The sequence below is a fragment of the Thunnus maccoyii genome, chromosome 10 (genome assembly GCF_910596095.1).
Source record: "Thunnus maccoyii chromosome 10, fThuMac1.1, whole genome shotgun sequence".
NCBI classification, from domain to species: domain Eukaryota; kingdom Metazoa; phylum Chordata; class Actinopteri; order Scombriformes; family Scombridae; genus Thunnus; species Thunnus maccoyii.
In genome coordinates this window covers 22179989-22324167 of record NC_056542.1, presented here as the reverse complement: position 1 = coordinate 22324167, position 144179 = coordinate 22179989, and the positions used below count along the sequence as shown (strand labels likewise).

Sequence of the window (144179 nt, the reverse complement as noted above, 5' to 3'; positions counted from 1 at the left end):
TCCACATACATCACGAGGGCAGCTTAAATAACATTTTTGGTATTTTTTAACAATACAGTAAACATTACCCATTGAACTGCAATGGCACAGTTTGACAGAATTATATTGAGAGAATTTAAGGAAGGAGAAACATGCTAAAACAGTGTACCTTATAATGAGAAAGTTCAGTTTTATCTGTGAGTAAAGGTGTGGATCAAGATACTTAAAAAGGGATCAAGGGAGGTTTACATTGAGATGATCTGTTTAAAGCAGTATGTAAAGCAACATTGACCTCTATGGTTTGAAAAGGGAACTACAGACTTGGAGGAGAAAATGAGGTTTGATGACTTGAATTCAAGCCCAACAATAGGTTTCAGAGATGGTCAAAGTATCAAAAATGTGACCCTTTTTCAAAAAAAAAAAAATCTTAATAGCCACTTTAATTGCTTCATGATATGAAAGGTTTATATTTCCTCTACATCAACATACAAACAATTGGGCAAACTTTTAAACACAATTGGTATCCATTTAACAGTGGCAAGTTAAATAAAGAATTTAAACATGAATGTGTGTGCCTGTGTCCAGAGGGAATATGAATCAGTTACAATGTCATTGTTCCTGCCTCTCTGCCTATGTCCAATGTACAGAAATGTCTGTCGGTCTTGTCTGTCCATCTCTCTGTCAATCATTGTGTGTTTGTGCTTGTGTTGTGTGTGTGTGTGTGTGTGTCTGTGTTTGAGAGTGAGAGTGAGAAAGAGAGAGAGAGTCTGACAGTCAGACTGTCTGTCTGTCACCACTGATACTAGCAGTTTGCTGGAGGGGAAACATCCGGATATTTCTGCTTGACCGTACAGCTGCCCAGCCAGAGACGGCCTCTTTTCCTACTTGGCCCCTCTGCGGACTGTGGTGATGTGTGTGTGTGTGTGTGTGTGTCTGTGTGTATGTAGGTGTGTGTGTGTGTGTGTGTGTGTGTGTGTGTGTGTGTGTGTATAAGTCAGACAAAGCAAGACAATGTGTGGCCGGTTGGACAGTGATTTTGGAATCTGTTTCACCCTCAGGTGACTGTCAAGCTGTCAAAAAAGCAGGTTTGTTCCAGCTCGAGATGTACCTCACCATGTTTATATTTGCAGTTATTTTCCCCTTTTGAGTGCTAACATCTTGTTGACAACGCTGTACACAGAAAGGCTGGACAGGTAAATAAGTCACACAACTCCTCCCATCTGCAGCAGAGTTTCAAGATGCAGGATTAGCAATATAGCCAGATGACAGGAATTATTTGCAATTCTTGCTTATTTTATGTCTTTGGTGTAATGTCTGGAGTTATATAGACTGCTTATTTGTGGGTCATTTCCCTTTTTAAGACAGTTTTAAGCAGAAAATTGCTTATTGAATTGCTTAGTAACAAACAAAAGAAATGCACAATTTTGAATAATGAAGACAAAAAGTAGTTTTATAAGAAAAAACAGATTTAAACACTGAACAATGTAAAATTCTATGGTTTAAAATGTATTTCCTGCTACTTTGTATAATTGGCTATACAAAGTACATCGCCTCTAAAAACTATTACAGTGATTCCAGCAAAGGTTGATGCTTTATTCCAGTGGAATATGCTCAAATTGAAGCCTGAGACCAAACCACATGGCAGTTGTTTAAGCGTTATATCTGAACCATCCATGTGGTTTATCACTCTACAGATAATAATGAGCCTCTTATTTTACCATCGTACACAAGACAATCTACTCTGCTTATTGTCTCCTCTCCCTGGGTGAGTGCGCCCTGCTAATCATTCCCCTGATCCCCCCAGCAACAACGACAAAGTGAGAGAAGGCCCCTTTCTCACAGCACCTGATTACCTATTATGCTATGATAGCTATACAGTAGCTTCCATCTGACAAAACAGCGCACAGCGATGAATAAACAAAAATTCTGGCATGAAAAAAGCCACAAAGAGTTTGGTCGAACAACAATCCAGAAATGTCAATTTTTATGATCCAGGATTGTAATGAATGAAAGCATGTGAGATTAGATTTGGTTTTTGTTCAAGCCTGTTATCAAAGAGGAACAACAATGGTGGTGAAAGATAGAACAGGCTTGTGTGAAACAGAAAGTTTTTGTTTTTCAATTTTCAAAGCCTTCCCTGAGAGTCGCTGGGGGAAACAATCACCCCGACACAGGTCCATTGTTTCTGTGAGGGTATAAATACAAGAGGCCTAATGTGTCTGTTGTTTGCGGTTTCTGGCTCCCAGCACTCATCACTTCCCAGAAGATAGGTGATCAAAGATAGAGACAACAGGATGCCAAAGAGATATCACAGAGAATGTGAGGATTTACATCTGCACTCCTCATAAAACCAGAAGCTTTTACAATGGAGCTCGGATGGGCCCACAAGGACAAGTGCAGAACTGTGTGTGTGTACTCGCGTGTGTGTACAATGGATTTCCAGCTCTGAATCAGTCTCCTGTTATTATCTGCTGTGTGTGAAACACCTATGGGAACCTCAACAGAAACGGCCTTATCAACAATTTCACACAAAGGACCAACTAGCAGAATTATGCTTTCAAAAACCTCTGTCTTGGATGCAAACAAATGTACGTGCACAATCCCATATAAGCGCACATACACAAACTTGCACATACACACAGATGCAGGCACACGCACACATGTGATCGCAGAGCACGGAAGGGATTACAATATTTTCTCCCTCAGCCAGATTAGACAAGATCAAATTATTTCCCTCCTCTGATGCCAGTTGTCGCTGTCTAATGCCGGCTTTTCAAACAACACAAGGTTTATTGTGGGCAACGCATAATGCAGCAGATTTCAAATTCCTGTCAAAGGCGGTGAGACAGAATACAGTAGCTCTTCTCATATTCAGCAGGAGGAGGCCCACGCAGGCCACTTACACTGGCTGCAGCTAAGCTGTTTATGTCCCCCATTCAGCAGTTACATAGGCCAGCGAGTGTAAACACAACAGTATCTTTTTAATTGTGCTGTTTCAAGCCTCGCTTCTCTGTCGAATTAGAGAGCGGACCACTCTCTGTCTCTCCCCCAGTCTGGCAGATTAGGGCCCTCGCTGTAAGGAAATGCCGGGGTGGCTCAGTTTGGGTTGTCACCGAATCAGCTTAAACTTTGCTCAGCGAGCATGGCGAAGAGCGATAACAACCGGACGCTTGTTTGCGGTGCAAAGATGTTGCAGCAGGGCGTCTGGGTGAAGGCATGTGCAAGCATGTTTGTGTCTGTCCAGCAGACTTTCCTGCTTGTTGTCCCCTTATTTGTTAGAAAGCTGGAGATAAGGAGAGACAGAGTGAGTGAAAGATACTGAGATATAGGTACTGTGTGAGCATGAGTGTGTGATTGAAGAGAAAGACACTGAGTGGGTGAAACAAAGTGACAATGTGAGTGACAAATCTTATTGCATTTTGTACAGTACAGTGTATAGACATGTAGGATACAATGGCAATCATACAGTATCTCCATATGTTAAAAAAATGTTGTGGGTGCTATGTGATGGAAACTTTTTCTCTCAAAAACTTAAATAGGTTATTTTGATTCCATTTTGTCCTTTGTTAGATGGTTGCTAGATAACTAGCAGGAATATGGGGAGAGAAGTCATCCCCCAAAGACATGCAATAAGGTCCATGGCCAGACCCAATGAGGACATTGTGGTTAAGGTATAACTCCTGGGGCAACAGGATGCTGCAGAGAATGATGAATCAGGGTTGCTAACTGGGTAAAATTCCTGCAAGCTTAATTAATTTCTTAATTAGTTCCTTGGTTGTTTCTATAAGATGTGTTGAGGACAGACCTGGAGGTATCATATACAAATATTTCTAAGTGTTTTGTTCAAAACTGCTTGATAGAACAACTGAACATGATGTGTGTCAACTCCCACTGTCTACATTTATTTACTGAAATATTTACTTTTTTAAAAGTGAGTATTTTTTCCTAATCAATGGATACACATACATCTTGCTGAACAGTGCCCTGTTGTTTTTAGTTCCATGTTCTGATGTTTCACAAATTCACAAGCTTTTTTTGTTTTTCATCCCCTGTCTTTTAGCAGTTGACAGGATAAATCAAACCACAGACCCGCTGGAGAGGACTTTGGTGCTCTAAACACAAGATCTGTTCCTTAATTGTTGTGTCTATTACATGGTGAAGTTAGTTGGTGTCAGTAATGAGTAGTTATTTGTCCTGAATTGAGCCTATAATGATCATGCAATAGCAGCACCCATCCTCAACTTTGCTTCTGACATTTAAGTACAGTATTATGATGTTAGCCTGTCACTCAAGTGAGGCAACGGAGGCATTTAGGCACCCTAAATTAATGGACTACAGTCAGTCAGGATTTTGCCTGGCAAAATTTAGTTACATGCTGAGGTGAAAAAAGTAATCAGGACAGGAAAAAAGCATGGGCAGGTTTGTAAGGATAAACTGTGTGAACTTGTGTGTCTGGTGGGCTAACTACAGCATTCAACAAGGTGAAAATTATACAGCTCTTTTATCAAACACTTCATTGTCATTATCCTCTATCATCATCCTTACACATACCACAGCAAGCAGCTTGTACTATTTTTCCATCGGTATTTTCTGAATGAAAGGTAAATTTCCCCCTCTTTCAAACTGGCAGGACATTGCAAGTTCAATCAGATTGAACTCTGCACAATGTGAGCAATGCAGGATCAACGCAGAACCAACAGTGAAAATGTTAGAGGCAAAATGAGTGACCACAGCCTATTTTAGGATAGGCTATGGGTTGCGTTTGAATTTGTTCAAATGAATTATGTGTTAGTTCAAATTTCTTCTGACTTAATTTTTTTGAAAAAAGTAACAGCCCTACCAGTCCACAAATACATCCCCAACATGTTACTGGGCATCTTTGTTTATTTTGGTTAAATCTCTGAAGTTTCCCTAGATCCCAAATTTGTAAGTCCTCCTCATTAAGCATGCAAATGAGATACATTTATTTCTGTTTTTCCATCCTAACCATTAAAAACTTCTCCAGGATTGGTTGCAATGCATATTTCATTGCACCATGTGCTTTTGTAGAATGATCAGCTGGAGTTAAATTGGTTAGGACGTGTCGGTTTTAAAAATTTAAACATTGTCTTTAAAAGACGGGGGCAGGGATATAACCCTGGTGGTTGAAATGAGGTCTGCACATACTGAAGGAATTAACCTTTTCCGTATTTAAGAGCTGTGGAGAAGAGACAAGGAAGTCTCTAACTGTCACCTCTGGCATTCAGCAGAGAAGAGAGGGAGAGTTAAAGAAGAAAGGAGAGAAGAGGAGAACAGAAAATGGGGAGGGGAGGGATGTGAAGGCTCATGAATATTATAATGATACTGGTTTTATTTTTTTATACCATAGGTACTTCACAATACAGCCAGGCCTTGATAAGTCTCTTGACATGAGAGTGGCATGATACGGTACATCACAAATGCAGAAAAGCATGTGTGTTCCTACTTATATTTCTATGAAAACCATTTTGAAACTCAAGAGAGAATCTAGTTGCAAAATGAAGACATTGTTACCAGTATGATTTGGTTCAGGTTTAGATAATTAGGCTTAGGTGAAGGTTGAGCAGAGGCAAGTAAGGCTGGGAGTTTAAAGATCAGTTCATATTTAATCATGTCTAGGACCTTAATATAAACATGTGTATCCATGCTTGCACTCATGCACTCATTTATATCAGAGTCTGCAGTCTTCCTGCATCACAGAGCCATTAACTTTCTGTGGGCTTCAGAAGTTCAGGTTGATTGAAGTCTGACCTTGGAGTACAACGCAGTCAACAACAAACAACCAAAAACTGCTCTGTCATTTCTGGTTCTGACATACAGAAAGTATTCATTTTAAACTTTCAAAATGTCATACAGGAGAGTGTAAAGGCACCACTGAGGCAGTGGCAAAGTGCCATGTCAGAGAAGATCTTATATTGTCAAAATTATTGAAGACAAAAGAAGCAAAGCTATGAGTTTCAAAACACTAGACTATATCTTTGAAAAATAACTTGTGTCGCACTGCACTGAAAACTAAAATGAATGTCTTAATCCTGCTGCCTGACTTCACATGATGAGAATGGAAATAAGGATGACTCATCACAATCACATCAAACAAAAATTTCTTCACTCTCAATGTACTCTGAATGATCAAATATAGTCACCTCATTACTATAGTACCATGTACTTTAAGCAACCCTAGATTAGAGAAAGTGTTTATGGCAAGTAAATTATGGTGAGGGCATGGTTAGGGTTAGATGACTTAAACACTTGGTTGATGTAAGATTGTGATGGTTATGGTTAATAAAAAGGAACAAAAAGGTAAACGATATTTGGAGGTCTGTGACGAGAGGTGGACTTACTACATGCCAATCCACCACCCAACCCTTAACTTCCACCTAAAGTCCAGTCAGTTGACAGTCCACATTGGCATTGGATGTAAATCATGAAGTGTTCAAATCAATATGGATGCAATTCCTATGTATACAGGGCTGCTTTAACACACTTTAGTAATTGGAGAATAGTTGAGGTTAAAAAAGGCCATATGTTAATGTCTGAGTCTGTAAATTACAGTTACATAATTTGAGAAAAAGAAAAAAAAGAGTTGTCCTTAGAAGAGTCACTGCTCTTTTAAATGTCACTTGGTTTTAGAAGAGTTAGGTGTATAAAAACTGAGGAAATGTGCATAGATCTCACCTGTGTAGACCTTAGAAAACACCTTTCATTGCCTTGATAGTTAAATGTCATTGGTATGCTCTTGGTCCAGAAAGATGTTTTAAAATACATAAATTCATCAGAAAAATGAATTTATATTAATATTTTCAAAGGCAAAGAAAAAAGCAGGTCTGAAGAGCAGTGAGGTGATGCCTATTAATCCCCGTCTATCCGACAGCAGCGTTGGAAAAGGTAGAATTGTGAAATGACAAGCCCCTAAAAAAAGTGAACGAGCACACTTGAACGGTTTTGACTACAGCTCCCCTCAACCATGCCTGTGGTTTTGAAAAGGAGGCGAATATGGTGAATTCTGTCTGTAGACTGACGCAAAGCTGAGTGGACAGGCAGGTAATAGGAAGGCGAGGCGGGGAGAGAGAGACAGGCATGGAGCAATCATGAAAATGAATGCAAATGGAGGCAAGGGCAGCCATGGGAGGTCCAGGAGCATGGAGGAGGATGTACTTAAAAAAAGATATTTTCAAAGAGCACAGTAGGCTTAACCCTTATGAAATACAAATGACTGGATTGACAATATTGGACTACTTTAAGTGTACAATCATATTTTTCCAAAGTCTTCAGATTTCTGAACACCCTCATCCTTGACACAAATAGTTGTTTTTTGCATGAAAACTTTGATTGCTGGCTTTTTCGCTTCCTGCTTACTTGAATGAAGGAAGGGTCATAGACCCAGTCTTGTCCATTTATCATGAACAATATACAACAGAAAAATAAAAAGGTTTATGTCTCATTTTTTTTTTAAAGCTTCATGTCATCATTCACTTCCTTCCTACAGTAACTTCAATCCACTACTCAGTTCATTCCCTCTTTTCTTCCAATCTACCATCCATTAGCACTGATAAATTGTCAGAAACAAATTTCTTATTTTCTCGCAACCCAAGAACAGTGATATTGGACAATTCTATCAAACCCAGACTATGTCCAATGCCAGTGTTTTTAGAATTCTCACTTTCTCCACTTTTGCACATGACACTTACAGTATGGTGAAGGTTAGGGAAAGACTGTGGTTACAGTGATTAAAAGGTGATTGTTCAGTTGATTCAAATTGATTAATTGCAGGTGTGTTGGATGCAAACACCAGCCTCTGGCATGAAAGCCAGACATGCTACACACCCATCCGCACCCCTGACATCCAAACCTATTTCCTATTTCCTGCATTGGCACTTTGACATTAGGCATAACCTGTTAAGTGTCCTAGGGATACAGGGCAGTAAAAAATAATTGAATACCATGTCTGATAAGTGACACACCTGTTTAACCTCAAAGGTTTGGCAACAGACATCTATTTTCCAATAAAAGCTGCCATAGGCTCAATCACCCCAGCATAGTGGGATTCTTGATTCTTTCACACAGGCAAATTAAATTTGCACAATACTTGTATGGAGTTGAACTTTGACATGTAAATTTGCATCACTGCAATACAACGTCAACCTTTGAGAGAACTTTCTGTGTTCCTTGCGTCATTTTATATATAACTCTACATTATCCTCCTTTTCACCCTCAGGTTTGACTATCCACTATCTCTACTTCCATCCACTCATCTTTTGCTCGTTTCACCTTGATTTCAGCACTCCTTTTCCTCTATCCCTCCCACCATGTTTTTCCTGATTCCCTTTCTCTCCATCATCCCATCTCCATTTCCCTCTAGTCTTTCACTTGGCTTCTCATTCCCTTTCACCACCCCCCGTTCTCCTCCCTCCTTTCGTCTTCCACACAGTATGGATGCAGGATAGCAGCTTTTCTGCTCAGTCGTCCCAGACTGACAAGTACCTTAAAAAACCCTGTCAGTTTAAAAACAAGACACCCCGTGACCTTCACGGCATCCCACGCCCACACCCGATAAATGAATGGGAATACATATCAAAACTGTGAGCATGTGCATGTGTGTCTGTGTGTGAAGGCTGGTTTCCACACATCTGAATGCAGAAAATGAAGTGAATGAATGTATATGAATTTTGGGCCATTCCACTGTGAAGAAGATGACTTCTTTTTAAATGAGAAAATAGGAAATGGAAAATATTCAAGATTTTGAAGTGAATATATTACACATACAAACACAGACAAACACACGCACAGTTCCATTCTCAGCTCTTGAAAATGAACATCTTTAGTCTTCAATTTGGTATCTCTTACAATATTTTGTCTTTTTTTTATTCTAAATACTGGCATGTGTCACCATCTCTAACCTCCACCCGGATATCGAGGGGGCTCCGCTTTTCCCTGTTCTTTCCTTTCTACTGTACAATAAACCCAAACTGACTTATGTTTTTACACTTCTGTGATACAGTACATAGCTAAAATGACAAAGGAAGCCAACTATTGCAATGCAAACACACTTGAAAGGTTGATTACAGTTGTTCAGAGTTTAGTGATTTTCTAGATAACTTTGAACATAGGGATGTCAAGGGCTCCTGATGAAGTGTTGGCAAACATGCATACATAATTCCTCTGTCTCTTTTCCTCTCACTTATCTGCCCTCTTTCCCGGCACCACAGGTTCTGGCCTTCCTGCAGCTTTGAACATCTCAGCTTGTGGTTCCAGATTAATAAAACAGGAAATGAATGAATTTTGGATGAAATCTTCCCAGTTGGGGGCAGGTTGCGCCTCATTAAGGCCTGTATTATTGATCAGATTGAAAACCTCCAGTACCTCTGGAACCAAACTGTTATAATCAGGTGCCCCCCTCCCCCTCCTCCATAAAGAATGTTAATTGCACGGAGGTAAAGGATTAATAGCTAATTGAGCATATTTTCAGACAAATCATCATCATAGCTTGACACTAAAACGAATGTCTTTAATATGCATGGGGCCTGTCACACATAGTTAGCATGGTAATATTGTGGGCAAGATTAAGAAAGGTCTTGCGAAATCAGAAGGGCTTTAAACCATATACTCTAAGGCCCTTAAAGCTCCTAATACTGCAGCAGGAGGAGAGAAAACTTTACCGGGATGAGGCATGCAGTATATTCTGCACCATTTTGAAATTATTTCGAATTATTATTTGAATGGTTTGAAGAACACATGCTTCCAAAGGTATTTTTTACCAAATATTGACATTCAAATGTCATTTAAAAGGTCTGGGAAAGTATAGTTTTCTTTTAGTGATTTGCATACCCATCTGTAACAACAAACAATGTATGGCTACAGTACTTTGAGATGCAATTAGCAGTTATGAAAAAAAGACAGCTGACTTTGACAGTTTCAAAACAACTCAACTTTGGCATCTTAAATTCAGTGTCCTTGAGGTATTTGTGCATTTTCTATTTTAGTTCAGAAAAAAAAAGAACAATAAGAATAAAACTCATCTGTGTGGATTTAAACAGTTACACTCAATTCTTGCAGTCCAATGCCAATGTGTTACAAGGATTCATCTCCCTCTGTGTGACAACTGTATGTAGTTGCATCTTCTGTGGTTCCATTTTGTTGTTTTCTCTTTGGTGACTATATTTTTTTTTCTCTCCCAAGCAGCTTGCCATAAAACTTTAAATGGATGCTAAGTGACTAATGCATTTTCTCAGTCATGTGTTGAGACAATAAAAAATTAACAATAGAAATAATTAATTTTGATTGGTGTCTACAGTACTAAAAACTTATGTTGTGCCCTTATAAGTTATTCATATCTCATGCAAATCCTCCTCTTTGCTTACATGCAAAATAATGTTGCTTCCATGTTATATAAATTCTGAAAGACTTTTAACTTATGTTCCAGCATGTTGTGATTACAATATGCCCCTGTGCACCTCAGAGTGGCTTTGAAATTTTATTTGCTTGTATTTGGAAGTTCCACCCAGTCATTTAATATGCATTTAACCAGAGGTAAACATGCATCCTAAGCAGGGTTTCATTTGTAACTATTAATTCTCACCTTTCTCCCTGGCATGGCTCATTGTCACAATATTGTAAACATCTCTCCTTTTGTTTTGCTGTCTGCTACTTGGCATATCACTACCAGCACTGCAAGCCTTAGATTTAACTGTCATTTAGTCTAATGCGGCATCCAGTTCTCCTTGTTTACATGATGTTAGCCTGACTACTACTACTGTGGTTATGTTAGTTTGTCTGTTTCCTAAAATGATTCAACAAATAGATTTGATGTTACAGGAATATCTACAGTACAAGTGTGAGTCAGTATCTTTATAAGAAGTACAGAGCAGCTAATTATCTCACCTAAAAGTGACTGCTTTGTTATTAAGGTTGACTGAAAGGTAATTTGGTCATTATTTGAACTGTTGACCACATGTAAATGATGTGTCCTTTTACACTGGAACTGGGATTCACTGTTTGTGCATCATGTGTTTAATACATTGGCTACCTTATTATTATAATTACTGCCATTTTCTTCCATTGTGCCTGTTGTGACACCAAAGAAGCAATAGTTCAACAGTATCTGCACGTACTCTTCCCATACCTTTTTACTGTGGATTATATTTTTTTATGCACCATACTTTTCCACAATGCACAATGCAACTCGTTGCAGTGTGTGCCACAGGTTCCAGGTGTTTAACCTGTGTGCTATGCTCTAAATAGTCTGCAAAGCAGTCACACAAGTTCAACTGCTGTTTTTCTACAAGAACAATGAATAACAAACCATATATAAATAATAATGAGCATATATAAACATATATAAATAATATATGAATCAGTGTACCATATTTAGCTAATTGCTGCTACATTCCATCTGGATACTGGGTAGGTAGACATAAAATTCAAGATAAAGCTCTACCTCCGCCCCAAACAACACTCACACACAGACACAAGTTCTCCCTGCAAAACACTAGTGAGTACACACACAGACACACACGGAAAGAGACACACACACACACACTCCTTTCTGCCCCTCATGATCCCCTTGTTATCCCCGTATGGTATCTTGCTGAATGAGTGAATCCATCCTGACAACAAATGGAATATAAGACAAAGAATATGTTTCTCTTCACTCCCCCATATTACTAATAGATAGACTGTTGGGTTGCATAGCATAAATACTTTAACCACGTCGCCTCCATTTGTAACTGTGTGGCCCAAACAGATTCAAACAGGAACATATGAAATATAAATTGGCATTTTATAATGGCCCTTTGTGTGTGTGTGTGTGTCTGCGTGTGCGTGCGTGTGTGTGTGTGTGTGTGTGTGTTTGTGAGCATTGTAGTGATGCTCTGCAGGGACTTTTCAGCCCTTGTAGACAAAGTAAATTGACGAGAAGGAGAGACCAAGCTTTTCTGTGGGGATTTGCGTTGCGATGGCAGGCAGCTGTAGCAGGTCAGAACAAGGAAAAGATATTTCATCCAGCAACGTTTCTGCCCTAATTACACCACACACACACACACACACACACACACACACACACACACACACACACCCATCCACATAAAAATCACAAATAAATACATAGGAACTCCATTAAAACCATGCTAAAACATAGTTATTGTATGTTGGTGGTATGATATCATAGATGATACTGATATTTAAGATGGCATATTCTCAGAAAGCAAGACAAAAGTTAAACACCGAAACTAAACAAACTAAATATTACAAAGAAAGGCTCAAATAAAGACTGAAAGAAAGAAAAAAGGATGCCAGGGTGGAAAGAAAGCTGCCCGGAGGTGAAGAGTGCTGGTTGCTTACCACAAGAGGAAACCTAGTTATAGCTGAGCAAATGCACAGAGCATGTAGACCAGAAGCAACATGGTTTCTTGGAGCTTGTACAACACTCCTGTTGGACATCATGTCAACCCAGGGCTTATCCATCACACTCAGGAACACACACACACACACACACACACACTAGTTGTGCATCTCCGACCGCAGTTCTGTCATTGTAAAGGCTGTAGAACATCTTGTCTGTCTAACACACACACTCGAGCTTAACTGTTGTACTACATCTTAAATCACGGGTTCATCATACTGGGTGAAGAACATCTAGTCTGTCTTGTTACAAATATAAGACTGCAAATTGAGGCAATTATGGCATCATGGATTTTATGCATACAACACACACGCACACGCACACAAACAAAAAATCACTTTGGCTTGATTATATGGATGTACAGAGCACACACTATAACACAGTAACTTAATTACAAGAACATAAATTGCACAAATAAATACGTGCATATGTACTGACTGTATGCATCCAAAGCACCTCACCAGCAGCAGTTTACTGACACCCATCCTACATTAAATTACATTGCATTCGTTTTGCAGGTGTTTCTGTCCAAAGCAACATACAATAAGTGCATTCAAACCACAGAGAAGTAAGAGCTAAATATCATCCAAAATTGGGGGTGTATCCCTTTTAAACAAACAACTAAAAGCATGTTCAATACTACAGTAACTACAAGTATGCAGAGATAGTTTTGTTTTTGTTTTTTTTAACCGTTAAAGATGAGTAGATGATGAGTAGAAGATATTAAAACACTAGATCAAATACAGATAAGTCTAACACTAGGAAAAAATTATTGTCATGTGCAGATATCAAATGAAATCAATACAAACTGTTAGTCTGAGCCAGCTACAAACCCCGGCCTCCAGTATCAAGGCCAAAAACATCGTACTGTACATCCATTCACTACCCTTGCTTCACACTGCTTTGTATGAGCACCACACTACTTTCTGAATTGGCCCTGATTGCTGGAATTGCACGTAAATTGTGTCCTTCAGAACTGTCTTGCTGCTGTTGTTCCTGGGTAGAGTGGGCAGTTTTCTCTAACTCGTCAACTGATAATTAACTGATTGAGAAAAGTCAGTAGCTTTTTTGTTCTTCCATCATGGGTCTTTAGTGGGATTGAAAGAATATTTCCCAGTGTGAAAGAGTTTTTTAACAGCACACATGATCAGCAACAGAATGAAGTTTGGTATAATAATTACAACTTTTCACCAACTCCAATCCAAAACAAGCTTAAACTTGATGCATAAATAACGAGAGAGAGGAAACAGTCCTGTCAGGGTGAGACAACTCAACTGAACTGCAGCTCAGTCCAAAGACTTGTGTGCAGGGGTGATTAGTGTTGAAGATATTCAGAACAGAATGAGAAAGAGAGATATATCAAAGCAATGATGTGAGAGGAGGAAGTAAAAAGACAAGCAGACAGGAGCTGGGCAGAAAGACAAACTGATTCAGTGAGGAAGAGATAGAGCGAAAGAAAGCGAGCAACAGTTGGAGTAGAGACAAAAAGACCGAGAAAGGCAGAAAGAGAGAGTGCCTGTCCATCCCCACTGAGAAGTACCAGTTCAGATAGCACTGGCAACCTTTGATTTAGAGATAATCTCCTTATCCTCTCCTTTGTGATAGGTGGACATTAGATCTATCTGGAGTGACTCACTGCTGCTTGGTCTGGCTGCCTGATTGCCTTGTCTGACACACACACACACACACACACACAAACCCATGCACTCATGCACATGAAGTCAGACCATACACAAATGCACATGCACAGAGACATATACATATTCAGAAACACTGTCAGGGTCATTATCAGGTCGCACAACCACTAAATCATCAGCACAGAGGGACACACAGTCATGCACTCTTTCTCTCACACACACATACAGTCTGAGGGTCTGGCTGAGTACCCAGGGGATGGATAGCATCACATTAAAACACTTAACAGGACAACTGGCTGTCTTAATGTATCTCAGGCTCTTCCCTCTCCATCCTAAGGCTGCTGTGAGAGATAGACAGATACTGCAGATGTTTCCACTAATGGATCAAAAGAAAAATGGGGCTTTAAAAGGGAAAGTCGCCCCAGATGAGCAGTGTGTCCTGAAGAGATAATTGTATGACATATTTTATGTATGGTGATTTTATCATATGCTATTTTTATTAATTCACCTGAAAATGTATTCTGCAACCACAGCAGTTCAATCTATCACACTGTAAACCACATGTTTTATAAGATTTTCTGTACCCAATGACTTTGTCATCGGCGGCTGTCATCATGAACAGCTCAGAAAGAGGCCATCAATTTTACATTGTTACTAGTGTAAAAATGTATTTTACATTAGTAAAAATTCAACTTCAGAGACAATAGCAGGCAGGAGTGTTTTGCGTCAGTTGATTTGAACAGTTTCTGTATGACAAAAAGTTGGGTTCTTCTGCAGTTTGTTGATTTTTTTATTTTAAAGAGGAAAATGAAGCAGCAAGTGGTATTAAGTATCTTGTTTCTCACAGTGTTCGCAACTGTACTTGTAGTATAGCTTGATTTCACTCTTGTTTACTGTTAACTCGCCAAAAGATGATTTTTGGCTTCACATTCAAAAATATTTGGAAATTTAAATTATGAGAGTGAAAGAGCCCCAAAAATATGATTAAAAAATATTGCTATTTTATCAAATTTACATATTAAATTGATGAAAGTTGGACTTTGAATATCCTTTAAAGGTACCCTGTTGAGTTTTTGACCTCTAGAACTGTAGTTGTTTTTTTTTTGTTTGTTTGTTTTTTTGTTTTATGCTCCCTGTTTTATTTGTCTCATGCAAGCACACAAGGACACATATGCACACACTCCTGCCAATGATTACACATTATTTCACTTATCTACAGGTGGAGGTAATGAACTAAAAAGGTGGGAAAGAAGACAGCTAGGAGCCTTCTAGCTAGTAAACATGGATGTAAACAATGCAGAATTCAAAATGTAAACAAACAAAAAAAGGCTTTTCAAACATTTTATGAGTAAGGAAATGTATTCAGTATGTTTATTAGAGCAAAAGGATACACTCAGTGTGTTTTGGTGAGTAACACTGAATGTAAATATAACTTTTTTTTAGTTTACAAGAAAACTCTTTAAGTGGGGTAACTGCACTGACTGTTAATGTAGACAAAGACTTGAACTACATTTTGAGTTTATCATGCAAAGTTTGTCAAGGAAAGCAATCACTTTCTTTTTTCTTTCTTTTTTTCCTTTTACAAATATACATAATAGAAAAAGATACAAAGATGTGGTTTAAATGAGTGAAGTGAGAAGTGAAATCCATTAGGTTGTTGTGAAACTGATACTCTTACCAGCTGAAGCAAATAAATAACCATATAAAAATATCAGTAATGTTGTGTCATCTATTTTAGAGCAGAGAAATGAAGAAAGGGGGAGAGAGAGACTAGCATTGGGAAAGAGAAAGAGAGAGAGAGTATAAAACCATTAGTCAAATGTTATTAATGACTCGCCCATATGCATGTGCTGGACAATTAACCATTCACAGGTGAATGTAACCGATAGGCACCTTGCTTTCTCCCCGGCAAATCGAATGAACTTTGATAACATCAATGGCATCCCTCTTTTTTCCTGCACTCATTCATTCTGCTCTTTTTTTATTGTGTTGTCCGCTGCTTGCTGGTGTCCCTTTGGTTATCAAACTATCACTAAAATTTGCTCACCCATCTATCGAGTCGGGAAAAAGGAGGGAGGACAGAAGAGAAGGAGAGAGGGAAGAGCCTAATTACTTCAGCCTGTTCCACTGTCAGGTCATTAATAAAACCTAGTTATCTTCCAGTGACGCCCAGCCAGGAGCCTCCCTCAGCCATATCTCCCCCTTATCTATTATAAAATATTTGGGAATTTTTCCTCTAAAAATAATTCAAGATTTTTGTCTGGGCTGGATATTAAGAAAAGTAAATAAATAAATAAATAAAATAAATAAATAAAAACTACTGGCCATGCAGGTGATATTCATGGCATAATGAAAAGTCCCACTAAGTCTGTGTGCTTGTGTCTGTATGTTTCCATGTGCATGTCTACACGCATGTGTGTGTTCCAGCTGGATAAATGTGCTAGAATTACACTGGCCCTGGCTTCATAAACATTGATGGATCTGGGCAACCTGCAAATGCAGATAAGGACTGTGGAAAAATCACTGGGGCAGTCTCTTACTTCTTGGCCAATGTTTATTTAAAAAGGAGTGTATATGCTATAGGTTACATATGCATTACTTATTCCTTTGCCCACATACATCAATGACAAGCAGGGAAAAATGAATAGTCAATAATAGCATGGTGGGGTTGTCCCGTAGACTCCAGCCGTGCATATTTTACACCTGCCTCTATCAAAAAGAAATAGTTACGTGATACTGAGTTAATTTCCTGTAGTGTAACCTCTTTGGCCTGTTTGCTCAGGAGTGTGGTAGATAGAGAGCAGAGCGCAGAGTTTGTAAATCGGGTTGGGAACATGAGGCAACACTGCTTTTTACCTGGTATCATCTGTCTAGCTACAACCCTGGAACCAAGTTTACATTTTTTTTTTTTTTATCCATGGCCAGTTGTATCAAATCAGGCAAACTGCTCACTGGACTTGCAAGTGCTGGGCATGGTAGTAAAAGACTGAGTGATTTTTTTAATGGAAATTATGCAGAATTGACTTTGGTAGTTGGTCTTTTGATGTGTAATAACAGTAAATAAGTAAGATTGAACCAGTTCAGCTGGCTGGCTTGAATTGTTGTTATTCAGGTATCACAATTAAACACACAAAATGTGTGCGCACATGTGTGAAGTGTGTATGATGTTCCTAAGCTTTCAGATACAAGTCATAATACCCATCCATTACCTTCATCTCCCCCCTCTGATGACAGATCATTTCCAGCTGCTTTGAAACAGTAGCACCCTCAGCTGTGTACAGAGCTCTGATCACACAAGAGCTGTATTCAGCAGGAAATTGAGTCACTGGATAACTGGATATGGATTATAAAAGATGCTGTTCACTCAAAATGTCCCATCCAAAGCATTCCAGTGTAACTCAACTCAGCAGCAAAGGGAGGAGGAGTGAGAGTTCAAACAAAGTGTCAAGAGAAAACACGAACAGGTGTCTCCTCTTGTTCACTGAGTAAAGAAAATGGGAAACTATATTCAGTCCACTCCAAGTGATCAGACTGTTTATATGTAGTATGTGGAAGCAGCGAGGTTTTCCTTTTAATTGACAGCAGAATATGTTCTACTCATGTTACTAATGATGAAGATTAAGTTAAGCTCTTAAATCATGTCATATTTTTACCAAAATGTTATGCCCATTCATAAAATGGTTCTATATTTAGCCACTTTCATTTTCGGACAGAGTAAGAGTTGAATGTTTCAGCTGGATCTAACACATGGAAATTAGTACAAAATATATTTTTGTATTTGAGTAGATCATATAGTAAGTTATTTTTAGTCTTACTAAAAGAATCATACCAGTGGTTCTGCATGTTGTATGTGTATCCTCTACATTACCTCTACCATACTGTTCAGTTGGTAGAATGTTTCCTATGTTAGACAATGAGCTCCATTCATTTCTGTGTGCTATGAAAATCAACTTAGAAAGACCTGAACTTTGTAACATTTCAACACCTTCATGTTTTGGCCAAAGTAACATTTTCATTGTATGTCGATGCTGTTTGCCTTCCAGGTGTGACAATATTGGTTGTTAATATATGATTTTTGTCACATGACTATTTTTTTATGTTTGAGCTTTCTTGAAAACCCCTACAAGGAAATATTATCATTATTATTACTTGCAACTGTTTTTGCTTCATAACTGATTCATGTAGCAAAAACATTTCTGTTACAATTTCACAATTACACGATGGGTGTGCTGTTCTCCATACAAACCCTGTGCTTTGACAGTCAGATAAACACCTTACTTTCAGTAACTTCACAGATGGATGGTCTTTGATTCACACATAGGAAAGGGTAACTGAAAAGAAAAACGGGCTTCCTAATGAATTTTCTGCAACTAGGCAAATATAAAGTAATATTTGCTCAGTGATACTTGATTGCATGCTGTGTGTTGCTTACTTGGACTCTTATTTCATAGCATATTTTTTTACACATAAGTTAGAATACTAGCACCCTCTCATTCTGAACGAAAAGTAGTTAAATTAATTGTGACTGTAAGCCTATTTGCTTTTATGTGGCAGAAAAGGAAGTGACGCACCTCCTGCCAGGGGACCCGACTCTCTTCCCATTGGCTAACCAAGCTAGGGTCCCAATATGTGAGGCCCACAGTTGGACCCTCTTGGTCTGAATGGCAGTTTATATTGGAATCCAAAAGTCCAGACTTCACCACACTTGCAGAATCGAAGACTTCGCAGGAGCGTTTCCAGAAAGTCTGTCGTCCAAGTCCACCAGGGGCCTCAAGCAGACTTTCTATGGACTTCCAGAGAGTCCACTTGGGGTGCAGACTTCACCAGACTTCACCCGGAACATTACCCATAATCCACAGCAGTATGTGACGATATAAAAGAAAATAATAATACAAATTATTATTATCACTAATAAAAAACAATAATCATAACAGTATTTAAAATTTACTTTTGATGACATTTGCTTATTTCATTTGTTAATTGATGTAGTGAGGTAGATAATGTACACAGAATATTCACAGGCCTATAGGTTAAACAACATGGATTTCTTTATTATAATCTGATAAACTAGTTGGGCAGAGGTTAGTTTTTGTCCGTCTATAATGTGAAAGTTGAGGATTTAATGTGAATATATTAGCAGTGTTTAGCAGTTCACGTAAAGGGAAAATATCACTGAACTGTGCAAAGCAGCAGACTTGCACATATCAAAGCCACAAAGAACCATTCAGTGCACTTGAAATGAGTATCAGGGTCAGGAATTTCAATTCATCTCAATGGAAACACTTGAGGTCTTTTATCCCTTCGTGGCCTGGCACCCTCGCAGATTACAAGTGATGACTATGAACATGTCACAGTACGTACGACTTGCAGTCTGCAAGGGCTCAGTCCACAAGTCTAGAGGGTGAACATTTGGATTCAGGTAAATGCTAGGTTGGATAAGCCAGAGGGACAAACTCTCGTAAGGTTAGGGTTAAGGTTAAGGGAAAATCTGGCGAGAATTCCGCAAATCATGATCCAATCTAGCACAAACCTTTGTGTTCAGCCTGTGTGATTTTGAACACCTACTTCCTGTAGACATCACATGACAGTGTCACATGAGAATGTTGAGAGAAAATATAACATTTGGCCACTAGGGGGTGCTGAAAATGAGGTAAACATGAACAACCACAAAGTGGAACAGGACTATTGGAATCACACCAAAAAGAAAGTGTGAAATTCAAACTGATTTCTTTATTAGAACATTTTCTTAGTTTTCACCAGGTTACACATTATTCCTTCATAATACTAACAATTGCACATCATATTGAGATCCTGGTCTGTCTGATCCCAGTAATGGTGGGCCAATGACATCCAATTAGTCTAAAATCTTTTGGTATGTTTTGGAAAACAGCCAACAGTTCTGTCTGTAAAGCATTTGTGATTTGTTAGTGGCCTAAAAGATTAAAAGCTGCCACTAAGGTAAAGTTCCAGTTTTTTACACTACATATACTAGTAGTGTATCAAGAGCACTAATTAAAGAACCCCAAAGACAACTCACACTCCAAACGCCTCTTGCTTAACCCCTTCCCTCTCTGTCAAATACTTGGAGTATTTGGGCATGACGAAAGAGCATGTTTTATAAATAATGATTGCATATGCTCTTTGTTTATCTTAGATGGCCATGTGGATAAAGTCAACATCACAGCTGGCGCACTGAGTCTGATTGAATCACACTGCTTTCATCTAATATCCCCCACCACACACACATAACCCACCCCCATGATTCAGGGTCAGCCATGCCCATCTCCTCTGCTCTGCATTTAGGACTCATGAATAAGTAATGACATCTCTCATCACCTCAGAGCACTGACAGTCAGGCCAAGAGCTTTCATCTGCTCCAGGCCTATGTTCAATGTTAATGTTTTTCTTCCTTCCTGATCATGTGACAGACAAGCAGCTGACCCGAAACCACCATAAACAGTGCCAACCTGTAAGTGCATGACGGTGATGAAATGGAAATATCTTGCTAGATTATTTGATTTTGATTTAAAGTCATTACTTAGGCAGTGCCAACACTCTAGTTTGCAAACTTTTTTTTTTTTTTTTTTTTTTTTTTAAAAAGCACCAAAGTATTAGGGGTAGCCTATTAAAGTTGAATTTCTGAAAGATTCTGGGGGGGGAAAGGACATTTAATTTGAGATAATAAGAAAAACATGGTTTGGGAAGTTAAAAACAGCCTGCCAGCGAATTGAAAAGAGAATGAAAAGAGAGGCAAAACATCAATAAAGAGAAATGACCCTAAGAGAGTGCTCACAAGAATGAAGTTGCTCTCAGGGCAGCGAAAACAAACACAGATACAGCAGATTCAATAAAAGTACAAAGGCGACAACTCTGTATTCCAATGTCCATTGACTATTTCAGGACAGTTTGGACCAGACTGGCAGTAGGTTTTTTAAGTCCCACAAAGGTAAAATCTGTAATCAAATGATCAAATTCATTAATAGAACGACATCAGGGCATCAAAAGAGGGAAACTAAAGGGTCACTAACTTTTTTGTGCATTATTATAAACATGCACTGTATAGCAGCATCACAGTATCGCAGCAAGCATACAATATAATGTGGGACTTTTTGATGGTGATAATTGCTGTAGCAATAGTCAGTCATACATGCTTACAGGTGTATAGATTATGAATAATAATAGATAATCCAGATATTTCTAGAATTTAAATGAAATTATTTATTTATTTGTAATTGTATAAAGAAACATATGTATTATTCTCACAAATTGATTGAAACCTTTTTGAGGCTGAATGTGAGTCCATCTCTCTCTCTCTCTCTCTCTCTCTCTCTCTCTCTCTCTCTCTCTCTCTCTCTCTCTCTCTCTCTCTCTCTCTCTCTCTCTCTCTCTCTCTGTCTCTCTGTCACACACATACAGTATGCAGGTACATCAAGGCATCATCAATATACCACAGTGGTATCTCAGCAGGACTTTAATGAATAATCAGACAGCCCCCATCAATAAAAATTATGTAATCACTACTCTAACCTGTCAATTTAATACCAGACATATCACTGTCTGTCTCTGTCTTTGAGGTCTGTATGTGTTGAGTTGTTAAATAACTTTCTAATTATTCAATCACAGTGGGTGCTATTAAACAGCTGTGCAGAGGTAGCACTTTCTTCTCCATCATCCTCACTGTAGCTGCAACTTACTTTTATGTAAATGCCAGTTTTGTACTTCTCTATACCACAAAGCTTTACAATTGTTAGTCTTTGACAAGTTAGGGTAGTCTTTCACAGAAAAAAACAAACAAACAAAAAAAAAAAACAGGAAGTGATACATTTCACTCATAAGGAAATAGTGACAAATGTTAACTTTCATACAACAACTTGACTGTTAAGTACCTCCTACACAAACTATATTTTTAGCACGAAAGTGTTCAACAATCCATGCTGGTGTGGTTGGGGTGAGTTGAAAGAGACTAGGGACACAACTGTGAGACAACTGGGAAATGTTATACAAAAGGCCATTTACGATCAAAGCTGTCACAGAATCTCCAAAAGCAAGAATCTTGCAGAGTGCACATTTGAAAAAAGAAAAAGAGGCTTAACAGCTTATGTCAAGGTCACAAAATAACGAGACAAGCTGTTTTCCCATGGTTGCAAATTATTTTGTGATCTCAAGACGGCAAGCTAGATATGTTGGTATCATTAAATAACTTTGTTTTAATGTTCCTTTTAATTTAATTTGTCTTTAACCATTTCCTCTCTGCTTTCTGTTTGTCATCATTTTTACAAGAAAATTATTTTTTTAAAAATGGTTATCCTAAGCAGAATGTTGGAGAGAGGAACCTCATTGGCTTTGTCAAGAAAAACATCATAGACAGTCATTCACTCCTGAATCCCACGTGTTGTAAGGGTTAGGGTGACATTAAATATTCCCTGTAGAGTTGTCTTCTAAATAAAATTTGTTTACATTCAGTGTTACTCATTAAAACCCACTGTGTGTATTCTTGAGGTCTAACAAACATGTTGAATGCATTTCTTTCCTCATAAAACATTTGCAAAGCTGTTTTTTCATAAGTTTGAATCCTGCATCGTTTACATCCGTGCTTACTAGCTTCTTCTTCCTTGCCTTTTGCGGTATTTCTTGATGCATCACCACCACCTGTAGAGCAGTAGAATAATGAAACCATTAGCAAGAATGTGTCACCAATGCATATGCATCCTTGTGCTTGTGCATCTTTGTACAACAGAACAAACAAAACAGGTACCCACATGTAGAAAACATTGCTCCATAGTATTAATACCGGTCAGAAACTCCACAGGGTAACTTTAATGTTAAGTTAAGGTTAGGGAAAGACTATGACACCAAAAAAGTAAACACATCCTATTTTGAACCTCAGGTCAACAACGTATTTTTCAATCTTTAACAAATATTATAATCTTTCTCCAACATATCCCCCAGCAGACCTGGACCTGGTACTGAAGTTGTCCTACATACAAGGCATTGTGAGTGTTGCCCTTAGAGGTCTGTTGTTCTTACTCATTTTAAATGATATACCTGCTACAATAGTGATGTATTTTCATTAGTAGATTTATTTATGTGTGCAACAATGAATTGTGATTGTGATTTTTGCACCAGTACATCTTATCTGTCATTTTGAAATATGGTGATAACAAAACATCTGGTGATGGATTTGCCTTGAAGATGAGACTATGTTTTTTGGAGGTAGTAACTAATAATACCAAACCTATCCTCATCCGTTATGCCTCTCTCTCTCTCTCTCTCTCTCTCTCTCTCTCTCTCACTCCCCCCCCTTTCTCTTCCTTTTCATTTATTTGTCCTCCTCTTTTGTCATTGTTGAAGTCACCCCCTACCACCACCATCCCCTCTCACTTTTGCATATTCATTTCATGTTAAATTGATGGATTAAGTTATCCCTGGCTCAAAATCAATCGTGGCTTGCCGTTCCTTATTCCTTTACACTGGACCACAATCCCAGAGAGAGAGAGAGAAAGAAAGAGGGAGACTGGGAGAGAGAGAATGCATTGAGACACTGATAAGGCTCAGTCCCATTATATGTCATTTTAAACAAAGAAGCAAAGCAGCCTGTGGAGACTCCCTATCAGCTATTAAACAGAGACGTAGCATGCAGCCTGAGATTGATGATTAGCATTTTCTCCTGGTAGAATAAAGATGCCGGCCTGGACCAGTGATAACCGGAGAGAGGAAAAAGAAATGCTTCCCTTTTTCTCTTCTCTTATTCTCCTTTTTTCTTTTTGTATTTTCTTTTCTTTCTGTTCTTGAGTCCATAAATATACATATACTCTCTTTTTCTCTCTTACTCTTTCTCATTTTCTCCCTCTCCCATCACCCTCTCTACTCCCTACCTTCTTTCCTGCCCCTCTCTCTTTATAAAGGCAAATAAATGCACAGGCCGTGTTGCTGTCCTTTTGTCTTGCGTCCTTGTGTAATCTGTTAGGAGTGGACAACATGGAATCCCTTATGTCACAGCCGGAGACTTGTAAGTCCTGGCCAGATACAAGGCAGAATGACACAGAATGAAAGCAGGGTAAAAGGGGGGATTTAAGTAAGAGTTTGATAGGAGCGTGTAGGGCCATTGTTTTCTTTGCTGCAAGACCAATGTCAAGAATTGTGCTGGGACAGTTTTAACACCATGTAAGGGCTGCACAGCAGCTGGGTTTTAGATGTAAAGAAAGAATGTTTGTGGTTGATAATCGGTGAATGTAATTGTATGCAGCCACAGTGGAAAATTACATTTACTCTTCTCCCATATTTTCTTTTTTAATTTTCCTTTACGAAACAGATGAGAGGTTTTAGAAGAATAATCTTTTTTCTCAAAGTTGTTGAACATGTCTTCCTGTGTCAAAAGACTGACCTTCATATCTTTACTTTCACCTGCAACATTTGTAATGTTCAACATCTATCGATTTTGAGTTTTAGCTCCTTCATGTTATTATTTTATGACAGACAATGCATTTCTCTTAATGCATGGTGCATATTTCACAAAATCTCAACTTCTAACACTATTATATACAATATTTAGACTCATGCGCTTATGTTGCTCTCTTCAGTCAATTCTGAGATAGAAAATAAATGAAAAAGAGAATAATCTGTTCAATAAAAGCAGAAACTCTGTTGAATTCACGTAAAAGGCTAAGCCATTCCAAATGTCTATTGAGTTGTACAAGTGAAACGTGAAAAATCTAACATTGTGCTGCATAGCCTAAAACAGGTTAGGAGAGTTTGGCAGGATTGATGTCTCTCCAACATTCTGATTCTTGGCTTCTGCTTCTGTATATTTTTTTCCCCATTTTTAATGTTGTTGCATTTTATTTTTTTCTGTAACCCTGTTGTTTTTCTTCAACTTCTTCGTCATCCGGATACCTTCAAATAAAAGACTCACACCAGACAAACTGATTGTTTTAGCTGACCTCTCAAGTCAGCGGTGGCTGCAAAACTCACGAAAAATGTGAAAGGCCCTCTCTAGAGTCAGTGTTTGATTTGTTCATTCTGGGTTACTGTAGAAATATGGCAGTGCAACATGGTGGCCTCCATGGAAGAGGACCTGCTCCCTATGTAGATATAAAAGGCTCATTCAGAAGTAATGAAAACATGATTTTTATTTTCAGGTGATTATACACTATTTAAAACATACTTATGAATATTGTATTCTATTTCTCTCAAGTCTGTTCTGCTAGATGCCACTAAATTCTGCACACTGCACCTTTAAGCATTCCAAATGTTAATTTCAAACATACTTAATAGTTGTCTTCAAAGTCTTTCAAAGTTTTTGTGTATTTCTTTTTTCCCCATAATACAGCAACTTTTACAAATCGGTAGTTTGCATGGTCTTTTAACCCTGCCAGTTGCTGCTTCTGACTATGTATGTGTGTTGTTGCTACTTTTAGGTCATCTTTTCTTGCTCTAAATGTCAAGAGACATGTTTGTAACAAAACTGTTAACATTTATGATCAAAATAAAGCACAGCAGACTGTACACGGACATGCAAGAATATACAGATAAAACCACACTTGGCCCTTGTGCAGAGACACACAAAACCAAAACCATTTGCACCAGTGTATGTACATATATGTGCAGGGGTATACAAACATACTGTAGATATAGTAGTAACACACACACACACACACACACACACACACACACACACACACACACACACACACACACACATACTTATACACACATGCATTAATGTAGATGTTCACATACAGACTCAATGTTTGTCTTGTAGTCCTCCCAGTGGTCTTCCAAGTGGTCAAAACAACATCACTAGAGCTCCTCCATTTGCTCACAGCTAGTACTGCAATAAAAAAAAAAAAAAGGATTGATCCCACTTTGTAGAAGTTGACAACACATACTGTACATATAGGTATCTAGTAATAAATATATATTTTTTTTCAATATAGATATATGTTATATTACATTATATTACATTGTTATATTTTTTTTTTATGAGCAATAGCACTGTACTATGCCAAGTTAGAAAGGTGTCTACAGACCCAAAACAGCTGTAGTATACATACAAACTAGAATGAACTAGTGAATTAAGCCTAAATCAAAGATGTGATGTAATGTGTTTTTATATATCCACCATCATACATAAATCATAGATCATAATGCCACATAGGTGCAAATTTATAACTGATTTGTGTGTACATGGTGCAAAATGGCTTGTTACGTACAGATGTACTGCTGTATTTTGCATGTATAGTTTTACATATGTACATAGATAGATAACACATGAAATCAACTAAAAGTTACGTCAATTATTTAATCATTAAACAAACATTTTAAATGATAGCCAATCACTGTATTTTATGATGTAGGTCGGTGCTGTTGCATGAATTTCACAAACGAAGACAGGCGGTATCTCCTTTAATGACACATATTGTTGTATATGTGTATTTCAAGAAAACCGACTCAGCACATTAAATCTTTTCAAGCAACACTAACACCTTTATATTTACATAAAAAAGTGATGCATTTCTCAGCTGATGCCAGACAGTAGACCCTAAAATTGTTAAACGGCTCACTGAGGTAATTGGTGGTTGTTTGCTTTGCTCATGGGCGCTATGCCAGTAACAAGTAAGGTAGCAAAGTTTCTTAGTGGTTCACATTCTATAGCCATATTTTCCCAGGTCTGGGGATTAGTACTGGCTACACTACAATCACAATCTCTAGCCTCAAGGTTTTCACCACTGCCATAGAAATTTTGACCAGGTGCCCTGGAGAAGATGAGGAAATAACCGAGGGAAAAAGACAGAGGAGTCAAACAGAAAAAGAGAGAGCAAAATCCCATTGCTTTGATACCTTTGTCATCACCATAGATGGTCAATTAGACTAAACAGTTCCTGCCTTACAGAAGAGGAAATGATGACAAGAAAGTCAAAGAGAAAGAGAAAGAAAAAAAAGCACATTTGTTGCTATGTTGACAGATGTGGAGACATGGAGGGACATTCCCCCCCCACCCCCCCCCCAGAAAAACTTACCAGGAACATTTGACACAAGAAATGTGACATCAGCCTTTCACCATCTGACTGCAAATTCATCTTCTCACCCCCCACACTTCTTCCATTCCCTGACCACTTGTTCCTATCAAAGGGGGATAATTTTGTTTTTGGCTACATCTTTTCAATCTGCTTGTCAAGAAAAGAAATAACCTTCTGTTTCTCTCTTTCACTCTATGTCCAGCCTTGTCTACTTGACATTCGCCTGTTGATACAATTGATATAATGGTCGTCTAATGTGTCATATAATTGAGCTTTCTTTTGATAGGCTGATTATGGTGTTTGTGTTGCTGCTTTTGAACGAGTGGAGATGTACATATATTACTCTGACAGTGAAGCCATTGACAGAGACAGGAATTAAAGACGGAAGGGAAAGAATTCACTTCTTAGACAATAACTGGAAATCACATGGCTACATAAGATTTTTTTTTCTTTCCATACCTTCCATCTTAAACTCCTTCAACTTCACTCTATATTTGGCAAACATAAACCAAATACAGGGCATATTAGAATGACAAATCTCAAAGCAAAGTCTATTTTATGGTCTTCATCTGAAAGTAACTCACATATAACAAGAGATGTAGAGTGCCGAAGTGATGGGTGTGCCTTTTAGTGAGATGCATTTAAGCCAAATCATATACATAATGGATTATTCCTACTAAATTATGAAGCATAACACCTGCCACAGTATGATGTTGGCAGTGTTGTTGTATACTTTGGAAACCAGAGTGACGCTTGTTCAAAGATCTAACCAGAGTATCATGATAGTCTGCTGAACATTATGTGTTACAGAATAGAATAGGAATCATTGATAAGATGAAAGAACTTATATCACTGATTACAGCCTGCAGCACCTGTTTTGTCTCACTGTCATACACACAAATATACAGACACGGGTCACCGATGTCCAAGTGCCTCATTGTGGTTTTAGCACTTGGGCAAAGCAGTGGTTTCTGTCAACTAACACTCAACCCTTGACGATAGCATGACAGGGTTATGTGTATCTGTACTGTGTGTGTGTGTGCGTACAAGGGTGTCGTGCTAGAGTTTATCTGTTTCCTCTTCCTGCTCTCTATCATTCAGTCACATTCCAAAGCCATGACCTGCCCATTCATTCCCAACAGGCTTGTGTCTCTATTTATCGTCCCTCCTCTGTTTATTCAACACTTTCTCTCTTTCTGTCTTTCTTTTCTGTCTTTTTAAATAAACTGGAAGAAACACCACTGACAGTGAAGACCAAAAGTATTATTGAAAAGAAGTATCTGAAAATCCTAAGTTTTCTTAAAGAATTTCAACTACCTACCCAACCAGTCAATCATTTAATTCCTCCCTAGAGTTCACAACGGCCATAGATTAACATTCATCTGAAGGTCAAAGGGCATACATAAGTGTCGAAAAATATTTGACATTCATTTGTTCATTATATCAGTCTCACCTCCTGAGAGGCTGACGTTTTTTATGATAGACGGTGATGATTTTCAAACCAAACATTACCCTTCAGAAGAGGGCACTCAGCAGCCCTGAATTCTTTACAAAGAAAAGTCACACACACAAACACACGCCTCTATAATCCCTCTTTACATGCACCCCTGTGTAGCATGTCTTTGTTTTTGCCTGTGTAAAATTACAGTTGTACAGGTGTCCAGCCGGCAAAGCAATGCTGACAGACAGGCATGCAAGAGGACAGCCAAGCACTTGTGTTCACCACAAAGATCTTTCTTGTCTTACAACTGGCTGTCCTGCCCAACATGTGGCTTTGGTTACAAAACCCGTTCTTCTAGCAGGAGCCCCCTTCATCTCCCTGAGGAACACAGAGGACGATGGAAGGTGCTTTCCAAGATGAGCGGCAAAGTGGCTTCCTCTTTCAAAGGACCGTGGATGTACATGGCTCATGAATTCCTGTGTTAGCTGTGAGATAGCACGGCACCTGGAGAGGCCAGACAGGAAAAAAGGACAAGAGACGAGAGGAGAGAGATGAGAAAAAAAAAAACAACAAAAAAAAAAAAGACCGAGAGAAGCCGCTTAGATTTGATGCCAGGGAAGGGACCGGCAGCTCTCTCAAATTTCAAATGACCATTGTGTGAAATTGTGGTTTCAAACGCTAACAATCTGACTATACCTCCCCACCTCTTCCCCCATAATCCTGCACTCATCATCAGCGTATCATCAAATGTGTAGATTAACGCTTTCACAAAAGCATGCTGCACAGAGATGAGTATTGTGAATTCCACTTTTACCTGTTGGATGTCTACAAAATCCCTCCTCCGAGATAGATGTACAGCATTATACTTTTGTTCTAGCTTTTTTATCTGAAAAAAAAAGCATTTTTCTCTTGGAGCCAAATGTAAAACAGAAATGTATGTGTTTATATCACATACAAAAACAAATGAAACAAAAAGGAAAGGTCTTTGTTTTCAAGGCTTGGGATAGGGGTAAAACAAAGGGCCTTTGGTGATTGACACATCCAGAGAGTCCCCTGCCAATCTTGCACACAATCCATTTCCTCAAGCCAAAGTGTTCGCTTTGTGTGTTGAATATGTTTTGGAACATGCCGGCCATTGATTGACATGGGCGCAGGGGCTGGTAAAACATTACTGTGGTGTGAAGCAAACAACGGTCCGTCTGTCATTCTACCTCAGATGTTTGGCCTGAGGGGATATATTGGTATAATAGTGGTACAAAAATCTGGACTTTCTCTGTCTTGTTCACATTCTCTCTCCTCCCATTCCCTTTCAACCATTCATTTCTGCTCTAAAACTATCATTCTCATTTGTTTTTTTGACCTTGAATTATCTTTCAACTCTTAACCTATTCTTCTGTCTGTCTGCACTGATCTGGTGTATGTCTGTCTCCTATGCTCTGTCTCTGCCGCCTGTCTTCTGTGTTTCAGCAAGACGGTTTTGGTCCAGCTGGCCAAGTGCATGAAGCTTTTTCAGGTTTGCATCCCATTTTAAAGATATTGGCATCAATCGTAGACACCTGAGCAGCTAGCTTTCATTCAGATACACCAAATTCTTCTCTGACATTTGTGATTTGGAAGGAATAGAAATCATTTTTAGGCCAATTGTAGTAATGATCACTGTGTCAAAATTAAAAAAAACACATAAATCAATTGATAATTGTGCCATTTTAGGTTTTGCAGCATACTATACATGTGGCTTTAACGTAAATACTATGTACAACAATGATAGTGACATATTTATACTTGTTTAGGATATTGAAACTCTTTTTCCCCTTCAAACAGTTGGAAGGCATAGTAGTGACACCCAATGCAAGTCACCACCTTGCACCTTTCTGTTTCCAAATGAAAACAATTTGAAAAAAAATGCCGTATATATAAAATGTCCTGATACTTGTGTATTTCCAAAATGTCATATGGATTGATTCAACACCGACATTACAATTTTAATCAGCGGTGTAGAACCAGGTGTTAAAACGCATGCGGCAGCCCTCCAGGCCATAAGAAATTGGACAAGGCACCAGGAAATTGTGTCTCCTCCAGAAACAAGTGTTTTGTGATTGTTTACCCCATGTCTTTAAATTGCATTTCTTCCTTTTTAATTTAAGCACCTCAGCTATGGGATTGAAGGAGAGAATGAAAGAGGTAAGGGGATGTAGGAAGAATGAGGGAATGCTTTTCCATTTTTTTCCCCCTTTTTTCTATCCCTCCATCGTCCCCAGTATTAACCCTGTCTGATGTGATTCCTGTCAAATGCAAATGTCACGACCTGATATGGTCAGCCCACAGGGCACTTAGACTACATGCTCCACACCCAAATTAAAATATGAAGTTGAATGGTGTGTATGTGCATTTCTGTGTCTGTGTCTGCAAAACGTGCATGCATGTGTAAGCGTGTATGGAACTGGTAAAGGAATATGTGGGTATGTTTAAGGGTGTGTGTGTGTGTGTGTGTGTGTGTGTGTGTGTGTCTGTTTGTGCACGCATGTGTTTGAGCGGCTGATCTTGACAAACTTGCAATTACAAAAACCATAAGCCAAAACATGATTGCTGTGAGGACAGGGAGAAATCAAGTGTGATAAATAAAGTACAACTTCCAAAATACAGGGCCTTTGTTCACACCACATGCTTGAGTACCTATATGAACATGTAATCCAATCAATAGGTTTGTGTGAATGGGGGTTGGGGTGAGGGGAGGTGGGGGGGGGGGGACTTTAGAAGGTGCTTTGTATGAAAAATTCAGCTTATAAGTGATAGAGTAAAGTTCTGTGGCATAGATAAATTATGCTTTTAGCTACATTCCATTTGTATTAACTTAAAAAAAATAAAAAAAATAAGATAGGATTTCAAGTTGTCTTACTTGAACTACAGTACACTGAGCACTTCATCATATACTCTGGTAGTGGACTGTCAGTTGCCAAAAGTTGTGATATCGGTGAGATGCTCCTTTGGGAACAACCAGCAGCTATTGTGCTCTTTTCAAATCAACCAAATGACAACTTTGCGCTGTAATAGATGCAAAAAACATGAATTGAAAACACTACATTAAATGATATTTTAGTATTTCATTCAAGTTTTTTTTATCTAATTTTCTGACATTTTGTTCTAGTCACACATTTGCATATGCAATGGTTGAATATCTTCATATGATACCTTTGTGGTGAGGAGTGAATCAACCCAGCCTAGAAACAAATGAAACTTCACATAAGAAGGCTCTTCCTTTAAGAGCTATGGACATCTCTGGTGGATGACTGCACCACACCAGTTTGTTGAGGGATGTGCAAACCCACAATGGTAGTTTTGCTTCTGGAATAGCTCCATTTGACAAAAGAGAAAATAAACAAAAATGATGCCTATCCTGAGGCCCAAGAGATGTGAAACCCTGGATCATGTGCCATGAATTCAGTCATTAAATTTGCAAGGCATATGCTTTAAAATCAGTTGTTCATGATATACTGGCTTTGTTAATGAAAGACCATCTTTTGAATAAAATCTATCAACAAAGTATGACACTCTGGTGACTAAAGCTGATAATGAGAACTATAGGGACTGTTTTGCTTAGAAAGAAGGAAAGGTTATACCTATTGTAAGTGGACTAGAGTTTGTGTTTAACTCTTCATGCAGAAGAATGGGTGAAAATGTACTTTGAAGTGGATTGTATAGTCCATAAGAGCTCTCTCTCTTGCCTGTGTGTGTGTGTGTATGTGTGTGTGTGTGCGCGCCCGCACACACGCACACAATTTGATATAGAAGACATAACGGCATACTTTACTCTGAAATGCAGTGCCTCTGGATGTACTGTGAGGTTTTCACCACTAGAGGGAAGCATATAATTAATTTTGAAAGTATGGTTATGAAGGACTTTTAAATCACAGTTCTTCTCAGTCACTTTGGTACATTTCTCGTATCATCTTTAACATTTGCAAAACAGTAAGTGAATTTCTCAAAACAATTTGTACAAACAGCACCACACAATAGATCACCTGCAAAAGCCTGTTACTTGCTCAATGTCCTTAGTTCATATCTCAAAAACAAATATTTATTTCAATGAACCTGTTGGTGCCATCAGAATGACAAGTCCTTGTGTCATTGTTTACAAACAAGATAGTCAAAATACTTGGCCATGTTGTAAATATAATAATGTACTCTGTATTTTCTGATGTAAACTGTGGTTAAGGTTTTGATTACAATGATTGATACTCTGCCACCCCGTGAGGTAGTCCTGCAGTCCTATGTGGGAAAAATATAGTAATGTAAAACACCAGATTGAGCACAGTTTAAAGAAATATATCACTGCATGTGTGTGTGTTTGTGTGTTACAGTATATGTACAGTATGTATCTGTATAAAGTATATTCACTGTATACTGTAAAATGCAAGTGAAATACTGTGATGTGAAGCATTGCAGTAAGTATACAGTATTACAGTACAGTGCACATTGTTGGATTACATACCTGTTTTGTCTACGAAACGTTTGAATAATTGAGGACATGGTTGTTCTCCCAACATTTGCATCCTTCAACCAGCCTCAGCCATTGTAAAGCCATGACTGAGAGCAAGGTCCACAATTGTGGCCCTTATTTCTCTTTTGTCTCCCTGCCCTTCTCCACGCGGCCTTACTCCTCTTCTTCTTTCCAGCTGTTGAGCTATTTCCTTGTTGTTCTTCCAATGTCAGAAATTGTAACACTGTGTTGTGCTCTGTCTGTATATGCTTGCAAATTGAAGGTTCATGAGATGCACTTCTGAGCTATTTTAGAGAACTTGATCATTGGTTGATCTAACACTTCACACATTCTACTTCATTAATGAATGTCAAGATTCACATGAGAGCAATTTGTCAATTCAGGACACATTTACAAAAAATAAAGTCTAATAGAAATGTATAGAAGACATGCCTGACAGATTATGACAACCGGTTCAACTATTTTGTATGTAATGACTTTTGCATGCAATGAACTAATGCCTGGATGTTTTGGGGAGTAAGAGTATTCAACAGAGAACCAGTATAGTGCATTTTGATCAACATGATGTAAGCAATGATAATGTAGGAAACAGCAGATAATTGTACATTATCAATTGCATGAATGTGCCAAAGCATTTGCAATTTGTTCAAAAGAATCAGAAATTGCTTTTATGATGTGCACAAGTGACTAGATGATGTAGAAGCTGAACATCTAGTTTTGAGAATTTAAATTCTGATCTGAGAAATGTACCAAAGCGACTGAGAAAAACTGCAAAACAAGAGACAATGGTAAATATATTAATTATGGTATAGTGGCCAGATCTTTTGAATGATGACAAGTAATAAAGCATTTGACGTCTGTATAATATGGTGCAAAAATGTCAAATGCTCCCAGCACTACATTTTAAAAAGGATAAAATAATTAATTTGTTTCCTTGGGTTATACACCACTGTACTGAGTGTGTCCTTTTACATCCACATTTTAGGTTTAAGCCACCAGTTTGGTATCTCATTTTCGTGTGGCATCATATATGTACTTGACCAAAGTCAAATGCTCTCACATTTAGTATTATACATTTCTCTCTTATAAGTTTGTGGTTTTGGGTCATCGTCAAATGAATAGCAGTGCATCAATACTACCCTTTCTGTTCATTATTTCCATTATATACATTTATTTGTATCCAGCCTGATAAAAAAACAAGCTAAATATTTGGACTACTGATGTCCTTTACAACCATTTGTGACTACAAATCATGTTTAAATCATAGGGTACTATTACAAATATATCATCTATAAATATATAACATCTATAAATATGCTCATGATGTGATGATATATCTTGCTGTTATGAGTCATCTCACAGAAACAATGACTGCACTCAGAGCACTACGCCCACAAGTTACATGCGTGTACACACGTACACCAGGCACACACACACACACACACACACACACACACACACACTGATATACAGACACACTGATATGCAGACTCTTGAGGACCATACAATCCACTTTACAGTATATTTCACCCAGCCATCCAGTAATAAACACCAGCTCATATCACTCCCACTCCTCTGCTACATGAAGAGCTGGACACCAATTCTTGTCCACTAATAGTAGGCATAACCTTTCCATTTTTCTAAGCAAAGAAGATAGTACTGCCCACTGATTAACAGCTACCTGCTATTAGGTAGGTAGGTAGGAAGGTAGGTAGGTAGATAGATAGATAGATAGATAGATAGATAGATAGATAGATAGATAGATAGATAGATAGATAGATAAGGCAGACAGGCAGGCAGACAGACAGACAGATCATTTACCAGTTGCAACATGTGTGCTCGGGAATATCTGTCTTTTTATTAAAATACATTCACAACATGATGTAAGGATTGACCAACACACACACGCATTAAGTTGTGGCAATGTCTGACTTAAAGTGGTGGTTTTTGATTAGTTCCTGTTTTCAGTTTCTGATGGGAATTGATTCTGTAATGACAGCCTGTTTACTGTTACATTTCAGAAATGAATGACAGAGATACACAGACTTCATGGCAGCAACAGTATTTTTTCCCCCAGTATTCTATTGTACATGCATCTTCTACAGTGACAAAGATGAACTATTCTCAAATTAATTCCTCTGTAAATGCATGCAAAAATGTGGGAAAATTCAATGCAAATACAACAATACAAATTTCCAATTATTTGAAAAAACTTACAAAATGTATATTTTACTGTAGATCTGAGAGCTTTAGGCCCATGCTTCATTTCCCTTTAAGCTTTAAACATCTTTAAACATCAAATTTACAACTCAGTAATTGAAAAGGTGAATACTGTAAAAATGAAAAAAAAACAACAACAACAACAAAAAAAACCCCAGCAATAACATAGGTTAAAATTGAATTTGTTGAATCTGAATCGATGGAATAAACACAGAATAAAGGAAAAAAAAAAGTTAAGTAACACAACTCAGCCCTGCGAAAAAATCCTAACTCTTTGAAGCTTAGTGCAGTCAGGTTACTGGGTTTTGAGTCAAACATTTTCTTTTTTTCATCACAGCCATAACAGTGGCAACAAAATAAGCCTGTTTTGTAAATGAGTTGGCTATACTGCATCCATCCCCTTGGCCAATAGTAGAAAAGTATTGCATAGGTATGCTGTAGTTTTGAAATTTACAACATTTTGCGTAGTTGCGAAGGCAGCATCACATCTTGCTCGGCACAATGATTTTGATTCGAATGATGGTCCTGCGCATGCGTGATGTCGGGAGTGGAATCGTGGTTGCGTTAGCATCCAGGGCTAGCGGAGAGGTTGGGGAACGCGGTGTGGAGGACGGCGTCCTGCGCACTGTCGGTAGAAAGATATCGGCTACTTCAAATATCCCCAGCTAATCCTTGAGCTAACCATTATCCCTCCATGCTGTCCGGGAAAGGAAGATAACGTTAATAACCCTGCACTGCCACCTCAATTAGCTACCGTGCAAGACAGATAGGGGGAAACTGCGTTGTGCGTGAATACTGTTCCTCTCAGGCGGACTCAGTTTTCTGTTGTTAATATTAAGATTTGAGTTTCAACACCGACCAACGTTACTTGTTGTAAGAATGAGGTTGCCGAGTAACAGGCAATGTGCTGCGGAGGGAGACGGAAAGAAGATGGACCAAGCTCCTCCATTCAGAAACCCTTTTGTACACGTCTTGAAATTCACTCCTCTGGAAAAGGCAAAGGTAATATTATGTTTTCATTAAGTGTATTATAGACACGTTGACGTGCTGCTTTAATAGTTTGTTGAACAACACAGTGGAGAGGCTGTCACCATCATTTAACTTGTCAGTTTTTTTCCTGTTCGCATGTAGTCAGCTGAGCTAGTGCTAGCTAGTCAGCTAACATTAGCTACATACATGTTGCTTTCTGTCTTCTGTCTTGTTGGCTTAACGCTTTGCTACAACGCTGCGATAAAGGACGGATGGTCTGTTAGAAAATGGTTGGGTATTTAGCTGCAGCGGCGCTATGAATGCCACACATGACTGTGTGAAAATATGAAAACCATCCTGCCTCATCCAGGAATCCGCTAACAATCTAGTTAAATGAAATACAGTTAGATGAGCATGGCCGCCCGTGCAGGATGGGCCTTAGCTTGTTGCTCTTTAACTGTTATCTTAGCTGTTAAATACAAGGACGCAGGTTAGTATATTTTATTCAGGTTTCATGTTTCTGCTGCATTCGCTACATATTTCAAACACGGTGCCGTTTTCTAGCTTCCTTTTCATTTATCCTGCTTTGTTGGTTAACGCAGCTTTGGTGCGTCCCACTCAACCAGCAACCAACACGTGTGGATGTGGGGGGTGGATAACTGAGATGGAAAACTGACAGTCATGTTCATTTTTTCCCCATCTACGACTTGGATATAATATTTCACATCTGTTGAAATTCACAGGTAGTTCTTGTTTGAAATACACCATCCTCTTGACACAGTGTTACAATTTTGCATCACAAAGCTGACATGCAGTCCAACCATCCGTCAATGCAGTTGATAATCAGATTTAGAGCTTTCAGGCTTTATTGTAAATGGTGTTAACTTGTAGACTGTTTCAACCTTGCAGTCACTGGTTTCATATTTTTGAGCTTAAATACTCAAAAGTTATGCTAATGTATTATTTGGGTGCAGCCTCTACAGAAATGACAATGTGCCCCAGATAAACCGTCTTAATTGATATATCAGATATGGCAGTTGTGCCTTTTGATCAAACATTGCAACATGTCGCATAGTGTACAGATGAAGGAAACCTCATCTCATTGTTGTATACTGGTAAGCATTGAATTACCTTGTTCTTTCAAACTAGGCTGCTTATAAATTTGGAGGGACATGTGGGCCTTTTGCAGTTCACTTTGCATCGTCTCTCAGAATAGCTCAAATACTTAAAGTGTGTGTGTGTGTATTTCCACTCTGAACCATGAGTTAGCATTTATCAGTACCTTGAGTGAATAGCTTCTGATTCAGTGAAACATACATTTGTACAGTCACACGTGGATTTAGATGTGGTTTGGAAACCATGTTTTGTTTTGTGTCAATAGAGATAAGAAGTGTTGAACTGTCTCCCTGTTAAATGCTTTTTATGAACCCTTATCATGTTTAAGTATGTAGTACATTCACACCAGAAAAAAGACAAAAATAAAGTATCATTAAGAATGACAGCATGCATTCTAAAATTGTTTCACATGGGTGTTGTATTGGTGGGAAAAAAGTATAAATCTTGTGAAAAACAGTTTGCTTTCTCATTGTGAAGCTTCCAAATATGAAGTTGGCAGCACCTTTCAAAAAGTCGCAGTTTGACTTTCTAATAGGAAATTATTTTCTGTTGGTACAGTATAGTAAATTATATTTATTGGTCGCATTTTAATGACTAAAAGTTTTAGCATAAAGGTTATGGAATACTGTATTATATATTGGTAAATGGTGCGGAATTGGGACACAGCTTTAAGGTATTTCTGTAACAAATTTCAGTCTAATGGGAAAGCCTCAGTTTTATGAATAGCGCTGCTCTAGCTTAGCAGGTATATGAGAGTATCTTGTTACAAGGAAGAATAGTGACCTAGGGAGGTTCACACACATCACTTTCATCCTGGCTCAATTGACAAAGACTGAGGGGAAATTGTAGGCTATGTAAGACAGTTTTATTAATATGCTATTAATATGCTCGTGCTGTTCTGTCTGAACGGTGTAAAACTGATCAAAAATGTTAAAGTTTGGTCACAAAACAAGAATATCAGGTGAATAACAGCCAGAAAAATAGGTAGGCTGCCTAGTTTCTCTGATAAAAAGAATTAAAAAAAAAAAATATATTATTCAGAGTAAGTAGTCAATTCTATTTGTATTTTTATTTTATTTACATAGCCCAATATCACAAATTAGGGCTGGGTGATATGGACAGAATCAAATATCACTATTTTTGACCAAATACCTTGATATCAATATTGCGACAATTGTTGTATTGTATTGTAGGGATGACTATAAGTGGTAGTATTAGTAATAATCATCAGTAATGTGGATATAATGACTAAGCGAGTAAAGGCAAATAAAAGCTAGAACAGTCTGGTAAGTTCAGGAAATTACATCACTTTACTGAAATGCAGCCTTTAAAACCAGGAAAAGACAACACTTTTGCCATATCACAATATCCAGAATATAAGACAATATCTAGTCTCATATCACAGTATCGATATATATCATAAGTTTTGTACAAAACTTACTGCTGTAAAACCTTGCTCAACTTACTTTGTGATTATATGTTGACCAAAAATGAATAGCATAATGTTACATAGAACTCCCCTATTTCCTGTACAGTGGCATTTAGGTGTTATGGTCTAGCAAAGAAATGAAAGAAATCAGACCCTTTCTTGTAAACACTAAGTGCTGATCCACAAATGGGTCATGAAAGGATGGAAATTAGTTTCCTAGTTGCTCTGATGTAACTTGAATCAACTCTTTTTTCTTCATTGTGCATTGGTCTTGCTTTCACATCCATGGCAGTGTAAGTAAGACTCGATATGAACTGAAACATTGAAGTGTAGAGCAAAAAGCAATAATTCTGTCTACAAATTTTATAAACCAACCAAATTACTTTTGGATTCAAAGAGAAATTGCCAATGTAGTATGTGCCCCTCATCTATTATAAAAGTATGGTGCTGGTTGATAGGTTGTAAGCGAATGGCACAGAGATGACTGGGGATTGTTTCACCAGGCAGTTACTGCAAACTTAAGTATTTAGGGTTTGAATGGTTGATCACAGATGGATAAGAATGGGTCCAAATCGTATTTTGGTAAGTCGGTATATCATTTCTTGCTATGTTTATAAAACCCTCCATACAAATTGTACAGATTGCAGATTATAATAGGAACAGATGAGTTTTGTTGGATTAACGCAGGCCATGAGGGTATGCTTGGTTTTAGACAATAAAGCTGCTGCCTGTAAGAATAGGCAAAAAGCTCAAGAGCTAATAGGCTGTAGCTGAATTAAAAACTATCTTGTTTGTAAGCCAAATTGGCATAGTTGCTCACAGTGCAAAAGTCTGTACAGTAGAACATACAGTTGACAGGAGCTGGAGACATTTCACTTCTTTGCTCACCTGGGAGTTTTAGTTATTTTGGGGCATAAGGGACAGCCGTCCAGAAAAGGGGGCACAGGTAATAAGGTGGAGATGTCTGGCTGATAGCCTCAGTTGACACTTGCCCCAAATCTTTGTTCAATCACTTAAACTGTGTAGGCTTGTTCAGGTCCTTATTAGTAGGCTATACTGTAATTCAGTAACCCAACCATTTAATCCACACAAAGATGCTCTTGCAGTTTTGCCTCTCAATGAGATAATTAAGTGATCTGCTGTGTTGGGCATAGTCCTAATGTGAGAACATGTTGCAATGTTTTTGTTACTGATTTAGGTATCAGCAAACACTACAGTCTTAATCTAGCCTTAAACCCTAAAAGTTGGTATGATGTCAGAGGGCAAGCTGCTAATGGTAAGGATAATTTAATTCTCAGCTTAGTGTTGACAGGCTTAATTTACATTCCTGTGTGATTTATTGTGAAAACCCAACAAAGACCTAAATCTGATTTGAGCCTGCCAAAGCGGCAATGAGTCAATAGCTCATTCCCACACTATATAGATCACTATTCCTTTTTTAAACTGTGGATTGGCATCAAAATAATTAACAGTATAAGGTATTGCCTGTCATCGAGACCTGAGGGTGTGTGTCATTATGAATAAAGTTCTCCTTAAAAGCCTTTTGAACTCATAGCTGTATTACTATTTTTCATCTTCTCACTGCTACCTGAAACAATATGCCCACACCAATGCAGTGCTATTTGTGGTCTGGGTGCCTGCTAACAGTGGTGTGACTTAGGGGTGGGCGATATGGCAAAAATATCAAATCACAATTTTCTTCAGGCAAGATCACGATCTACAATCATATCATGATTCTTTTTCATGTTGGTTTTTCAGACTGTTTTGCAAGTTACTGAACCATACTCAAAATGTAAAAAACTTTATTTTTTATCACATAATGATAGAAATTTAACTCAGGTTAGGGGCTCACAAACAACATAAAAACATACACCCATGAAAGACATAAAATTACATTAAAACACAAACAGTTCCATAAATAAATAAGAGCAGGTGTGCAAAGATGCATTAAAAAGTAGTGAGTCTATTTGGCCTTGTTTATAATAGATATTGCAGTACAACCAAACTAATTTCACAGCAAAAAGCAAACAGTTTATTTTGTGTTAGTGTGTTAATGTGTCGTTTTGGATAACTAGGAGGAAGTACACCATGTTAAAAAAAAGGCACCAACACAGTACACCACAGGTGACATAATGCTAGCTTGTGGCATAACAGAAGTTAATGCTACCTGTTAACAGGCAAGCTAACCACTAAACATTGGTGTTTACCTGCAGCCCAGCTGTCAGTTTAACATGATGTACAGCAGGTGAGCATTTCAGCAGGACATTAAGACTGCTGTAGATTACACAAACACACTACCTAGCATCACATCTATGATCTTACTGGTGAGCAGGCGATGTGATGATGCTCAGACAGGTGGCAGACTAAGAGTGAGGCCTGACACAAATGCTGCTGCTCGCTGTTTTCGTTGCATTTAACATTAAAAACCAACAGTTTGGGCTCCTGATGTGAACCGTGCAGATAGTTTGCTCTGTTGTGAGCTTGTTTTTACCTGAGGTCCTTGGCACTGGAGGTCAATTTCTTCAGCAGATTAGAAATGTGGTATGAGGTGCTTGCCATGTCGGTGCTTTTACCCCCTCTAGCAGACTGCGTTCCGTTACAGAGCTGAACTGATACAATGTGCACTGTAGCACAATACCAACGATCTCTCTGTGAAGGTAGATCGTGGAGACATTTTAATTGATCACAATCTAATATTGTCATATCGCACACCCCTAGTGTGACTGATATTGATATGGAACTCTTGACAAATTATGATCATCCTGTGCAAAGAGAACTGACGCTTTAAGTGCCTAGAGCAGATGGTTCAACAGTTTTTTGTTCCTCATGCTATTCTACATGCCCAATATGTCACAGCATGAGATCTTAAATACATATAAGAACATGTGGTTACTGAGATGATGCACTAATAATTATCGTAATCTTACTTGTGTCTATCCCTGCTACAACTTCCAATTAGTTAGAGAAACTAACCACTCTGCTGCAGCTTCTCACTAGCCTTAAACAGTGAGAAATTTTGAAGAAATTGTCTAGGTTTGTAAGCATTAAACATTTGTTTTTGAAAATCAGTAAGCTTATACACACCTCTACTACCATTAAAATGGTCACACTTCAAGCTTTCTATCCGTTTGATATATCATACTGTGTATCAGTTTTTTTTTTCTTATTTAGGCCAACTTCCTATTTTAGTGTGGATTTGGTGAAGAAAAACCATAGATTGTGACCATTCTTGTTTGTTTTTTTTATTTGAAGAACATATAGACCTATTTGATTACACACTTAAAAAAGCAGAGAAAAAAGTATGATAAATGGCTCGGCTACATGATGGGCGATGTGAAACTGCCACTGAAACAGATGTTTGTACTCACAGAGACAGGGACACCGGGATGATTCTCATATCCTTCGGTTGCATGACCCGTTTAGACCTTTAGAGGTCTTCTTCATCAGAGTGGAGATAAATGAAAAACAAAATTATCACACATGGTTCACAATGAATGTTTTCCTTTACAACTACAGTGATTTATTTATTTTTTTTTGATACCAAGAAGTCCCAGTTCAGTTTAATACAATGTACAATATTTACAGTAGTGTTATAATGTAGGCCCTGCATTGGCAATTATTATACAATTTCCAAGTTATAGCAAACCACATAAATATGTGTGTTTTGTGTTTCCTAATGACTTCTAAAAGACAAGCTCTGTTACATGAATTTAAAGATGCCTTTTGGTACAATGCCTGAATTCACTCACAAATAATCTCTCTGCTTTGCTAACACTGCTAACACTTTAATTCCATGTGACATTCATGCACTCTCATGCTTTGGGTCTGAATAAATTTTTTAACAAATGCATTATACAATCCTTCTCATATATTCTAAGAAAGGCCCCTTTTTATTAAAGAAAAAAGTACATTCTGCATGATTTGTCCTTTCTTGTTCAAAACTGTATACCATATAGCCTATTTGTTAAGAGATAAGTACACTGCATAGACATTTAACATCATTAAGTCATGTATCTTAAGAGAATGTTGGGAAAGTAAACAGTTTAGAGGAAAAAGAAAAGGGAAACGAGGGTTGTGTCACTGTGTTGATGGTGGTAGAATGAATGTGTAATGTCGTTTTGACACTCCTCATACCATGGTATGTTTTAAAATAAAAAGGTAAAAACCTTATTCATAAAAAGTGTAACTTTAAGATTAACCATTCTCCAATTGTTAAATAGTCTGCAAAATGTATCTGTTGCTTGTTGTTGTGCAGTGTTTCTCATTGTCAGATATCAAGAAAGTTGTAATCTGATTGATTTCAATTGACTATACTGTCAGACAAGAACTTTCTCCAGATAAGATAATCCAGATAGACTCCATGTTCCCCAGTAGTGGTTGCTATCAAGACAAATATTGACAGAAGATAAGCGCTGCTATTAGAAGGTCATAAAAAGCTGTAAAGTAAACAGTCAGTCACCATTGGACCCAAACAGTGAAGTGCTATGTTTTGTCAGAGCCTTCAAGAATAAAAAACATGGTCATATGTGGTGTGTACATGGCCATGTCAGTGTATGTGGCTGTAGATACTGTACCCTTGAAGACACAGGTTTAGATATACTTATATTGCGAGTGGAAATGTTTCAGGCGTTTGTGGGGTGTGTGAGGTGTTAAGAGTTAGGTTGGTAAATATGCATTGTGGAACTTGCACTTCAGTTTAATTTACACTATATGATGGAAATGATCTCAGTTGTCTAATGTATATAAGACATGCAGTTTCTTGGGTAGGATTGTAGGTGTTTTGTATTGCTGAACTGCTTTAGGCTACTGTGACCAGAGGTACTGTATAGGACAGATACATAAGGGAAACGACCACTAATTAGTTCATTGGTATTCATAAGATAAAGTCATTGTTGTTTTCTAATGTGCTTTTCTTTACTGTGCTTTGTTAGAGATATAATATAAACAATTTTGCTCTTGAAACGGCCTTCATGACAAAATGTGTTTTTTAACTTTTGGTAACATGTTGATTTTTGAATTCATAGTAAACAGCTACCACTGCCTTAACGTTAAAAATCATTTATTGTAAAAGGGTTATGTTGAAATTGTTAAATTAGCGTCAGCAGTAGTGTAATGCATAATTTGCTTACTGCACCTAATGAACAAAGCAGAAGAGAAAATCACGGGGCTTCCCCTGTGACAACTATAAACTGAGATAGATGATCACATACACACATCACATACATTATACACAAGGCATTATCTTCAGGGCGGCAGGCAGCCACGACTCATCGTGGTGGACATACTGCATAGACAAAAATCAAATGGAGACTGTACCAACATGACTGTTATTGAATTAACTCTATTTTTCTTTAATCCTTTTTCTCTTTTCCTTTCTCTTACAGATAGCATTTATGACAGTCACACTATTCCCCATCCGTCTTCTCATAGCTGCATTCATGATGCTGCTGGCTTGGCCTTTTGCCTTCTTGGCCTCAGTAGGACGCTCCGAGACCACCGTCGAACCCCAGTGCCTCTGGAGGAGGTGGGTGCCCTACTGTATACATATATGTGCCTTCGGGGTTTGAACCCTAATAGAAAATATAGAAATCAGTCGCTTCAGTCATTCCTCCTGTTCTCCGTCCTCCTCCCTCTGCAGTTGGTGTGATTCACGGTCTGCAGGTACCACTGGTAGAGGGAGAAGGGGCTGCTGTCTCAGCCAGTAGCTAAAGTTTTACAAGAATTTGCCAAATTTTAATAAACTGTAAAAATTTACAAGCTAAACAGTTAGGCTACATACGGACAGCTTTCGTTGTAGCTTGTTCCTAACACTTTGCTATCAGCCTAATCAGCACTCTGTAGTTGTGTAAAACATACCTGCAGTGGATGGGAGACTACAGGCAAAGCACATGAAAATATCACTTTTCTACATGTTTATGCGTGTTGAACAGGTGTTTTGACAAAGTACTCTTATTTTTTTAATTGCGAAGATTTTTATTGCACTTACAGTAACAAGTGTAGTCGTTGTCAGCTCAAGTAGAATGTTAACTTTCACTTCACCTGGTTCACTTTCTCCACTGTGGTCTATAGATGTCCTGAGCTGTATTGGGGCTGATCCAGGCATATTTTAAAATAGACCTGATTGAATTCCAGTCCTTTCCTTACTGTATTCTACTGTGTTTTGTCCACCTAGACCTACTAGTGTCAGCAAAGCTACTCTCCTTTACTACAGCCAGACTCTACAGTGTACACATGAGTGAAAATGAGTGTTGAATGAATGAATGTGAAAATGTCATCACCTTCTGACATCCACATTAGCAAAATACACAGATTCACTAAGCTCTGACGCTGACACGTCTGTTATCAAAATTTTATATCTCTCTTCTCTTTCTTATTAGCAAAGAGTAGCAGTGTACAAAACATTCAGTTAGCAGCTTCTCATTTTTAGCCAGTACCAACCATTGTTTTTGCCAATTAAAATGAGAAACGGCAGTGGTCGCATGTCATATCTGCTGTTGTTAATTAATGTTAATTCTGTAAGTAACTTGATGACAGGCTAAAATGAAACTTGGCTGTTGTCTGCTTTGTGTGCTCTCTGCAAGCCCCAGTGTCTGTGCTCAGCCAAACATCGTGAGGAAATGAAGTCCCCTCTGGAGTACTACCAGTTGCCAGTGTTTTTGTACTTCCAACAACATCAACAAAGTGATTAAGTCTTATTTAGTAAAATGAGATGTAGCTGATTGCATCATATAAATTTATGGAGTCACATTCTCATAGTTAAAATTTCATTTATATCATATCAACAATTTAAGCTTATCAACTTAGGGACCAGGGCCTTGAGTATTTCGATCAAGTAGCTTGTAAAAATAAGGTGTGCCAAATTTAGTTGGCTTTCCTTGTTATAACAATATGTCAGATTCTTCAGCATTGCATATTTTTGCTGCTATGTATATAATTATTTTTACTATTTATACTGAGCATCTTTGGCACAGAAGTTTCTTTCAGGATGAATTGGGTTATATCTCATCTCATTTTCAGGTTGTAGCTTGAGTGTGCCCTGGTTAGCTGTGTCATTTAGGATTCGGACTGAGATAGGGTTTGGGTCCAAAAAAAACTTGATCAGGACGTTCCTTCTTATTTTTTAGTGTCATTGTGTTGTTTTTACTCATGTTGCTCTATTTATTGTCTGCCACAGCTCTTATACAGTATGAATAGTTGATAATGATATTGGAGATGAAATAACCCTAAACTCACCCAGCCCTAATATTCTATTCAAACGCTGTTGCTGTCAGTGGATGCTAAGAAACTGTTACATTGAATGTTTGATGTTGAAGTGTAATATACCATGCAGTGTATGTATTTATTTCCATTTTCAATTGAAATAAAAGGGACCCTCAAACATGAATCATCCTATTTTCAGACTGGTCGACATAATTCTGAAGATCATCATGCGGGTCATGTGGTTTGCGGGAGGTTTCCATTGGATGACTATAAAAGGGAGAAGGGCATTACCTGCAGAGGCACCCATCCTCACCCTGGCACCCCACTCGTCTTATTTTGATGCCATCCCAGTCACCATGACAATGGCCTCTATTGTCATGAAGGCCGAGAGCAAGGACATACCTCTCTGGGGCAGTAAGTAACAAACACACACATGGACATATTGCTGTTACTGTTATCTTTATGACTATTATCTACATTATGAGTGTAATGGGTAATCTGCTGACTCCTAAACAAACAAACAAAAAAAGTTAAACTTTTATCACTCCTTATGAAAGTGGTACAGATCAATGTTGCTGATGTTGCAGAATCTCTATGCATAGGTAGAGTTTTTCCCAAACTTGTTCAGTCACGTGTTTGTGTATATACAGTTTGCCTTGTTTGAGCCTTTGAGGCAGGCAAAGCTACTTTGTAAAGGGCAGGTCCTAACAGTTTCAGTGATTTTGCTGTTGTATCAGTAAACAGTGGGGATTGCTCAATCTACTTAACTGAGAATTTTTACAGAGTTGAAGCCAAGTACAGCTTTCATAGTAACTGTATAGCAGGAAATGGATAGACACACAAAAAATACACTTGCCTTGCTATGATGAATGCAGAATTTATGTCCAAAAATAAGTCATTGATTTTTCAAATTTTTTTCTCTTGATTCTGTCATTAAATCATCCATGACAAAAGGAAGCAAAAATCAAATGTTCTTTTACGGATGAATGATCAGACTCAGACTGGGGCAGGAAATAACTCAATAGTAAGTCACAACATGTTGAAAATACTTAATGCTAGAGAGAAAAGAAACTAAACGGTAATGGTTAGCTTATCAGGCATAATTGCCAGTATTAACCATGGCCCCATGATTTCATTTGACATTATTGACAGATTTGTCAGCTAGCTGACCAGCCTAAATTTTGAACCTGGACTGGAATTTCTGACCAATCAATTTAATAAGGGTAGAGGAAATGCTACGCATAGCAGCTGGACATTAAAATTAAGTGTTATTTTAGCCTCCTCCTGCTCTGCCTACTAAGTAATCAACCACTTTACCTCCAGCCTGAGTGATACAACATGCAATCACCTAAGATGATGTTTATAAGGAACCTGAGGGACATAAACAATGAATAGTTAGAATCAGAATCATCTTTATTGGCCATGTATGTTAACGCATACAAGGAATTTGACTCCAGTTTCATGGCCTTCAGTGTACTTACATAGAATAACAAAACAACAATCTTCAGAAATATACACTAGGAATGACTATATACAGGTGAAACAGTTTCTGTGAACTGTAAACAGGATACAAATAAAGTGGAAAAAGAAGTGAAGAGTGTGAGGGGTGATGAGATAAATATTGAATAGTAAAAATAACTTACTTTATACACTTAGTAGGTGGTTATGTACAGTATATACAGCAGTGAGTGAAATGTATTGTAGACTAAAATAAATATATATAATTTGTAGGTACGCTGGGTACTATAGTGTTTCAGGGTTATTGCACAGTGCCTGAGTTAACTTTTCATCAGAATGACAGTGAGGGGGAACATCTTACAATTTCAAGATTCTTTTGTGTGTGTGTGTCTGTGTGTGTCTGCTCCCTCTACACTTGGCTGTTCTAAAAATGCTAATGAAGATCATCCATGTGCCTTTGTAACTTTAGTCTGACTAGTCCTGTTAGCCTTGCAGTAGGAACCAGGCACCAATGCCGGGCCAAGTGGAATCCAGAATAAGCATTAAGACCTGATCAGCCACAGTGACGTGTGCAGTGTCTCTCAGGGTACTAGCTCGAGTCCTAATCCCTTCCTGTCAGCAGACAGCTCACAGTTGGAATCAATTTTTTTCTTCTCATGGCCTCACTCTCTTCTTTTGTCATCTTATGTTTCCCTCATTCTCCTTTACTTGTTTTATCTCTCCCTTTCTTTTTGAATTTATGTCTCCGGGCCACCAGAAACATTGACTTAGCTGTTTTTTCTATTTTTGTCAAGGATGAGATTCTGTCATCTACAACCCCCTGCAAATCTAATCTAGAATATTTAAACACAGTCTTTGTCTTGTCACTGTTCCTTTTTTCATTTCCTTGTACATTTTCCCTTTGTAGATCAACTCTGGTTAGCAGGTCTCAAATGCTAGAGACACCCTTAATCTTTGACCTGAAGATTATACACTATGCAAATCATAATGCAACAACTTTGGGTTTTTTTGCATTATTCAGTACAACCCTCAAGAAGGGAAGTGACATTGACAGAAGTGGTGTCACATCAGTGAGAAAAAGTTTTGCAGACTTTTGGATTGTTAAGAAAAATGGAAGTTGGAGTGGTGAGTGGATAGTTGTGTGTTTCTAATGCTTATTGTCATTATCAATTATTCTTCCAGTTGTCTTCTGGCTTAATTATTTTGTCTATAAAAATGACAGATCAAGTTACTATCTACTATCTTTAGTTCTTAGGATATGGATTTAGTTTGTTGATACTTATGGTACTTAATTTACAAATTTCAGTTTCAAATTCTGAACAACTTATCATCAACCCAACCAGATGTTCCATACTACACCTCTGCCACTGTTAGTTTTTCTGTGTCACTTGGATTTTTTAAGTCACCCTATTGGCCTCTAAACAGAAAAAAATCAGAGAGGAAAGCCAAACCTTGCATGTGTAATCAACATGTGAGACTCATCTGACTCATGCAACCAGAGTCCAGGAACACATGACCATGTGTTAAATGCAGAAGATATAGTATCTAAATGAGACATTTTTTTTCAGGTTAGCAGCTTATCCCCACTTCTAGTCTTTATTCAAAGAATATTGCTAGATAACAGGCCTTTTTTATTCAGCATTGCTTTACAGTTATATGATTGTGGCATTAACACAGAGGAATGTTTCACTGTAGCCACATTTTTCCACTCTTCACCACTGTACAGCTCTTTTGGAGTGATTTGGAGTTAAGTGCTTTGTTAAGGACATTATTTGAGTGGTGTTTGATATAGAGAAGCTTTGCTCTCTCTACCCTGGTCGGCTTATCTCAGCTGGTACAGTGAAGTGTTTGTGCTACTTAATGTAACAGATTGTTTTACAGTAATAATAATGCTGTTTATTGCAGAAATATTTGTTGTTTGGGGCAATACAGACATGGCATGTGTCCAACTTTAGTGAAGAGGTCTGACTGTGTTCTTGTGTTTTATATTGTACGCCCACTCTAACAGGATGTCGATTTTCCCCCTCCGACTCCAATAAAGCTTTAGTTTCTTAACTGTCAAAAGAAATAGAAAAAAGTTAACTGCTTCTGTATTTATCGTATTTCCTCCATTCTCTCTCTGCCTTTTGCTTCCAGCTCTGATTAAATTCATCAGGCCAGTGTTTGTTTCACGATCAGACCAGGACTCCAGAAAGAAGACCGTGGAGGAGATCAAACGCAGAGCTCACTCTGGAGGGGAATGGCCTCAGGTAAGTGGATGGAATATGCATATATACTCTCTTTTGCAACATTTTTAGTAGTATCCTTTTGTTTCTAGTCTGTGAACCATTTCCTTTCTTTCGTATAGATAATGATTTTTCCAGAAGGAACATGCACCAATAGATCCTGCCTAATCACCTTTAAGCCAGGTAAAACTCTTTCACTATAATTTTTCCTCTCTTCTTTCAATTATATGGCAATTTGAATTAATGTCTAATTTGGCTCTTAAATTTCATAAATTCCTATCTCTATAAATATCAAATAGGTATGAAGTAGGGCTGTGCAATAGGTTGTTTTTATGGTTGGTGGACTTTATTTGGCAGAATTGCCTTTTATATTTCTGTAGTTGTTGCACTGGCTGATCATAATATATCATTTAGTTCTCTTTTTTATATCTGCAATTACTATTCTAATCTGCATGCATTTGTTTTTCAATCCAGTTCATTGTTTATACATATGTAGTATGAAATTTAAAGTACAATCTATCTTTTGTGTCTTTTTTTTTGTCCTGTAGGAGCCTTCATCCCAGCTGTACCAGTGCAGCCTGTGGTGATTCGTTACCCAAATAAACTGGTAAGATTCTTGATGAATATATCAGAAACGCAGCTTTGTAGAGAAATCGCTATCACATTTTTGTTGAATGCCTCAACAAATCAATATCTGTTTAATATTAGAACCAGAGTTTTCCCTGCCTAACTCTCAAAGGCGGGCCCTCATATTCATTCAATCGAGACTCGGTGTTGAATCGAGAATCAATCCTGAATCGAATCAGACACCCAAGTATCGTGATAGTATCCAGTCGGGAGATAAGCATATCATCTCAGGCCAACAAAATCAACACTGTCATTTGCCACAACCTTAATTTTTCATCTTTTTTTCTATCTTGGTATAAAATTTAAATCCCTATCGACCTTTTTGACTGTCAAATCGTGATGTTTTTTGTTGTTTTTTTTTCAGTTAAGCACACAGCACTCTGAAGGTGCATGCACAAACTGTATACACTGCATCACACATGTTCTCCAGCCTTTGGCGTCCTTACCAGTGAATGAAGTCACACTACCTCTGTGTGTGTTGTTATCCGAGCTTCTGTTCTTTGTTTTGGTGGCCGTGTAAATGACACACACGTTTGTTTTGGTCTGAGATGTTGGTGCTCTAGTGCGACATCTAGTGGCTGAATGTCATGTATTGCAACTTTGAGTAACAACTAAATAGTTACACACATGCCCCCAGGGTAGATGTAAATCATAAAATGTCACAGAACTCACTAATGGTAAAACAGCAGTTTTTCTGTCACACAGCATCATTTTTTTTTATCAATTGCATGCCATTTTATAACACAGTAATCCAACAGAAAACTAATTTATTGATATGATATTTCAATATTGATCCAGCTTATGTGCTACAATGCCAAATGGCTGGTGCAGTCTGCCTGATCAGCTGACATGACCAGCTGATGTCTCCCCTGTCTGCAGCAATAACAACACCAGTGTAGCTTTCTAAATAGATTATTTTGAACCTACATAGTTACTTTCTCGCCTGAAAAAATATTAATAATTAATAAAGTCACATATTAACAGTCCTAAAGCGAAAATTTAAGCAGCTTTCAGCCTGGCTCCACGATTAGCTAGCTGGTTAGCATGATAACTTCAGTAGGTATCTCTGCAACACAATATATAGGTCTTTGACATGATGTCAAAACTGTTATTTCTTCACATTCAGTTGATAATTTTAGTTAATTTTTTAATGTTTTAAACCAAACTTTTATACCTTTAAGCCCTGGTTGCAAAACTTAACAGTGGTGCCAGTTCTTAAACTGTGATTAATCTATTGAATTCCACAGGGTTACCTTAAGAATAACTTTGTTTACACAAGTAGTTTCTGCCTGGAAAACCTGAGTACTTTGCCCTTTGTCAATACTGAACAAGGATTTTTGTTTTGTTTGTTTGAGTAGCCAGAAAGAGGTAATATATGGGAACTGATGTTTTGCCTTTACTAGTAATCTGGTTCTCAGTGTCCAGACAAGCATAAAAGGTGTCTACTCCTATTTGGATGCAGAGTGAACAGCTGCAAGTGAAAGTTAATAATTGTTCAAGAAAAGGTAACGGAAAAATAATTTAAATTTTATTTATTTTTCCTTTGGACAGGACACAATCACATGGACGTGGCAAGGGCCTGGAGCGTAAGTACTTTTTTAAAAAATTGAATAGTTGTTACCAATGTACAGTACCAGTCAAAAATTTGGACACACCTTCCCATTCACTTGTATGAGAAAGCGTGTCCAAACTGGTAGTGTATGGTGTGCTTCAGTTTCTGTTTCCTGGTAAAGATAGAGCAGAAATGGCATTTACACTCTCCACATTTCAAGCTTATAGTAAATAAAATATGCCCACCCCCTTTTTTGCGTTCTTCCAGACAGTTATCACCAAAGTTTATATATGTCATAAATCATTCATCCATTCACCATCCAGGTCTACAACAGCAACCACACTGTACAAGAAGATAATTATTCTGACCTGACAATTCTGACTGAAACACAAAATAAATGGGAACAAAAAAATGTAAGCTTGGTGATGGTATCTGCCTCTAGTCTGACATTGCAGTCTAAACCAGAATCTCCACAATGAGAGCTCAAATAGAGTGGAAGCAGATTAGTTATGGCTGGAGGAGAAAGACTGTCCTTGTTATTGGTCTCAGTAGTGTCCTCAGAATTCTATGTCCTGTTTTGATTTGGCCTTCATCATTATGGTGGATCTCTGTATGCTGTTGGCTGTCTTCCAGCTCAGTTGAGCAGAATATACTATAACGCTATTTGACTCAATTCTTTAACATAAATACAAACTCAATAGGCATATAATATAGAGTATAAATGACATTTCTTTCCAAGCATGACATATGAGGTTTAATACCACACTTACATGTGTATATGTACCCTTTACCCTGATGCTCTAAATTTAACTTGCATGCATCTTGTCATCAAGTGGCCAATCTTAACCCTGGACTTATTGAAAACATTAAAAAACACCTGCTGATTTCTGCTCCAATCCAGGCATGCAGAGCAGTGAGAAGCATACCCCAGAAGATGCCAAATCTGTCATTTAAGTAGCAAGATAAACATATAATATAATTTTGTAAACATTTTTAATTATTTATTTTTTTCAGTCACTATGGGATATTGTGTGTGGATTGGTGGCACAAATATGAATGCATTTTACAACAAATTGTGAAAAATGAGAAATTTTAAAACCATCTGCATATCCTCACTGTCAAGTCCAGGCATGGACCCTGATTGAGGCTCTTTGTGTATGTGTTTATTTATTTTTGTTGTTGATCTTCTGTTATTATCCAGGTTTGAAATCTTGTGGCTGACACTCTGCCAGTTGCACAATGAGTTTGAGATTGAGGTAAGTGTGAACGTATATCTCCATACTGCATGCATCAATGTGACTTTAGATAATTCCCTGTTTACCCACCACTGTGTTTACAGTATTCCAAATTATTAAATATGTGCTAAGTGAAAGGAAGCTCCTGTCATTGATTCCATTTTATCTTTATCTTGTAATAAGATGTTGACCCTTCAGCCTCCTTTTTATCAGTACATACATTTTTTTCTCCTTTGTGTCTTCCTGAATTTGTATATGGAAATAAAAAGTCTTAAGGATATTTTCATGCAATAAAATAAATATTTGTCCATAATCAATAGAATATACGTATTTTGCATAGTGTAAATAATTTGGATTTTATGCTTTCTCTGCAGTTCCTTCCTATCTACACACCCTCAGAGGAGGAGAAAAAGAATCCTGCTCTCTTTGCTATCAATGTTAGACGTGTCATGGCTAAGTAAGTCCAAATTTATTGTTTGTGTGGTTTTTGGCAGCGAGTCCTTTTGAATGTACAAAAGGAAAGTTTGACTGTTGACAGTTACAGCGTAATACCTAATTAATTTTATTGTTTACTTATGAACAACAAGTCATTTCCATTGCTTTTGTTTTGTCGGTCTATGCAACCAAAGGACACATCAAACTTTGGGGATGGCTCATCACTTGCATAAACTTTTCAATACCTTTTTTCATAATTCTGATAGCTGAGTATATAATATTGTGTTTCAATATTACCCAACTTTACTATCTGTCTTATACTGTGCTCATGTTGCACTTAATACCTGTATTATCATACACCACAGTCTGTGCTTCACCACTTTAAGAGTGGGATGGGAAACTTGAGTCCTGCAGATAGACAAAAAAATCGTACACATTGTTCTCAACATCAAAGTAGTCATATCGGCTGCTATATTGGCCTTGTAAGCGTAAAGCTAATTTTTTATCGATTTTCACACACTCGTGTCCCATCATTGTCTCCTCTTTGCTATGCTCAGAGCCCTGGGGGTACCCATCACAGACTATTCATTTGAAGACTGCCAGCTGGCCATGGCAGAAGGCCAGTTGAGACTGCCAGTCGACACCTGTCTGCTGGAGTTTGCCAAGCTCGTCAGGAGACTGGGGTGAGTCATTCAAACCTTCCAATGCATCAAAGAGATCTAAGTAAGGGGCACAAGGGTGAGACAGAGGCAAAACACTAACTCAACACCGCAGGGACCCAGATTCAGTTTCTGGCTGTACCTTCGGTGTGGTTCTGTGTTCCACCAAATGCAATGGAGTGTGCTTGGGTGGGAAGGCATTTAGGGATCATATTCTTGTTATTGTGCCAGTAGCTTCTACTGGTTAGTCATTTGCTGCACCTGCAAAAGAAGGTCTCTGGAGGGGACAGTGTGATCTCCACACATGCTACGCCTTCTTGGTGGAACTCCTCTCTGGCAAAAGACGCGGCTAGAAAGGCCAAGTGCATCAGAGGAGTTATATGGCCGACACCTCCTTCTCTTGTCCAACAGTGACGTTGGCAATTATGAGAAAATGATCATGGAAACAGTCTCTACTGCCTGCATTGGTTTTTAACTTAATTCTTGTTTGTATACATTTTGATGGTTGGTTTTCTAAACGTCCTTGCACATTATGGCCAAGTTATTAACACAAACTTTCTTTCCCTCGCTGTCCCAGGCTGAAACCCAGAAACACTGAGAGGGTTCTGCAGGAATATGGGAACAGATCCAGGAAGCTGGAGGGACAGAAGCTGGGCTTGGATGACTTTGCTCAGTTCCTGGATGTGCCAGTTTCAGACATGCTACGAGACATGTTTGCTCTTTTTGATGAGGTAAGAACTTAAGAGATTTTTCAGTCACAACCATGATAACTCTACATCTTGCTCAGACTAAATAACAGACTTATGTTTTTATGTCTCTTTTGCTTCAGGATGTCTCTCGCATTGTTTTATTGTTTTCACTGGAAATATAGAACTGGAATACAATATTATAGTATTAATACATAATAACATATGTGATATGTATGTATTAAGCAGTATGGGCTGCATTTTAGAGCATGGATGAATAGTCAGTTTACACAGTTATTCTATAAAAAACCCTGTTAAGACTGGAGGCTGGATTGAATACCAAATACTTCTTTGAAACCAATCCCATCACCTTTCTTTTCATTTGGGGATACATTTGCAATATAGCACCCATACAAATAATAAAGGTTTTATTTTAGCAATGTGTTCTTGACCTAAACAGCGAGCACTTGCAGCTACTTGGGTGAAATAAATAAATATACTTGCTCACATCCTCTGTCTTCATCTTTTGTAACACCTTGTTTTCTCTCACTTTTCCAGCATGAAGATAACTGCATGGATATCAGAGAATATGTGATAGCCTTATCTGTTGTATGCAGACCTGCCAAAACTCTGGAAACGATGAAATTGGCCTTCAAGGTATGTTCTGTCTCAAGCTTTATGCTTATCTAAGCGCCAGGCTGAATTGAGTTTTCTGTGCTTGCTTGGAATCAGCGTGACATTTGCCACATTAAAATGTCATACACTGGAGGTTTTCATAGGTTTTGCACAGCAGTGGAATAAAACTGTTCTTTCCATCATTAGTGTATAGCAAAGTGATACATGTTTACACAGAGTGTTTTTTAAAAAAAAAAAATTCCAAGTGATCATGCTCAGAGCTGCATTCATCACATCAATTGAAATGGGCTTTTAGGGGTTATTATTGCAAATGATCTGTTGTGGTTGAATGAAAACCAAATAGCTGAGTCACCTTCATGTTCTCACTTGAATTGCTTTACGTAATTCTTAGAGTTGAGAAAGCTGTGTGACCTTGGGCCTCATGAAATCCATTGAGCACTGATTTATTATTTATAATAGCATGTATCATTTCGGAAAAAAACTGAGTTAACAGCACCTAATCTGACAACCTTGTCAGAGTCTCATGGCCAAAGGCAAAGTCAGAGGTAACATCTGTATTTCTTCATTTTATCTTCAGATGTTTGAGGCAGAGGAGGATGGTGCCATCACAGAGATGGAGTTGGCAGTTATACTCAAGACAGCTTTAGGAGTGAATCACCTCAGTGTGTCACACCTGTTTACTGCTATTGACGCTGAAGATACGGGGAAGATCACATTTGGTAAGAATCCCAACAAACATTCCCTTATCATTCATTGATAACCAACTTAAGTTCAAAATAAGGATTGTATTAATCAACAATATTTGGGTTAAAGTAGTGCACACTAGATTCAGGTACTGTTTCAAATAGGTGAGGGTTGGAAAAGTGTTTCACCTCTGTCATGCAAACATCACTTCATGGTCTTTTCTAGCTTTTTCTTTACAGTTTGTCTCTGGACATTTTTTTTTATCACCTCTTGTAATATTGTCTTGTCTTTGTCGCCCTCTTGTGGTGTCTTTTATAGAGAAGTTCAGAAGCTTTGTGGAGCAGCACCCAGACTTTGCTGAGGAGTACCTCTACACAGAAAACGTAGGCCTCCACAGTGGTCCCTGCCACTATCACCAAACAAAGCCCAACCTGAACCTTCAAGGCACTGCCACCATCAAAACAGCTAACGGTATCTGCCCCGACTTCAGCCCCAACAACCATGATGGCACAATAGATGGACTCCTCAAGAAACACAACTGAAATAGTTTAAGACGTAGTGGGAGAAAACCAAACACCTCTCCTGGTGAGAGGTTGTTATGTCTCACATAGTTAGTGGTGGGTAGTTAGTTACATGTTTGAACAGTAAGGGACTACATTTCAGTAACTACAATTACAAAAATGAAGAAGTTTACCTTACCTTTTTTATTAGTATTGTGTCCATAAAATTTTCTGAGGTAATTTTCAGCCTGATAACAGTTTATTTTGTTATAAATTCCTTTTTTTTAATTTTTTCATAGTGAGGATCGTCAAAATGCCAAACAATGGCTGTTACAGATACAATGCTTAAATACTTGAAGGGCAAGCACTTATTAAAATTCCTGGGGCAAAAGTGTTTTTTTTTTTTTTGTTTTGTTTTTTTCTTTTTCTTTTTCTTTTTTTTTGTTTTGTTTTTTTATTATTTTATTTTATTTTCCCTCCAACAACGTACTGACTGTGCATGTTTTTAACAAGAGGGAAGCAAGAAGAAAAAAAAGCCCCGACAGTGAAATGAACTAATTTTTAGTGAAATCAGTGTTCGATTCTCTTTTGTTTGTAACTTTTACCTATTTCTTTTCTTAAATGGTAGCTGCCTTTTGAATTGAAAGTGCAGAATGAATGGGCTCATGGTATTTTTAGCAGTATTGAGGAATATTTATCTACAGAGGGAAGACCTGAGGGTACCAGTGACAATTGTTTGACCACTTGAAGCATCTCGCTGCAGTAGCCACGTTTGAGGTGAACTCAGGTCTCTGCGAGTAGAAGGGCATAATTGCTATGAGCCTGTTATATACACATATATACAATGATATATTTGATTTAGCTCAGGGTTCAGTGACAAAAATGGAAAATATAACTTGTATGATGTCATCATTTTTGACGCTCACTGGGTCACATGCATGTCTTTTTTTTTTTTTATGACATCAGTACTCTTCTGCCCAGTCGTTTTTCATTCACATAAACTTCATCCATGTCATTTCTGTCAGGTTTAGCAAATTCAAGTGTCTTTTTTTATTGTTGAAACTACACAACGTGGACCAAAAATGCATAAGGTGATTAACTGTCACCTGTCATGTCTGTACTGTCCTTTTCAGTCAGTGGTGTAATGGCTCTAAGGTGGGAGTTCACAATGTATGACCATTGAAAGCACATCCGGTTTGGTGGCTAAGTTGGATTTTCCAAAGGCAAGGTCATCATACTTCCCTCTCTGCCTTACACTGCCATATATTTTTTAACCATTCCTACCTGATTCACTCCATATAACTCCTCAGTCTGTTGGAAATTCCCACTCTTCCAGTGTGTTGAAGGATGTAATAATTAAACATTCAGTCAGCTGTAAATTTGACCTTCATGCTAATGGCTCTTCTGGTTTGCTAGCTCATGCGCATGAAAGAAACTGTGCCATTTTTATTCACTGAGGCATGTTTTAAAAGAGATCTAAGCACTTTTGCACCTAATCATATTTGAATGACCAACTTGGAATCTTTGTTAACAATAATGCCTCATTTCAGATTTGCTAGTATAATTGGTTAAAAAGATGTTAATGGAAGTGATTGAATTACTTCTCAGTACACTCACATGCAGCCCATGGCCAGTCACAATTAATTTAAAATGTTTTTTTAATCAAACGCAGGTGGATATGTACTTTTAAATTGAATTAAAATGAAGGAATATTTAAGATAACAAAATTTCAAATTGGCAAATATTTGTCTTATTTGCCCTTAATGAAGATAAATTTTCATTATTGAATTTTGAACACAGTTACCTCCACTGATACTGGAAAGAAGCAATTCTCCTCTGACATTATCAAGCATCCATTCCATGTTCTTTTTTGTCTGATTTTTATCTGAGAAACTTGAGTAACAAATCTGAAACTGCAATCAACTGAAAACTTTAGTATGTTGATAAAAATCATACTGTATTGTGTACGTTCTAGATAACACAATGATGCTAATTTCAATCATTTGCCAAAAATTGATTAATTGGCTTTTTTTTTTAATCTTTTTTCCTTAATGTCTCTGGAAGCAGACAAAATAACAAAGTTTAAGATTTTTTTTTTAAATTTTAGAAATTACAGTGATTTACATGTTGGTAAGAAAACTGTTATGTAAAAAGGGAAATCAACACCGCTCCTGAGCTGATGAAACGAAACCCATTTGTTGCCAGTTGTACCCGGGATGCGTGCATTCATGGTTAGATTTTGTTCACTTTTTGACAATGGATATCAACTTTTTTTTACCCTTTATCATGCATCACATTCCCATCAGATTCATGACCATACTTACATGTATCTCCGTAACGGCTTTTGGTGAAGCAATATTTCACATCTCGTTGTCTAAGCCTTCTCAAGATGTATGCTTTTGAAGAGTTCTGATATGTATTTTGAATATTCCAAATGCAGGACATTTAGTGAATTTTTGATATACGTATATGAATGATTTTTATTTTCACTGCCATGACAAAGATCTGTGATCTTCTCTCCTCTGCAGATTGTATCGATGGTGAAAAAAAATGAGCCACATTCTTTTTTTTTTTTTTCTTTGTATAATACTGCGATTGTTTTGTGCTGTATTCCTCCTACACGGTGTAAAGTTTTATTGTTATATTATTACTATTATCGCTGAGTTGGCTGCTTAGAAACAAAATGCAGATTTCATATGGAAACTGATAGCCTTGAATCTATATAATTTTTATGCTAAAAAAGAGAATGTATAGACAATCTTGTCACAATCAGAAACTACTCAAAGCGCTGATCTCCAGTGAACATTTTCCTAAGAAATCATGGTTTTCAAATGTACATTTTTTATCCTGTTTGAACTCTCTCTCTCTCTCCCTCTCCACTGACTTTTTTATGTTCAAGGCGTGCAGGTTGAACTAAGCAAAGTGTGAGTGTGTAAGTGTGTCAGGCCTTGAGGTGATGTCTACCACCACATGACAGGCCGCATTGCACAAACACTCCAGACTGTACGCAAATATAAACTAACCTTTGATATATTTAATCACAATGCTTTTAGTATTGCCCCCTTATTACTACCCTTTTAAAATTGTATGTATTTGTGCTTGCACTTTAGATTATTTTCTTTATTTTTCAAAGAAATATCACATTGCTGTAAAGCATGTTAAGTTCGTAGGTTACAGTATTGTAGCTCAATTTTGTTAATATGAATATAGTTTTTGCTGTCATATATTTGCTATAATACTGGGAGCACAGAGGAAATTAGGGATCACAAATTAAAGGAAGCTGTCCCTTGCCCCACATTTTTTGTACTGTAAGGGTTTGGTTAGTTGAAACATCTAAAACACTTTTTAGACCTACTTTTCTGCTTTGTCTCAGGATTGTTGAACTTTTGTAGCTCGAGAATGGCTTTGTAAACTTGTAGGACTTGGCAACATTGTACAGATTTGAATGACTAAAAACTGTTTGCACCGTGGAATGGAAAAGTATTTAATGTACCCGTAGTGATGTGATTTCAGAACAGGTGGCTAGTTCACAATTCACTCTGTCTGTAGGAGGGAAACCATACTGTTTTTGTACATAGGTGAGGAAATCTGACTATGAATTACAACTGAAACAGAGAACTAATGATTAAAGACCTGACCCAGAATGGAATGTGTTAAGCCACAGTTACCCTTACTGCAGTTTTGTTTATTTATTTTAAACATGAGAAAATTTCCTTCTGGAAGTCTAAAAGATATAATTATCTTTCATCAGCAAGTCAAATACATTTTATACTCAATATTTACATTCAGAACAATTCCGCATTTGGGATTTATGAAAATACTGTATTTCTTTAACACTTGTTTCACACACTTTATTTCAAATACCTCATTAGAGGTGAATCTTTCATTTTTCTACTTGCTACCAATCTGAGAACATTTCAACTTGTAAGAGAGAAACTTGTATTTATGCTACTGCTGCCTGCTTACCAGTTTGTCCAGCAGTGAGCCTAAGACGAAAGACTTGTGTACTCTTGACAGAGCGATATTGTTTTTCTGATGGCTTATTGTATGTGGACTAAGAAACTAAACTGTTTTCTCTGTAGCTTTACTTTCTGTCTTTTTCTATACTCAACAGGTTTTATTTTGTTAATGCATTTTGATGATGAAGAGTCATTACTGCAAGCTACTTTGAATTTGTCTGTTTAGGACTGCTATGATATAACTTGTTCATGTGACTCTTGGATTTAATTAAAAAAAGAAAAGTTAACACACAGTTGTGTCACTGTCACAATGGTCATGTGGCAGCAGTGTGTTTGTTTTGCAGCATGATGTGGTGATGAGATGTGACTATTATAGTTATACAACTACACTGAAAAAAAGTCTGTTCTGTTAATGTGAATTGTCCAAAGCATAGTCAACCTTAAAGCCCCGGTCTGCTCAAAAACTAGTGTTGTTTCACTTGGGCGTTCACACTGCAGAATGATGTCTGTGCAGAGTTTGATACTACAAAGCTGTTTTTGTCCTCTGAAGGGGGAACATAAGACCTGTATGTACAACATAATTGTCTGCCATTGCAAGCCTAAATGTGGTTCTGTATGCATTTTACACAAGTGTGATGCGAAACCTGAAGCCACCTCTGCAACCAACACTGAGAATGTGAAGTAAGTGACATCCTGTGTCTAGTGGTTAAAGCTTTCAAAATGAGCAACACTTGTATCTCACAGACAAGCAGTAGGTGTAATTTTACTTTAATGAAAAACCATACCAGATACAAATTTTTCCAAGCAGAGTGTTACTGTGTCTTAAAACATGTATGGAGCAGATCTTTAGTGAAATTACTTTGATTATGCGTGATAAAGCTTACGCAAGTTGAAGCAAGTATTCAATATAAAGCACTAGTTCTTTAACAGGTAAAGAAATTCTATTGGTGCATTACATGTCATTAAAGTACTTGATAATTTGCTAGTACATGATGGCAGAAGGACTTCATATCCTTGTGTCCTGGTCCACAAATGCAGCTGTTATCTTTATACTTAATAACCAAGGTTATTCTGCATCTTCAGTTTTAGCTGAAGGTCTTACATGAAAAGCAGTTTGATGTTAATATCAATTTAGCAGTTATATTTTCATTGAGTACCCCATATGCCTTAGTGTAGTTTTGTTTATCAAAGAGGGAAAAAAGTCCCATCCTTACCTGCTGGCTCATTGCATAAATGTCTCCCTCTGGAGGTTAATAGTGAACATGCAGTCCCTTATAGGTTACCCCAGAATGTTGAGTCCAATTACAGCAGTATACACCAATCAGCCATAACATTAAAACCACCTGCTTAATAGTGTGTAGGTCCCCCTTGTGCTACCAAAACAGCTCTCACCCGTCGATGCATGGACTCCAAAAGACCTCTGAAGGTGTCCTCTGGTATCTGGCACCAAGATGTTAGCAGCAGGTCCTTTAAGTCCTGCAAGTTGCGAGGTGGGGCCTCTGTGAATTGGACGTGCTTTTGCAGCACATGTCACAGATGCTCGATTGGATTGCGATCTGGGGAATTTGGAAGCCAAGGCAACACTTTCAACTCTTTGTCATGTTACTCAAACCATTCCTGAACAATTTTTGCAGTGTGGCAGGGTGCATTATCCTGCTGAAAGAAGCCACTGCCATCAGGGAATACTGTTGCCATGAAGGGGTGTACTTGTTCTGCAACAATGTTTAGCTATGTGGTACATGTCAAAGTAACATCCACATGAAAGCTAGGAGCCAAGGTTTCCCAGCAAAACATTGCTCAGAACATCACATTGCTTCCGTTGGCTTGCCCTCTTCCCATAGTGCATCTTGGTGTCATCTCCTCCCCCTAAAAGAAAACGCAATTCATCAGACCAGGCCGTGTTCTTCCATTGCTCCATGGTTCAGTTCTGACGCTCACATGTCCATTGTAGGCGCTTTCAGCAGTGGACAGAGGTCATCATGGGCACTCTGACTGGTCTTCAGCTACACAGCCCCATACGCAGAAAGCTGCAATGCACTGTGTTCTGATACCTGTCTATCATAGCCAGCATTAACTTTTTCAGCAGTTTGTGATACAGTAGTTCTTCTAAGGGATCGGACCAGATGGGCTAGCCTTTGCTTCCCACATGCATCAGTGAGCCTTGGGCGCCCATGACCCGTCACAGGTTCAATGGTTGTTTTTCCTTGGACCACTTTTGATAGGTACTGACCACTGCATACCAGGAACACCCCACAAGACCTGCCGTTTTAGAGATGCTCTGACCCAGTCATCTAGCCATCACAATTTGGCCCTTGTCAAAGTCGCTCAGATCCTTATGCTTGCCCATTTTTCCTGCTTCCAACACTTCACGTCACGTCACGTCACTTGCTGCCTAATATGTCCCACCCCTTAACAGGTGCCATTTTAATGAGATGATCAATGTTATTCACTTCACCTGTCAGTGGTTTTAATGTTTTGGCTGATCGGTGTAGGTTTTGATATAACTGCACATTCTTCAAACAGCTGTAACCTATCGCAGATAATTTCTATTTCAAGAGATGAATGGTGAAAGTGGTGTTAGCAAGGCCACGGCAGCAGGAATCCATGTCATCAATATTAGTGGACGTGGACGTCAATATCTTTTAAATGAAATGATAAATGATATATGAGTTGAGTTTACCATGATCAAAGCTCCTCTTTACTAGGTCTGTCTGTTGCTTTCATTGATTACTTGCTGATTCCTATGGATATGCTGTCTCTCACTGTCATGCAGGAGGCTGTTTGGTGGCGCTGGGTGGATTTTTTATGACAGTGATTGAAGGATTTCCTGTGTTTATTCTCGGTGTATGATCGTAACTTAATGCAATTTTAAACATAATATTTGTGGCGTTTTCTCATGAACTACACACACACACACACACACACACACACACACACACACATACACATACAATACAGTGAATGTTTAAAGTGAGTACTCACCAATTAAACGTTGAATGTTTTTCATCAAGAACTATGCAGACCTTATTATATATGGCATCATTAATTACTGGCTGAGACTTCATCAAGAGTCCCCACTGTCTTGCTCAGCAGGTAAAATGGTATTCTGTGTTTGGGGGAAAAGTTCAAATTGTCTGGAATCAGTGGTTACGGTCATGACTCAATAGAGCAAGAATTTGTCCTCATTCCTCCTTTTGTGTTTCTTTTTTCCCTCTTTCTGCAGGAGTAGGCAGGCTGTGTTCAGACAAAGCAAGACAGGTGGAAGGAAAGATTGGGGTTCTGCCTCTCAAAGTATCTTTTCTGCCTTTTAAGATCCAGATCTAACAGCTTGAACAGAACTCATTAGGATGGAAAAATAAATTTCCCGGGCAAGGTGGAAAACTGATGTTGTCAGCCAGTGCATACTGGCTGTGTGTCTCATTTCTTTTTGGGAAGGCAAGTAGCAGGGGAGGTACTGTAAAGAGTAACTAGGAGGAAAAGCTTTTGTTAGTCACAATATTTAACACATCTTTGTTTTTTTTTTGGAGGATAGATGATCCTTTAAGGCTCAAGATTGCATTATTTGTACAAAAAACTACAATGCAGTCTTTTTTTTTCCATCCGCTTTTTGTCATCACTTCTTGCCCTTCTGCTTCTGCCATACCTTACCCATCACCCATCCCTCTTCCCCTCCTCCTCTCTGCCCTCCTTGTCTCTGGGCCTCAGCTGTTGCATTTATGAAAACAAGACACTCGATAATGTTCACCTCATCGTTGTCCGAGCTCCATCGGAAACCTCATACATCCATGGCGGCTAACATCGACCCAACGATTTCTGATATGAGGCCCGGGGCTTGATGGATGATTGCACTTTAAAGGTGTGAGAGTTTTGGTGGCGGCGATGCTGGTGTCGGTGTTGGGGATTAGTGGCCGATTGATCATTTGGATTGGCTTGCAAACAACAAGCTGTCATTCTGGACATGAGGGTCATAAATCTGTCCGTGGGGAGCTGGCTGATTGTGTTATTTGATCCCTCAGTCCTGTTTGGGTTGAGTTTGAAACGGGTGAGGTCTGGGTGTCAGGACTGATTGTGTTTAGGCCTGTTGGACATTACAGGTAATGAGATTTCTGCCAATTGACAGGATGGGTGGCTGAGGTGTCGGGGTGTATTGAGGGGTGGAGCAAGAAGAGAGGAATAGAAAAAAAAAGGACAACTTTGGTCTCATGGAGAGCAGAATCTGGGGCGGGGAAGTTCTTTAATGATTTACAAAGTAAAATGAACAAATGGATTTTAGCAGGACTCAGAGGCCCCTAAAAAAACACATTTTCTCAATCAGTCTCTTACAAAGAGTGATGGGTACTACATTAACACAAAAGTATCTGCCAAATATAAGCAATTTTGGTTATTTTAATACAGAGGTTTATTTGTGTTTTTCTCTGTGATCTTTTCACTACTCTAAGTCACTTTTAAATTAAACTAAGATGGACACTATTAGCCACAGCTGCCACACTAGTATACTAGCCACAGTGACAACTGATGTATAGAATTAAGATCTTCACTCAAATCAGTAAGAAAGTTTTGGTTGAAATTTCTAGAAGCTGGAGTGTATAATCTTGTAAGAATTAATTTCTGTATGTTTTCACATTTGAACCAAAATCCGTTGGTTTTAGACATATATTTATTGATTGCTATCATAATGCAATTTCTGGATATGAGATTAGAGATTCACAAAGATTAGGATTTTAAGAAAATAATTAGAGATTAAATTCACTGTTTATTTAGTTATTATATGATGAGGATGATAGTGATGCTGGAGGTGACAGTATAGGAAGAATACACTGGCAAGGAACCTCTGTGTATATATTTTAAAATCTTTCTTTATTTTGTTTTTACCTTACAGACTTATTGTACATTCACATAGAAAGAGGAAAGAAAAGTCATCCAGGATGATGCTTCAATCAGGTGAAAAAATATGCAATGATGGGAGAGAGAGGAGGAGGAGGAACAGACGAAGCTTGGGTGAGGAGGGAGGGAGGAGAGAGACGGGGGTGGAGGGGGGTGTTGTTGATTGTTTCTCATATTTCAAGAGTGGTCCCGCAGACAGATCTCCATACCAGACCACAGGGTTCTCTGGTCTCTGCGTGTCTGTCACCGGAGCCAAGGAGGGTGGGAGGGTTCTCTACAACTCATCACAGATTACCAGCTCCTCTCATCTTTTTTTTTCTGTCTTTATCCTCATCTTCTGTCTTCCTGCAACTTCATTTCTCCTTCACTGTCTGCTTTTCTATTTCTTTCAACATTTTCCAATCTGGGTCCGAGTCTAACTTATCAAGGACAGTCTGCGTAAATATGATCAGCATTAATTTGCAGCAAACTGAAGAACATCAGCACAACTGGAATTAAATTGTCCAAACTGACAACTGGAGGAGCTTTCACCTATTATTTTTCGAAGGTGAGTCTTGTAACCGCCCCCCCCCCCCCCCCCCAAAAAAATCTTGTTTTTAAATGTGTTATAAATTTGAAGAGTAATTTTGTTCGAAAAATTAACCTATTTGTTAACCTATGGGGTTATACTGTATGTTATCTTGTGGTAGAATATACAAAATATATGATTTGGCAGCATTTGTAGCAGTTCAGTAGGATATCCAGGGTTTGTATGATTTATCTTGACAGATTGGTGGTGTTACAATTGTTTATTAAAAATCTTCACACAATCCTTATGAGAGCAGATGAATATCCAATTTCAGCATAAATGTCAGACTTACAAAAAATGTTCTGCATTATGACATAAAATGTAAATTTTCTGTTGTGGAAATTAGAAAAAAATCAGGTTTCAAAAATATTCTACTGCTACTATTAAAGAGCATTTTAATGAAAAGTTCTAAACTCAAATCTGCACTACATCTGGTGAACAACATAATGTGGTTATAAAGGGTTAGTAGTCGCTGGGTCAAATCTCTGTGCAAAATGGCGATCAACAAGTGTGAAATGAAATGAGCATGCTGTGATGGCCTTGCAGAGATGCTCCCCCACCCCTCTTTTCACCCTCAGCGTGGATCCCATCACTCTCCGTTGCTTTTCTCCACTCTCCTCTTGCTCTCTCTGTATTTCACAAAATTCATAAGCATTTTAATAAAACATAATTTTTCACGTTGTATTTCTTCAGTTTATAAATGGGATTTAATTGCTTAAAACTGATTCCACTCTTCAGCTACATCTACCTTCCTTCCTCTTCCACAGCCACCGTTATTTTACTCCCGAAGGCTGTGCGACCCTCCATGCTGACAGAGAGAGTCCCTGTCGGCCTGATGTCCTCAGTTGTAGCCCCGGAAAAACCCACCTCCAACACCATGGGCCCCAAAGAGGTCAGTGCAGATTTGACGCACATGTAGTAGATTCATGGCGTGAAATTCAGTTTGATAAACCTTGAATCATCATGTGGTGCAAACTTCTTAATTGAGTGCATTTGACTCAGTTTACTGCAGACATAAAAACTACTGGGTGGGGAAAAGAACCATAATGGCCATGACAGCTTAAGATCTGAAAGCTAAAAGTGACTTATTGACTTCTAGAGCAGATTTTTAGCATTTACAACTTACCTTTCCCACTCAATATTATAGAGAGCTTAACCACAAACCTTGGCTGGTGCATGAAGCATTGATGAAATGAAGGTTATAGTGACTCTCTGTGTTGTGGGCGAGGTGAGAGAATAATTAACTGTGACTAAGAGAGACTGGTTTACCCTGTGCTCAGTCATTAAATTACATATGTATGCTTGCACAAGTATATAGTATATACTGTGTGCATTGTATCTATGTACTTTATATTTATTTACATTTTATAATAAATCAAAATCAGCTTTTATAATAAATCAGAAGGAAGAACAAGAGCACGGTTAAAGAGTATCCCATGTTTCAAGCAGACTCTACATCGTATCTGACTGGTTATGAACTCCATGACTTCTAACCCTTCAGGTGGAGCTGATCCTTGTGAAGGAGCAGAATGGGGTTCAGTTTACGTCGACCACTCTAGTGTCTCCAGCTCCATCTCAGACCAAACCCGGTGGAGAGGAGGAGAGGGAGACCTGGGGGAAAAAAATTGACTTCCTCCTGTCTGTGATCGGATTTGCAGTGGACCTCGCCAATGTCTGGAGATTCCCCTATCTCTGCTACAAGAATGGAGGAGGTGAGATGAGGAAGCTGATGTTGGACCGTGTTTAAAGGCTCCTTTACCTCTACGTCCTCCACACTGAGGGAGGTGTAGGGTGGATAGAGAAGGGGGTAAGGATGGAAAGGAAGGAGGTGGAGTGTGTGAAAAAATATGATCATCCTCCTCTCATCTACAAAAATAGTTGGGGTAGAAACTGAAGGGATGATGGTAAAGCGTACATGCATGTTTGTGTTGAAATGGAGGGAAGAAGGAGAAATGAAGGTGGAATTTATTCACACACGCGTACAGACTGTATGTTTTCACCTGCGTGTACTATACACACATGCATGTGTACGCACACAGTATTTGCTCATGTATGCAGGTGTGTGTGTGTGTATTTCAGCTCCTCTTGTATTCTGGTTGCTGTTTGAGATTTTTTCAACCCTTTACAGAGATCAAAATAGGGGAAAAACCACCACAGCTGCTCCAAATAGATTAGCTCTAACAACCATGGTCACTAATTATGGCTGTTTAACATAGAGCCCTCATTATGTTTAAGAGCTGTAAATGATACTGTGGCCATAGCCAAGGCTGACACCCTGTTCTAAGGGACACTGTGTGTGTCCCCAAACCTAGCATGTTGCCATACCTGTATAAAGAGAAATATTACAGACTTTCATTTGGGGCAATTAAACCAAACTATTATTTATTTTCTTGACATTGTATGCCTTCATGTGATAGTTGACAGTAGAGAGATGACAGGAAGCTAAGGGAGACAGAAATAGAGAATGAAATGCAACACAATTTCCTGGCCAGACGCAAACCAGAGATGTTGTGGTTCATGGTCAGCACCTGAACCCATAAACCATTAAAGTGCCTTGCTTTGTGACTGTACTGGTATTATGTAAGCCATCATTTCTTACAGATTATAGTATTTCCATAAATCTTGCATATTGCTGCAATCCCTAATCTAAAAAAAGAACTGTTCAGTTTAACAGAGGCTGTTTATCATAAAGAAGTAATGTAATAAAAGGCACAGTCACAGCTGACACCCCTCTGCTGTGGAGTTTCTCCTCAGTGGGCTCTCAGCATCAACCATTACATATAATAATTTGCATTTGGTGTTGAGTAAGAGAATTTGAGTGAGTCATAAACTGGTGGAAAATAAATATTGTTCTTTCCTATGTCGACCAATTGTTCATGTAGGTTTAGGTAATTATTCTCAAAATCTAAATCAATTTTCTGGATTTAAACTGCACGTTAAACTAATTCATTATCAAATATTATTTAAAAAAAAACTTAATTTTACTATTCAGTCACAAAGTGGTATATATATTATGTGATAAAGGACAAAGGATAAACTTTATTTAGAGATGAAGTCTCACTTGTTTCTCTCTCTCTCTCTCTCTCTCTCTCTCTCTCTGTGTGTGTGTATGTGCAGGTGCATTTCTGGTGCCGTACCTGTTCTTCATGGTGATAGCAGGCATGCCTCTCTTCTACATGGAGCTGGCTCTGGGACAGTACAACAGAGAGGGGGCAGCAGGGGTCTGGAAGATATGTCCCATTTTTAAAGGTAGGAAGTGACATGTCATAAGGCACATTTTCATCAGATATACACAGACACATGCCCACACACACACACACGTGAACACTGGAGTGTGCACATGCGCAAATACATTTTCTTGACACCTGCATGTTTTCACAGGAATGCACATACATGCACATTTTTGCATTTCTTGTCCACTTAATATGTCCATCATGGTATGAGCTCCCTTCCATCCATTTGTCTGTCTACCTACATGCCTGTCTGTCTGATAACATACTTCCCTTAATATCTACATGTCTTCCTGTCTGCTTGTCTGCCCACATGCCTGTCCGTCCACATGCCAGTCTCTTTTGTCTGCTCGTCTCTGTGTTGAGCAGCGACAGGCATTGTTTATCCTCCCAGAACATCAGGTTCTATTGGCAGTCAGATGGAAAGCAAATGAAAATTGGGCTTTTAGACTCTTGTCCTGATTGTCCAAATCCTTCTGTCAAATAGTGACAGTTAACAGTGGCTGACACTCTGTCTGCGGGTACTTTTCAACACATCAATAAGCAAAGCGCAGTTTAGGAGAATGCCATCCAAATGCACACTAATGGAGAAACAAACATTCAAATCAATGCCTGTTTCTGAGCAAAGTCATTGGTTTAAAATATAATAATAGACTTTACTTGGTTCACCTTTTTATTTGTTGGTATTTATCCATTGCTGTCTTCTTACCACATATCCTGCTCTGATATTCATTTCCTTTGATTACTTTAAAAAGTTTCACTTGCATCCATAATCTGTTTCACTTAAATCCATATTTAACACCTCACTTTGAATTTAAAGATACATCAGAAATGCCATTATTACCAGCGGACCATCTATTGCTTCACAGTATGCTGCCATACCACTGTCTTTTGCCAGATCATGTCCTTGGTCTGAAGGTGGCCCATAGTGTGTACGTCTTCCTCCATTTGTTTCTGCATGTGTGTGTGTGTCTCTGAGTGTGTACCTCCTGTGTGTGTGAACATGTGCCGTCTGTCAGGGACCCACTGAGTACGTTGACGTCCTAATCACACGCTTCACTCGCTCTCTGTCTCTCAGCAGGGGGATAACAGTAATTATTCAAATACACACATACACATGCCCATATTGACAGTAATTATTCTGATCAACAAGCTGGTTTCCTCTCAGGATCAATGCATTTGAAGAAAAGGACTGAAGAGGGGAGACAGGGAGAGATGGAGAGATAGCATGGCCGCATGTGGCGCTAATAAGAGGCATCGCTCCCTGGACAAATATCACATCCACATTACAAAGGAATCAATAAGGCACAGTTGTGGTCATGCCTCTCAGCTAAGGTTAACAATTACATCCAGCCTTAGAAGAGTGGACATTGTTTCACATTTATAGAAGGGTAGATGTGTTGATAATTATGGCATGAAGAGGCAATCTTTAGAAGTTGTGGCGCTTTCTTTGAGACCGCAGGCATTTATCATAGGCTACTGTACTCATGCTGAGCAAGAGATTGTGCTTTCTGGTGTGCGCTCTGTTAGTAGAATCTGTCAGAATGTAGACACTGTTCAGCAGAGCAAATTTGCCCAAGTTTGAGCCTTACATGCAACAGTTTCTTTTTTACTTATTCCCAAAGGTTTGTCAAGTAATTTATACCTAAGAATTAGAACTTGATTAGCTTTAACATTCTTGAAAGTAACAGAAAAATAAGAAGATGTTGTCTTTGTAATCCCACATAGATCAGTAGACAAAACATAAGATTAGCACTTCCACTGTCAGGGGTTTGAATCTAATTTGGTTCATTGTATATGGTGCTTTATGTGTGTTGGAAGTATGAGTGAAAGGGGGACTCATCCAAGAGAAGTCCTTTAAGCAACACACTAAACTCTTTGTTGATCAGCCAAGATTCGTCAAAACAAGGCATACAATACTAATATGTGTTGATTGCTTGCTTGATTGTCCACCTGGACATTTTTGCTGCTATGAAATCCAGAGCCATGAAACAAAAAAGAAGTGCTCTGTAATTCAGAGCTTTTTCAAATATCTCAGGTGTGCAGTGATTGCACCCCTCGCCCCTTCCCCCGCCTCTGTATCTCTGTCTGTAATGTATGTAAATATTGATAATTTCTGTTCCTCTAACAGGTGTAGGCTTTACAGTGATCCTCATTTCCCTCTACGTTGGCTTCTACTATAATGTTATCATCTCTTGGGCGATGTTCTACCTCTTCTCCTCGTTCACCGGTGAGCTACCCTGGGTTCACTGCAACAACAGCTGGAACAGTCCTAATTGCTCCGACTGGGCTGACAACAGCACAGTCAGTGACATTCACAAGGCCACCCCTGCTCAGGAGTACTTTGAGTAAGTTGCCTGAACCTAAGTTCTAACATTTATTTATTTATATGTTTGCAATAGTCAAACTTATGTTAAAACTGAACAGTCAATTGCAGGAGTTTGTGTACATTTCTGGACCTAAAGGTTGAGAGACAAACCAGAAAAGGTTGAGAAACCCTGCTTTAACGGAGCAGACTTAACAACTATATGGGTATTTCAAAACAAAACAATATCTTGATGTTTTCAAGTTAAACCATTAATTCTCTACTATATCTTTTGTTGAGTTCTTTGAACCTACATACACATATGGGAACTTCAAAATGACTACAGTTAAAAGCAAATGTACTTTACGCATATGCTCAACTACAAACCTCCATATCACCCACATATTTTCACAGCAGGAAGAGCATAAGAGAAAAGTTTGTTCAATTGCCGTAACAGCATGTAGTGTTGCAGAGTTGGCTCAATGCACTCATTCTATGGAATAACTGAGTAATGTCTTAGAATATGAAGTTATGAATAAAAAAAAGTCAGGTTTTTTTTTCACTCAAAATGGATCCAGAGTTTGGCTGCATTTACCTCATGTAGCCTCCCTCCCTGTGAGGCTGACCAGGTGTCTCTTATTCCACAAAGTGAGTTCTGTTTTGTTGTGACAGTTGAGACATGTCATTCATGCTAGTTGAAATAGCAGCGTGTTATTTACACAGAACCACCTGCAGACAATTTGATCATATCAATTTAACATCGGCTGATCCTATTCAGTCCCATCTGTGAGAGAGCGTGTGTCTCTGAAATTATCTGAATCAAGGCGTGAACAATGTACAGGGATTGCTGGAACTCTGTATGACCTCCAAGTTTCCCATCTTGGTTTATGTTGTTAAGATCTTTAAGACCTTTTCTTTTACTACAATGCAAGATTTTGCATCATTTGCAACAGATGCACCAGCACCTCATGCAGCAACTCTCTGGTCTCACATGTCCCTTGACAATGATGGACATGGGTGTTTGGCTTCCTGTAAGGCCAGACAACACTCTTTTAGGGTTGATTTTTAGCCAGTTTTAATGCAGGGTATCAAGAACTAGGTTCAGGTCCAGGTCTAAAGTCTGTATGGACATCCTCATTTGCTAAAATATAACCATATGGATCCTGAATGCCCCTGGTATTAGTGGAGCACATTAGCAATATGTACAATCAAGGTAACCCATAAATATTCCTTTGTGAGGACTCAAAGTGCACTCAGCAGAACTCATAACTGTACTCTATTTCTTGGCTATGTCACTCTATGAAAGAGTATTTCTGGGAACTTCTCATGATGTTTCAGAATTAAGGCTGCTTGCATGAACGCCCTACAGTATGCTCCATTTATTGTATCATAGTCTGAGGGAGGAAGATTGGTACTCCATGGCTTCAAGGAAAGGTGTTAAAAGGTGTTAGGTGTTAAAAGAGGGGGGATCCTGAACTCCTTGGAATACTTTACTGTATGTGCCATGTAGTATGCCTTCTATATCAACATCTGGAACATGGGTGCAGTTGTTCACAATTTCTGTATCTGTCACAATAATTTTTGTTTCTAAGTGTGTTTAAACCTCTCATAATCCCATTTGGAAGTGAAAGTGGAGGCCAGGTGTGATGCTTCACCTTCAGTTGTGCATCGTTTGTGTAACAGCATGAGCCTTGTGACAAGACAGGACACTCTGCAATGAGGGTAGTAGCTATAGCTCTGGAAGTTGTAGGATGGCTTCTAAGGCCTTGGCAGTATGCTAAGGACTTTGGGTCTATCAAATTTTTACTCAGGAGTGATAGACTTGATCTTTGAAATAGACCATTATAGTCTTGGTTCTTACCAGAATATTCTCTTCCCATAGACGAGGGGTGCTACACATACAGGACAGTAATGGTATTGATGACCTGGGTCGTCCACGCTGGCAGTTGACTTCCTGTCTAGCTGTGGTGATTGTTCTGCTCTACTTCAGTCTCTGGAAGGGAGTCAAGACCTCTGGCAAGGTAGGGAATTACATACTGTGGTAGTCATGTTTGATCATGTGAAAACCAGGGAAGTGCTCCAAGTGAGTCTTAACACCTTTAAAACAATCGATTTACTTTAAGGGTATGTGTAGCAAGGAAATACTAGAACCTTTTGTCCAGATTAAATCCAATAAGCAGTTTAAGATCACTGTGTGTGTGTATCTGTGTGTGCATTTTCACTCTAACTTGCATGCATGTATATATGTGAATCTGTTTGTGTGACCTTCATTCTCTGCATAAATGTGTGGATATTCTGTATATGTATGTCTGTGTGTGTGTGTGTGTGTGTGTGTGTGTGTGTGTGTGTGTGTTTGTGTGTGTGTGTGTGTGTGTATGTGTGTGCGCCTTCCATGACCCTTTCAGGTTGTGTGGATCACAGCCACTATGCCCTATGTGGTCTTGACTGTGCTGCTTCTCCGAGGAGTCACTCTGCCCGGAGCCATTGATGGCATTAAGGCCTATCTCTCTGTGGACTTCCTGAGACTCTGTGACGCCAAGGTGAGTGCCAACAGGAGGGTGGGGGGACACGAGAGAAATGAGAGTGGTGGGGGTGCACAAAAAGAAGAGGATAGGAGATGTGGTGGCAAAACAGTGGCTGAAAAAAACTTTAAAGGAGTGCTTTGACATTTTAAGTTTTAGTTTTATTTTCTTTGCTGAACATCAGAAATTGACAAATCCGGAAGAGAAACTGAAAAAGTGAAGTTAATCTAAAACATATCTTGTTTGTATCATATGTATTTGACAACATCATGTTAATATGCTAAGCTACAGACTTTTAAAAAACAGAAAGCATTATTTCAATATTTCTAACACCTGTATGAATCATGATCATAAACTTTACAGACTTGCATTATCAACCCAAAGCATTTTTGTCTACAACAGAAGTGATTGTTAAAATGTGTGTCAAGTTTATGCATTCACTCTTGAAACCAATATTTTAGTCTTCATTAAAAACGGTTAACAAGGGCTGCAACTAACAATTACTTTCATTATTGGTTAATCTGTTGATTATTATTATTGTTCTTGTTTGGTCTTTAAAATATCAGAAAATGCTGAAAAATGATGATCACACTTTCCCAAGCCCAAGATCATCTCTTGTTTTGTCCCAACCAACAGTCCATGACCCAAAGGTATTCAGTTTACTATCATAGAGGACTGAAGAAACCATAAAATACTCATATTTAAGAAGCTGGAACCAGATGGGGTTTTTTTGTGGGTGGGGGATTGCATTTTTTTCTTCAAAACTTACTCAAAACAATTAATTGATTATTAAAATAGTTGGCTTAATAGTTGGTTGATGAATTTTCTGCAGATTGACTAAATGATTACGATTAATCACTGCAGCTCTACAGTTGGCAATAACTGGTTTTACTAGCAACAAAGAGTAGTATGACAGGGGGCCGAAAAAGTAGACAACCTGAACACACATAAGCAATGTACACAATACCACACCTCTGATGGCAAATTGAAACTCTCTTTCATTTTGATCTACATGGTTGAATGACAAAAGCCTGAATGTGGAATTATTCCCATAAACTTAATTTACACAACAGTTCAGTTAATGCATAACATCTGAGTAATGTTAATTGTCTGCTGTAGATCTTTTTGTCCAACACAACTTTGGTTTCCAATGTTAAGCAAGAAAAAATTAAGTGAAAAAATGAGAAAATTGTTTGTTACCCATTTCTAATATTTTCCTTATCTGTGAAACTTGCTATCAAATCTTATAACAACATCTTATTTACCTTGATAGCAGACACTAAGAAGCTCAATAAGTAAGCATGCAGGACTAAAGGACTCAGTTATGGAGAATGAGAGCGAAAGCAAGAAGGAGAGAGATAGGGAGATGCATGGCAGCAATTGGAGAATTAGATTAGATAGATGCATGGAGCAGTAATTTGCAAAATTACCCCCCGTATTCACAAGCGTCTTTCATCTACTGCCGTTGAATGAGTTTCCTGCAATTATCCCTAATAATGGCTTTTTTCCTCTCCTGTGCCTTTTGTTTGCCGCTTCACACAAGTGTGCTTGCTCTGTCGCTCTCCAGGTCTGGATTGAGGCTGCAACGCAGATCTGTTTCTCACTGGGAGTGGGATTTGGTGTGCTAATTGCCTTTTCCAGCTACAACAAATTCAGCAACAACTGTTACAGGTAAAGACACACAGGGAGAGGCTGGGGGGGTTTAACAGAGACGGACAGATTATGATGATGAGTTGCTTCTACACACACACACATACAAATGCACACATGTAACATCAGCAGGTGAATTACAATAACCTTTGAAGCTCCTTGAAACCCGCTATGTCTTTGACACCATGCTGTGCAACAGACAGCCATAACACCAATGAAAACTGTCGCACTCTTTGAAAATCATCAGCATCCCACAGGAGGCTTTTATCTGCTTATTTGCCTTTTTTGCTTTTTCTGATAACTGACACATGACACTGTCCACCCTGAGGATTCCTCCTTGAGCATAACACCAATTCACTGAAAATATACAGTATTTAGGTGAATTTTAAAGATGATGTGGGAGTACAAATTTGCTTAAAATTACTTTTACAATTTATATAGGTTAGACTCTATCCCAATAGAAGGCATTGGGCCAACTGGGCAGAATGTCACACAACAGGAAAGACACTTACTGATTGATAGAATAATTCATAAAATCAAGCGAGGTTCTAAAAATTATTCCGCTTTTCATGTAGAAGTCAACAACAAGAAACAGGTCTTGACCCACTCCCCATATGCTCTTTAAATGACTGACTGGTCAATTATGTAAAGATTGACTATTGTATGTGATTGCTGATGACTGAGAATTCTTTACATTCTCATTCTGACTGTTACATTTCTTTTTATCTTATTTGATTTTACTGATACAGAGACGCCATCATCACCACCTCCATCAACTCTTTAACCAGTTTCTTCTCTGGCTTTGTGGTGTTCTCCTTCCTTGGGTACATGTCCCACAAGCACAATGTGGCTCTGGACAAGGTTGCTGTAGACGGTATGTACTATAGTGTTTATATACATGCTGTAGATATTTCAATAGATTTCCTTAAGCACATTTGTTGTAGACAAGACATATTCAGTTCCATTTGTAATTGCACTACTGTTGCCAACACCCCATGGAGTCGCAATGCCAGAAGTGTAGAAGCAGGAATGTGCATCCTTTAATTATTCCAAGAGTCAGAGATATTTAAGATGGGCTATGTTTAGTTGCCAAGACTGTAATCAATGAAGAAAAACTACAGTGAACCCAATGACTGAATTCAAAAACCACCAGTCATCTATCAAAGTCCATCACGCCTCTTCTCCAATATACCATACGTTACTCCCCTGATTTTTGCATGCTGCATGCTGTGAAGACAATGTACCCCAAACACAAATCACAAATCTGAGTGTTTCATTGATGCTATTTTCTGCTTTATGTGCTTCCTTTTCATCTTGTATTTTTTCTTTTTTTTTGCTCTTTAGGTGTTGGGTTGGTGTTTGTCATTTACCCAGAAGCTATTGCAACATTACCCGGGTCACCAGTGTGGGCGGTTATTTTCTTCATCATGCTATTGACACTGGGTATTGACAGTGCTGTGAGTATGCATCCACCCCCCAACCCACACACGCACTCACATAATGTACACACCTGTTATTTCAGCCAGATCATATGTGCTTTTTACTTATTTGTCACATGTGCTAGATCAGGTGTTTGTAGGTATTTTACTTTAGTTTACCATAATGTTGAATGAAATGACAGCATGCCTTTCAAACATTTACTGGATACATAATTGACACAATTTTCTCAAATAACAAAATTTTCATTTTCCTATTTATTTTTTGCTTCGGAGCTACAGCACAGCAATTATAGGACTTCTACAGTGGTTTGGTCGCTCAATACTCACTGTTTTCTTCTAACTTTTGTGTCTTCTGTTGTAGATGGGCGGGATGGAGTCAGTCATCACAGGGCTGATTGATGAGTTCAAATTCCTCCACAAGCACAGAGAACTGTTTACCCTCTTCATTGTCATCTCCACCTTCCTCATATCTCTCTTCTGCGTTACAAATGTAAGTATTATACTGTGGAGTTTGTTGGCTGTTTGTTGGCTGTGCATTTGTTTATATTTTGGTCCACTATGATATTCAATAACATAATAGTTTGATCATTTCCACAAACTCTGGTTTGTGAAACTGTCCTAATCAAATAACCTGCAAGTATCTACAAATACAAAGAGTTAAATTTGAGAACTGAGTGTCTACTAATGTAACCTGTATACTAAAACTTAATATTAACATGATAACATACAGTATACTGTATTGTCAATTCATCGTGTTCTCTCTCTGTCTCCCTCTCTCTAGGGTGGGATGTATGTATTTACTCTGCTGGACCACTTTGCAGCAGGCACATCAATTCTCTTTGGAGTGCTTATTGAAGCCATCGGTATCGCGTGGTTTTATGGTGAGAAAGATGGAGAGAGGAGGAAGGAGAAAAAAAGATGATTCATGTTTCCATGGCCAGCAATGTGGATGCTATATTAAGGGTTTGATGAGAAATCTATTGGTATAGGTGTACTGTGCCTCAATGCAACATAGTTCTATTAGACATACGGATACTGCAACTAGAAGGTCCATTCCCACTAATGGTTTTTGCCTCTTCAGTCTCTGGCCAGCTTCATGTCCATGTTGTTAAGGTGCTAGGATGTGCTGTAGCTGTGGTGCTCATAAGAGCTCAGCGAGGTTAAATGGCCCAGGGTTTGACTGCTGCCAGTGTTACCTCTGTGTTCACTCAGCAATGTTGAGCCACCACATAAAGATAATGGCAGCTGGGGACAAGGTCATGACTTTGGTTTGAGAAGTGGGGGACACACAATGAAACGGGGTGTCTGGGGGTCATCCCCCAGAAAAAAAATTGTGATTTTTGTGAATTTTGAGTTTGTGATTGCCCCGCATTTCTACATATATTTAAGGACTACAGTAACCAATACAAAATCTGGGAAATAATTAAGTTGGTCATCATGCTAAATTCTGCTACAATAGTGCATCAACAGGTCTAGAAAGAAAATATGATTATCTTGAGCTAAGTTACTGAATAGCCTTCTTATCAACCAACTCACATTTCCCTTCTTTCTTTTCATCCCCTCTCCAAAGAACGACATTTAGTTTAACTGCTGCTTGCTCATTCAGTAAGCAATTTTTGAAATGTGCATGCATGGAACACATCTGTATCCACAGATGCCAAAATGTACTAATGAACCATGTAGGCAGTCTGTCCGTGTCCATTACTCATTCATGGCAATATTTGGAGTATATCAGGGCTTTATGATCAGCAGCGCAATTCACATTCACAGACAGAATCTGAAGGTTGACCAAACAGTAGCTTATTAAGTACAATTTTTGCGGTTAAAAAAAGGGGGCACAAACAGGATTGCACGGGTGGAAATTCCGCCCCAGGCTGCGGAACAGGCAATTCCTATTTGTCATGAGTAGGAGTCAGCTGTCTAATAGCGTGATTGTAGATTGTTGTTGTGGGTGGGAAGTGGGGGTGAGCTCAAAAGTCAATTTCTCTCCAGGTGTCCCAGTTTGCTTTGGCACTCACATTTACATAGGTTTGCCATTATCCCAACATTATATGTTGTTTAGGTTGAATTTTTACAACACACTGAATCTTTGTAAGTTATTCTTTATTTCTACATGAGACAAGAAAGTGAACAAAATATTTCACATCCAGCCTCAACATTGTTTTTGAATTCTATGTGTACTCTATATGAAGAAATTCTTCGGTTGTTTAATGTAGGAGTGAATAAACTCTTTATACTAAAAGTTGTTTGTTTGGGCCCTGTGCTGAGCTTATTAGTGCCCTCTTATGGTTCTGTAAATATTACAAAGTAATAGTTGGGTTGTCTTCACTAGTGGCTTAAACTTCTCCACGTCTATGTGTTTTTGTAAATGGATACCTAATGACCAACTGCTGATGATGGATATTTGTCTTCACATGTATTTCACCCCACTGCACCACCATCTGAGAACAGGAAAAAGTGACTTTCATAGAGTGTGAAAACTTGACCCCCATTTTGAAACACCAGCAGGCACAAAATATGATAAAAACAATCCGAAGGTCAGGAAAAACAATTGACCTGAACTTCCGTTTTGAGTTTCTTGTGTCATGTCTGCTGAACCTGACTGTGGAAAGATCCATAAAGGGCTAAATACTAACCAGGCCTCAGGCAGTGGGGTCAGCATAGTGCCCCACTTTGGTGGGTCCCGACCTTGGCAAGCCAGATAAATCAAGCCTAAGGCTTCAGTGGGCCTTTTCCCCATCCTCATAAATACAGACAGGAACCCATGACCCCTGGCCACTGTGGTCTTTCGTTTCGCTGTCCACTACATAAGTACATTTAGCTGTGCTGAATACCTGGTAGTCACCCTGGATCTATTCCTCTGCAGTGAGAGATGCCTTCCAGGCAGGAAAGCACAAGAAAATTGTACAGCCGTGGGTATGACAGATGGGAAAGCGTCATGAGGTAAATATGGTAGAGTAGCTTATTGAAATTGGCTCTACAGAAGAGTGACTTCAGTAACTGTAAGTGTGAATTGTATTTTTACTATAGTGGCATCGGGACCGTATAAAAAATCACTGGCTGCCTTAATTATATTTTCAATACTTGATATTCTCCAATGGAATTGTACCAAGCTGCAAAGACAATGAATGCACAATCAACCTGTTGTAATTGTAAGTAAGTAAAGACTTATTTATATTGCATTTTTAAATGTGTTTCACAGTAAAAGCATTAGATATCAAACAAGTTTTAATAAAACTCAAGAACAGCAAAATAAAGCAGCAGAATTACCGAGAAAAGGAAAACAAAACATCAGTTCAGGAAAGAGAGGGAATTTAAGTGAGTCTTAAGTTTATTTTATTTAATTTATTTATTTTCTGTTTAATTAGATAACCCAGTGATACAAGTTAATGTGTTTCAAAGTTTCAGGGCAAAGACAACAAATTTTTGATCTCCCTTCATCTTAAACCTTTGGGAACATCCAGCAGAGTTGGGTTAGCAGACCTGAGAGACTTTACTTGACTTTATTTAAACTTGAAAATCATTGATGGCAAAGCCCTCATTTACAATGATGTTGAGCAAAAACATGAGACAATCAATAAAACAAACATATAAATACAATTAATAAATAGAGTGACAACAAATTCAATTAAAAACAGGTAAAAACAGAATTTACTATACTTTATGTTACTTTAAGTTACTATATGGATACAAGAATTTAGAAATGTACTTAGGAGCTTCGTCATGTAGAGCCTGATAGAAGAACAACAAATTTTATATTGAATTTTAAACCTGACTAGCAAATGAGAAAAAAAAAACATTATTGCACAAGTTTCTTAATATGACAGAAAAATCCAGAGAAGAGTCAAGTGACACCTAAATCCAGAGCAGCTTGACATCAGAGATTAAAGGTGTGGGGTCTTTTGAGCACCCTTGGTGCCACTAATAGGGATGTCTATTTTATCATAATTTGTAGTGAAGGAGTTTTAAAACATCCAACTTCTCATATAGGCAGTCCTTTAGGTCAGTGAGTTTGCTGCATCATATTTGCAAACTGCTGCTGACAGCTACACTTGTCTGCTGTACTGCATAAAAGTGGAAATAAATATTAAATCAATGAATTAACCTTAATCCTACCAACTGGGGTATGCGCAGACCCCAGAGGTATACTGTTTTTTTTTGTTTGTTTGTTTGTTTGGGTTTTTTCCAGATGAAATTAATTACATACCTAATAATGTTTTGAGAAGAAATAAGTTAACATTTTGCTATGATGGTTGTTCCTTACAGTAGTTTATTCTTGGGGTCCCCAAGGACCCCAGTCGGTAGTCCTTGTATGTTAAATGTATTGGTAGGATGAGGATTAAAAGGCCCAACAGTAGCATATACAGTACCAGTCAAAAATTCAGACACACATGAGAAAGTGTGTCCAAACTTTTGTCTGGTACTGTAAATAGAAAATAAAATACGGCCAAGAACAGACCCTTAAGGTACTCCTTAGCTCAAAACAGCAGCGTCAGACATGTCATCACCAACCGTTACAGAACATTGTCTATTTGATACATATGATATTAACCAACTACAGTACGAGCAAACCAGGTAGGCCAGCCCACTGTCTTGGCCTGCCAAGTGATACCAAATATTTCCGTGTGTTTCAGGAGTGGACCGTTTCAGTGACGACATTGAGGAGATGACTGGCCAGCGACCAGGTCGGTACTGGAGGCTGTGCTGGAAGTTTGTCAGCCCCTGCTTCCTGCTGGTGAGTCTGTGGAAAGACTTGTACATTGGAACCACGACCAAGAAAATGTAATGAGTAGCATAAAAGTATTGAGACTATGAATTTAACATCATCAACATATGCTTTTGTTTTATATGCAACATATAGACAGTGACAATGATGCTTCCAGGCCAGCTGAGCGATAACAAACCTTCTATTGTGTCCTGAGGTCTCCTCCCAGTTGGTTGTGCCTAGTACTCCTACACAGTTATGAATTTTATACAAAAGAACACACGTTGTAATCAACATTCCTCTCAGATGCCTGAACTACTTTGATGCATGTCTCTCAGTTTGGAACTGCATGTTGCTCTGACAGGTTTGGCATCCATACTTTTGAAGCACCTCCCTCAAGATACATAAAGTAAAATTATGTCCATAATAGACAGCATTAAGAAATGATCTTGAACCCTTGATTTTAAGGAAGGGGAGGATTTGAGGTAAGAAGCCTGCCCACATGACTGATACTGAGATTTGCGCTTGTTTATGCTAGCACCCTTGCAATGTCTTCCTTGGAGGCTGAGAGGTGTGATTTCATTGATAGTTAGAATATATGGCTTAGCATCCAACACATCCTCTGCTCCTTAGGCAATTTTAGTGGCTTAACAACAGAAACATTTCCACCATTTTTACCATGAGTAGAAATCACAATGCTAACATCCTGTATCAAAAAATAACATTACACCATTGAAGTAATTTGCTTTTAAGAGGACATGAAATTACAGTATACATCTGGCTAGTATACCAGTTCTGTTCATAAAAGTTAGCAGTATTTTTTTGAACTGGTAGTTTCTCAAGTCTTTTGTATTTATTTGTAACAATTTTCTCTCATAGTTCATGGTGGTGGTGAGCTTTGCCATGTTCAACCCTCCACATTACGGCTCCTACATGTTTCCTCCATGGGCTAACATGGTGGGTTGGTGTTTGGCCATTTCATCAATGACCATGGTGCCTCTCTACGCCATCTACAAACTCTGCACACTGCCTGGAAAGTTCTGCGATGTAAGTCTGAGCTACAGCATGTCTTCTTGGCAAAATAGGGTGAGGTAATATAAGCTGTTGTAATTTGCAGTATAAATGACAATCTAACAACTCTTGCTTTATTATCATGGATTAAAGATCAAACATTACTTTTTAAGACTTTATTCTTTAAAGAATATATCAATTGCTCCTCTCCCTTTCTACTGGAACAGAGACTGGCTTATGCCATCACCCCAGAGACAGAGCATCATCTGGTAGACAATGGGGAGGTTCGGCAGTTCACAGTAAGTGCTGGCTTGATTATGATTTATTATTATCATACTCACAATTGTTTATAGCTGTCAGTTGAAATAGTGACAGTTGATCGACTAGCACTATGTGTTTTATTTCATGGCCATATACCACTTCTCCCACAGCTGCATCACTGGTTGGTGGTCTGAAAGATACAGAGAGAGAGAGAGAGTGAAAGAGTGAGAGAGAGAAAGAAAATGAGAGTGTTGATTTTAGGTGGATGAATACACGCACAGCAAAGGTCTGAAGAGCTAAGAAGAGGAAGAGAGACATAGTCATTCAAATTGATCACAGTGGTGGCGGTGGTGGGAGCAGTTTAAAAGTGCCGACAAAAACCCATAGAAATTGCAGCGTGCTTTAATTTCAACAGTGGATGTGTGAAGCTGTGTATGGACCCTCTTCACCATTGGTTTTTTTAAGCCGGTGAATGGGATTCAGTCAAACAGGTAATGTGGTGTTCAACCTGCAACTTCCATAATTACAAAACTCTCCTCGAAGAGATGTTAACTTTTAGCGTGTTGGTTATCTTCACTTTGCATTTGTAACAATTTTGCTCACATTACCCATTCATTACCCACGGGTGGAAGGGTGCATAATGGTATACTTTATGTTGTGTCGAGTGCAGAGTGACGCACAAAAACACATTTTGTTATTGTACAGGGGTGAAGATGTTGCAGTGCTACACACATCATAAGGAGGAGTTTATTTCTAAAATGCAGTATCTGTTATGTCAGATATAGACTTTTTTTTCTTCAGTTAATAAGATTTTATTTTTTCTTCGTTAATAATGTTTAAGCAGTCAGTGGCATTTATTCTTTTATTTCCATAGTGTTATTTTAGATCAAAACTATTGAAGTGTTTAGCAGTCAGACATGTAATGAGTACCACATGTTTAACTGAATCCTAGCCCATATCTTTAATTATTTATCTGCTTTCTTGTTTTAATGACTGTTATGATACACACAATTCCTGCAGACTTTGCAAATTGGAAAAAAAAAAAAATCTACTTTTGTTTACATCTAAATAATTAACAGGAAAAAAAACTGTTATATGAACAGACAAAAATAACATCATTTAAATAAGCTAAAACTGTCTGAATTAACACTACCTGAGTGTTCTCACAGAGCTGGTTATTATTTTTTCCTCTAAACTAAAATGACTCATCAGTCACAAATCAATTGAACTGATTGTCTGAAAATAAAAATAATCTCCTGTTATGCGTTTCTGCTTTTACTGGATTGACCAACAACAACAACGAAATCTGACCAGTAATGTAGTTGGGTAGCTTTCAATGTGGTAGAATAATTGAGTGGGACAATTGAAACACTACCATAAGGCAGATGGGTGAATATAGTCTAAAAAAAACTAACACTGATTATCATCTATATGTTAAACCCAAATTGTCAGTGTTAAAATGTAAAATTCCTTGTTATGTCAGTGTTTACATGAAATCTACATAATCAGACTTAAATAGTGTTGAACAACTGCCCAGGATCCATATCAACCAAATGAGTGAACAAAACTCCATTTAAAACTTGTCAATTTTGGAATACCCATCACTGACAAAAGCAGCATCATCAACCTCACTGCTGATTTAATCAACCAAAGACTAAAATGAACTCAGAAATGCAGATACTGCTTCCTCACATGAGAATATTTGCCAAGGGATTTTCTGTCTTTGAATCAGTAGACCACTTGATTGTTAACTTTAAGGTACCATGTCAATCTTTCACTCTTCCCACCAACAAATTGGTGCCAGTGCACTACCACATTCTTTTTTAATTTCTCTTTAATTGGAATATTTTACTTTTTTTTTTTTTTGTACGCCCACAAAGTTCCTGGTGGTGATTTGAAAGCTAAGACTGTCACATTTCCTCCAGAAAGCATAAAGCTTTAATTTTACCGTTTACAGATTTATCATTCAGTGTTTCAAGACTGTTTAAAAAGCTGCTTTTTATTGAACTGCAAATGAATAGTGTGTAATGTTATTTATGAATATGAAGTAAATTAAGTTGTATATCTGTGTAAGTTAATGTAATGTAGAGGGGCTTGTATCGTAATGTACTGTATGATATTGAATAACAAGACCAACAAGATTATATATACTATATATATATGGATTATTGCTTTGTTACTGTGAAGTTGATACATATTAGCCTTAAGGATCTTGATGAGAATTACATTACAAATCCATATGAACTTCTGTTTGATCAGAAACTGTAAAACCCTTTTCAAATGAGTCAACAATGACTTATCTTAACCTTGTGGAACATGTAACACACTGAAGGGTTAATTATGTCCCAAATTGTATGCCTGTGCTACTGTACTGTGCCTTGTGGTGTTTCCGACTGTATGACTTTGTTTTGTACTGTCAAATAAAGTATAATTAATTCAATTATTATATTTAAAATGCCCCTATGTGTTTTGCCTTTTTCTCTTCTCTTCTCTTCTCTTAAAATTCCCTGTATCACTTTCTATCCCTCTTTCCCTTGCACTGCAGTGGCTTTCTAAAAGGTCAGATAGAGACACATAAAACAAGACTGCCTCCTTGTTATTTTGTCACTTAGCCAAGACAAAATTACCACTTGCTCTTTCTCCTGGAGAGTTCATTTCATTGTCATTCTAACATTTTGCAGACTACATGAAGTTGTATTCCTGAATGGGAAAAAAATCTGAGATATATCAGTTAAAATATACATTCAACATGTTGATATTGCTGAATCATTGTACACTATGGCCCCTGGTCTGCACAGACACATGCTTTTGCCCCATTGGGATGTTTTTTGTTAGGTTAAACTCAGCAAATAAGTCAAATCCAGTGCTATTAACGGCATTATGTTCATTCAAATACTGATCAACAATAGTTGTAAAATGTATGTTATAACACCTTCTCAGGGGGTGCATTTCACATTAGTAGGTTTCTGTCAACAGCTGCGTAAACTCCTTTTTAACTCTTCTGAATTCTCAACATGAATAAACATTAATGATCTATCAGTCAATAATCTAAAATGGCACATTGGTCGTCTAGTCTCCAAACAGATCTATATGTAAATGACATCTTCAATACAAACAAATAAAAGCACGAATTGAGAAACATAAGCACAGCCCTATCGTAACAAAGAGTGTCTATCATTGTTGTGGGCTTTTTCAAGATTGGTCAGCATGACCCTGAATCAACAGTGTTCATTACAGTAACCAAAGAGTCAAAACACACTGTCTTGTGGACAATCCACACAGAGGACCCAATAACTGCAGCAGACAACATTTAGGGATACATAGATATCTTGTATAGTCAGTGAGTGATCTGACCATTACTCTTGAAGGAGGTATTTTTCCAAGGTTTATTCACTTTGCAAAAGCAACCAGTCATAGTCATTTGAGCACAGCAGTCAAGCCTCTTGTTGTGCATGTAGGCGTAGTGTCCTAAATATAGGCTTGTTCACTATTACTTATCATAGATTATTGAATGGACACTGAAGAGAGGAAAAGACAGAAATACTTTGGGTTTGTGGCTAAAATATGTGTGTGTCATCTTCTTTATTTCCCCCTATTTCATCTCTGACCAAGCACAAAATCACCACACCATGTGTCTCATACTGTATATGCTTACAGTGTTCTAAAATAAGCTGCAGCTGAGAAGAGGGAATTATTACAGCAGCAAAAACAGATTTGCTTTAAGTTGTCTTCCTCTTTATGATTTTTAAATGTAAATGTATTGATCACTTAATCACATCAATCCAGAGTGATTACCCACTCAACAAGTCTCTAAGGTTGACACAAAACAGTTTTCATGGACAAGACCAGAACTGAAAATATAACATTAGCATTAAACTGAGAGAATGAATTGACCTAACCTGATTAAATGCATTACTACCCAACTAATGTTTGTGGTAGTAAAACATTTTTTTTTTAAATCTGTCATCATTCATGTCTTAACATGCCTTAATAAATCTAAATGTGGGTGTTTTTTTTATTTTGTTTTGCTTTTTTATATTACCTTACCTCCATTTGACACAGGACACCCTTGGCACAGGTGAAGGGCTATGACAGATGTTTCTTGTGTGGTTTCCAAACGTTGTCAAGCTAGAACGATTGCAAAACAATTTTGGCCATGCGAGGATAGGGTTTAACAGGTGCCATTATCACATCCAATGAACAACAGCAATTATGTATAATTTCATGTCTTGCCACTGACGTTGAGACTGAAAGATACACAAGGAGAGGTGGAAGTAAATGGGATTGTCTTATTTGGAGGTGCACTATATGTGATATTGTCTTTGTCTTGGCATTGTGTCAAAGAGGATGCACACAATCAGCAACCAACCAGTGGCATTAACTGAAATATCTTTGGCTCTACAATACTGAAAATGAAAGAGTAGGTGATTGATACAGTGATTATGTGATCTATGTTTGTAGATAAATATCATGAGTTTTCATTTGAGTGATGGTGCAATGGGGGTCTTTCCAGAATAAAACATAGGCATTCAAATAGATGACCATTAGCACTAGTTTCCCAGAACTGAATGTACACAAGCTTGTATCTTACAGTGTGAGAAATACTATCTGTGTGAGAGTAATAAGGAAGACAGCAGATTTTAATGCACAATTTGGACAAACAGGGTGAATGAAGGAAGCAGCTATGACTTTTCACACTGTCTACATGATTTCCTGAGGAGAGGAGAGGAGGCAAATGTAATGCAGTGAATTTGCATGAAAAACTTGCAAGACTCTGTTCCTCATGTAAATTCACTGCTGAAAATAAGAAAACTGCTTAAAAACTTCTGTGTTGCTACAGTGTGACCTGTTATTTGTTGCACACTGCCCTCCACTGACACAACAAAGGCGCTACACTGTGAGTAAAGAAGTCTATCTTTGCAAATCATCAGTCACATTATCACAAAGTTGTTTCTATGTTTGTACAACACCTCAGATTCCTGAGTCACAAGAAATGTAGACATTTGATTTATCTATGCCAGAAGAGCCGTGGGTAAAGTGTTTGTCAAGCTACAGGCTCACAGTGAGAACATATTCCTTCCTATAATTCCTATTCTGAGATGTTCAAAAATGTCATCCAAAAATCTTACAGAAAACTTACAGTATATTACAATAAAATTATAGATAATTCCTCAAAATGATGCAGAAGCTAATCGCTTTTTCAAAGCAACTGTAAAGACTCTTCATACAGTTTTTCAAGGTAAAACTGATACTGATACTGATAATTCCTGAAACTATGAGTCTAAGGTTGTCACATGTTGACCTCTACATCCTCATGTTTCCTCTCGCTCTCTACTGTCAAAAGATTAAAACACCATAATAATATAATAATAATACAAAATACTTTTACCTTCAGTAACAGTATGGTCTGTGTTAAATCCAGTAATTCATAAAAATCTTTTAAATTGTGACCACAATTTATTAATTACTAGTTTGGTCCTGTATTTTTTATAATATTTGAGAAGAATTATTCAGATGTCATGCGGCTGTTCCCCTGCTGAACAATTTTCTAATTCTTGATCCACATAACTATAGCACCATCAGGTGGCATCAAGAAAGAATTGCATCTAAACAAGTACAGTAATAAACTATACTGCCTAGGATGCAGCTGGCTAGTATGGGCGACTGTAAAATGACAGTCGCCCAATGACATGAGAATGACTCCCTCTCGCTTACTGCTGGAATATTTATTAATTGACAACGTTTCGGTCTGTCCGACCTTCATCAGTCCGATGCACCTGATCTTTTTTCAATTATTATTTTATAAAAATCATATGATATTTAAGTTCATTTGGGGTTTCTGGTTCTGACTGACCTTACTGTGGCACACCATCCAACACACTCCAATAGAGCAGTAATTCTACTGCTGATTGCTGCTGATGAAAGAGGTCATGACGAAAATAAGGTGAAGGAGGAGGAAAAGGATAAGAAGAGGGTTTTGGTGATTATTAGCTACACTGGCACCATACAGCAGCTGACAAAAATAAATAAACAAATAAATAAATAAAATTATAATCACAGAAATTAAACTGTAGGCTGTGCTAAATATGTCACAATTACATATTTATGATGTAAATAGGCTAAATCAATCAATCAATCAATCAATCAATCAATCAATCAATCAATCAATCAATCAATCAATCAATCACGGCATTTCATGTGCTCATCTGATAGGAAAATATTTACATGCATTTACACTCAGGAATCTGGATTTAAAAAATAACTAATTAATCGAGATATTCATATTATGAATTTCGCTGGCTTTTTATTTGCTGCAACAGGAAATGTGCCACTTGACAATAACGTGCATAAGGACATGCAGTACAGATCTCCTTGTTGTTGCGTAACATAATTATAGTACACAAAACAAACATGTTTTTTGTGCCACTTTTGGGATGTCACTGGCAATTGGTCTCTTGATGCCCAATTAACTTTATCACACTGCTGTTGCAGAGTTTTAAACCGTTTAAGTTTTACTGTTTCGTTCAGATTTTTTTCTCTGCTCACAGAGCTCGTCGTGCATATTTGGTGATGTTCGTTACACATTTAAATTGAGCATTTTGTTAAATAAGCGTATCGCTGCTCATCAGCTAAATGATTGACTACCTGTCGATTACCGCTGTGTGAGGTCCCTGGCAGTCTGTGAAAAAACTGTGGTATGTTCCCATAGATACATCCCAACAGATGAGCTCCCATGATACCCAGCCTACATCGTGGGGAAACTACAGAGACCCGTTTGGCTTTTACCATCACCTGCGGCATAGCGCACATAGTGCACACGCAGCGGCGATTTCCTCTATGACGGATTGAGATTCTGCAAAAAAGTTGATATTTGTATCGCCGGTACATATCAACTGTCCCATGCATGTGGTCTTGTTTTTATTCAGTAACCTTCTCCTTAACCTGTAAGTCGCCTTTTGCACTGGACGCTTTTCTGTCCCAGCTGAAGAACTGCGTGTCGCGCTCTATTGACAGCTCCACTCAACCTTTAATATTTGGCCAGGATGGACCTGCTGCAATGCCATTATAATGGTCTATAAGCTTTTTTTCGCATTTTGGATCAACATGCTGTGAGTTTATTACAACTAAGGTCGATCGCTAGCCGTCGCGCGCCCGCTTGCTTTTACGCACAACGATGAGCTCGGAAAAGCCAAACTTTAGGTCACAGCCCGTTGTGAAGAGCGTTTTCATGTTCCGCAACGGTGACCCATATTATAACGCTCGCCGGATAGTGATTAACCAAAAGAGAGTGTGCAACTTTGAGACTTTGCTGAGAGAGGTGACCGGAGGGATACAGGCACCGTTTGGAGCGGTGAGGAACATCTACACACCTCGAGGAGGCCACAAGGTGGACTGTATGGAGAGCCTTCAGAGCGGGGAGCAGTACGTTGCTGCTGGGAGAGAAAGATTTAAAAAGCTGGAGTAAGACTAAATGTTTTGGGCCTAATACGTTCAAATAGTTACCCATATTAGATAGAACATGCAAATATGTGTTATACTGACCAATTACATGTTTAAATGCAACACTGGGTGACCAAAATTTGCGTTACTTGGAAGGGTGTTCATTTGTAAGAATTTGAATGGTACATACTTTTATTTTTCACAGAAGTAGGCTGCACACTCAAAGTAGGTTCCAAAACTTGTTCTCACTGTTATCAGACTTTGCTTTTATAATAGAAATGTGGATAATGAGCATCAGACTGAGTCATGGTCTTAAAGTTTATGTGTTTCAACAGTTTTACAGCAGTGCTGAATCACAGCTTGAGGCAGATGAGATCAGTAGAGAAGTGGGCTGTGCCCTAGCCTAAAAATAAGTGGACTTATACTGCAGATAATGAGATTTGTGCAGCAAGTTATTCATAGAAGTCAGTGGTGAAGCAGTTAAGTGGGAAGCTATTCTTGAGCCATGACGTTTGTGTACTATCACTGTGCCCCTGGTGTTTAATGTTGATGTAGGTATTGTGTATATCCTCCACTGCAGTACTGATAGGCCAGATACTGCACATACATAGTCATGCTGTCCCTCTTTCTGCATACCACATGTTGCTTCCCTTCCATGAGGAATTGTGTGGAAAATCTGTTCCAATGAAGGAGATGTAGTAGAGGGTGACTTAAAAGTGCCCAAGTGTAATTAATCAAGAAACCATTTTACTTTTATGTTTACACTTATTATGCATAATAAGAAGCTACATGCTAGGTACTCTGCTTTGATTGACCAGTGCTTATACAAGAGGTTGATATCACTTTTAACTTCATGGTTGTATATTATCATTACAGAATAAGTGTCAGCACAGTTGCATCCCTAATTGATAAAATTTTATAGTAATATTTCTGAGTTTGTGAGTGACAGCACATCTCAGTTTAAAATGTGAGTGCTGTGTATGAACTTAGGCTCTCATCTTATCTTTATGTTTTGTCTGTAGTTATCTACAGATTGGCTCTAGAAAGAAGAGGATGTTGCAGACTCTTCCAGTGCAGGTAAGGCAAAAATGCTATATATGTAAGAAAGCCTTTTTGCAGTTTAATAAGTCAGGAAAAGTGAGTTCCTTTAAATTGTCTGAGCTCCAACTGTGTGACGATAAAAAGAGAAATGTTATAAACGACATTGTATTCTGTTTGATAATCTAGAAGTGCATTTTAATTTCCCAAGTCACTGTTTACAGTATCTATCCAATCAACTGTGGCACTTCATGAAGGTACATCTGCTAAGAGCTGTTCCTGGTATTTCAAATCATTTTGATTTTTGGCATTGCGCAAATATAAACTGCAGAGATGCAACCCGTTTACATAATTTACATAGTCTTGTCAATCATGCAGATAATCCTGGGGTGTGGTGCATCCTCACATGCACTTGCCAGAGAAGGTCCTCAGGTTCCACCCCACCTCCTGGTCCTTTGGTTCTGCAGTGAAAGGCACTAGCCTCACCTGATTCAATGGGAATGTGTCCCTACACTTTCATTCGCTTTCTAACTCATTGTGGACTGGACAATGTCTTCACAGTAAGCTAGTGATAGTTGCATGACACAAATACAGTGCTATGTTTTTGCCGACCACAAAAAAGTTTAGTAGCCACATGAGACTGAGCACCTTAAGTGGATTTGCTAAATTGCTCCAACGTTATTGCATTACTTTAAATTTACTTTTAGAGATTAATGACACCCTTCACCACTATGTCTAAAAGGCAGGTTTCATTTACATACTTACTCAATCCAACTTTTCAACATTTGAAACTACTAAACATTTGAAACCACTAAATGCAAGATACATGAGGATTTGGGAAGATCACCTCAGCACTCCTGCCCCCACCCACAGTGTAAAGGTTTTAGAAAGATCATTTAAGCAAGGTGTAATGTTTAGCATTCGTCTCTATTGTTCCCCGTGAAGAATTACTTTGTTGTTGTCTCAGTGGCCATGCATTATTGATTTATGGATCATAATCATCCCTCCTTTCAATGCATCTTTAATCACTAGCTATGAAGTCACAGCCAAATTGAGAGCGGCTTAAAGTCAGGTAACCCACAAGCTCATCTATTTGAAAGTCAACTGCAGGTCCTCTTTCCAAGTGAGTGGTTTATATAATTTTTTTTTTTTTAAAAAGAAAAAAAAGTTGAAGTTCTTAGGATTGTTTTATAATAATGTATTATATGTATAATATATTTTTAGAATTTAGTTTCTTTTTTAAAATAGTATTTTAAAACACCAACTATAACTTTGCCCTTCATTTTTGAGTGACAGTGTCAGATTGTTATATTATCAGTTTCTTTTAAACAATATGGCAAAAATATGGGTGCAAAATTGTAACATGCTAATCATAGTCAAAGGAAACAATCGTTCACACAAGGTCTTTGTCAGGATCTTGGTCTTTTGCCTTGCGGCCAGATCCTCAGAAGCATTGGTTGTGTGCTCTGCCTCTCTCCACTATAACATGTTAATCGTATAAAAAGAGAACCAGGATTTGCGCTCTGTGTTCTTTATTTTGTTTTATCACCCGCTAGCAAGAAGCTTAGTCATCACAGATAATCCTTGAGGACTTGTTGTTGTTGCTGTGATTACTGGTGAGCATTAAAAGAGCCAATCTAGTTTACAAGGACCCTGCTTCCCCCCTCAGTACCCCACTTAACCTGGCTGATTGTGTCAATTAATGATAAGAACTCTTTGCTGGCTGGACAGTTGGCAGGTTAGTTTCTTGTCCGTACTGATTTTGAATAAATAGAGAATCATAGGAAGAACTAATGAAGTTTTAGAACTGTTCTGTATGTGGCTCATTTTGACTACAGCTCAGAATCCACCTTCTGATGTTGGTCCCTGCCAAAAGTTTCCTTTTTTTACTCACACTAGATCCTCTGTTGTGTTTAAACTTCCCCTTCTGCCTTGTAATTTGCTTTTTTTTGTTCTATGTTTTGATTGGATGGACTTGAGAAACCCACTTCAAGCAGCGCTCCAACCTGCTGGTATGAGAAAACAATGATGTTAGTCTAATATGATGGAGTATCTAAGCAAAATGAAAATTGGACATAGCGATTTTCCCCATCAGTAAATATGTATAGTGTGTGTAGTAAAGTCTGCATTTGGTTTTCTGTTAAAGTTACCCACTACAAGTTTGAAATTTTGGCTTATGGAATCTATAGGTTTTGCACTAACAGTAAGGACACCAAGAGAAACAGAGATACTAGGCTGATACCAAGAGATACTAAGCTGAGGGGACCTCTCTCCACTGTGTTATTAAAGATCATCTGTTGGTGAAATTCTATGTCAATAGAAAAACAAATCTAGTACATCTAATGGCTCCCTAGGCTACCTTGTCTTGCTTGCCTCTGTTTGTTCCCAGCTGGGATGGGTTACTAGCGGAGTGGTTTATGATAGTCTCTGTGGTTTGTACTGTGCATAAAAGGCAAATGGCTTTAAAGGAAGCACAGTGCATTTCTAACAAGCATTTTTGGGGATTTTGATTATGTTAGAAATTATGTAAATTACTCTGCATTTTAGATATTTTTTCATGATTGTACTATTTCCACTGCTTTTAGCTATATACACAGGGCTACAACTCAAGAGCGTGTCTCTAGTCTTTATAAACTCAATGTATGTATCTTGGTACTGGTATACTTCTGATTATGTCCCACACCTTTTGTTTTAAGAAGTAGGTATTTTGACTTTTACTTCTACCCTTAACATCTCTGTTGCCATGGTGCATGCACAGATCCCAGAAGACTTTTAATATACCTCCTCCCTTATCTGTGTTTGTCATAGGATCTAAATCTTAGTCCTCAGTCACAGTGGGTTGCCAGGTGTCATGGGAGTGAACCTGCAGAGCTCCCTCTTTTCAACCCCACAATCTCATAAGACTATAGAGGTCCCTTTCTTTTGCTGTCATAGAGATGACACAGATTCTTTTAGTGAGTAAAATAGTTCTTTCTCTATGCCTGTAGGGGTAAAATCTTTTGATTTCACACAATCTTGTTTTCCTTTTTTTGGTTTCTTGCAGCATAAAGGGAAAAATGAAACAACAAAAGAAAACTGGATGGATTTTTAAACATTCCATAAGAATACACACACACATTAAGTTCTCAAAGTAGTAATAGGTTCCATGTTATCAGAAAAAAAAATATATATACTGTGTATGTCAAGTGCATTTCACACATAGTGATTCAAGGGAGTTCTATCTCACGCAAGCTGCGCCCTCCACTTGACTCTATGGGTACTACTCTCACACAATCACACACACATATTCACCCACTGGACTTTGCATAAACGTAGCCAGCCAATCAAGACGTACCTGCCAGAATACGTGTGGAGCCCACAGTATATAAGGCAGAGTGCCTGCTGTCCAACATCCTTTTCTCTTCAGCGAATAGGAATACTTTGCCCACTGTTCATGCTGCTCACAGCTATAATGTTGAGGTTGACGTTGAGATGTTGTCTGTTCAGAATGTTTTTATTAGAACAAATTACATTTTTAACACAGCGAGTTCTATCTCACACAGGATCCGCCCTCTACTGGACTCTATGGGTACTACTCTCCTTCAATCACACTCATGCAATCGTCCACTGAAATTTTCATGTACATAGCCGATAGTGGTGGAGCCGAAGACTAATCCGGTATTTGGAAAAGCACAAAAAGTGGGTTTTTACAAATAGGTGTTACATAGCTATCTCAATCTCTCTTCTCTGCTCTGCTATGTTACATATATTAACAGCTCACATCCACCTGCTTCATGACACACATTTCCTAATCACTCCTGGAGTTGAGGGTCTTCTCCAGAAATAAAGCTGAGCTACAGACACATGTGAAGTGCTCTCAAGGGACTCTCCATAACCTGTTGTTCCCCTTCCTCTTTTCCCAAAGTTAGGTTGTAAAAAATAGGCAATAAATGATAAGTGCAAAGAAATAATTGACTTTGAAGTTCTTCCCTACACTTTACATGCTGTGCCTTCTCTGTGTTATCGGTGTATAAAGAGCTACAGCTCTGTCCATGCAGTGGTGCAGAGTTGAGCTTCAGCTCAGTAGTCAACACAGTTGTCTACAATCTGGAAGACTTGAGTTTAAGACCCAGCATGGGGACCTCCTTCACAAGATAGTTTATTGATGAACACTTATTTTAAAACTTTAATATCCTAAAATTAAAAGTGTAATAAAACAAAAACAGGATTTTTACCCTTATTTCCACTTTTATTCAAATACAAATACAGATACAAATATTTTTGCTGCCTCAACAACTACATTTGTACACAAATACAAATACTGGGCTCTCTGCACATCCCTAGTAGCCAGCCAATCAGGATGTGCCTACTGATTACGTGTGTCTCATACAGTGTATAAGGCAGCACTTTGCTGCTGCTCTCACCCTTCTCACTTCAGTGACAGCGAATCTGCTCACTGATCTTACCTCTCCACAGAGAGTCACTGCTCCAGCAAGCTCGTTCCTGCCCGCCATGCCCTGGCTTCATCACCGCCGCCAACGGACATTTCTTCCACTGCAAGTTCCTTGGTCGGGATCATGTAGAGAGTGGCATGATGCAGCCGCCGCCCTGCGTTTACTGCTGAGGACTTCCTCCGTTTCAACACTGGCAACGGTGGGACCATTTTTGGCTTTGTAACGTCTTACTCCTCTGTGATGAGAGTGACCCGGAGCTCAAGATAGATTTCCGCGTCAATGATGAGTCTCCTGCTTTGTCCAGTGCCCTGCTGCTGCCACCACCGCTGCCACCGCTGCTGCCACCGCCGCTGCCACCACCACTGCCACCGCTGCCGCCACCGCCGCTGCCACCAGACACCTCAGCTTAGACTGTCCCAGTGGCTTTGCTGATGGACAGTGATGACAACCTGTATGTCTCCTTTTTGCAGTGTTTGCTTGATAGAGGGCTGGCTCATGCCACCATGTCTTTAGCCACCCTCTTGTGAAACATTTCTTGCCGGGGGTCTGGAGATGCATACCTCTATCCCCCAGTGGGAACTGCCTCTGGTGCTTAAGGCTCTGATCAAGGACCTTTACAAGCCTCTGGAGTGCTCCTCTCTGAAGGTGTTGTCACTCAAGACAGCTTTGCTGCTTGCTCTGACCTCAGCTAAGAGAGGGTGTGAGCTAAGTGCCCTGTCAGTTCACCCCAGCTTCATGCTGCTTCATGGTGCCCACAGTGGAGCAACTCTCTGACCAAATCCCTCCTTTGTTCCTAAGAACATACAGAGTTCTTTCAGGTCGAGGGTTATTCAGCTGGATGCATTTTGTCCTCCACCCCATGCGGAGGACAGGGAGGTGAAATTGTATCTGCTCTGCCCAGTTCACACGTTTGCATGTTATGTTGAATGCACGGCCCCCATCAGATGCACAGAGCAGCTGTTTGTGAACTATGGGGATGGTGTGGCTGGAAAAGCTCTATCCAAGAAATGTCTTGCTAGGTGGCTTTGTGAGTGCATCTCCCAAGCCTATAGGCAGGCAGGAAGAGACCCTCCCACTCTGGTCCGTGCATACTCTACATGCAGTGTGGCAGTGTCAGTGGCCTCATTTAGTGGGATGAGTGTCGAGGACATATGCATGTCAGCGTTGTGGTCTATGCCCTGTCCATTCATGGGTACTATCTCTTGGACATGTTAGGCTCCTTTTCACAGTCTGTGCTTGCTGGATCAACCCAAGACTGGTGAAAATGGTGGGTGTGTATGTCAGCTGTGTTTCACCTGACCCCCCTCTGGGCATTATACACCTGCATTTTTCCTGTGCTCATGGATGACCTGGGGAATGAGGTGTGCGGAAGGTCTATTGCGTTACAGTAGACCCCTGAAAGGTTAGGCCATGGCCTCACCCCTTCAGTGGTACACTATCTGGGTTGGCCCCCTACTTCTCCACTGTGGCAGCCTAGCTATAGAAGGATCAATGGGGCTGGGTCAGATGTTATGTCATGGCAGGGCGTTCATTCATTGGGCTACACCCACTGTACCCACAGAGTCCAGTGTAGGGCAGGTAACAAAGGTAACAATATTGTAACCCTAGTTCTATTAGCACAGGCAGAGCCCTCCACCTATGGGCCCAGCCACTCCTACACCACTCACTGAAGAGGTTGCGGGATGTTGGACAGCGGGCACGCACCCTTACATACTGTGGGCTCCTAAAGTATTCTAGCAGACATGTCCTAAATGGCTGTCTACGTTCATGCAAAGTTCAGTGGGCGAATACGTGCATGTAATTGGAGGAGAGTAGTACCCATAGAGTACTGTGGAGGGCTCTGCCTGTGCTAGTAGAACTAGGGTTACAATATTGTAACCATCGCTCGTCCTCACCACGCCCCACCCACCCACCCCCAGATTCCATCTGCCTCTGTGGAGGCACCCTGACCAACCTTGTATACTCTTATCACACTTGCAAACACGGCCAGTTGCATTTGTTGTAATACACTACAAAGACAGAGGTCTCACTGGGTCTTTGTGGTGATCAGTGATCTTTGGGCAGCTGTATGATTGACATATGCAACTTTTGACATGCTTCACTCTTTGTTGTCCATATTTTCTAGGCCAGACCACTGCCACAGCATCGAATCGTCGTATCAGCTCGATTCTTGAAACCAATCAAGGAGCCATGTCCAATATTGTAAGTTCAGTTTCCCGGCCAAACATTTTATACTGTTATGAAACAATCCCAATCTATACTATAATTTTACCTCCAATGTTTTTAGCTTAATTTACATTCAGTACCTGTATATATTGGTTTATTCCTCTGTTCATTGATTTATCTGTTGAGTATAATAATATAATGTAACTGTCAACATTAACATTGACTGTGTGGTGTGAGTGGCAGATGATGTCACAAACAGCTGATTCCTCATAGGGACACACTTGAAAAGAGAAACCAGTCTGCATCAGTTTCACGGTATTTGCTTAACCATGTGTATTTTATTTACTCAGTGTGGTTGCAAATGGGGATGTCTTGAACCCCGCCATGAGGTTGCTGATCCACCAGAGAATACTGGGCCAGTTTGACAAAATACTGGAGATGATCACAGAGAAGATGGGTTTGAGAGTCCTGGGTGGTGTGCGAAGGTACAACTTTAAAAAGATATATACGCTGCACATGGACTGTATGTTTTACACATAATATAATTTCTGTCTATATGTGTGAACAAAGTCACTCAAGAACAGTACATGACAGAATCGTCAGACTGACACCACATGTTCCCCCATTATTACAGATAATCTCATTAGATTTCCCCGCACTTTGCTGCATAAATTTGCATTTTAATGAAAAAGAACATTTTCATCAAACAGCTTCAAGTCACTAATGTAACAGACATCTGCACTGTCGTAAGTGATACAATATGTTGATCCCAAGAGTATGTGTTATTAGATAAACTAGCTTAATGAATGATCATAAGGTGATAAAAGGAGGACCTTTGGCAAAACAAGTGTGTCTTGACAAACTGGTATAAACACATGATGGAAAGCATAGGGCTTTTGACTCTGTGTCCCTGTTCTAGTCTCTACACCTATGAGGGCCACCAGGTGACCGATGGGAATCTGCTGGAGAGCGGTCAACTCTATGTGGCTGTTGGAAGAGAAAGGTTTAAGAAGCTACCTTACAGTGATCTGCTCTTCACCAAACCTCGCGGGACACGGAGGGTCAATGGGTAGGTGCCACTCTCTAAAAAATATAATGGTGTAACATGTTGTTTTAAGACTGAAAACTTGATAGAAAATGCTGAACTAATGAGCTTTTGACTATGTGCTTTTATTTACCTCCACAGAAATTAAGACAAAAAGATCATTAAACCCACTTACAGAATACCATTGAATGTTATAAGCCAGGCAGTATTTATTTCTTACAGGGTTGTTTGGGTGCTCTGTTATTTTGTCCTTGTACTACTAGGTGCAAAATAATGCCAAAAGGAGCCATGTCTTTATATTTATATACCTATATTTTCCATCTTACCATAATAAAAAGAAAACATTCATATCTGTTTGAAAATGTTTGAAAATAGCAAAGGAACGTCTTGAGTTAATGTCTTTGTGTACAAGGTTAATCTGTTTTGAGTAAGATATCTTTGGTTATTCATTTCACAGAAATGACATTTACCAATCATACATGTTATTAGTATCTATCAGTATGCAGAGTCCTGCTGCTGTATAAAGAGTTGTGGAAATTAACAAACACAAAACCATGGCTACCAGGAATTGGTCTTGGAGATTGTTCACTTTCTGTTTGTATGTGTTGCTGTGCGGCAACTCAACTAATTATTCCTCCAGGGCTATTATCTCCCATCAAAGCTCCTGAAAGCTACATCCCATAGTTCCAAAATTAATTTTAAAGATGGATATTTCCCGCATATGAATAAGAGTGTTGCATATATGTTCAAATGACTTTTACATGAAATAATGAAAATAATTGGAATTATTTACTATTTCATGTCCACATACATGCAGCAAAAAAAGATCTTAAACATACTCTTTTTAAGTAGACTTTTTCACATTACATTACCTATGAGGTGGGAAGGAGCAGTGCGGATTCATTAGTTATCTTTAACAGCGCATTGTTTAAACCTCTAAATTATAATTTGACCTTGCAGTTTTTGATTTTCAGATAAATTTTGGTACCACTGGTGTTTACAGAAATATAGTACTCTGTAGTTGTTTCAGGTGACTATGCTGATGAATCAGTATTGTAATGTATATATGTAAATAAAATGTATTTTGTCTGTTTTGTGTTTACAGGATGAAAGCTTATTCTCTACCTCCAATCTACCGATTCTCAAAGCAAAATGGAAATGTAAGAATTTCATGTGCCTTTTGCATGAAGTATTTAAATGTATATTTAATGTTTTGCAAACCATAAAATGAGAGAAATCCAACATAAACATAGCTTACACAGTACAATACCAGTTTAGATCGAAATCCTTATCTATAAACTCTTGAACATAAACAGAGTAGGGAGAGAAAGTGTTTGGTTTTCTGCATCATTTAGTTGTTTCAAGTTAGGGTTAATTAGGGATGGCTGGAAAAAGAAACTTTCTTCAACACATTCTTCAAATGCCCAATGCTGAGGTAAAGGGACTATTGTTTTTATACTTGATTGTTATTTTTAAACAATTAGTTAACAAAGTTCTCGTTTTCCTTGCCCTGACCAGTCTTAAAATATCTGGTCTTAACCCTCAAAGCAAAACTGTGAGAACTCTGGTCACAATTCCAGGTCATGAGCTTTAGATAAATAGAAGCAGAAAAAATAGAGACAATTATCTTCAAAATTTTCTTCAACTCAATTGGAAGATGACCCTGATATTTTGTACATCGTGTATATATTTCTATACTCTGTATACTTTTACTGTTGGTGATTTTGGTGGTGGTTTTCCACAAGTTTTTCCCATCAACTGAATTGGACTTCCACTTCCCCCAGAGTAAGTCCATGGTCCGGAGCAGTGATAGTGGAGATGGAGAGTCCAAGGGCTCTCCTCCGGTCCACAGTGGCAGCAACAAGGAACACCTGTCCTCCATCGTCAGAGAGATCTCTCAGGCCCGACTTATCTCCCTCAGGAAGAAGAGGAGTGGACAAAGCATGACCCTCGCAACCTCTGACAATGGTAATACAGAAGCAAACAGAACCATATGGATAGGTATGGAATGTGTTTATACCAGTTGATTTCAAGCAGGCCTGACAATTACAAGCCTTTCATTGTCTAATAATGAAGTCAGATTTTATGACCATGGCTTTGGAGATCAGCAGCACTTTATTCAAAATTACCTGTGTCCTCTTAGTAGTTGTCTATATGTACAATATGTGTGTGTGCAAGTGGGAGTGTGTTATTGCCTATAAATTCATGATAAAGTGAATATGCGGTACCCATGCAGATATAATCATACACGTGTGGTTGTATCTGCTTGCACAATCCATAAGAAATGTGCCTTGCACATTACATAGTCCTTCATAAAGACACTTCCTGCAACACATGTCACAAATGTGGCCTGAGTACAGTTATTATTTTAAGATACACAAGTATATGATGTAATGCCTACTCCTTGCAATCTTATGTAACCTGCTGCGTTCAAAAATGCCCACTTAGTGGCACTGTTGCTCTGCAGCAAATATTGGAAGTGGGTCTAGCATGATGACATTAAACACTATTACAAGAAACACATTACGTCATCTTCCAGGCTTTATCATCATTATATTCTAATGTCCTGCTGAAACTCAGTATGTCCAGCTAGACTTTACTTTAAGGCTCACTGGCAGCTGGCATTCTTCTTAATATTAATATGTAATGTTTTGTTGCTCTGGGACCATAATAGATGTTTTCCATATATGGCAAATGCATTGTGCGATGTATAGTCAGACAATGTGAGGGGGAACTGAAAACATTTTTTCAGATCAGAAGTTTGCAGATAAAGGGATTTTAATTTTCTGCAGACTGCAGCTGACCTTATTGTAACTCCTCCTGCGGCATGAACCACATCACGTCATCTTGTGGCTCATGATAGATGTTGCCTGTTTTCTCCTCTGGCAGGATAGTTGACAGCAGAAGCCCAAAGGAGCGTGGAGAATTGTGTCTGTGGTTCAGGGGAGCTGGCATTTTGCATCAAACGAGAGGAATGAGGAATGTGTGTGTGTGTGTGTGTGTGTGTGTGTGTGTGTGTGTGCCTTTATATGTGTCTGTGTGTGCAATTGTGCGCATGCCTGTTTATTTGAAACCTGTAATGTCACCCTCAAAATCCTCTGTACATCAGATTGTGTGGCATGTCATATTACAGGCACAGAAAACCATGTTGCATTATTGGTCCCCTTGGGTGACATTGACCAAAGATTAAATTAACAGACAGACAGCTCAGAAAACAAGATCAGGCATTAGACAAGATCGTTTGAATGGCTTGGAGAGCATATCACATTCTCATGCACCCTTCACTATTTGACCTACAAAGTCTTCTGCCAAATGCTGTCATGTTTACAAGAAATAAAATTTTCTTTTTTTTTATCTTGGCATAGTGTAACTGATGCGGTATCTGTGTGGCAGATAGAGTGTGTCCCTGTCCATGGTGCTGAACAGACTTTGTGTAATATACAGTGGGCTGAGGTTTCCCAGAGGCATGTTTATCCTTTTTTGTTCATTGCCGCTCTGAAAGCAAATCAATGCTTAAATTTGGTTTCCATTTGCCTTCTCAAAAGCAAACAAGTGCTGAAATCATAGCTTGCAATTGGCTCATCAAAAACAAATAAGCTCTGTACCTATTAGCATTCCCAGAGCAACTAAATTTAGTGTTGAGGTTATGTTTGTCCAGTTTTGCTTCCCAACAGGAACACGATGTTCATATCACCTCTATTTAGTGATTCACAACAGCACAGAGATGTGTTTGCCGTTATTTTCCCTTTGGGAAATCCTGCCCTGGCTGTGTAAGAGGTAAACACATCCCGTTCTAGTGCCAGAAGGAACACAGCCAAAAAAGTTGGCTGACTGGCAGAGACTGTGGAAAGAACACAGCATGAAACCCACACTTCAGATCTCTGGTGTGCTGGAACATTGGAACGAAAACAAAAGATTATTATAAAGGTGTCATGTCATTATAAATGTATTTGTGACAAAGGAAGGGGGAGAAAGAGACAGAGAGATGTACAGACAGAAAGGTATGGTGACAAACAAGCAGAAAAGAGAGAGAGACATGAGAAAAAAGACAAATGATTCCGTAACTCGAGATTTTCCGTCTGTTCTGCACTGACTCTGTTGTGACAGGGAGGTCAGTTTTTGTGCGTGTCTCTGTGTGTGTTGGTACGCCAGTCCCCATTATTCACTGTCTATCAGCTGCTGAGAACCAGGCGGAGGATAACTCAAGCAGTTTCTGTCTGGTGTATTGTAAAGCTTCTGACTTTTCTGCTTCATTAGAGTGAACACAGTGGTGAGTGACAGCAAAGACAAGGGGGAGGTAGTGCGACAACTCATGCAGCAAAGGTCATGGAATGAATTTGAACTTACTACGTAACAAAGACATTTGACTTAAAAGACTAAGCAATAAGACACATTGCCTGCTGTATGCTTCACCCTGTGCTGAAAGTTAGCTCTTTTAAAATGGGAGATTTTCAAGTTTCTTTCAAAAGCACATTCATGTTCAGTTTGGACTTAACCAATAAGCAGTTGTTGCTAACCTCAAAATAGAAATGGGATGTTTATCAGTATGCTCTTTCTTAAAGGGCCCTTGTATTCAGTTTGGTCTAATGGCTCCCTTGAGAAGACAAGAAGAAGAAGAAGAAGAAGAAGAAGAAGAAGAAGAAGAAGAAGAAGAAGAAGAAGAAGAAGAAGAAGAAGAAGGAAAAAAGAGCAACAGGAAGGGGAAAAGGGAGAAGAATAAAACATAGGAGAAGGGATGTGTTTTGGCAGGTGAGCGAAGGTAGGATGTAAATAGAGTGGAAGATAAAAGACAAGGTTAAAGAAGAGGGAATAAAAGGTTGATATGATGAAGGGAGGAGAATATTATGTGGAAGGAGAAGACAGGAGAGTACAGGTGCAATCAAATAGTGAATATGAAGAATAGCCTGAGATGGTGGAGGATGAGTGTTGGGTGAGAAAAAAAAAATATTGAAGGGTAGAGGGATGGGTGGGGTTTGGATAATTGCCTTTCATTTGGATAATCTCTCCATTTAGAGTCATCAAAGCAGAATTTTACTTGCCTCTGCCCCTTGCTGGGGCCAAATTGCTGCTCTGGAAATCAACAAAAGAGCCTGGTACTCCAAAGAAGGAGAGACACACAGAAAGGTATGGACAAGAGGAGAGAGAGGGAAGACAGCGACCGAGGGAGAGAACAACAGGAGGGAAAGGTAGGGGGGGGGTCCATTGACAGAATGTGAAATGTGTTCACTGATTACGTGGATTCCACGTACATGCCTCCATGCACGCATTAATGAAGGGGCATGCTACTGTATCCTAGGAGGCTTTTTGATTGTGAGTATGTGCTTCTCAAGTCTATTCTGAACATGAATGGTATTGGTCAAAATAAGCATATTGTCCTCCTTTAAATAATGGTGAGCATTCAGCCACTACTACAATATTTATATACAGTATGACATAAATGCTGCAGTGCAGTGTTAGTATTGGCACAGATGAGCATGTTGCGGGAATCATCTGACTGAATTAAACAATTGCTCCTGAGACTAAATGAGTCAGAATAAAATCAGCATATAAAATGATGTTGTGTATGCATGTTTTTGTACTAATGGTTGTAGATTTGCACACTGCAGTACCTGCAGTAGATGGTAGCCAGGGTTAGAATAATAACTCCACACCAGTAGCTGATGGAATGGTGTATATGGTTAATGACTTCTCCTTTCAGATCTAGTTTCCACATATGAACTGTAGTTTTGCTATGGCAGATCTTTTGGAGGTCGTGGATATCTAGTTGCAATTTCAGCAGCTCGAAACCCAGTGATTCAGTAAAAAATCGACTGATTTAATGACAAACCCTTTAAATCTACATTACTACTGGTTAATAGTTCATTTTACAACAGTAAGGCATTGGACACACCCTGAGGTTTTTCTCCTTTGCTCTCTCACACACAAACACCTACAGATCAGTTTCTTTTTGGTTTTTTTTCTAAAAAATTTGAGTATGGCTCATCTGGCCTTTTGTTTCGTATCTCCAGGAACTCAGGAGGTGGTGAGTTCCAAATAAATCCAGGTAACTCAGTGCTAGCATTGAAACCTCAAGGGCATCCACTTTACACAGAACCTCATGTTCTGAATAGCCTGCTGCCTCCTTTTCATGTACTGGGCTCCATATTTCAATTCAGCAGGAGCCAATTCAATTTGTGCTACATGATGGATCCACATTATGTCCATCCCTATTATTTTCCTTGAAGGGAATTTTATTCCAAGTCAAGGAAGTTTTAAGTTAAGGTTTTTTTTTTCAGAAAAGTAATTTCAAAAAAATCCAAATGGAAACATTATTATTGGCAAGTTGAATTTAAGAGAAGGAATATTGTTGCATGTGTGAGCATTTCTGTGTGTGTGCGTGTGTGTGTTCATGTGTGCACCTTCTCACATGCATAAGACATCCAGCCAGATCAGCCCTCTGCCTCTGGTGTCATAAAATGTGATGCTGCCTTGGGGAATTAGCCCTGTTAGCATATGTATCTATAATGCCTGTCAGAGTGAAATAGGGTTCAAAACAGCGTCGGGAGGCAGGAGACATGTACACAAAGAGGCTGTGTGTTTTAAATCGTGTGCCTGTGTCAAAAAGAGAGGCTCAGCAGCAAAGGATGAGAAATGGCAACATTTAAAGGAAGTTGTTTTTTTTTCTTGTTGAGTTCTTAGAAAGTGTGGTTTGCGTGCACCATGTTTAAAGTATTCATGTGTGTGTTTTGTGCGTGCCCGTATGTCACATTTCAGACAACACGGCCATCCTTCCCTATCCCTCCTTCATTCTTCCGTTCCTTTTCACTATGGCAGAAAAAGTTTCTTCATGACCCTTTGATGCAGGATTACTGGATTAAAGAGCAGGGTAGCTGTACTAATCTGCTACATTAATCTGTTAACAAGTGTTTCAGCTGTGACATACAACAGTGCTGGCTGTGACATACAAAATATAGGGTTAGGGTAATGTGTGACACTTTCACTGACACAAATTTTCTTAATGTCTGTCACTTCTAATCTAACCCACTTTGCACATTTTATTCCTTTTTTGTGGTTGAGCTCACAGTAGTTGTGATAGCAGCATCAGCATCTTCAGGGTTTGTATCTGCCTGAAACACTGAAACTGCTTTGACATACAACCTAAATGGCAAGAGTAAATATCTTGCATTTGTGGAGATCTAAAGTTATCATGTGTCAGAGCTGGGCTTTAGGGGGGCATCTGAAGTTGATGCGTTACCAGAGCAAAACACTTTGTGTTCATCAATGTCACTTTTAATACAGTGGCTCATACATTTTCAAATGTTGCGTATTTCTGTCATTTACCAGTTTTAGGGGGGCAAAGATAACTTTTTGCAAAAGATGTAGATAGCATCATTACAATGCAAATTTTAGATGATCAATGAGAAGAGTAACTATTTAACAAAGGGCTCCGCTTGTGTTCATAGAACTTGAATTATGAGACATAAGTGCTATTTTCAGTCTGTCTTAGTTTTAGTGACCTATATTAGAATTATTGTGTTATAGGTTTCCTTCCAAAATCAAATAGTCAATGATAATGAATGTCTCTGAAGTTACTGGTTATTAAGGCTTAAGAATATTTATCAAAAGGCTGCTTTTTAAAGCATGCAATTACACTTTGTTGTGTGGAGAAATTAGAAAAATCATATTTTAATATCTGTCCAAATGAAACTGATTAGACAGAAGCCATTTTGAATAAACCTTTATATAATGAAGACACTGGGTGGTCAGGTTTCAGGCAGATATGAGAAAAGTGAGAGAGAACAACTCCATGAATTATTAAAATATTTAACTGAAGCCATGACCTTTTTGAATATTACTCTGCCTGTCTGGCTGCAACATTGTTAAGCAGAGCTTCCCTCTGATTTAATGTCAAAGCTATCTAGCACAGGACTACACACTACTGTACAGAGGAGACATCTCCTGCACTACTGAAAATGTTCAGTGTAAAGATAATGTGTTAACTTATTTAGATTCAACTCGGAAACAAATCTTGATGTAAAAGATTCATTACAGTAATACATTTCATAGTGGACATTATTATACATTATGTCCTGCCCACATAATGTAAGACCTATATATGTGTTATTAATCCATTCAGAAAAAAAAAACAACTCAAAAACATATGCTTTGGATATTTTTACTACAATTTCCACCAGTGCTACTGAGAATGAGAGGTATGTTTACAGGGAATGGGATAATTTAAAACACCCTAACCCTCTCTCCTTCACTGTATGTCTTATAAGCCTATGAAATACATGAAAATATATTGTCTATGTGTGTGTGTGTGTGTGTGTGTGTGTGTGTGAGAGAGAGAGAGAGAGAGAGAGAGAGAGAGAGAGAGAGAGAGAGAGAGAGAGAGAAACAGATGGACCAGCAAAATTCTCCAGTCGTCACATTTTTTACGAAGCAGTTTGATTTTTTTTCCTCTACAGTATGTGTCACATCACTATAAACTCACTAGCAACTGGGCTTCTCTCATGGATGCTGGCCATACGGTCATTAAATGCTTTTAACAGGACCCTGGTCAGTGACTGGAGCACACTTGCTGAGTGGCAACATTTCATAATTACCATTCAGAGTTACCACCCATGTTGTTTTACACACCACCATAACTCAGCCATTTGCTGAGTGGGGTATATCAGCTGGGTGTAAATAAGTAATATACTGTATACTGTATGGTGATGTACAGGGAGTGTTGTGCGGAGTGAGGTACATTAAGTAGAACATCAAGACTTGAGTGTTTATTTAACACTGCCGAGGTAATCTGCTGAGAGTAGATTTGGCATGTGTGGGTTTCTCCAGCATAGTTATATCACAGCTTTTAAAAGCAACATATGACTAACAATACTGATTTAATGTGCATCAACATGCTCTCATTAAAGGTAATGTTTTTCACAAAAGGACAGAGATAAAAAATACAGCATAGTTATTTTATTCTGTTTAACAAAAAGAAAGCTTTATTCACATGTTGGTTCATTCTTTAACTCTCTGCTGAGTGTAAGCTCATTGAAACAGCTTCTGCAAAAACAAGACAAGAAGATTCTCAAAACAAAACAAAACAAAACAAAAACAACAACAACAACAAACATTCGTTATCCTGTAGCAGAGATGAGATGTACATGTTTGCTTATACTGTGCCAGGACTTGAATGCAGAAAAAAAGAGTGCTATGGCAGTTTGTTGACAGTATAGTTCAGGTTCATGTTTCGACTGAGCACCAGGAACCACAGGGGGTTGTTTCTGCTGTGATACGTATTATTGTTTTATTAATTAAGTTGATTTAAATAATCCTTACATATTTAATGGAATGATATTTACATCATGTTACCTGATGTAAATTGCACCCTGTATTTCCCCAGTGTGTTGGAACTGAATGAGCATATCAAATGGAAACATAGATCAAAGCAATGAAGCACAATGTTACTGTATGAAGCATAGAGATGGAGATCATGAAAGTCCAGGTTTTTTTCTAACAAGTCTGTCCCCTAAAACTAAAATCCTGCAGAAGTAAGGCAGTGTGTGTGTGTGTGTGTGTGGTGTGTGTGCATGTGTATAAAACAAGAGGTGGAGTTTGCTTTTGAGGAGTGGGAGATTATTGCAGTTTACTACCTACTATCACTTCATCTTCAGTTGTGTTTTATTACATTTCTCTGGAATAACAGTCATTTATAACTTTACCTTTCATAAGAATGGCAGCAAGAGCCATTTATATGAGCAATTATACCCATTTACTGTTGCATCCTTGTTTTACCTCACACTGATGGACGAGATGTCACATTACTTTTGAAAGGTGGCTGTGCTCTGTCTGTGTTTGTGTGCCAATGGCGTAGAAGTTAAAGATGGAATTTGTGTGTTTTTGCCTGGTTATGAAAGAAAAAAAAACAGCAACATACACATGTACACACACTTGCACACACACACACACAAAACTGTCCAACTATTTTCAATGCCAGAACCCAAATCTACTGGATTTAATGACGAGCAGGAAGAGAAGAGAATTCTAAATATTACATTTAATTTGATTTTGCATTTTCATGAGCCTGTGCCTCATCCTCAAATCATGTTAAGATGTTTAGAGTCGTAGCGGCTCATCCACTGCTTACTGCTTACACTCAATCGTTTTGGCCCTAGCTGTTAATGAATGCAGGTGATTTCCATAAAATATTCTTAAAGAGGTCTGTTATTATTACCATAACGTTTCATCTTCCACCATAGCTAAACTTCAATCAGTTTTGCATTTGAAATGCATTAAATGTCTCTGTAAACTCTTCTAATCTCTACCCGAGTCATTTTTCTTCTTTAACTGGTATGTGGAGAAAGGGAAACTAATATTAAAGACATTAATTACACTGTTCTGTTCTTTTTTTCCTACTCTTTTGCTGCTTATTTCTGATTGGAAATTTCAGTCTCATCCAGTGTTTCAAAACAAGTGTGTAATTATGTTGTTTATCAGAGCGTATAGTTGTATTCCTCTTATGATGTTTAGGGTTAATTACTCCAAGGCCTTTGATGCATGTGCTCACATGAAAACTAAAAATCCTGTATTTTGTACTCAAACAAACCTGTCTTGCTGAGCTGATTGCTTCAATTGAAACAAGTGTGTGGCTGATATTGAGTCGCAGTATGATGTCTTCATTTAAACACCAGGATCCACAGTATCATTATGCAGTTGTTTAGACAGGAAATGATGACAGGTGTTTGCTTTGGGGGCCGGTGCAAGATGTTGTTTTTTTCCTTGCTACCAATCTACTAGCCTTCAGTCTGCCTCAAACAGTTGTGTATTAGGTAAAATAATCTTGACCAAAGCTTGCAATTTAGGAAATGGAAAAGGTTCAGGTGAAGTAACCAGTAATTTCTCCAAACTACAATGAAAACTTGGCACTTGTTTTTCCCTTTAAGACAATTTTGAGTGACTACCTGAACATTGAAAACCAGTGTCAGGGATAAATATCAGTACTGGAGGTGGGAACCTGAAAGAATCTTGACTGGATAATGTTTCTGTATGTTGTGTGCGTGGGGTAGGTTAAGTATTACGGTCTTTGCATGAAGTATGATTCATCTGCAGTTGTTCACACTGGATAATGAAAAATCCCATTTTTCAGGGTATTTCCTAATTTTATTGTTCTAAGACATCCAATGCAATTCAATGCGCCAAAGCGTCAGCTTTTTCCATTACTCAACTTGTACAGTGAAAATTGAACAAGGAAGTCAGGAGCCGGAAACAGAGAAAGCTCACTGTCTCCACCTGAATATTCCTGTGGGGATCAGCATGATTAAGGCATTGGTGGCAATAATGATGACAATGACAGTGTTCCTGTATGACATTTTTTATTTTGAATCTGCTCACAACCCTCAGCTTCCCTGCTGTTCTCTTTTCCCTATGAGCCTGTAAAATGTTTACTGGCTCTCTGGCACATTTCCATTGTCTAGAGAAGTTGTTTACTTGCATGAAATATTGTTGGATGTGTTTTTCCTCTTTACCACCAGGTGCCACTCTTGTGCCATGTTTGTCCAAGCCTGAAAACAGCTGCTAAATAAAAGCTGTATAATTTCAACAAGTCACTTACTGGAGGAAAAATAAAAGTGCACTTATTTATGGGACAGATTTTATGGAATTTTGTCACAGTTTATAGATTTCTGATGTAATGGGCTTTGACTGAGGAATTCAGGTTTTAGGGTCTTAAAAAATAGTCAGCACATAAAGGGGGTGGGGCATTATATTAATCTGTATTAACCAGCATTGTTTTTAGTTTTCTGACATTGTGCTGTAATATTCAATGTATTTGTATCTGCTTTGTTCAGTGTAAGTTTAGATGACCCTCTTCTAACGCAATGTGACACATTATTCATGTCTTTGAACCTACAAGTGACTACTTTCATTATCTTTCTGTCACAATTTTGTGTCATTTGCCCAGGACAAGTCAAGTCAGCTTAAGCCTGTGTGAGATAGAAAACAGTCAATACGTAAGCATTTATGCCAGAATGACACTTATCAGTCACCTTTATGTTATATAACAAGCCCGTTCAGGATACAATATCACACATCAAGATGAAACACAAGGATTCCTATATGTCATCATCACACTGAAACATGCTTTGAATCAATCAGTTTTTTACCCGAAAGAAACAGCCACCTTTCTCTTAAATGATTTCCTCACATTTCTCTCATTTAAATTATTTTCTATGATCAGTGTGCTTAAAAAAACTGTTTTTAATCTGTTTCCAGATGAACTGGAATCAAAGGCTGATGACAGAAACGCTGAGGGCAAATCCTCTCAAGACGAGCCAACTGAAGAGGTATGAACATACATACAATAGACTATTGCAAGCAAAGACATCTTTGTAAAAATATGTACTGTAGGTATATATTCTGATAGGTCATCAGGGCACACAACAGGCACGGTTTTTGGTGTGATGTTGAGAGTCTTTGTCACATGTAAATCTTTCACTCATGGTACCCAGAAAATATACCCAGACTCTTTTTTCAAATCACTGTAATGAGTCAAAACTTGTATTTCTACTGCTTTCAGATGTAGAATTTATGTTGATATCACTCATGTGGATGTGAATTAGTTTGATTCATATCTGCTATAAATTATGTACTCAATGAATACCCTCATTACCATAATTACCTATTGTTTGAAATACTATGAGTTGTTAGAGCACTCAAATATCTGTTGTTTCTCCACTACTTGTTGAATATTGATTGACATGCAATATAAAAGGGTCTTGAAAAAAATATGTAAAGCTTTTACTCCACTTGATTTATAAGTGCTCATGACTAAACAATGCTGTCACTTACTCAGGAAAGTGGAGGTCATAAGGAGGATTATTGTAAACAATCCAATTATACTGTATGCCTGTTCAAATATTTAGAGATACAAATTGTTTCTGTGGTATTATTGCATTACAGAAACCTGCAGCCGTTGATACAAAAGCCTCAGAGGAGAATGGTGAAAAGGCAGAGGAGAAAGAGGAGACTTATGCTGAAAATACCACTGAAGAGGAGACTTCAGCTAGCAAACAAGAGCCAAAGGAAAATGAGGAGACAAGTAGTCAAATAGAAGAAGAGAAGAAGGGAAATGAGGAGACAAGTGGTCAAATAGATGGAGAAGAAAAGAAGGAAAATGTAGAGACAAATAATGAAAAAGAGGGAGAAGAGAAGAAGGAAAATGTAGAGACAAATAACGAAAAAGAGGGAGAAGAGAAAAAGGAAAATGTAGAGACAAATAATGAAAAAGAGGGAGAAGAGAAGAAGGAAAATGTAGAGACAAAAAATGAAAAAGAGGGAGAAGAGAAGAAGGAAAATGTAGAGACAAATAATGAAAAAGAGGGAGAGGCAACAGCAGGACTTGAGGAGAAGGAGGAGGAGCAGGGCTCCAGCAATAGCAACAATGATAAGACTCAGGACAGAAAAGAGACAGAGGATGGAAACCATTCATCTTCTGAAGGTGAAAAGGATGAGCAAGACAAAACAGTAGAAAAAGGGACACAAGATGAAGACAGTGGAAAGGAGGGAGAAAGCAGCAAAGACCCAGTTAATGATGTAGACAGAGGAGAGGAACAGAAAGAGAAGGAAAATAGCAATGATGCAGTGAAGACTCAGTCAGATAATGAGACAAAAGAGAACAATAATGGCAGAAGTAGCAGTAGAAACAGTAACCAGGAAGCTAATGTGAGCAAAACAAAAGAGGATGCTACCAAAGAGTCAGGAGAGGAGGAGAGACAGGTGAATGGAGAGGTCAGTAGTGAAGATGATCAGGTGGAAAGTGAAGCAGAGCAGGAGGTGGAAGAGAAAAACTCAGCCAGTCGCAAAGATGCCACAGCAAATGGAAAGAAAGGGGAGGATAATGATAGTGAGAATCAAGATAAAAGCAGGAAAGTGAAGGATTAGGAAAAAAAGAGCAGTGGTGAAAATAGTAAGCAATACTTTACAGTGCAATTTAAAAATAATGAAGGTGGTAACACAAATTCATTGAAAGCAAAGCAAGCAGGTCTATTTTACTAGATGGGCTTGTAGATTCTGTACTGAAAATAGCTTCAAATAATCTCAAATTCAAGTAATTGAAGCTTTGAATGGCCAACTGCTGAATGATGTGAAACAAAACAAGGAAGAAATATTGTATGTATTGTATATATTCAAAATGCTATTTATTTTTAACATTATTCATATGACAATCCTGTCTGAAACAGACAAAAGCTATAATAATATAATCAACTGTTTAAAAAAATATATCTTTATCTTTAAATGGGTATGATTCTGCTAGATATTTGTTTTTAATGGTTTTTTGTATGTATGGTATTTTTTTGGATATTTCTGACAGCAAGTGTGATGCTAATTAACAATAAGATATCACAACTGTTTAAGTACAATAAGCTTGAATACTCTCAGCATATATGTCTACATGTTCAACTAAATCATATGATAATGAATATAGATTGAAAGTCTTTGTGAAGCTTTTTAGTCATTATGTCTATTTTTAGCCATGCTTGCAGCATGGCTCTAGGGATGGCAATGTCAGTCTGTCAGTTCGTCTGTTGGTTGGTCCTCATCTTTGGTCCAGACTGAAATATCTCAACAACTACTAGATTGATTGCCATGATATTGTATACATATATCCAAATTCCCCAGAGGATGAATCCTGATGACTTTGGTGATCCCCTGACTTTTACTTTAGCACCACAAGCAAGTTGACATTTTGGGCTTTTAGTGAAATATCTCATCAAGTACTGGATGGATTTCCATTCATTTTTGTGAAGATATCCACAATATTTGGAGGATGATTCCTAATGATTTTAGTGATCCCCTTGCACCTGTTGGTGCAAGGGGATCATCTACAAGATGAATGTTCATCCTTTTAGCTCTGATGATCCCCTTACTCTTCTTCTTGCGCCATCATCAGGTCAGACTTTTAATTTTTCCAATATATTTGTTTATCAATTATTATTATTCATGGTCATCATTACAAATATTATACCTTCTCATCATTGTGATCATGTACCTCACAGAGCCGCTAGCATGGCTGTAGACTTGTCTTGTTAATTTATATCTGTAGTGTACCATCACCAAAAGAAAGAAAATTAGAGTTAGGCATTTTCAATGTATGTGTTAATGAAACAATCTTTTTTTGTTCTTCTCTTTATCCTTGTGACTCTGTGATAAAAATAATATAATCAAATTTATCAAAAATAATACAAATAAAAATGATACTTAAAAGGTGGTAGAGATAACTTTTTGACGCAGTGGAAACATATAATAAATTAATAGGCTATAGATACTGTTTGTCAAACTGGGCAATCTATGTGAAATGATGAAAGGTAACTATGTTTGCTGCAGTCACTGCTGCTATGGGAAATGCTGAATGCCTCTTTGGTAAGTACTTCTTATTCAATCCAATCACCAGAACAAAACGTTGACATTGAACATTTCTGTAAACCACAGAAATCTTTAGTGTATACGTTTCAACACATGTAATACGTATCATATCAACATTTCTACAAACGTAGCATATTAACATTTCATGATGTTTTATGGTGTGACAACGCTGTGGTTAAGGTCTGGTTAGGTTTAGGCACAAAGACCACTTGGTTAGGGTTAGGGAAAGATCATAGTTTGGGTTAAAATAAAATAAAAAATAAAATACGGCCGATGTCTCACTAAAAACACCCGGTTTTCTCACCAGAAAAACTGCTGCAAATGTCCTGACGTCTCGCTAAAAAATTCGCTTTTGTCAGTTGAAACGGGAAGCGGGCATTGGTTTCAAGGTGATCTCCAACCGTGCTCTGTTGATTTCCAACTTGCCACCAAGAAACTTACTAACCATCCACCAACTCCTCTTCCTCCTAAAAGGAAAGTCAGCTCATACAGATCGCATGTGACCTACGTCACTCTAGAAATATTGAGATGATACATATTTTGGAAATGTTGATATGTCAAGTTTTGTACAAATGTTGAGATGATACGTTTTGTTGAAATTTTGATATGCTATGTTTTGTAGAAATGCTGAGATGATATGTTTTGTTGACATGTTGATATGACACTTATTGTTGAAATGTTAATAGCTATGTTTTGTAGAAATGTTGATATGACACGTTTTGTTGAAATGTTAATATGCTACGTATTACACGTGTTGAAACCAAGTGGCAACCTCCGGGGCTGAAAAATGAAGCCAACGCGGAAGTGCCAAAAAACCTGCATTCTATCTAATGGCCATCAGGGGGCGACTCCACTGGATGCAAAAAGTCCGATTGTATGGAAATCTATGAGAAAATGACCCTACTTCTCTCTTGATTTATTACCTCAGTAAACTATCCCCTAATGAGTTTATGATCTCAATTGCCAGTTTCAAGTCTTCTTCAATACAGCATGATGTTCATTTTGTAAATTATGGTCCCATGTAATTTAAATTTGACGATAAAGCGGCATATGCTTTAGGGCGTGGCTACGTTGTGATTGACAAGGCGCTACCACGGCGACGTCGTTGCTTATGTAACAGAACTATTGGGTATAGGCATAGCTGCTGGTATTTCACAGTGTGTTTTCAGTTCACTAAAGTTAATTGAACTTTGTGATCACCTAAAAAAAGTCTGCGTTTGGTTTTAATAAAAGACCCATCAATGAGTCGGATGATCAATTTTTCCGGTGAGCCAACGGTTTTAGGCCTGTTTTTTGCCGGCGAAAATTAGCATTAGCATTAGCATGATCGCTGTTGACTATGGATTGTAAATGCACTGTGCTAACCAAGCCTGCAGCTAGTGCTATGGTCAGCTCTACCTTCTCGTCCAAATATGATCACTTCTGGCTCCAAAAATCAAACATGGCGACGGCCAAATCCAAGATGACGATGGTCAAATCGCTACACTCGAGCATCGATGATCTCTTTATGCATCTATGCACTCGAGGCTTCAAAACGGCAATTTGCAAAGCAGTGGGTGACATCATGGTAACTACGTCCATATGTTTTACAGTCTATGGTTGAGACGTAGATATTCAATATTTCTGTAGTTTGCGTTTGCAGAAACATACAATGCCAATGTTTTATTCTGGCAACCAGGCTGTCTTATTTCAAAAGTTTGTACATTCACTACAACTCAGTTATTGTAATTTAGTGTTTTTGCTTTCATTTTGGATGAGTCTTAGAAAAAAAAAGAATGGTGCATTTAAAGTAAAATTACTAACCCATCACAGTTGTTATACTGTGGTAAAAGATGTATTCAGACCATTGTAAAAAGTAATAATAATACAGCACTGTAAAAGCAATATCAGCATAATGTACCCTAAGTATCAAATTTAAAAGTACTTTATTATATATTATAAAATTGGTGTATAACAGTGAATCTGTTTTTTGCTCATACAACATATCATTTATATAACATCTTAATCCGCAAGCTACGTAATACAACTACATAAACATGTCAAATATACAGCATATAGTGGAATAAAAAGCTCAATATTCATCTTTGAAATGTAGATGAGTAAAAGTATAAAGTAGCATAAAGTGGAAAAAGTAATTAAGTACAGTTCTTTAATTCTTCCAGCTATATATAAATACTACATTTGTTAATATTGGCTGAAAATGAATGAGACCTTTAAAAGCTAGATAGGTAAAGACCCCAGTAGCTATAGGGCCCAAACAAACACTAAACATATCAAACAGCTTCAATTCGAGCTCAAACACCACCAGTGATGGTGTTCATGTTGCTGGGCCAGCTGATCCATGAAGTAAAAGGCAAGTAAATGTTAGAAACAACATCACAGCACAGTGACCATGTCATCATTATTCTGTCAGTCAGAAGAAATTATCTTTATTCATCTCAACCAGTTTTTCCATAAACTAGTACTTGTTAATGCCTGGCCTGAGGTTGTGTACATAGTAATTAGGGACCTAGCCCAAAAGGGCGAGTAATTAGGGCGAGGACCCTATTGTTTTTCATGTATTTGTTTGTTTCTTTCTTTCATTATTATTACAGGTTATCACACCTAAATATGACCCCTTAAACATGCTCAAAAACTCACCAAATTTGGCATGCACATCATGTCTGGTGAAAAATTTGATAAAATGTAAAAATTAATTCCTAAAGTGCCAAAATGTGCTCTCTAGTGCCACCTATGTAACTAAAATGGCCGCCACGGCCCATGGGAATGTTGTAGAGAGATCAAACCAAAACTCAATTATTCATCTCATCAAGACCTACAAATCATACACTGACACCCCTGACCTAAATCCAATAGGAAGTCCGCAATTAGCCTTTCAAAATAAGACTGGGGCATCAGCAAATCTGCCCTGACGTCTTGGGTTATCTCCTCTGTTCATGGTTTTAACAGACAATGTCCAGAGGTAGTAAACAGTAAGATGTCTCTCGTAGACTGTAGTGGTAGACGGTGGTTGTGCGTGAAGGATGGTCTACGTTCTTCGTTCTTTGGTCTTTGACAGACTGTGAATCTGTAACACGATACTTGTGTGCAGATGTGAGATGAAATGAGATCACATGTCTGATGACATCCGGAACTGATGACATCATGAGCTCAACCTTGGAGGAGGTCATGTGACCTGACAGCAGATATCAGATTTAAAAAAGAAAGATGGATTAAAAAATAAAAGATGGATTAAAAAATAAAAATTGGATTAAAAAATAAAAGTTGGATGAAAAAATAAAAGATATCAGGTTAAAAAACAGATGTCAGATTTGAAAAGACTGAAATCTTTGGAGCAAAGTTACATTGATGTTGACATTATTTAAATTACTGACTAATGATCATTAAACCAGCTGATTTATCAAACACCTTTAAGTTGAACTTGCTTTGTGATACAGACCCCTGAATAATTTACCTAGTTGACAGTTAAAGGCTGCTGTCAGTGTTGGAGGGATATTAAAAACAAAAAAACTCAGTAAGTGGTCATCATAATGCAAAAGTGAGTGCAATAATTTCTGTCTTCGAGACCTCATTATTAGATCAGCTTGACAATATTTACTACAGTATTTGCATTGCATGGTGTAACGCATGGTAGTTGATTCATGATCCACATGGATCGCCCCCCACGGTTCGGCAGGCATGTCTCATTTAAGACAACGTAAACAAACTGCTGTTAGTACAAGTCATGGACAGACAGCGTGTCGCTAACAGAGATTTTGAGGAGCAACAACCAAACCAGCATCTGAAGGGTCCGCAGTGACATCAGCAGGTACGTTCACACGCTGTTTAATGTGCTGCAGCTGAGCAGCTAATTAGCTACATAGCTGCTAACAACGTTAGCGGTGCACTTTTCCCCAGTGAATGTTTGTTTGGTGGCTCATTCAACAAGCTGCAGGACAAGACGTGTGTTCATGTTTGTAAGTTATCAAGTTTTGATGAGGTGGACACAGAATGTTGTTTCATTCACTACAATGTTTAAAAGAGGAAGGTATCATGCCTCATATTGCAATTTAATTTAACAATTGAGCATTGAGTATTTTATATATTTTAAGATTTTATTTAAACATTAGACATCTTGACTGTTGTTTTCATTTAAGACCATGGGCAAAAGTTCCTTGCTGTAAGTGTTTTACAGAATATATGGAAAACTAAGTTTTATTTGGCCCTCCCCCCTTTTTTTTTTGTTTTTTTGGCTGATCCATAAAATGATCCGATCCGTGATACGATCCGAACCGTGAGTTTTGTGATTAGTTGCACCCCTAACTGCATGTATGTCAGAAAGATTAGTGTCAGCCTAAAAAATATGGTAAACTGTTTAGCATGAATAATGTAGTGTGTAGATTTCATTTAGATGGCTTTGCCCTCCCACCCCCATTACTGCCTGTGATTGCAGAGAGAAACAGTATCCAGCTAGTGAAGCAGCAGTGCCGATGAATGAATATGAATTTGGTGCTAATTACAATGTGAATAATAGTCACTAATGTTATTAACGCAACAAAACTTGTAAAAAAAGTCAACTGACCCCTCCCACCCCATGCCACCACCAATCAGAAACCAGCTCACATAAACGATGATGTCTGAGTAAATGAATTAAAGGTTCCATGTGGATTTTTTTTGTAAACAAAGCTTCTATTTGTATTCAGTGTTCAGTTTCTCACCACAACAAATTGATAACATTGAGTAACTAATTTATGATGAGATTTCACAAGAAGAGTACTCCTCTCCATCTGCTCCTCGTCATGTCACTCCCTCAGTGCTGTGAAACACTCCCCAATACACAGGAGGAGCAAGAAAAGACTTTATAACTCACACTCTAATATCTCAAAAACAATAAAAGATAGAAAAAACATGTAAATTCAAGATTTGTGGGTCAAAGTCTTGTGACTCATTTAAAGTTCAAATGAAGTCTGTATCTAAAACTATGTGGAAGCAGTAAATGTTCAAAAAGGTGTGGGTTTGCTCACACTCTTCATTCAAATATATGAGTATTTTTCTGTGTCCAGCTGCAGTTACTTACTGTCTCTGCACACCTGACAGTACACATTTCAAACAAACTTTGACTAAACTTTACTTTTCTAAAAATAGACTTGATGAAAATTAGGAAATTAATTTGTTTTACACACAAACTCATCAAGAGTTTTCAATTACTAACTATACTAATTGAATTAATTGAATTAATACTAATTGAAATTCAAGTGAATGGGCCCAAAACTTGCATGACTTTGATGACACAGGTGTGAGCAAGACAGACATGTCTCACCCTGCAGAAAATTCTCATCCTGTCAATCAAACTTTCAAAATAAAAGCACACCACACTTGTAAGAAATATCCCTCATTTTTAAAAAGCAAAATGATCTGATCCCGACAGGCCAGAGTGCGAGGTCCCAACCAACGCTGCTTGCAGCTTTAATTTGATAATGAAATCCTATTTTTGAAATTCTTTTTTCAAGACCACTGAATAACTAGCCTACTACAGAAGATGGATGTACTAGGGAGATTTACAACTTCACCATGAAATTAGGCTCTTACTGTACACCACCAATTCATGCAATATTAATTCTACTAACCATAACATATTTGGGTTGTCCATCTGTATTCAAGGAACCGAGATTAAAAGATTAGCAAGAGTCTTTGAACTTTGTGGCTGACACTCTTGTAACAACAGTCTTTTCATTTTTGTTTTGTAGTTTTGCTTCATTTCCCATGAAACAAGGTTGCATAAAGCCACTATAAACTGCCACCCACAAGCAGGAAACTGTAGCATGAACTGTGATCAAATCCAGTGTTTATGATGGCCTCACCGCCCTCTCATCCCTGCAGCTGCTCAAATTGGGATTCATGCAGTCAATGTGTGTGTGTGAGTCACCATCCCAAGAGGGAGGGAGAACATGGGTGAGAGAGAGGGTGAAGTAGGAAGAGAGAGCCAAAGAGCAGGAGACACAGAGAAAGGTAGAGGGGGTAGGGCCGAGTGTGTGTATGAGTCATACGGCCTGACTGGTTGAGGTGATGATCCTCAAGGTGCTATTTCTGGAGTTACCATCAATTCTGTCTTATCTCCTCCAGTGGACCTGTTCTGTGTGGGTGTGTGGGTGTGTGCATGTGGGTGTGTGTTAATAAGGTCCTGAATAGCACAGACACCCTTCTGTGCTTCCCATACCTAAATGACTACCCTGATTGATTACAGTAAGAGCTTCTACGCAGTGTAATGAAGGCTTATGTTGGAATACCATTGACGGTTTGGTGTCTTTTATGAATGAAAATATAACCCTAATTACTCTTCCTCTATTTTTATACATGAAGTAAGAGGGAGACAGTTTATGTTTAAAAACAGAAAAATGTCCTTTACATTTAAAATATATTGAACAGAAAAAAAAAAAAAGTTTTGTTAATTTGTAATTGTTCTGCCATCACAGATACTAATACAAATACAATTTTCACACATTTTGAGCTGCAGATATTTCAGTTTTATTGTGTTTTTTGAAAAATAGATATACTCTCACCAGCCACTCTATTAGGAACACCTGGGCAATCTAATGCAACCCAACACAACAGCTCTGCCATAAATTCTACATTTACAAAGTTTATACATTTTCACTTTCTCTTGACATCGTCAGAAAGGTGATAATTCTACTTTATGTTTATTATTGAGGTCATAGTGGGTGGAGGTGGCTGGAGTGCATTATATTAAACAGTGTGAAAAGCTTTGTAAATGTGGAATTTATGGCAGAGCTGTTGTTTTGGATTGCGTTAGATTGCACATCTGTACCTAATGAAGTGGCCGGTATATATATGTGTGTGTATATATGTGTGTGTATATATATGTGTGTGTATATATATGTGTGTGTGTGTATATATATATATATATATATATATATATATATATATATATATATATACACATACACACACACACACACACACACATATATATATATATATATATATATATATATATATATATATGTATATATGTTCTTTACTCAATCCAACCTCCAATAAATACATTATACTTTCCCTACTTTACTCAGAGACAGTTACATCAAGAGACACTTAGAGTTAAAATCACAGGAAAAAAACATTAAACCTAGGAGACCTTTTTTCTCTTGATGGTCAGAGTAAGAGCAGAAAAACGTAGATTTGAGATCATAAGAAAAAACTCAACTTTGGCCAATTAAAAGATAAAAATAAACTCACAATTCACAGCATGGAACTACAAGTCACATTTATTGATCACCGAATAACGTTCTGACCACACTGGAGGGTTTGTATATAACAACTTGTTGAACATCTTCCAGGTACTGTAGGTTTGCAGCTTCCAAGTGGTTAAGTTCTTACAATGGTCTTTATTATTAGTATGTTGTTCTTCTTATTTATAGCTATGTGTTTGTGTTTTTTCTGAGACCAGATATGTTAAAATGACATCACAGAGTAAATGAAAAAGATAAAGAGGAGAGTGGAGGTTGTGGGGATGGTATTAAAAGGTCAACTTGCATAAGCATATGTACAGTAGCCAGTATAGCAGTTTGTTTCTAAACAGTAAATATAATGCATTGTTGATGTATGGATTTGAAGAGAAGTTGTTTGGAAGGACCTGCAGCAGTGATGCACAGTAGGAGGCATGTTGCTTAATGGCACTTAGACAGAGACCACTGTAACATTGATTTAACAAAGTACAGCACAAAAATATGTTATTCTGTGTGCAATGAATTCAAAAGATTAACAATATAACATGGTAACAATTTATAAGCAGCATGGTCACTATATTTAAAAGACATATTCATGTAGTCAAAAAGGTTTTAAGAAAAGGAACCAAACATGGCCATTGACAGCTTATTGTGCTTGTAAGTTACAGGTAAGTGTGAATGCCAAGCTTATATACTGTAAAATAAATCAAATGAAAATCTTGATGTAACTTCTGTTTCAGGTATGGAATGTAAGTGAATATGCAACCAGTAAAAAAAAAAAAAGTGTTGGTGATGCAACATTTCACCATTTCGACAGTATTACATACTTTATACTCTTGAGTGCAGGAAGGCAGTTATTGTATCTGAAGCATCTCTGGAAACAATGAGTGAAAACAATGAGCGCTGATGTGGTTTTACGGGAGAGCTGAATGTGTTGTCTTCGTCCTCCTATTATGTAACATATCTGTCATGTTGTCGGTCTCTCTTGATGCAGCTTTGTGCTAGTTTGCCTTTCACAAGTAGCACCTGCTCAACTTGACAGGATTTTGATTCAGAATGGTAAAAAAGCATGCTTTGATAGATAGATGTGTGCCTATGTGTACATGCTTGCATTTGTCACAAGGAGAGAGGGAGACAAATAGGGGAAGAGCATGGGTAATGAAGTGTTCAGGAAAGCAAAAAATAATAATTTTCAAATATAGAAGGCATGATGAATGCCTTATTTGTTGTATCTAGAAAGTAATATGCCTCACAGACTATGCTATTATGCATGTTCTGCCTTTCATTAGTCTGTCTGGTTTCATTTATCGATCCTGTCTGAATATTTATTGAAGGAGACAAGGTCAGAGAGGCATAATAAGACAGGAGAAAATGTCACTGTGAAATCTACCCTTAAGGTCTCTTCTAATCTGTGTTTGGTCTAATCTTTTCTGATAATGTGCAAACTTCTTGCAGAGTATCAGCTGAGAGTTCTCTTGGCTTGTTTTTGCATGTAAACAGTATTTACAAGAAGCATTCATCAGCTAAAGCACATGTACATACTGTATATTGTGCAGTTGTGATTGACAGCTTTCACTGTCAGTGTTGGGATGCATACAGTTGAGCTGCATACATGCACACATTGACATACAGTATTCTGTTCATAGAAACACTCATCCTCTGATGTCCTTTTAGAGACTGGGCAGAGATAATGGTGTTTGTGTTCAGTGCTTCTTTTGATCATTGCTGGGAATAGGGGCTAATCACCAATACCGCCAAAAAACAGTGCATCTGCTGCTACGTCTACATCCTCCAGCAGTAACACTCTCCTCTTTTACAAAATTTTTACAAAAAAAACGACATTGATGTTGTTCAGCGGCTGTGTTCTATTGATTTGTTCCATGGTTTGTTTTCTGGGTAGGGCTCAAGACCGGCATGTGCTTTGTCAGATTACCATGAATCTCATACAACTGATGTTCAAACAAAAGCCTTAAACTTTGTCCAGCTATATAAGCTCTTCATCTATATAACCCTGAAGTCAAGCTTTAATGTCAAACACAGCAAGCACAGCAAGATGAGGAACCAATACTATCAGTCATGTAAGCTGACCTTTCAAAAGAGAAAATGCACACATTGATTGGCGCACTCACTCACATTCTGCACACCCACCAATCAACACACACACTTCTTCACTTTATCCCCTTTCAATTGGACTGATGTCAGGTCTCCGACTTTGTGGTCGCTGGCTGGATATTCTGGACTTTGGAAAGCGTGACTGGCACCTTTCCCTCTCCAGGGGTTGGTGCTCTCATTATGGGGGTACCTGTGATAAAAGCAGTATTTCAGTTCATACAGAACAGTGAACAGCATTCAAAGTAACAAAAATAACCCTCAGTCTTTGGCAAAATTTACTTTCAACATTCATTCCATAATGTATCAGGAGGAACGGAATGAAACTTTACCAACTGTTGCATGCAGATCTGCCAACCTCTCCTTAAACTTCTGCTGCAGATACAGTTCCTCTTTGGAGTAGCTTTTAGCAAAGGCAGACAGCAGGAGACCCACGGCCATGGAGGTGCCTCCCACACAGAACAGCACAGCACCAGTCAGCTTACAAACATCCAGAGCACGGTTGAAACTGACAGCGTGGCTGTCGAAGAAGAGGACAGTTGCTTTATAGCCTTAATTAGAAGTGTAAGATCATAATTTGCTCAATCAATATGTGTGAACCTGAAAACTCAAAAGACGTTTCACAATGTAATTTTCAAATAGTACAAGGTATAAACTAAATAGCAAATAAGAGTATTGGGTCAGGATGTACAATCTACACCTACAGCATAAAAAACCTACTGCATGTGTGTTCCACTAAGACACTGTGCTCTCTCTTATTGGCATGTCTTGGAAGCAGTGTTGTGATTTGACATAAATGCAAATATAGTTCAGATTACAACAGTTAATTTTCAATCCATGATATAGCTGTTGGATGACATCAATTCCCTTCCATTCATATACTGTATTGTCCCTATACCTGTCAACAAAAAGTAGATCATCTTCGCCAAATGCTTCGATCCTGGCTGGAGTGGCATAACCCACCATGACGACAATGAGGCCCGCAAACAAAATCAGGGTTCCAAACGCGAGACAGACCTGAAGTGAAAAAAGAAACCCAAGTCATGTTTTAATTGCAGATTATATTGCTTGCAGTTTTTTCACTAGCACTTGCAGAATGACTATCCAAATAGCAGCAGGTCTGAGCAAGCTGAAGGTTAACCTCACCTTCCAGAGTAAAGAGCTCCACCTGCTAGGCGATCTCTGAATCTGAAAATCTTCATCACGTTCCCAGATAGAAGCTGTGCACTCCTCATAAAACTGGATAACAGATAAACAAGATATTTTTAACAATTCAAACATGGAAAATGAAACCCACAAGAGATCTTTCAAAAAGAAACAGTTGTGATTGTGATATGAGACTCAATCATTTAAATTCAGAATCAATTATCTCCTATTACTTTGTGATAGGAGAGAATCGTTGATATTTCCAGAACACCGACTTACCTCTCTCTCATGTATGGGTGTAATACAGTATGTGTGTTTGTGTCTGTGCTGTACCTGGTGTAGGTAGGAGCGGACTCCATACTGCTGGTAGTTCCTGCTGGCTTGCTCACCATACTCCGACCCACAAATCTCTGAGCAAGAAGTCATCCTTCACATCTATCTACCTGCTTGAGGACACACACACACACACACACACACACACATACACGCATGAACGCCTGACTGCACACTTGCATTAAGAAACCACCCACAGAGTTTGCAGACAAACTCTCTCCAGCTTGTACCCATGCATATACATGTACATACACATACATACATACATTTAAACATTCATACACACAAACATGTACTGTACCCTCACACACACAGCTAGAAAGTTATGTAACAATGTACTGAAGGCATGGGTGCCTCAGTACATTGAGATTAATGATGCATTCTCCTGCTCTGCTGTTATGAAATAAGCCATGAAATATTATATCAGCCGTCCTCTTTAGATTTAATATTGTGTCAGCTGAATACAGAGTGCTGACATGCACAGAATTAGTGTGCTTTTCTCTTTATATTGTTTTTCATACAAAAGTCACAACATCAACAACCTTTTTTTTTTTTTTGCAACTTATTTGAGCAAGTAAAGTAATATATTTTGCATTATGTTGTATGTAAGCTTTCATGGAAGATATAAATTAATATAGGATATAGGATTTAGGAAGCTTGAACCTCACTGACCAACAAAAATAACAATTATTTGTATTATATTTTTTTACAAATAAAGAAATATATCTCATAATGTTCATGATATTCTATGTGACATCTAGTTTTAATGTGTTAGTTTCTGTAAAAAATAAAGTGTTTCTTAATGGATCAGTTATGTGCAGTAGAAACTCATTTACACAAACCCATGTCTTTTTACAGAACTAAAATGTTTCACATAAAGCTCATTATCATAATATACATAATTTTCATCATGTACAGTACTGTGTATTATACCTTCCAACCTTTCTTCATTTTTTGCTATAGCAGTAACTCTTGCATCCTGAAAAAATGATCATGAAAAGAAAAGAACATCTGCTCTGAGAAATATTATGTTACTCACACTTGTAATTCCTCCAGAATCTGTTTGCGAATCATTTCATAGCTCAGTGCCTCTATACAAACACATAACAATGTTTCAAGTTCTTGTCAGCTAGCAATACATCTCAACTGCTGTCTCTGGTTTCTGTTGCACTGCAACTGAATTAGACTGAGGAACACAAGTGGGAACAGTAACACCTTCATTTACAACATGTTATTGTTCAAGTGCAGCATTGTAACGAAACCAATTTTCAAAAGATCATGCTCTGATGATACACATGGAAAATAGAAGCCAAAACTGCCTTAACCTAATAGGCAATAGGTGTAATTGAAGTGACTTCAATAGATTAAAATTTGAAATAACCAGCAGCTTAATTATCTTTCTGTTTTATCAGGACAAGTAAGTAAATCAGCTAGATCTACAAAAGTAGTGCTGGTTAAACCCCTCTAGTAGGTCATAGTAAGAGAGAAAACACATATATAGGACAATTTTAAGTACATCATTATATCCTTTATTTCTAAAAGCCAAAACCAAATAATATACTTTAAAACATTGATTTCTATCTTCTAGGCTTCAATCTTGTAGCACATTTGGTTGATCTAATCAGGGAGGCATGACTTTTTAGGCTCTAATATTAATTAAGTTGTACAAAGAAAATCACTGGCAATTGCCTTATTTTTGCTTGTTGCTGGCAGCTGACAAATTTATATGTAAAAATATCTAACGATCCTATAAAGGATTTTCCTGTTTTCATTAGTTTGATCAAATGTTATCAGTTTTTTAGTCAAACGTAGAAGTTTCAGAAAAGTGGGTGGGGTACCCAGCTAACATGTTGTTATTCTGTCCCACCGCACTTGTCTCCTTATTATCTGAACTTCCTTATAGTTTGAGCATCATATTTCATGTTTGACCTTCAAAACATTAGTCTGACAAAAACAAATCCTAACATGAGGTCAGCTTTCTAGCTATTTCTGGAGCTTTCAACCTCATCTCACAGTCCTCCTCCTGAGATGTGGTTGGAAATGCAAATCCTTGTAAATGTGTGGAAAATGAAAATGTGTATATAGGGGATGAAAATTATATTATCTGCCTCATTTCTGTAAATTACTAAACATGGATTCACAAGGTGTACTATGGGATATGCCAGGGTCTCAACCAGATTACATAATACGGATATGATGAGTGAAATGATCCATTAACATGAGGCACACTGTTCCCTGCTACCTCATATTAATCACATTACTGCTTAATTTGTACTTGCTAAAGACTCTCATGAACATCTGGCACTGCCCAGATGCTGTGAAAGCCTCTCTGTACCCATATATGCATATATTCAAGAAAGTTTAAATATTCATCATCCAGCCAAATAATAAAATATGGATATATGAAAGTTTGTTTATTATTAACTGTCTCTATAACTTGGCAGATGACGAGAGTCTAAAGAGCAGATCTGATTTCTTTCCACCCAAACTCTAACCTTGAGTTGGAAACATATATAATGATATTTAAGAAATTTCTAAATGCTGTGTATTTTTTATTGTCATATTTTACATTATAATACGTTTGAAACAACATCAAAGTGGTGTCATGCTCAAATAATTAGGCTAATTAGTGCGCTTGACCTTATGTTGACCAGGACAACATCCAATCATAAAGAAACAGATATTCAACTAAACATAAACATTTCACTGCAAGTCATTTTCGACAATTCCTGGAATAACTTGAATTGGAGTGTATAAACTGTGACTTACTTAAAGCAATACTTCCCAAACGAACTGTGGTATTACAAATGTTAAGTTCAGATTAGGTTAACAGTTCACGGATATACAGTATAACTCTTGTAACGTATATCCTTTCTTAACCAGGTGTATCCTGTCGTATTGTGACGTTTTTCCTCATCCACATCACATAAAAGCAGCTGTAGCTACAATAACACCAAACCATCCAAATCAAACAAACTAAAAGAAAACATCTCGACCTACATCTTAAATCAACCTAGGTTTTGAAAATAAATAAATAAAATCATCAAAATCAAGATAAAAATGCCCAAACTGTTTTTCAACCTTGCTAAACAATACATCCTATCAACCGTTTAACCGGGAGCTGGCCATGGTGCTGAACGCCATTATTACCATCCAGCTCTCAGCACAGCAGGAAAACACACAGACGTAAGATGTGACGCCAGTCTGAGAACAGACCTCATCCATTCGTCCTCCCAACCCCCCATGAGACGTAAATAGACACACAACACGCTTTTCAATTAAACTTAGAATGATGGACTTTGCATCAAAGCGTTTTGACTAAATCCGGGCGACTGACGTGAAAAAAAAATGTAATCTTTGTGGAAATGTAATTAGCAGGTAGACCACAAGAATATGGAAGTTTCATTACATTTGATTTGGATACCAACGCCGAAACAATTATACATAAATATTGAAATCAACGACAATTAGGTAATTAGATAAAGGTAACAACACAAAGTTTAGTGCAAACGTTTTGTTCGACCATTTTTCCCACATGGAAGCGACTTCCAGATGTGCAAGATGAAATTGTGTGCACAGATGATGCCGCTGAAAGAATCTATGCAGGAAATATGGATTCCCGGTAATTATTTGCAACGGCAACAATGAAAGGCAGCTGCCGTAACGTCACAAATATTCTTGAAAAGCATTAAAATCGCAATTTACCTGTCATTACCAGCTCGGAGAGTGATCACTCGCTGCTGTTCCCTCAGCCGGGTCCCATCACTCTACAGTCACCCTTCTCTCGCTCTCTCTCTCTCTGTCGTCCCCCCCCCCCCCCCCCCCCCCTCTCTCTCTCTCTCTGTCGTGTCCCCACCCCCACCCCCACCCCATCTCTGCCTCACTTTCTCTTTTTTTCTATCGATGATTCAGATTCGCACGCTGTCTACTGCGCAGGCGTCACATCCATGACAATATATGATTCAATGACGAATATAAATAACCAGACAGAATGGTTGGAAGCACTAGCTGAACAGAAAGACGTTCATTCAAGATTAAACAGTCATGACGACATAGCGACATAGATGGATAATGGATGAATGAATTAATGCCTGACTGAATGAACACATAGATAAATAGATATGTTGACATGTTTCCATAGTAACAGAGAGCAAAAACATTTATTGTTTCTCATGGGACCTGACAATGACAGTGTCAATGGAAATAAGTCCATGGACAGGTACAAGCCTACATAATGTGTAAGACTCGATCACATTATTTACAGATTCTTTATGCTGAAATGTACTTACACTTCTTGGATGTTGCCTATACCTATAAAGGTCCCTGTGAATATCACCATAGTCCCCTGAATGTCGTTACCTCTTTGAAGTGATATTTTATGTTGTTATGTCACATTGTGACACTTTTAGAGCTATTACATCAAGTATCAGTGTTGACTCTGATTGTACCATTTTAACTCACTGATGCAAATACCAGACATGCGTAGAACTTAAACCTTGAATGACGCAGTTAGTAGCTCAAAATAAATTGCACATAAAGCCTGGCTCAGTGGGATGTAATGCAGCAACAGATTCACAAATGAAGACCTACAGTGAACAAAGCCAGAGGAGAAACAAAGTGAGGGTGGAGGGAAGGCATCTGAGTCATTCATCCAAATCCACAACAGGTACACACTAATGCGACCACACACACACAGAATTCCAGTCACATTCCAGTACAGTCTATTTTTAGCATTGTCAGTGACGTACAACGTTGAAGGAAGTGTTAGACGCCGCCTCAGTGCTTCTCCTGAGGAAGGTATGACCTAATGAGAAGAGCAACATCACGACTCAAATACGAAATCCCCATTCAATAAATAATGAGAATGAGACTGCTGCTCAAAGTTGCCTTCGTCATTCTTTCATTCTGAGTCAGTACCTCTAAATGAGAGAAACCTTTTACTTTTTCACTTTTAAGCACTGTCAGCTGTCTGACCTTCATAGCTTCCAGGTAACATCCTTGTGTGCTCTACTGTAGTGAAATAAAGAGTAGAATTTTTTTTTTTACCAATTTCATCACCACATGTTAACAAAGTTAGTTCTTCTAAGATTTAGCCATCAGGATGTGGGTACAAAGAGTAGTTACAGGGAGAATGAGTTGTGATTATGTAAACTTTTGTAAGTTTACACGTTATGTAGTAAGATTTGATTATTGTGAAGTGGTATATTGTGAACCCCGGTATTATTTCAGATTATCAGAAAAGGGTCCCTCTGAACAAAAACCCATTTAAGGACAAGCTAGATCTAAAGACTGGAACTAACTTCACTATACTGTGCAATAGAGGGCCACACATGAATTCACTGTAAGCAGATCAGTTCCACAATTGTTTGACATTATCTTTTGGGAAATGTTGGCTTATTTTGTATCTGGTTTTTGCAATTTAATTTCAGTTAAATAAAAAAGGCAATGATTAATTATTATTTGCAACATTATCCCAGCTAGAAGGGAATGTTCACACAACATTGGCTAACACTACCTACAAGTTCTAATAATGTTTTAAAGAAAATGTTTTAATGTAATGTTCAAAGAGCATTTTAAGGATGTTTATCATTTCAAATAATGTTCCTATAAGGCTAAATGATTTAACATTTTAACTGCCCTTCTGAGGATGTTTTGAGGACGTTGTTAAGGTAACATATTATAGAATGGTCTTTTATAAAACATTCCCACGATTTTACATGATAACAAAGGAAGAACATTCTCACTGCAACATTCAGAAAATGTTTTCAAAGAACATTTGGGCATAATGTTCTAACAGTGTTTTCATATACATTTTTAGAATGCTTTTTTAGGATGAAAACATTATTAGAACATTACATGTAACATTCTCAGAACGTTTTTAGAACAAAACATTTCTAGCTGGGATTGCCTCTCTAAAATGAGGCATTCCCACTCGCACCTTTGGACAACATCAGTCAACATTTATTAATCTACAGTGGCTTTTTAGAGACAGAAAAATATTTGTAACACTTTATCACAGACACAGGGGGCTGAGCAGGTCCAGCAAAAACAGTCTTCACTTGATCAAAAGGCAGTATTTCAGTCAACAGTTTGTCACTCTTGGCAAACCAAAGTCTGGCAGAACCGAATATAGGCAGGACCACTGTGGCAATGTGGAAATTTTGGCAGAAACTCACTGATAACAGTCCTACAAATATACTGAGGCTGATTGCAAAGAAGGAGCAACTGGGCTGACAAGTGACTAGGTCAGATGAAGAGCTGAGGTGAGAAACTCAAGAATGACAACAGGTGTGGAGTGGCATATCTGTGTTAGTAGGGATATCAGAAGAGGTTGGTATGCACAAAGTATTAGCTGAACTAGAGGCAGTAGAGGGCAGAGAAAGTCGGAGCAGCTGTCGCCTTGAAGATAATCTTGAGGATATTTCTAAGAAGACGAGACGCTGTTATGTCTCAAAGGAGGAGTTGTGTTGCTTTATGCTTCAACTGAGTATTTCATTCTGCCTGCATGAGGACAGGTGTCATTTATTTGATCAAAATTAAGAAATTATATCCAACTTCATTTAGCTGTGTTAGATCACCAGGTTGTGTTGCTCTGTAAAATTGTTTATCATACACTCCAGATTGAATGAAAAAGATTTGTAAACCACAAATGATGTTATGTGGGACATTGAATTTACTGTTGGATAACTATATTTTACTGTATTCTGTATAACAATTGGTAGCTCTGGCCTTTGCATGGCATTGAGTAAGTCAAGAACATTGTGTTATAATAGAGTTAGACTAATACCATTGGTGAGTGTTTCAGCAATGACCACGCATCTTACTTTCATTTACCGGAGTGGTATGTGTTTATGTGTTTTTGTATATTTTACTGTCTATGAACCACATACAGATGATGATATGCGAAGGACTGGGGACTCATTCAAAGTGTGTCCCTGCCTTTTACCTGAAGTATGTTGTCATTATGCATAGATCCATATAATCATGAATAGGAATAGGTACAAAACAACTATAAACAAACAAACAGTATATTGTTTGGCTGAAGTCACATCAGTGATAATATGACATGTTTTCCAATCATTCTTTCATTCTGCACTGTTAAGTCACTGTGAGCCTCTGACACAAGGGCCTTTTTGCATCTTTCAAAGCTCTTGTGTGTTATTGTTTCTTGAGTGGTTTTGTGGTGTATTTTTAGACACCTTAGAAGACTTTTCACGGCATTCACTTAACTAACAATTGCAGACACATGCATTCTTGTGTTCAATCACACAAAACAGTGCACACACACCACATACACTCGTACTGTAAAAAACAGGTTTCACAAAGGACTTGAGAGTATTTAAAGAAGAAGAAGAAGAAGATACTTCACGGTGAAATGAATGTTCTAGACAGGTCTAATTAGAGGAAATATTTCTTTTGTATTATTGAACCACTGGTCACACTTAAATCTAAGTTGTACGGTACTCCTAGAAGCATATATACTTTAGATTACGGACATGTGTTTAAATTAGCTCGAACAGTAGTGACAGTGTTTGTGAGGCGTGCCTTCTGGCCAGAGAAACTAATGGATCTTTACAGTCCTATTTTTAAGATGAATTAGATGCAATAAAGTATAAGACATGGAAGCTAGAATGCCCTATGTTTTATATCAGAGGAGTTCAAATCTATGTGTTATTGGTTAACAAAATAATCTGTATTGCCACCTCCAAAAATGACTTGTGCATTATCACATTGCAGTATACTAATACACTTTTGTTTGGAGGAAAATGTTGTTATCTCTCTCTCTTTTTCTCTCTCTCTCTCCTACTCTCTCACTCTGTGGACAAGCTGAACATCTCAGAGCAGAGCGAGGCGGTTTCTATGGCGACGTGAAAAGGTCACCTTCAGGAAGTTCTCTGTGAGCGTGTGCAGAATGCCAGTCGGATAATCAGGCTTCCTGTAATGAGTGATAACAGACCACAGCTCATTAGAGAGAAAAAGAGAGATGGGATGGGGGGGATCGGGAGAGATTATTAGTCATAGAGCAAAGAAACAATAGGACATTTATACTAATGGCATGCTACACTTACACGTGTGTATCTCTGCTATGCGAATGTGTTGGGCTCACAGGCTGTTAAGATGCTAATCCCACATGCAACACAATTAATGCGAAATGCAGTTTAGTACATTCAAATCATTCATACATAAAGTGGTAAAATTCAACCACAGTAGGCATCTAGCTAACTTGGTAAAATCTATTATCTCAAAAAGTTATCTGCTAATATTTGTGTCATGTAGGACTTATTTGCCTGGTTGGCAGGACATTTGGACAGAGACTAGAGGACTTAACTGCCATGTAGGGCAATGTTACCTGACTGCCTGGCAGGACATTGTGACCTACATAAACAGCAACACTGCTGCTACATTGCGACATGAGACATCTCTTCTGTACAGTTGTATGCCAAGAGCTGATAAGAAAGGCATTACTAATTGGAATAAACATGAGTATAACCAACACAAGTTTTACTATGACCAAACTTATTTATTTATTTTAAAAATGCCTGGTTTAAGATCTCTTGTCCATGGTTCTTTTACTAGACCATGAGAGTATGCCTTGTTTTAATCCAAAAGTACAGCATTAGAAATCATTACAGAAAGCACAGCACATATATTTGTCATCATTATTCTGTCAAACAATCATTAAGTTTCTTTTTTTATTTAGTCTGCAGTCTACTTTTTGGATTAAGTATGTGTATGTTTCCTTTAAGCGTGTGATTTGTTTTACCTCATGCTTATGCTTTCAGTCAGACCTGTGACTCATGACTGACTGAAAACAATATCCTTGATTTTATTGACATCAAGTCAATAAAAGTAAGTCAAACAATATTCCCAAGCCCCTCTCCCTGACATTCTGTCCATCAAAAACACAAAAATACATCAAACACCCACTGAGAATGAGGGCTGAATCTGTTCCTGACATCCTGTGCACCCATACAGCATCTTCCACCATAGTACACTTTATGGGATGTAGTCATGAGACTTAAATGTGGATGGAAACAATCAAACAGTAAACAATGTTTGACATTTGTAAGCATTATAGATTGGATGTTGATTCCCTTGTATTTCAACCCATGATCTAACAATACTACACAGACTCAAGCAACTGGGGATAGATTGTGGTATAAAATAACATGTGTATAGTATTGAAACCATCGTATTTTTTGCCACCTTCAAGTTGTTTCAAATATTCATAAAAGAACAGAACAGTATGCATGTGTTCGCTAGAGTTTAGAGTCTCTGTGTGTCTGTGCAGGTTTATAGATATTCACATTGAACAATTATTATTTTTTAACACAATCTGAGTGACCTATTGTCATGTTTGAGAAAGGTTAATTTACTTGTGTGCATCTTAATTGTCCATATAATTATCTGGTATATTTACAACCACTCTTTAGTAATTTTATGGAGAGAAAGTTTAGCAACAAATAGACAAGCCTAGTCAAGTACTTAGCACTGGTAACATAAATGCATATTTTGAAAAAAATGAAAAAAATCATCCACAAAATTACAAAAGATAGCCATTAGCCAGGAGACAATGGGCGATGAGTGGGATCTTTGTGTCATGAAGACTACAGAATATTGGACAAATTTGATTATATGTTCTCTGATAATGGATCCAGTAGGCACAATATTATGGTGGCAGTGATGTTGCAATAAATGAGATTAACTGATAAATCACTGAAGAAACTCAGCCCAGCACATAAATTGCTGTTCATGTGCCATTGTAAACACCAACACTGGAGTTACAGAATAACTTCCTGCTAACAAGGCTGACATCTACTGGACACCATGGGTTCTGCATCAACAGTAAATAAATGCTGCAAGGAATTAGTTTAGCCACATGAGCATGCCGTTTTAATTATGTGTTACCCCATATTTGTCACAAATGTTTAATCTAGGAAATGTGGCTTATTGTACTGTGTATTGTATCTTATGTCGGTGCAGCTTTCATAACAATCAACTGAGTGCAGAAATAGAACACATTCTGTGCAAGAGGTGTATGGTATAAAATCTAAATTAGAAAATACTGAAGCTGAAAAATGTAAGTGATTTATTTATTCTCTTTACATAATATCGAGAATAAAGGCAGGAGGGTAATACTGTAATTACAAACTGGGCATCTTAGACTGAATGTATACTACAACTTCAAGATTTCTCAGTAAATGGTAATGGTTTGTTGTGGCTTAACTGCATCCAAAGGGTTTATCAGAATCTGTACTCCCAATCAAGTACACATGATTTTGGCTGTCTTGCAATAGCCCTCTCTTGTATTTTATGATAGATGAGAGGGAGGGACACCCGATCTATCCATCTCAAGAAGCCTAGCCTTGGTGTTGTTGTCCATTCTTCATCTTATTGATTCCTCTGTCATCCTGCCATACCAGAGCTGGAAGCTCAGACTTTCCACTTGGGCCATGCTGTATTTCATAAACCATTGACTTGAGGGGGCAGAAATGTGTCGATCCAATGGAAGTGATCTTTCTCTTTGGGACAAAGCTGTCAAAGTTATAGCTGTGCAGACATTAAACTGTGGCAAAAATTGTACAGTCTGAAAGAGTATTTGTATATGTGAAGAAGCATCTGAATAATACCTTTATTGTGTAATTTAGAAAAATGACATAAGAGGTCAGCTTTAGTGAAATTAAACAGTGTATATTAATCTTTATCATTCTCATGTACCTTGTATTAGAATAATGGAGACATCATACCAGAGAGCGAAATTATTCAACATCTTCCAGTCATACTTGAAGAATCTGGGACCAGTGCTCTAATTTCTCAATAATTAATTCAGTCTTTTAAGTAAATGAGAGCTCAATTCTCTTCTAAGTTACATGAAAAAACCATACAGATAACTGTTATGCAAATTCTATCGTAATCCTAGCATACTGTATGCTCCCCCATCACTAATGATACCCATATAATAAGACTGTGACCAAAGGCTATCTGTTTTACTTGGCCTTCATCAAATCTAGTTATGAGAACATAGTGCTTATGTTTCCTTAAATTATTTATTAACAAACTGAGAAGCTTCAGGGGGGATACAGAAAATCAAGTTAAAATCGTAAAGCCACAATTTGGGATTTCTAGACAGATGAGTCATGTAAATATTCTAGGGTAGGGGTAGGGAAATGCTGATATAATTTAATTTTATAATGTTTTTCTTTATTATTAATGTATAACAGCATTAGACAGCACTTGGGTTTCCAATACAAATTAAACTTTAATCTGTGTGCTATAAAATTGTCAAGGGCCAGTTTTATATTAGTATAGATTTTCTTTTATGAAAACAGGAGCTCAAGTGGAAAATATAATTAAATAACCAGGTTAAGAAAACCTAGGCAGAAATGAACAATACATGAATCCTCTTAGAATATTTTGGGATCATTTCAGGACACATAACCAAAATGTAAAAGACTGTGCAGCCATAACACACGTGTGGGTGTAAGGGAAATACAGGTTATGTTAAATATACTTCTGTGACATAATGTTATATTATGGAAGGCCCTAGTAAACTACTTACTTGTGATTTCCTTTAATGGGAAGCCCGGAAGAAAGTAAAACTTCCTGTTTGAAATATATGTCAGTGCACTTGTATTAAACATAATCACATACGTACATAAATAATGGCAAGTAATTTGTTTAAGCTTTGTGACAACTTTCTATCTACAGGCACCACACATACACACACACTGAGGCTATAGCCTGGTGTTCCTACAGTGATCCTCAGCTACCCCCATATTTTAATTGTATAATTTCAAACATTTGCGCTGAGTGGTCATCAGTCACTGGTCTATCGGGGTTGATGTATGGTTCTGAGCTGTAATAGTCTCTGCTTTGCTCTCCAGGCACAACATCGCTTATGAGAGACACACTTAACAGCAATTAATCATGCTGGATCACACCCCACAGACTCAGACACACACCACTTCCTATTGTGTTTTACAAGCCATTTACTGTAGGTGAGCATTGCCAAAAAAATAAATGTTTGCCAAATTACTGTAATCTTGAAAATAGGTAGGGCAGTGATTCTGGCAGTTTGTGGCTGCACATGTGCTGCACATTCAGATACAGTAAGCTTCACATTGGCATATTTACAGTATATAAGTGCATTTCCATGTTAACATCCAGTTCCCACACCCATGTACAAAAAATAAAGTTTTTATTGAGCTAGTTCCTCACGTAACTTGAACCTGAATGGGACAAACTATTGTACTTGCAACATTACACCTGCCTCACAGTTGGTTGGACAAAGTTGGGATCAGCTGGATTTTAACATGATACACACTGTAGTACCTCTCAAATCTACTGCTCTTTTTGTATTCTGTAGTTCCATCTGCCGTTCAGTTTACACTCCTCCTCAACCCCCTCTACTTTGGTTCCCATCCCTTCTCTTTCTCCCTGTGTCTCTGTAATTGGTCATTTAAATGAAAAAGCATCAAATTGGAGGATTAGGAGTGCATGTCTCTCCCTCTCTTTCTCTCCCTGTCTCTCTTTCTCCCTCTCTATGTGTCTGTGTGTGTGTGTGTGAGAGAGAGAGAGAGAGAGAGAGAGAAAGAGAGAGAGAGTCCCATGATGATATGGCAGACAGTCTCCAAGGGATGTCCTTAAGAACAAAAGCATCTGGAAGAGGCCTCCTTTGCTCACTCTCTGTTACCGTGGTTACAGGCTGGCAGCTTGTGTGTTTTTGTGTAGCATGAGAGTCTGTAATGTAAGTATTTACTTTCTTGTGCTGCTGAAATATCCAGAAACAATTTTGTGTTTTTAGCATTCATGATTAAAATACATATTTTTAAGTTCCAAGATGAGACTGAGATTCACAGTTTAGGTTATAATAAAATTGCTGTGATGAGAATTAGGAATGGATTAGAACAAATGTTAATCAATGGACGACACTCAAAAGTTTAAACATGTATTTGAGTATGTATTTGTGTGTGTCTGTGTGCATAAAAGTGTGTGTATACATGTGGATAGACAGGCCGACTGGCAAGCAACTGTCACCACGTGGCAACAGCCAACCACGCTTCACTTCTGGCCGCGCCAAGCTCTCCAATTACAGAAGCCAGCGCTGCCAAGAGCCCCTCTTTTCCTCTCAATAGACGGGATGACTGGGCTGCATCCTCTGACACACACACATACACACACACACACACACACATGCCTCATTCCCCTCCTCTCTTCTCGTGGTGCACCTGCCTCCCTGCTCTCCAGGCCAGCTCAACTCCTATCAAAGGAGCTGAGCTCTTTTCTTCCAGAAAGCTAATCCAACACCTGTCTCCAGGCTTTATACTGGGAATAGAGGACTGTGTGCTGTGTGAGTGTGAATGCAAGGGTACAGTGTGTATATGGGACTGAGTGGAGGAGAGAATGTGTGTTTTTGAGAGGGGGAGACAGTTTGTGTTTCTGCGAGATCAAGAGCAAAAAAGAAAGTGTGTGACTCTTTTGTGTGAGGATTTGAGAATGGACATATGGAGACTACAAGGCAGACTGTATTCTTTTCACTGGTAATGGAGTATCAAAGGACATTTTGGGAATAGATGGGGTTTTATTTTGCAGGGGGTCAGATTAGCAATGACACAAAGAACAAGAGAGCTTTCATCGTATTGTGAATAACACCCACTGTAACTGTTGAATGTCTGTGTTTTTGGCAGTGACAGAAGATATACAGTTTATGTCCTGAACACATAATGTTACAAAAATAAAAGAAAGAGGCATTAAGCAAACATCTAACATTGCACAAAGAGTAGACTACAAATCTCATAGTCTCTCTTAACATTCCTAATTCTTTAAGGGATTTACTTGTCACATGAGGGTCATTCAGTTACTATGGTGGCAATTCCAGTCAGGGTTGTTCATGACTTTTTAGCTCTGGGCCCATTTCACTCTCACCTTGGATTTGAGCCACTTTGAGTCACGCTACCACTCATGTCATATGGGAACTCAACAGTAACGGACCCTAAATTGTATCCCTAGAAACCATGATGGTAAGTGATGAATACTACTCTGTGTACAGAGCATGGATGCTGTTCTGGTCTTGTTACTCCATTTAGAAACATGGTGAGCCATATTTGCCATTTTTTACAGACTTTAATTTAACAGGACGACTCACATCAGGCCTTCTGAAGATTCGCCTCCAGCAGCAGGGGTCTCTCAAATTGGAAATTGGAGGTAAAATAAATCTAAGATTGCTTCCCTCCCTGTAGAGTCCCAAAAATGGCTGCAGGGGAGATATTAGAGAGAGGGCTGAGAAGGAGGGTTAGATGGATTGAAGGCGGGGGCAAGGAAGAAAAGAGGGAGAGGAGAAAAGAAAGAGCTGAGAAAGGGTATAAACATGGAAGGAGAGAGAAAAAATGGAGAAAAATGTTGAGAGAAGGAGAGAGAGATAGAGTTAATGGAGCTTTATTCACTTTAGCCATCGGGGCCTGAAATAGTCATTTTACCAGCAAAGGGCTGTGTGTGTGTGTGTGTGTGTGTGTGTGTGTGTGTGTGTGTGTGTGTCTGTCTGTCTGTCTGTCTCCACCTGTGCATGTCAGTGAACATGCATAGGTCTGGATGCATGTCTGTGCTTGCTGATGTATCATGGATTTCACAGCATGTGGGCATATACATGGGTTTATACTTTGTTATATATTACTCCAGTCGTTAGGGGAGCGCAGTGATTGGATACATCTAACCGTGGCGTGCCAGAGACCCATTGAATATGTGTCACTGAAAATGAAACAAGGTTTATTTGAATCAGACTTGCCAATGTGGCAGTCACTGATCGGTCACACTACACATACATGAACACAGCATTGACAGTGTTCCATGGTCTAGACATGTCCTTACATGGAAACTACCAGTTAGATTTTAATCTGAATGTGTTACTAGGTCAAGTCTCAGAGATAGCGCGATGCATGTCCAATTGATTTGCCACAAGAATGAAAGATAAACACACGGCCATGTGATACAAAATTACAGTCTTTACGGGTAGTCACACAAAACTCTGGAATCCTTTAAGGCAATTTTTCCAAATATTATACCGTATGTAACATTTGACTTAAAACCTGTTTTATATAATATTCAGAAAACCTTTTTTAAGGCACATTCAAAACACAGTATTGTCATACTGTACATAGACAATGGCAAACAATATGCTGAACAAGCTTACAGTATATGTTTTCCACACTTAGGCAACATTAACTGAGTCAACTAGTCTAAAAAAGAATGACAGAAAGAGACACAGATAGATAATATAAGAGGGTGAGGGCTGCAAGAGTATTGTGATCTAACAGTTTTTTAGGTAACTATGTCATATAATTCTGTATAATTATATTGTTCTATTGGTACCTATGAAAAATATTGTCATGTAATCTATAGATCATATTCATGGGCCCTGGAGGTTTACTTTTCACACAGTGTACTGCACAATTGAGAAGACTGCTAATTTTCTGGGAGCATTCATGCTCCCAGGAGGATAAACCTGTCAAGTTTTCAGTGAGCCCACAGCCCATTCTCTATAGCCACACTGTCTCTTAGAAATTATGTTTATATACTAGGCATTTGTTTTCTCAAATACATTTTCAGGGAAATGTACCACACAGGCTACCACACAGAAGTCATACAGTGGTGGTTGTTGGATCATGGGCATTCAAAGCTCAGGGTTCACATCCTGAGTCCTTCATGTGTGTTTAGGGAACAAAAGCACTTTGGTTAAGGTTAGGGGAAGATTCTGATTTTGGTTAATTAATGTTTAATGTTAATAAAGTGAACAATTTGAGTCTCTGGCTTCAAATCACTGAGGGATGTCTAAGGCCAAAAAAGGTAGAAATGTCAGTATGTTGTTCATTGACATAGAAAACTTGCCTATAAGACAAACTTCATACTCAAAATGTTGATTTTAGTCATCTTTTTACCTGCTTCTCATCCTGTTTTCCAAAGAACTCTCTGGACCTTAAAGCAGTTATGATGTGATGGTAAAAGAGATTTGGACTTTGAAATTTGGATTTTGAAACTGACATTACTTCCTGTTAATAAGAATAGTAAAATTGATTCCTTGATTGGTTAAGTAGGCCTATACTATTTTGCATTTTAATCCACAAATACATGTAGAGAGTGCTGACGTCATTGCCAACCTTAAGAACAAAGCTTTGCACCTGTAGTCATTTTTTTTCCTAGGGGACAAGCTAATTCCTATGGAAACAACATCTTTCTCTTGATTACATTAAAAAAAGAAAAAAAGAAACTCAAAATAACCTTGCATTTAGTGTTAAATTTTAATATTTACCAATTGTCGCCTTGCATCTGATTATGAGATGATGTGAGATGAATATTCACGCAAGAACACACAAATTAATTCCTTACACTACATAGTATATTGAACACACTTTTATGCCCTTCCTCACACACAAACACATGTTCCATCGCCAAGTGCCTTAGAGGTAATTTATACACGTTTCCAATGCAATGAGATTATAACTGTATCATTTGGTACTGGGTAAGCAGAGCTGGTATAACTGGAAACATGATGAAAATGGAGAACTGGGTCTTTTTCTCACTTTCAAGCACACACACACACACACACACACACACACACACACACACACACACCATCCAGGCTGTTAAACTCATATCAGCAGAGTCTCACTGGATTAGCATATCTGGGTGAGATAAAGAAGCAGACGATGGTTACTTAACTTTGACTTACTGTCCCCCATCTGCCTCTTTCTATCTCTTGCTCCTGCCGTCTGACTGTCTTTGTCATTCTTTCTTCCTGTATAGCTCAATGGGTTTTTATTCTCACCCATGCTCATTCTGTCTCATTATATGACTAATTGTCTTTGTGTCTGTCTTTATATTTCTTGTGCTGTTGTATCTTACTTTCTCTTGTGCTCTTCCTCTCTGCTTTTGGCAGATGGTGATATCAATGAAAGCACATTCATATGACAATAAATTTCTTATCATATTGCATCCACCATGAGGCTGGGCATTATCTATTTGTGCATTTAACTGGTTTGTCTGTCAACACACACTACTGACACTGCAAATCAAGGACATCTGGCAATAAGTGAATTTATGAAGTCCACCAGCACACACACACACACACACACACACACACACATATATATATATAGGCCCAAAAAACATGTATACAACAAACGTATAGTAGATAAGATATAATAAGACACTTAAAGACACACATGTATATCCATAGTCACATGTACAACACACATAGACACAGGGATAAACAAAGTACTCCATGCTCAAGAAATGTCACGGGTATGTACATGAGATAGAGGACCGTGACATTTTATTCCAATTTTTGGAATTTTGGATTATCCAGATAAGGATGAGATGGAAAAATGTTGCATGGTGTCTACACAGCATATCAGTATGGTTATGGTTTAAATGGGATATTTCTTACTCCCCTAGCTTTCATGCATGTGTAAAATACCAGTTACTTTTGCTTCTTTTGCTTCTTTTTTAATGTTCTATGGTTTACTCTATGCACTACTTATTTCAGTAATGTACAGTTACATTATTTACAAAATATATGACTGTTTGCAATGAAATAACACATTATTACACATTTAGATGACACATTTAGATCATAGTAATCAGTCCTTCATCTTTTAAAGACATTATTTAATGAATTTAGGAGTAACTCACTGGTGGATGCATGATAAATTAGCACTTGTTGGTACAAAGGGTAAGTCTTCTGAATCATTGTGCCCATCTTCATAATGTTAGCCTTTATGTCACTAAGACTTTAGGTCAATTAGATCACCTCCATCATGGCTTAATAAAATATTGGTATTTGAAATTCTAAGTCAGTGTGAAGTTAACCTTCCCTGATTGCCTGATCTGAGCAGACTTTATTCTGTATCAGAGCTGGACATTACCAATCACCAATGATAATGAAATCAGCCCACATTACATTCCACAATTTCACCTTTTGTACAATCTGAATAACAGCGATCCATGGACATGAATGTCCCGTTTGAATCAATAGCAGTTCAAAATTTCACAGCCATACATAATCATAAGATTGACCCAGGAGTGATGGTTAAGAAAGCAACTGCACTGAAACTTATGAATCTCCATTTTGGAGTAAATTAGTGTTTTCATTTGTCAGAGCCTAATGGTGCTATTAGGCAGCTCATTGGCATTTGCTGCCCTCACAGAATGAATTCACACATATGGTTGTTCATCCCAAAAGGGGGACACACGTGTATCGACACACACACACACACGTACACAAACCTTTACATAGACACACATACAAACAGTCAGTAGTACATTTGGCAGTACTCCTTCAGGCATAATGATAATTTATTCAGTTCACTGTCACATGTCACTGTAATTGAGATTTGCTTGCTACTGACCACCCATACTGTCTGTCTGACTGAGTCTCGGGGGTAAAATAGTGACTATAGATGCTGCTGGATGCTAGTAATTCAAACAGATAGCTACTTATTAAAAAGGGTATACAGGCCTGTTACGTACATGCATACAGGAATGTGTTTCAAGGCACACATTAATGACTGTGGATCCTGCAATGATACAATAATTTCACCGGATAGCTGCAGAGTAAAATATGCATGCATATACAAACATGATTACAATAACAAAACTGTACATGTCTACATGCACACACCTGTGCACACACGCAAACAATAATGA

General features: G+C 38.2%; 4 protein-coding genes across 6 annotated transcripts; 3 read left to right on the top strand and 1 right to left on the bottom strand.

Annotated features, from left to right (window-relative positions):
- Positions 1-35750: 35750 nt before the first annotated feature.
- On the top strand, positions 35751-60872 carry LOC121906114 (lysophosphatidylcholine acyltransferase 1). Its single transcript, XM_042424788.1, has 14 exons — positions 35751-36211; positions 44108-44247; positions 46123-46337; positions 49518-49630; positions 49729-49789; positions 50155-50213; positions 51785-51819; positions 52987-53041; positions 53395-53477; positions 54013-54138; positions 54692-54845; positions 55359-55457; positions 56014-56155; positions 56439-60872. The coding sequence occupies exons 1-14, from the start codon at positions 36089-36091 to the stop codon at positions 56660-56662; spliced, it is 1629 nt and encodes a 542-aa protein (XP_042280722.1). The 5' UTR covers positions 35751-36088; the 3' UTR covers positions 56663-60872.
- Positions 60873-66849: 5977 nt separating this feature from the next.
- On the top strand, positions 66850-85542 carry slc6a3 (solute carrier family 6 member 3). The gene is made up of 15 exons (XM_042424279.1): positions 66850-66923; positions 67533-67743; positions 69149-69280; positions 71393-71609; positions 73449-73587; positions 73972-74106; positions 75656-75759; positions 76488-76612; positions 77083-77195; positions 77539-77667; positions 77959-78058; positions 81812-81912; positions 82762-82929; positions 83121-83192; positions 83325-85542. Exons 1-15 carry the CDS (start codon positions 66867-66869, stop codon positions 83346-83348), a joined length of 1827 nt encoding a protein of 608 aa, XP_042280213.1. The 5' UTR covers positions 66850-66866; the 3' UTR covers positions 83349-85542.
- A 4264-nt stretch (positions 85543-89806) lies between these two features.
- LOC121905470 (doublecortin domain-containing protein 2-like) lies at positions 89807-113436 on the top strand. The gene is made up of 10 exons (XM_042423711.1): positions 89807-90615; positions 91617-91671; positions 98191-98267; positions 98582-98716; positions 99151-99300; positions 100382-100436; positions 101061-101244; positions 111520-111590; positions 112207-112419; positions 112615-113436. The coding sequence occupies exons 1-10, from the start codon at positions 90329-90331 to the stop codon at positions 113185-113187; spliced, it is 1800 nt and encodes a 599-aa protein (XP_042279645.1). The 5' UTR covers positions 89807-90328; the 3' UTR covers positions 113188-113436.
- An 8509-nt stretch (positions 113437-121945) lies between these two features.
- nrsn1 (neurensin 1) lies at positions 121946-129268 on the bottom strand. Of its 3 annotated transcripts, XM_042424534.1 has the most exons (7): positions 128250-128284; positions 126414-126459; positions 125481-125593; positions 125148-125240; positions 124900-125018; positions 124334-124521; positions 121946-124194 (listed from the first exon to the last, which is right to left on the bottom strand). In XM_042424534.1, exons 3-7 carry the CDS (start codon positions 125571-125573, stop codon positions 124091-124093), a joined length of 597 nt encoding a protein of 198 aa, XP_042280468.1. In that variant the 5' UTR covers positions 125574-125593; positions 126414-126459; positions 128250-128284; the 3' UTR covers positions 121946-124090. The 3 variants fall into 3 exon arrangements, with proteins under 3 accessions (XP_042280468.1, XP_042280467.1, XP_042280470.1); XM_042424533.1 differs by lacking the exons at positions 126414-126459; positions 128250-128284 and adding an exon at positions 129186-129268; XM_042424536.1 differs by lacking the exons at positions 126414-126459; positions 128250-128284 and adding an exon at positions 129186-129266 and having other exon boundaries at positions 125481-125590.
- Positions 129269-144179: the final 14911 nt, after the last annotated feature.

What these genes read in the sequence shown, in the direction of transcription:
- LOC121906114 (XM_042424788.1), top strand. Translation starts at nt 36,089, where the DNA reads ATGAGGTTGCCGAGTAACAGGCAATGTGCTGCGGAGGGAGACGGAAAG. An exon ending in TTCGTTACCCAAATAAACTG is followed by an intron (nt 50,214 to 51,784) that starts GTAAGATTCTTG and finishes TCCTTTGGACAG; the next exon opens with GACACAATCACATGGACGTG. An exon ending in TACGGGGAAGATCACATTTG is followed by an intron (nt 56,156 to 56,438) that starts GTAAGAATCCCA and finishes TGTCTTTTATAG; the next exon opens with AGAAGTTCAGAAGCTTTGTG.
- slc6a3 (XM_042424279.1), top strand. Translation starts at nt 66,867, where the DNA reads ATGTCCTCAGTTGTAGCCCCGGAAAAACCCACCTCCAACACCATGGGC. An exon ending in TTCAGCAACAACTGTTACAG is followed by an intron (nt 75,760 to 76,487) that starts GTAAAGACACAC and finishes TTACTGATACAG; the next exon opens with AGACGCCATCATCACCACCT. An exon ending in GGACAAGGTTGCTGTAGACG is followed by an intron (nt 76,613 to 77,082) that starts GTATGTACTATA and finishes TTTGCTCTTTAG; the next exon opens with GTGTTGGGTTGGTGTTTGTC.
- LOC121905470 (XM_042423711.1), top strand. Translation starts at nt 90,329, where the DNA reads ATGAGCTCGGAAAAGCCAAACTTTAGGTCACAGCCCGTTGTGAAGAGC. An exon ending in GAAAGATTTAAAAAGCTGGA is followed by an intron (nt 90,616 to 91,616) that starts GTAAGACTAAAT and finishes TTTTGTCTGTAG; the next exon opens with TTATCTACAGATTGGCTCTA. An exon ending in GTCCTGGGTGGTGTGCGAAG is followed by an intron (nt 98,717 to 99,150) that starts GTACAACTTTAA and finishes TCCCTGTTCTAG; the next exon opens with TCTCTACACCTATGAGGGCC.
- nrsn1 (XM_042424533.1), bottom strand. Translation starts at nt 125,573, where the DNA reads ATGACTTCTTGCTCAGAGATTTGTGGGTCGGAGTATGGTGAGCAAGCC. An exon ending in TCCGCTCCTACCTACACCAG is followed by an intron (nt 125,241 to 125,480) that starts GTACAGCACAGA and finishes TCTGTTATCCAG; the next exon opens with TTTTATGAGGAGTGCACAGC. An exon ending in GGAGCTCTTTACTCTGGAAG is followed by an intron (nt 125,019 to 125,147) that starts GTGAGGTTAACC and finishes TTTTCACTTCAG; the next exon opens with GTCTGTCTCGCGTTTGGAAC.